This window comes from Cucumis sativus, chromosome 6, assembly GCF_000004075.3.
Source record: "Cucumis sativus cultivar 9930 chromosome 6, Cucumber_9930_V3, whole genome shotgun sequence".
NCBI lineage: Eukaryota > Viridiplantae > Streptophyta > Magnoliopsida > Cucurbitales > Cucurbitaceae > Cucumis > Cucumis sativus.
Genome location: NC_026660.2, coordinates 8,516,582 through 8,659,272, shown reverse-complemented (window position 1 = coordinate 8,659,272; position 142,691 = coordinate 8,516,582). Strand labels below are relative to the sequence as shown.

Sequence of the window (142,691 nt, the reverse complement as noted above, 5' to 3'; positions counted from 1 at the left end):
TCATCTTCTTCAAGTCTAGCATATTGTATTCCATCATTCAAAGTATCCCATTTTGTCTCTCTGCACAAGTCCATCTCTTGCCAAAGTAGAGAGTTTATTGAAGTAGGAGGTTACATCCAGAGTTCCTTGCTTGCAATCATGGACTTGTTTCCTCAGTGTATACAAACGAGAAGCGTTTTGATGCTGCAAATAGAGTTTTTGAGTCGTGTCCCATAGATCCTTTGCAGTAGTTGCACAAAGCGTAGGCTTGCCTATTTGAGGTTCCATACTACTAATCAACATGAACCGAATAAAGGAGTTATCCCCTCTCCAAAAACGTTCCAGGGCATCACTGGAAGGGGAACGGATAGTCTTCCCTATCAGAAAGCCAAATTAGTGAAGACTCTCAAGAAACATCTTGATCGATTGAGACTAGTAAAAATAATTTCGACCATGCAGCTTCTCTCTTGGAAAAGCCCCTGTAGATGGTGCTAGAGAATTAGTTATATAATTTGGCAACAAGATAGGGAGCGAAGTTACCGGGTTCTTGGAATACATTGGCAAGTAAATTGGTTTGGATTGTGTCGAGGATTCACCAACTTCAAACCCTGATTTATTATGAACTTGATTGATTCTGGTACCATGGATGTTCAGCTTCTACAAAGAGTCAAAGGGCAGTGGTGCGTAAAACAATGACAGTCCACAAACTAAGGGCAGCGATTGCACATGGAGGTTGGCTGACCAGAAGGGTATTGTGACTGGACTTGGGAAAACAGGTGGGAGAAGACCGATTAGTTCATGGGGGTGTTGGGTAGCGACGTGTAAGGGTACGCACTTGGTATCGGCAGCGCATGGGTGGCAAGTTAAAGCGCATGTGACTGGTTTCTGCCATTGACCTGCGCAGAGACTCCGAGGGTAGGTCCACTGTGACTGTTGGCGTCTTCTGAAGCTGGTGGAGCAACTTTTCCATGGTGGAATCCACGTAACTCAGTTTGGGTTTCACCTATACTTGTGTCTACGGTTTCGTCTTTACCTCTCTTTGATACCATTGTTAAAAGCAATAAAGTAAAGCAACACCGAGTCACGTGGAAACCCGAGTACCGAGAGAAAAACCATGATTTACTTTTCTTATTAATTTCTCATGTTAACAAATGATACATGAGGGAAAATAAATAGGTTACAGCATATGATAAAAAAGGAAAGGATATTAGGGAAAATCGTTCCTTGGACCAAGTCCACTAAATCTAATAGACTTACATCATGCATATTCTGTATGACTCTTGCATCATGACAGCAAGTCATTAAATTGTGCTTATGAAAATTCCCCATTTATCCATTTGGGGACTTATGATGGGGAAGCCCTAAACTCCACCAATGGGTGTTGGCTACTATTGGCGTGAGTGAGTGCTCCAACGAACCCACACTCGTTCAACCGAGAGTTAGTCACACGATACATGAGATAATTGTCCACACTTGCCACACAAAGGCTAGACTTAAGAGAAGGTCCCACATTTCACCTTTGTTTGTCTGTGTGCGAGATGTACATGTTTGACCCCATCCGAAGGGTTGCTTATTGGGTACTTTTAACACTCACCCTATCCACATTTTTTTCCAGCATAGGGCAAAGATGTGTGAGGCAAGAGATGAGTTGTTGCTATTGAGCCATGGAGCTGTGTCGTGTTGAGCTTCCGATTGGAATGTTTTGAGAACCATTTTCACTCTTATTTATTTTATATTTTATATAAATTTTTAAATGTTTTTAAGGAATCCCTAGAATGAAAACTTTGTTTCAATTATTACTTTAAGTTGGTTTGATGCTTTCTTTTTCTTCTAAAATATTTTATTCTATTACTTTTAATAAAATTTATTTTAGCATTCATGAGCAACACTTGTACTCATCTTTGGAAAAGCCAGGTTGTTACAACATGTATTTAAGAGTTAAAAAATCAGTAGTTTGTTTGCTTGGAACCCCTGAGGTAGATCCTTTCATTAATTGCAATAGCTATTATCCATCTCACATATGTAGCGTTGGCATAGATAACTATGCTTTACCGTTTACACAATATACAGACTTCAGTCGGAAATCTAATAATAGTTCATTATTCATTGAGGTTGTCATTACTTTCTTCATCAAACAGACATGCAAATTTAATACTGTTGATCCATTAGTATTTTCACATAACCTAGGAAAAAAACAGCATAGTCGCCCTCAATAATCAAATTAAAGAGTACAAAGTCCAGACAATGAAAATGCATACCTCTAGAATATAGAGGAGCCTAGGAAGAATTCCCATTCGAACCAGACCTGCTGCAATATCTTGTTGTGCAACCACAATATCATCCTGGATTGTATGTTTCTCCCCATCTTCAACATTTCCAAAACCTTCGGTAATAGGAAGAATATTAGAAGGTTTAGCACTATACTTCCAAAATCCACCTTGGAGGAAACCAACATTGATCTCTGGTTTACTTCGAAATACAGCAGCAGTGTAGAGATCTTTTTCATAAGTTGATGTTTTCTGAAGAAAATAGACTCAGACTAAGAATTAAAAGTAGAGAGAACATAAAAAGGAAAAGCCCTATGTTATAATGATCGTACCTCTAGGCTATCAAAGAAGGACTCGTTCAAATTACAGCTCAATACACTCTGAATAACTTCAGCACAAGCTAGAACGACAGAGTTGTGATTATCGTCCAGGCACATCCTATACGTTGATAAAAATAAAAAATAATCAAGCAACTTGGGATACTGAAAATCATAACACTTCCTAGAGGTAGGTAAGGGAAAAAACGTAAAGCATTGAGGTTAAGGTGAAGTAACCAAATCTTAGGGTAACATAATATTTAAATGACAAACCATGGATCAATTATACAAATTTGAAAGGAATAGCAGCAACAGTCAGGCGTAGCATGGATCAACCAATGAGGTTAAAGCATGCATTAGGTACTTAAACACCTTGAAGAACCACACCGCAAAAGCCAGCTATTGGGGTAGGAGAGAGGTCACTTAAGTACCACATTGGTTATCCTATTCTCATAACTACCTTGGTTCCTAACAGCACAATAAATGAATGTCAATTAAAAGTGTTCAGAGTCTGACCTCAGGGATAAAGCAAGCTCTGGTTCAGGGCCAAGAATATAAGCCCAAATTGCATTGTAATCAACAGAGCGCCTATTTTTAATCATTGTGGACCCAACTTGTGTTAGGTGTGTATTAAGCAATGCTTTGTCAAGCACATTTGAAATGAGATGCAACCCAAGGACACGTTGACCTGGTATCTGACACCAATGAGAAGCTAGAGTGAAAATTATTGAAAAAGAAAAAAAGTATAACAAATCGATATAGGTGGAAACCTGTATAGGAAGAAAAACCACGATGGAGACTTTTCTTATTATTTTCTTATGAAACACAAAAAATACAAAGGCAGAGAATTAATAGGCAACAAAAGCCTTAATAAAAAAGGAAAAAAACACTAGGTAAAATAATTTACATAAATACCCTTGGGCTTTCAACATACAACAAGCCCATAAATTCTAACAAAAATGACAGAAGGATTAAAGAGTTCAAAACAACAAACTTCTAGAAGATTTGAATTAAATGAAAAAAAAGAGCTATTTCATAAGGAATAAGAAAAATAAGAGGCCAAAAGTGGAAAAAAACTAACAGTATTTTATGGTTGAAAAAAATTGTCACTACAATGAAGCAACTAAACTGACCACACTCCTTGTCAGTGCCACAGCTTCTTTAATTGTGTAACCTGCAGCACTTGGATCCCCCTCAGTTCGAAGAAAATCTCGTGAAGCAACATTCTCAGTGCTGTACCCATGAACTGCATAATCACCCGCAAAAGGAAAAATATAGAGTTAATCAACATCATAGAAAAATACATATCTAGTAAACATAGTACATTTTTATAAGTTCAAACGATGATTGAAAGCTTTGGAAACGAAAAAGAAAAAAAATAAGAATCCCCAGCAACCTAATTAAAAAGAAAATGATGTAATAATTTCTGGCTCTTCATGAATAAACGAAAATATTCAAAACACGTGACAATTGACAAAAAGGTTCACATTATTCTTTAGCAAGCTCTCTTTAGATGGGTTGTGTTCTATTCATTCCCCAAGAATGTGTTTTGTCTACAAGTTTTCTGGTTTTCATGCCAGGAATCCTAGTATACTCCTAAAGGGAGTTCTATACCAACCTCTCACATTTTTAATGAAAAGTTTGTTGTCTTGTCAACCAAAAAATCTGTATTAATATCAATTCGTTTTCTATTCAAAAACTCATCTGCAGCATTTCCCAGCTCAACTCCTAGCATCTGCTACATCCTTGCAGGATCTCTAGCATTACAAATTAATCAATTGTAAGAATGTTTTAATTTCTATTAAAAATTTAGTACTAAGCTGTCATTCTGAAGGTATGAGTATGAGTTTTTACATGCTTCTGCTTCTTTTATTCTCATGCAAATTTGAAGATAGGAAATTGGAAACATACCATCATGGTTATTCAAATCCCCTCAACATCACGACACTAACTCACTTATTCGACAGAATCAAATGAACAACTACTAACAAAGAAACATAAACATTTCATTCTGAGAGATTTAGTACCCCTGCCCACTATCAAAAGCCTCATATCAAAAAACCCATTAGTTTTTTTCTTGGAGTGTTAATTAACTTGAGTTAGTTAAACTATTGGAGTTGTTGTCAACTGGTCATGACGTAACTATCAAGTCTTCTATGGAACTAGTGAAAAATGTAAATGCCGAAGTCTTACTCATCCAAAAGAAGCTCTTCATAATTTGAGATGAAAGACGAGATAGACAATATAAACAAAAGTAGCAAGGAATTCTGATAATCAGAGGCCCCATCACCCTTCCCCTAAAAAAGTGACCATAAAATACTATAAGTCTCACCATTCTCTGACTGTTGGAAAGAATAGCTTTCAACTAGATTGCCTTCCAGGGAAAACCTTAACGACCTTACAGCTTCAACCCTTTCATTCCATGCATTCCATATACTGCTACGTGAATCAAATTTCTGCACTGAAACATCCTGAAGACCACTCTTTGTATCCTTTAAGGTTGTCTGTACAGACGTTACACCATTCTCTTTGTTAAGAGAACCACTTCTATCAATTGTACTCTCTTTTTGTAGATTACCCAACTCATAATTACTGCTCACATGGGGTTTTGATGAGCCCTGCTTCAATTTTCCCACACCCCTCATTTTCAGGGCTTTCACTAGTGCTGGGCTCATCTTCTCCACAATCTCAGCCTGTGCTTCAGCAATCTCTTCTGGTGACATTTTTTGCATCCTTGCTAGGTTCTCTGCATCAATCTGGCGTTTCAGTGTCAAGAATGCATCATCTCCCTTAATATTGGACTGAAAGCGGGGAGTCATTTCGGAATTCAAATGATGCCCTGTCCCCATATCCCGCAATGAAGTACCATCCAGTTGCATACTCTCGTTAACTTCACTCTCTGAAATATCTCCCCATTGATCACGAACATCTTGAAGATTCTCTGGAAGATGTTGTTTATCCAACCCCTTCAATTCAAAACCAGCGCTGTTTGTCTTGTTTCCAGTGGAATCATTTACAAAGTCAGATGAACTATGTTCACTTTCCATAAGAGAAGGAAGCACATGGGCCGAGAAGGGTCTGCATGACATAACATCTGTACAGCTATTTGCTTCCCCAGAACGCATTAGGCTTTCAGTTTTTGCTAAGCTTTGAAGCTCCTTTTCCTCTCTTTTTGCTGCACCATGATTGTGGTCTGAGGCAGCCTCTCTCCACCGGCCAAAGTCTAAGCTACTTTTCTTTTTCCTCTGTATTGGATTAGCAAAATTTGCTATAGAGTCAGCCACCATCATTGTTTCATCTTCTTCCCCATACTTCTGCCTGTCAGCCTTGATACTATCCCCACCCTTTTTACTAGTTAACGATTCCCAATGCTGAGAAAACAGATTGTATTGTTAATAACATTAGGACTCAAAATCCATTATTATGAGGAAACCAAACTTCCCGCCAGTGACTTATGTTCTCCAAACTAATCTATTTACTCCTGGAGAAACATTATTTGCTAGAAAATAAAAGTTAAACATTCTACTCATTTTCATTCTACTATGCCACTATCATTTCCTTTCTTCCAATCATATTACACAATATTAACGTTACATTATTTATAAAATAAATAAATAAAAACCCCTGTACTGTTATAGACTGTCCTTCTGGATAGCTTAAAATCAAGTTAATCTTACCGGACCGTGAGACCGATGCCGAGCAACCGGAAACGGCAAAACGGAAGGTCTGGGAGGGGGAAGTGAGACAAAGGGTGTGCTTTGCTCGGTGTCGGAGATACCTTTTTCAACTATTCCACCGACTAATCGCGTGGAATCGTCCTCACTTAGGTGAAGAGAGTTGGTCCCAAATACCTTTGCGCGAGCCGAGCTATTGGATTGGCTTCTTCTACAGCTCTGTGTCTTCTTCTCCATGGGAAAGAATAGGTTTGGAATTGGAAACTGAAGACTTGACAGTGTTCTACCTGGTTTTCTTATGTTTAAAAGCTAATGCGGCACTGCCTACGGGGTAAGGAATTGGACTAGTCCGGTTTGGTTAGTTTGGATCGATTTTTATAAGATTTAAATGAACCAAATCTAACCAATGGGTCCGTTCTTCGGTTAAACCAAGCCATTTATAAAGAACCTACGGTTCCATTCATTTGCGCCAAATCCCACCTAGTTGTTGGTCTGCATTACCACCTCTCTCTCTCCTTATTTCCTTATTACCCTCTAGTTCCTCCCTCTCTCTTACTATCATTCAATCAAGTTAGCTTTTATCCATACAAACCCTACACCTGTTGGGTTGGGTCATATTGTTAAGAAAATTCAGCTCGACCAGATTCAATCTCACCCCTATCAAAAACTACTCTTTTGTTGTAAAGTGAGAACAAAAGGAACAAAGACGATAGAACAATTGTACTTAATTGTGGTCAATATTACAAATACACCGTACAACAGCATTTATGAAACATAGGAGGGTGTATGATTTGACCAGAATGTTGATGATCCTTGTGTTTACAAGAAAATCATCAAAGGTACAATAGTTTTTCTTGTATTATACGTGGATGATACTCTACTCATTGGGAAAATTTTAGGTTTTCTTATTGACATTAAAAGTTAGCTAACAACATAATTCCAAATGAAAGATTTGGAAAAAGCACATATTATTTTGGGGATTCAAATTACAAGAAATTAGAAGAATAAAACGTTAGTTCTGTTGGGATGTATGCCCTAAATCTTTGAAATTGTTGTATTTGAAATAATATTTATTTATTATATATCTGCAATAATCCATTAAAAGAATATCCAAGATTATTTTATGTAACTAAAACTTGTATGTGGTTGACATATAGGTCGATCATGTAGTAATAACCTAAATGCACTACAACAAATAACCCTTTCAATTGCATTTTATTATAGCATTACAACAAATATTCATATGGTATGTAGTATATGGATAAAGTTGGGTGTTTTATTCTAGTGTCACTACACCGATACAACTCACTTTGTAAATTGTACAAGAGTTGTAAGTGTTACAAGCAATATGATCTTAATCATTCCTGTGAAAACATGCGGAGTGGGGGTATCCTATGTAAAGAGTTTGTATAAGATCGAACTGTTGAGTGATTAATCTTCCTTTATAACATTGTTGATTGTGTGGAGATTAACATTTTATAGAATGACCATAGGTGACTTGACATTAATCTTGAGTGTGTTATGAATTTTTGCTTAAGTGCAATCCTTTGATTTGTATGGGTAAGTGGCCAAATTTGATCGTTGACTCAATAAACCTACCATTTTGGAGATTTGTTCTAGTAGAAAGTTGAAAACATAACTTGTGAGGCTCTGATCGTGATCTGCCATTACACAATAAGACTCATGCGATGGAGATAGCCTATGTGATAAAAACTATTGTGCGACAAGAAAATACTACACAAGAATCCTTGTTTCGGTATAAGCCTACTTCCACAGAAAGTGATGATATCATTCTCATGTAAGGAATTCGGCAATTGATTTGATCTTACCATCCAATCTGAATTCAGGATAAGGATATGACAGAGACATGTGGCATTCTAAAACTAGACAAGTGGCATTCTAAAACTAGACAAATTCTCACCATCAAGAGCAGTAATCATTCTTGCATGGAAAACTTCACCAGAAAAGTCTATAAATAGATGAATTATAATCCTTATGAGGTTTCTTTTACCCTGAGCTTACTTAAGAGAAATTAGAAAGAACTTCCAAGGTCTCTCGAAGATTCTAATCAAGCTTGAACTCGATCAAAAAGTGCAAAGGAGCTCGTGTGTAGCAACTCACTATTATGACTGTGAGTGATTCTTCTTATAAAATGTTTTCAAAATGAAAAAAATTTCCAAAATGTGTTTGAATTTATATATATTTCTATTAAGTCATGAACTATATGATTTCTCTTATGCTTTCCAATTCGTAAAATGCATATAGCTTATAAATGAATTGGACTTATTATGAACTGGAATGATGTGATGAAATGATGTATTCTAAAGAATTCATGAGAATTGATGAAGTTTGAAATAAGATAATATTTGTACCATATGTGACGTAAGGTCTCACCCTTATTGTGTGCTCTGGTGTGGGATGTCTTATCATTGTTATGTGATCTAGGATAAGATGTTCTATTCTTTTTTTGTGATATGGAATAGCATGTCTTATTCATGCTATGTGATCTTGAGTAGGATGCCTCATACCAACTTTGTAATTTAGTATGGTATGTTCTTTGCTTGTTGTTTGATCTAACACTAGAAGACGCATTATACGTAGAGAAATTGGTGGAACTTATTAAATGCATCGAGATGACTCCATATAGCTACAACTTAGAAAAAGAGTGTGGTAAACGCTTCAAGCTGAGAAATGATACAAAGATGTAATTAAACATGCAGGATATGATTCGAAGAGATGATTATGTTGTATGTGAGATGTATACATTGCTATATACATTACAGTGAAAGAATTGAAAAGAAACTTTTTTCCATATAAATTATGATGAATGATTTAAAAGGAAAAATTTTCATACGATGAATAAGAATGGTTGATGAATTGAGATGTTGAAAAATGTCTAACGCCTTGAATGATTGTTTTAAACTCAAAGATATAATGATTGACTTACATATTAATTATATCGCTTAGATTGACAAAATGTCTATATTGCGTTAAGGAAAACTTCGCTTATTAAAGGTGTTGATAAAAGATCTCACTCACCAGATGTTTTCGTCTAACTTTTTTAATGTTTTGTTTTATCCTCCCCCACCCCCAGGTAACGAAGAACGTCTAGAGTTGAACTTGCAATCTTGATCGGCCTACAGTGCCTCTTGAGAACGCATCATTTTGGTAATGGTCACTGTCAACACGCATAGCATGTAGTAGCTAGGCAAGGAAAGTCTAAGTGTTGTTTCAAGTTATGTTTAATGGTTTGTAAATGATGTTTGTATAAAGTACTGAATGTACCTTATTACTTGAAATATCAATGAAATTTATGCATTTCATCCAAATCCACATTTCGCGTTAAATTTTTTTTATGGTTATCTTTATTTTCGCTTACTAGGCGTTCTGAGCATTGCTTCTTGGAGAATCTCGCGTAGAATGTATAGGCGGTAACATCTCAACTGCATCACATAGAGTTTTTTGGAGCGGGACGTGACAAGTTGATATCAAGCACAAGTTATTGGAAAGAGTCTTAGTTAAAGTCATGCATACAGAGAGTTGCATGTTGGTAAGAAAGTCTATTGTATTGGTGCATTATAAAAATTATGGCACCACGAGAAAGGCCAAGGTAAGTCAGACAAGTAGCAACGGATGTTCCTGAAAGGATTAGAGTCCTTCGCAGCAAAAAGTTTTACGGAACCATTTCTCAAATTAACTTAGGAATCCCAAAATATAAGTACATTGGAAAATAACGAAACAAATTTTCTATAATGTTTAAAGGTTAAACATGTTTTCTAATTAAAAAGAAAATTATAGAGAAGAGGAAGAAGAAGACGTACTTTACCCTCATTGTCAGTCACCACCACTTGGAAACCTTCCTGTCCTCTTAGTGAGATTTTAGTTGGTGGAACCAAAATAAAATTGGAATGGAAATATTTTTTTTTCAAAAAGATCTTTTGAGAGAATATGCAGCCAAAAAAACAAAAAAAAAAATCTATAACAGTTCTATCTTTTTTTTTTTTTTTGTGTAAAACTCTTCTTTAGACCGAAGAAGAGGGAAGTTGGAGAGATAAATGGAAACGGGAAAACCACGTTCACAACTAATTTTAAAAAAATATTAATTAAATTAAATCATATTTAATTAATATTTCAATCATATTTAAATGATTATCTCTCACATAACCTATAATTTTAATTTAATTAAATCAAATTAAACTAAACTATTAACTAATTTAATTAATTAATTGCTAAATTAAATACCTCTCATAACCTATAGTTTTAATGTGTATCATATACACATTAAATTTTAACATATAGTTTTAGTATGAATCTAATTGACATTAAATGAATATTTGAATTCATTCAAATATTTTATTCTCTCGTAAATTAATTTTGAATCGTATCCAAAATAAATTTTAGATAATAAAGTTTAATTAAAATATAAACTTATATAAACTTTATATTATAATGTATCACCATACATTATATTAATTCTCCAAGTAAATTTGAACCTTTCAAATTACAACGAATATAAATAAATCTCACCACCCTTTACGAGCTAGGAAGGGGACCTAATGGACCTACAAATCAGAAGCTACAATGATATGAGATTAATTGGCTAAACTCATTAACTATATTAATCAATATTCGTTAACTGTGTGCAAGGAAGAATTTCTTTGAATTTAATTTGATCACAAAAGGTATCTATGAAAAAACACAAAAATTTGAACAAAATAAGTATTTTGTGTTAAAAATCGGGATAATCATGAGGTAATCTCATATGAGAATCACATGAAACGCCAATTGAACTTGAGCAACATTGTCTGGCATGCCACGAGATAGGGGTTTCACATGCGTTATGTAAGGTAATCTCGGTCCCATCTCGAGTGAAATCGTCCTCGAGATTTCCCTACAAATTATTTTTAAAATGCATTAGATCTCATACTCCTTCAACGAATCTCAAGAAAAATTCATTAATCTCCGCCAAGATTCTTCATTTGTACCGCCTCAGATTGAAGAAATGGTCAAGATTCTTTGAAGGAAACCACATGCATTGACTGAAAGTAATGTTGTACATTTAAGAAACTACATCAGACCACCAACTACAAAGTATCCCATCTGCCTTATATTTCAAACTAAAAACTAAAAATTAAAAACATAAACTAAAAACTAAATAGTAAACTATGAAGTTGTTAAAGTGCTTTGCTTTGAAAGATTTAAGAGGACAGATGAGTTCACAAAGTTTCGCACAGGAAAAATCACTTAAAGTTGTTCAAATTGTAGGAGCCAAATCGTTCACTTCTAGGACAAAATTAGCAAAATGTTTGGGAAAGTTGGTGTTTTTGGAGAATATGTAACGTTCTATGTAACAAGGGTATTTTGGTAATTTGATATATCATTTTATTTTTAAATTTTTAATAACAAACGCACTATCTCGATGACACACAGATGGAGATATATTTTCTTTAAAAAGTTATTTAAAATTCGATAAGAATCTTGAGGTCGATCTCGACCGAATTGACAGAAAAAACAAAATTACGAATTTTCTAAAATTGTTCTACTTTTCAAATACAAGACAAAAGATGTGTTATTTCTCCAAACTACTAATATATATCCACCATTTGAAAGAAGAAATAGAGATTTTAGAGAGAAACATTTTACATCACTAACCAATAAAGACGAAAGATTCCACTATCCCTTCTCTGAATTTGAGAGAATTTTAAATAAACAGTCTTTCCCCTTTCCGAGACAGTCATCTTTGAGAACCACCATCCGTCGAAGAAGAAGACTCGAGAGAGGAGGTTCGCTACTACTACCGCTAACGCGCAAAGCACAACAATCAACTTCAACCTTTCCATTCATCTTCTATCTTCACTATTTCTTGTAGTTTTGTTTTTCCTGTTTTCTTTTAACAAATTCATCTTTTCATGTTAATACATATCGTGGATGCTTCTTTATCTACTATCTCCTTCACTTTTAAATTTATGGCCATAAGTTGTTAATCTTCTAACAAGTTAGGATGAGTTGACCCTCATTCCAGTGAGCTTAAGGAGAAACAAGTGTCTATGAATGGTTTAGGCATTAATCCACAACTCTTGATACATTTTGAAAACTTGTATAAAGAGAAATTTGACAACTTCTTGAGAGGTCAAGTGTTTGTGGAGTCTGTTACCCTAAATAAGCAAAGTGTTTGGAGATAAATGTTTTGCTTATAATCAAAATAACCTAAGCTTGCACCATGGATGTGTGACTAACTCACCAAAAAGTGGAGTCCTGAAGGTTATATGCATGAATATGTACTTCTTTTTAAGTTCAAAGGAACAATGATTACTCATCTCAACTCCCTCTTATTTATTTGATTACCCATCATTTTCGTGCTTTGCATTATACCCTATATTTCTCATCACCGGATCTCTTGTCGATCTTGTTTAGTTTATGGTTTACAATTTTAAACATTCAATTTTATCTCATCATCTCATCATATGTGCTTAACTAAACCCTGGGATTCTGTGTAAAGAACAATCATTAGGGACAATCTGCTACTTATTGAACTCGTGTTCGATATCGGTCGCTACTGAGACTACCTCTTACTTGACTTGTACTTGGGATAATCAGGAGAAACTTTCTGCTTGTCTAATAATAATTACATTGCAATTGAGCACACGAACAATGACAATCACTTCATCTATTTCTCTCATCTTCCATTTTTTTTTTATTTTCCATTATGAGTAGCTAAATCAAAGGTGGGTTTGAGGTGAAATTACCACTAATCTGATGAACATTATGCTCGACTTTGTTTGGCCGACCAAGAAGAGTATTACCATTCGATTGCTTAAGAATAAGGAATAGTGGTTAAAATGAGTCATTTTCCATTGATGAAATGATTATATTGAAGTAGATTTAAATTTCAAGATTAAAATGTTCAAAATAAAACTCATTTTTGTTGCATAGCTTCCTATATTTTGAACAATTTCGTTTAACCTCAAAATTACTGTTTGAATTGCACTTCGGTATAGTCAGCTGTCTGTTTTACAGAGGCTTATCCTTTATCCATTAACAGAAAGTTACTTCATGTTTTTAACATTCTGACGAAACGTCCCATTACATTTATAAGCCGTAATAGCTGTTGAGGCGTTACCAAACTCTTTGTAGCCTGGTTTTAAGTGTTTACAAGGAATGCCAGATACCTTGTTCCATCACTTCAAGTTAATGTTCATATGAAGAGATTCCAACCCTTTCTTCCATTTGTTCTCTCCATCCGTTCATACTTTACCACTTATATTTTTCAACCTACCATTCCAAAATCCAATAAATGGAGCAATTATCTCGTTTTAATTCACCGCCAAAACTTCATCTACCGCTCTCCTTCTCAGTTCATCTTCCTTACATCTATAAGAACACCTCTCTTCTCCTTGTTTCTTCATCACAAAACAAACCTCCTCTTGCATTACTCACAATATCAGATAAATGGCTCACAGAATCATACCTTCTATGCTCCCTATCTTCCTTGTTATCCTCGCAATGACTGGTGAAGCAGTTGCGCTCTGCAGCACGTGATTTCCTGAAAGGTTGAGCAGCGACGATGATAAGAAACAGCCTCAATGGCTGATTGGATATGATAGGGTCAGTGTGCTCATTCCTGGCATTGGACGCCTCACATTGTCACGAGGAGGGCATTCGAGTTCATATGGCAGTAACCCAGCTCCAAGACGTCAATATATTCCAGGTGGGGATGGCAATTTCATTCCAAATCCTGGATATGAGGTGCGAATCACTGCCGATATCGGTGGTGTTAAAGAAACATCCTATCCTTGAGTTCATCTAACAGTAATCATCAGAATAAGTCTTCAGTGTTCATCAGCCACTTGAATGTTCTTTTATCAATATATAAGATTCTAGGGAGAAATAAGTAGCTGGCTTTGATGAGTTAGTGTCCTAATGGAGCAGAGGTCTAGTAATGAATTTGCAGTTGTATGATAATTAATGCTTCACTCAATAAAAAGAGCTTAATCCAAATTTAAAATGTTCATTTTCGTTAAAAGTAGAATCAATCTAGTTAAGAAAACAATGTTGATGCCAGTTTCTCAACGAATGTATGGCATTATATTTATGAAACATGGACTAGATCAAGGTATTTGTTTAATGATTATCCCCTCGGGTGCATCTAGAACAATCAGGATTAAGAAACACAGTTGAACATTGATATCCTAATAAAAATTGATACTGTCTTTCGGACCACTAGGGGGACAAAGACTAGCTCATTACTTTAATGCAATTATTCACCAAACGTGAATCTTTATGATGATATTGATTAATCGAGTAAAAAAGCAGGTACAATTGAAACAAGGGAATTCAGAGAACCAAACTAGATCGAGAAAGAAAAAAAAATCAAGCAGTTAGGAAACAGAACGATACAGCCTAATCTAGATCATTCCTCCTTGTAAGTGTAAGAATCAAATCTGTACTTTTAACGGACCTGAATTTCCTTCATTTGGCTATCATGTTGAAATTAAGAATCATAAAGAACTGAATTAAGATTGCAGCAATAAATTTACAGCTACTTTGATGGGAACGAACAGCAGGGTAAGACACTTGAGGTCAACATTTGGGGAACCCCAAAAAGATAACATTCGGAAAAAACGTTGACAGAATTGGAAATGAGACAGGTCAAAGAAACAACTTCGTCCTCCCAAAGTTTTGAAGGGTTGGAAAATTAACACTACAATGATGGATATTGGGGTTTGGTTTTCAATCAAAAAGCAATGTTCAGCTCCCAAATATCATAAACATCAGTAGGCCACAAACAATACCCTACGTGTATCAAGAATCAAATGGGCATGATAAAGTAGAATCGAAATAGAGAAAATGAAAACCTAATTTTCAAAACGGAATGTGAAACTCTGTATTTGGGGAATCTCAGACACCGAACATCTTGAAGAGGATGAAGCAGAGGAACCCAAAAAAGATGGATAGGAAAAGGTAATCCACGAAGACGAAAAATGAAGTAGACCCATGATTATTTCTCTTCTGCTTCTTTATAGACACATTGTTATCTTTGGCTACCCCGTCAAGCGGCTCCAGTTTCGCCATTAACAAAGCTTAGAGATGCAGGAAGAGGAAGTAGAATAGAATGAAGTAGATCTGAAGCTGAGGACGGTGTGGGATGTTGGAAAATTCGTCTTTAGAGAAGAAGGATCTCTTGTCATCGTATCATCCAGCTTTACGAACACTTTCCAAATGGATCCCATTTCCCACATCTTGTATTTTCTGGACTTGGATTTAACTCGATTTGGGCTTCAAGCCCATTTCTCAAAAGATAAGGAAGTTAAAACAATATTTTCAATTTATTACCATAATAAAGATACAAAAGAAGTTACGAAAATTATTAATAATAATTATAAATTCCTAATTAAGAAAATAAACTAGAAAAATGATAGTAAATTTAAGTCTTTCATCTAAATCTTTCTTATACAAAATTAGTCACTAAATAATAATAATAAGAAAAAAAGAATGAAAAGAGAGATAGTAAAGAGGGCCACCCAAGGCAAGTGGCATCAGCATTAAAATAAATCAACTGCCAAGAATCAAAATTTGTCAGTTGAATATTTAGGATGGCCACGTGTACAGTCAAGATTTCAAACATTTATTTTTCCCCGTCCAACAATAGTTGAAAGACTCCAGCTGTAAATCAACATTGACCTCTTAATTCTTCAACCTAGCTTCTTTCAGATTTTCATTCAATATTAATAACGAGGACCATCACCTATTTAAATCGGACGGTGGAGCTTTAAAAATTTTAACCTACACACTGCCCGCGTTCTACGTCCCTATAAATATGTTCACTGACCTCAAGCTTTTCATTCCCAACCAACGAAGCTCCGACCACCACACCATGGTTTTCTTTTGCTTTATGGTGGATCAGAAGCGGAAGGTGCGCCGAAGTAGGCCGGCCCCTGGAATTTGCGCCAGATGCGGTGGAGGAGCCAGCGTTGCCGATATGAAAACCGCTGTTAGATTCTGTCATGTTCCATTTTATTGGAAATCTTGGAGAGCCCTCATCTGTACCTTTTGTGGATCTGTTCTTCGATCTTATCGCTAATTTATTTATTTCCTTCCATTTTTTCAACGTTTTTTTTTTTCATCTAAGACACTAATTGTAATTTAACATGCCTTATTTGTAGTCGGAATTTGTTCATTTTATAGCTCAGTGGCCTGTTCTTTTTTTTTTTTTTTATCTGCTTCAAAGAAAGGATGAAGGAAAAGAATACCCAGAAGAATCTGATTTAGATATATTATTTAGTGGGATCATTTATCAATTTTAATTTCATGGGCTATATTATAATTGACTTGATCGTGAAATATTTTTCAATGTTCAACATTAATTGGGAAATCATATATATTTGTGACTGTGGTTCCTTTATTAATTATTTGACATGAGCGACACGGTAGTGTGTATCTTAGACGATCACTCACCCGGAGAGCTTTTAATGCTGGATTCATTTATTCCCTTTTTATTGATTACTTGGCGCATGACACTCTGTATTTACCTTCATATTCCTTGGAAAGCTTTACTTTTAGAAATACAAATAGGGCTAAATTATAAAATAATTTATCATTATACCCTAAAAAATAACCAAAGTTTTGAAAAACAAAACTCATATACTCATTTTTCTTTTTTTTTTTTAAAAAAAAATATATTTTAAGCTTTCAAATGTTTCAAAAAATACATTTTCATAATTTTAACAAAATTTACAAAATATTGCTATCAGTAATAGACATTAATAGTCATGAGTGATAGAAGTCTATCCGTGTCTATTAGCGATAGAATTCAGAATTTGGTTATACATCGTAAATATTTAAAAATGTCTCATTTCATAACTAAAAGAAAAGTTTGAAAAATAAAATCTTTAATAACCATTTGTTTTAAGATTTTTTTTTACCTTTGAATGGTCTTGAAAATTAATGTTCCTCAACGTTAGTTCATTTTTGTTGTTTGTATGTAAAATTTTGATTGTTTGCATGTAAAAACAATCAAGAATGAGCAGGGTTGCTAGAGTGAAGCAACACTACAACCATAACAGGGGATCCAAGTCATTTCTACAACGACAACATGAGCTCACTAAACAACATGGTCAACCAGTTGGCCGAGTGAAATTGTTTAGAGAAACACACACTCGAAGTGGCCAGTTCGTTTTGCAGGCGGTCACGAATGTCCATGTTAGTTTATGAAAACTTTTGTCCTTTTATGTACATTTAATGTACGAGTTTGATTTAATTAAACATTTTCTTGCAAAATCAAATGCTAGAACTCCACTAACAGCACACCCTAGAGGGTTTCCAACCACTCTTTGGAGACAAAATATACGAGGATGTTTTGGGTAAATGATCGGACTACTTAAAAGGTCTTGGTTGGGGCTCTAGGCCAAAGTCTCAAAAGGTTGTTGGCAGTTCCTCATCTTCATTATATGATCAAGAGATGCATGTCAGGGAGTTTACTAAACTAAAAGCTCACATTGACAGCGCTTAACAATTAATTGAAGAACAACCAAATGAAGGGATAAAAACCTATAACAGCAAAAGATTTTACAGTACCATTTCTCAAATTAATTTGGAAATCCCAAAATACCAATACATTGACAAAATAATACATAAACTATTTTTCTTATTATAACTTAAAGGCTAAACATGCTTACTAATTATAGATTGGAGAATGAAAAACTTACTTACTTTAATGTCTCTGAATCTACTAAAGCTCCAAATTGGAACATTGCCAAGGTCTTCCTACCCTCCTGGATTAGATTGGTTTGTGGAAACCAATTGGGATGAGAAAAAGTCTAGAGAGAAACTATTTTACATACAAGCAAAATCAGTTGTTTTAATTTTGGTTAAAAAAACATGTTTTTCTTCGACATATTTATAACCCTCTTTTCAGGAATTTATAGGCCTCTTTCCTTTCTCGAGTAAGAGAAAATCATAGGATTCTATTAACTTTAAAAATATTAAATTAATAACAATTTCAAACCAACTAATCAAGTAATCATTAATCAATTAGTTAATAATTAATTAAATTATATGTAATGAATATTTTATTAAAATCTTATTCAATGAATATTTCTCTAATATATATTAATTAAATTAAATTAAATAATATTAACTAAACTATTAATTAATTCTCCAATCAATTAATAACTAAATTAAATATCTTCAAATATAAATTTCTCTCGTATCCAATAACTTTAATATGAATCAAGTTCACATTAAATTAATTTTGAATTATATCTAAAATTAAATTTGTACAATAAAATTTGATTAACATATAAACTTTATATTATAATGTATCACCATACATTATACTAATTCCCAAAGTAAATTTGAACATTTCAAATTACAACCAATATAAATAAATTTCATTACCCTTTACAAGCTGGGAAGGAGACATAATGGACCTATAGATCAGAAGATACAACGATATGAGATTAATTGACTAAACTCATTAACCAAATTAATTAATATTCATTAACTATGTGTACACTCCACTAAAAACTCACAATTGAACTCTTCTCACTAGAGATATATTTTTATGTCCACGTATATAGACCAATAACAGTAAGTTAGTCTTTCACTAGGGTTCGTAATATTAGTTGGATCAAATTATCATTTTACCCCTAAGTTACTTCTAGCCCTTTAATACCAATGCTCCTCTAATGAACAACCTATTTATAGTCTAACCAATAAACAGAAACCTCTTTCATGCCATAGAGAGGGTAGAGCCCTTTGTTTAAGTCGTAGAGACACCATTTAAGAGTACACTCTTCTACTTACCCTAAAGTCGAGAGAGAGTGAATTTCATCTTGTGTAATTATATATGTTTTCAGCTCCTCACTCGGTCTTGTCCTCAAAATGATAAGTATATATTAAGTTTGCGATCTAGCCACTCTCACCCGTACAAATCAAAGGATAATCCCTTGCGAACAGAAGTTCATAATACAGTCTGGATTAAGACTAAGATACCTAGGTCATCCTAGTGAAATAGAAACCTAACTAATTAATGAAGTTACATCTAGTTGTTATTATTTCGTGGTCCGATCTTATGCAAACTCATTACATAGGATACTCTCACTTGTATGCCACATGCATGAATGCGTTGGATCATTGTGTTTATATCAAATACAAAGTGAGTCATATTCATAGAGTTACCAGGATATAAAGTACTCAACCTTATCCCTATACTATAGACCCTTGAAACCGATCTCAAATATTGATCCCTATGTGTCTGTACATACTGTTCAAAACTCATCAAACAACTTAGGATGTTAGTTTATTGAATTTGGGTTATTAAGACAAAACTATTAATATAATCAATAATGTTTATTGAAATTATAATAATAACACTTTATTAATAACCAATGGATTATATTTACAATCGACGAGTTTTAGAACATACATCTCAACAAACTCCCACTTGAACTAAAACTCCAGTCTCTATGGGATGTACGTAATAAAGTAATCCTGTATTTGGGTAAAATATGTTAACTTCTCCATTTGACCGTTGTGCACCCTGTCCATGTAAGGATCCTTATCGCGTAACTCAGTCGTAAACTTGCATTTATACTAACAGGAGTCTCTTCGAGCATTGTTTTTATCACAAGACCTTCATCACGTTGGTTGTATGCGTTTAGGGCCTTACATTGTTGGATTTTATTTTATTCACTATTTCCATTTCACTTGTTTTCTTTCTCCTATAATTCGTAGTCCAACTCTATATTGCAATTTTTGTTGAGGTACAAGTTTAATTTTGCCTTAATTTACCTCCCGATAATTTACTCAAATATGGTTATGTTGTATGGAAAAACAAAAACCATAGAAGTTGTAGGTTCCACGATTTGGGGGAGAACACACGGTTTTATAGTGTTATTTGAATTAAAGGTGTGTATCTATTTTTATCAATTAAATTTTACCTTTTGTTTGTTGCTCTTGGTATGTGAAAGACAATTCCACACTTGTTCTTATTTTTATATCAACAAGGTTGAGGATTAACGATGGTGTGTTGTTTAATTTTAAGTTGGCTTTTAGGGCGACAAAAGTTTCATTCACAGAACAATTTTGGGATTTGCTTCACCACAACCATGCTCTTACTTGGTATCACTTTTGGGACCCTAATAACTTTCCACTTTCATTAAGTGGGGTTAAGCTTATTAAACACAAGCCAACAGGGTGTTAGAGTTGTTTGGGGATATTCAGTTGGTAAAATTCTACTATGAAGAACTTTAAAAATGTTGGAAACTTTCTATTTATAGTTGTAGATTGATTTCTAAGTGTTTTAATTAAGATTTATAAGTTTGTTTTGTGACCATAGCTTCTAGATACTCTTTTTTTGACATAAGAATCTACTAAATCTGAATTTACATTCATGACTTTGAACTCAATTCTAATATTCGAATTAAATGTTCTCTTTGTTATTTAATAACTACATAGGATTGTTCAATTCAAAGCGCAATAGTTAAGTAATATCCATGTATACTTAATATCTTATCACAATTTTGTTAATAATAATAGCAATTGATCAATCCATTCCACTCTTTATAGTTATGTTTCGTTTTTTTTTTTCTTTTAGTTTGACACCATCTTGAATGTTTAGGGAAAAGTTGGAAGTTTATTTTTTTACTTAATATATTTATGTATCTTTATGGATATAGGAAAGTGATATATTAGAGCTATCATAGTTGTACATTTGACATTTTAGTTTTTTATTGTCAAAAAGACACTTATGTACTTTTTAGATTGTTTCGAATGGTAATGTAGATTTCGAATAACTTCCTATATATATATATTTCATTATCAAAAGGACACACTTGAGTACAATTTTATGAATGTGGGAGGTTTTGAGAGTTGAAGCAACACACATGAATTCTTTTAAGAAAAATGTTTTATATGGTTTAAGGGCATGGCTATGATTTTAGGTGGGTTTGAGAGTTTAAATATGTTGGAGACCTTTTGTAAGAAGCTATGTGCTTTTCATAGTTAATGACAATTACACTCTAGATTGTTTAGAGAGTTAAAAGTACCACTTATATGCTTTTCTCTTTTGTAGTCAAAATGAAAATTTATGTACTTTTCAAATCATCTCAAGAGTTAAAGTATGACTTAACACTTTTTAGGAAATTTATATGATTTTTTCACAGTAAAAGGACACTTAGCTATACTTTTAACTTTTAATAAGATGGTTTTGAGAGTCTTTTTTAATTTTTTTTTTTTTTGTGATCTTGTGTTTTAATTAATTATATTATATCATTGTGAACTCTAATTGAAAGTTGAATACAATTGGAGACTTTGATTTTCTTTCAACTTAATTGACACAATTATTTACAAGTTTTCACCAAAGATGCCGTGAATAGTACGTCTTGTTTCTGTTGATATTATCAATTACTTAGACTGTGAGTGCTTGAATCATCTAGTAGAGTTTTGCACTTTTTTTGTTATTTGTTCACTCAACCATGATCTTATCTTCCCTTGTACAATTGTTGGCTATTGTGGCAAGGTGGTATTGACCAATTAGTTATCTTGGATGAAGTTCTTATTAAAAATATTACGTGTATTAGATTCTACAAAATAATAGAGAAGTCGAAAACGTTGAAATGTGCATGATTAAGCTAGATCTTAACACTATTTTATCTTGGCTACTTTTCAAAAGTTCATTTGTGTGTGCTTATCAAGAAGATGAAATCTGATTGGCATATACTTAAAGAATGTTAATTAATGCTCATTTTCAACAAATTTGTAGATATTTGAAGAATGCGTGGACAATGAGATCATGTCAATTCATTTATGTGTTAGTTTTCACTATTTTAGGTGACCCATACATATATTTTATTATATTACAACTTATGTATTGGATTCTTGTAAAATTTTTATGGAAGACAATGTAATTTAAAATTTCATTACCAATATAAAGATGTTTATAAACATATATGGATAACGGTAAATGCATCTGGTTGAATCCCAAACATTAGTTTGTTTTAAGAATAGAGAAATGTTGAAATAAGTAATTATATGATAGTAGAAGATGGGTTGTGATCTAAAAAAATAACAGCGCTGAAGAAGTATCAATATATAAGCATTTTTTAGATTGGAACAAAAAATAAATATGGTGGATAAGGAAATGAGGAAAAAGTGAGGTAAATAAAGGAATAGGCACATAAAGAAGAGCATTTGTAGTGTATTGTTGACAATAAACAATTTTGATATGAAAGATTTTGGAAAGTGTGATTAAATGATACAATTTGTTAACAGTGGAGGATTGAAGGAGAAAAAAAAAGTGTGAGGGATAAAAAATTGAGGTTGTTAATTCCGAAATTTGTAGCAGTAAATTGTAAAGCAATATAGGTGGAAATGAGAAATGTAATTTGTTTTGGTGTGGATGAAGTAAGTTATTTGTTAGTGTTGTTGGAAGAGAGAAATTGTAGAGTGCAGACTACGTGCAGAGATAAGAAAATTAAGAGGTCCCCACAAGGCCATGCCTGTTTCAATTTGATTTGCCCATACTCTTAATATCCTTACCCGCTCTCAAAACTCACCCTTTCAATGCATTTCCCTTTTACTTTAATTTTGTTTTGGAATACTCAAATTTATTCAATTTGGGTTATTACATTTCCCTTTCATCCTTCTTCATCTTCTTTTTTACTTTCATTCCAACCTCCATTTTGACAATTGACTATATATACTTTGGAAGGTCTAAAACATTAATTAAATTCATATTCTTTATTTTTTATTTCATAGGCTTTGAGGCTTTGAGGCTTTTTGGATTGAAACAAAAGATAATAGCTTATAGGTGGGTGTCTTTATTGTTTGGATGTGGCTCCATTCTGAAACACATATTCTCTCTCTTCCCACCCCCATTGTTACACACACACTAATCTCTTTCTCTCTCTTTCTTAAGATGATAACACAATGATGTTGTTTTGTGGTGTGTATTCTGTCGTACATTCAATTCGCCCGGTGCAACTTTTAGCAGTAGTAGATACTTTATTTTTTAGTGATCCTTCAAAGTTCGAACAAGTAATCTGGCCCCCTTCACCCCCTTTACTAGAAAAACATATAAACTCTTCGTGAAAGAGATCGATAAATGTAAAAAAAAAAACAGAGAGAGTAAATGGAAGGCGAGGAAGATATAATTGGTTGGTTCGAGCAAGTTTCTTCAGAAGCAGCCCTGGCTCAATCCCGCACTCTCCGTAAGATTCTCCAACAGAATTATGGTGTAGAGTACTTAAAAAAATGGGTTGGAGATGTCAATATCCATGAAATTCCTGATGACTTCACATTACACTCTATCTTCACTTCCTCTATCCCCCTCTCTTCCCACGCCCATTTCGAGCCCTTCCTTCAACGAATCGCAGATGGCGACTCTTCTCCTTTGCTCACTCAACAACCCATCACCACTCTTTCTCTCAGGTACGTACCCGGTACTCCCCATTCAATTCTTTTTATTCATTTTATTTTTAATTCAATTCATCTGGCCTTACCAGTTCTGGCACTACTGAAGGCAGACAAAAGTACGTTCCCTTTACTCCCCATAGTGCTCAGACTACTCTTCTCATTTTTCGCTTAGCTGCTGCTTATAGATCCAGGTACGAACAGAACACAAAAACAACATTTATTGACTATATATTTATTCGTAATTTGACTGCTGTAAAAACAAAAATTAAAAAAAAATTATTAGGGTTTATCCCATAAGGGATGGAGGGAAGATCCTAGAATTCATTTACAGTAGCAAACAAACGAAAACGAAAGGAGGCATAACAACAGGAACAGCCACAACACATTATTATGCAAGTGAGGAATTCAAAATCAAGCAACTCAAAACCAAATCCTTTACGTGTAGTCCACAAGAAGTGATTACGGGATGTGACTATAAACAATCAACATACTGTCATCTCCTATTAGGCCTATTGTATTCGGAGGAAGTGGAATTCGTGACATCAACTTTCGCCTACACAATAGTACAAGCATTTAACCAATTGGAAGAGAGTTGGGAGGAAATGATTCATGATCTTTCACATGCTACACTGTCTTCAAGAATCGATATTCCCGAAATCCGTAAAGCTGTTTTGAAGGTGATGAGTCCGAAGCCGGAGTTGGGGTGGAAGATAAGGAGGGTTTGTGAAGAGTTAATGAAGGAGGGTTGGTTGGGTTTGATACCAAAGTTATGGCCTAACTGTAAATATGTTTATTCCATAATGACGGGTTCGATGCAGCCGTATTTGAAGAAATTGAGACATTATGGTGGAGGATTACCTTTGGTTAGTGGTGATTATGGATCAACGGAGAGTTGGATTGGTGTTAATGTGGACCCATATTTACCACCTGAAAATGTTACTTTTGCAGTAATTCCAACCTTCTCTTATTTTGAATTCATACCGCTTTTTAAACAACATGCTACCACTTCTTCCGCCGATACTGCTATTCATGATTTCTTGGAAGGCCAACCCATTGCTTTGTCTGAAGTCAAGATTGGACAACAGTATGAGCTTGTTCTTACTACTTTTACAGGTCCGTCACTTTTCATTTATATACGATCTATGCTGCTTTTTATTTTTTTATTTTTTTATTTTTTTTCCTTTTTCCGATTTCATGTGGTTTCAATTAAGAACATGCCAATTAAATTATCATTATTTCAAATTAATTAAATGTTTGATTGGATATTTTTTTCTGTCTAGAAAAGGGTAATTAAAGCTTGCGTTTAATTAGCTAATTCCTTATCATTATGTCTACCATTACTATTACAAAATATCATATTATATGTATCATTGTAGGGTAATCATAGATCATTGATTTGATCCCTAATTGTTTCTCCTCCTAATGTTTTACCTACCTTATTTGGGTCCATTATTTGAAATAAAATTTTGATTTCATCACAATGATTACATAAACTTTTCTTTTAAGAGGATGATTACATAAACTTTCTTCCTTGTTTTCTAACAAAATTATTAGTTCCACAAATATATAAATTTTTAGTCCTAACTCTAAAAAAAGTAAATACTATTTTTTAAAAAGTTAAATCTTCCCTTTTTCTATAAACATGATGATAGAATAGATAGTAGTAGTGTTTAAATTTAATTTCAAAAAAATGAGAGGATATACTATATGATGGTTTTAACTATTGCAAACATTTGGTTCTTAAAATCAAAGTTGCTCCAAATGTTACAGCTTTCAAATATGTAATTCTGCTATACGTTTCCGACATGCATTAATGAATTATCATTTTACATATATATAATATATTATGGGTATTGACAGTAACATACTCTCATTTCCATGTATCATGCATTACTAAACGAAATTACTAGTAAATGATAAAATTACTAAAATGCTCCATCAATAAATAATCTCACCAAACTATTTTTAATCCTGCCCAATCAGTTTTACAAATTTTTCTATATTTATCAAATTTGTACCACTTCTGGTGATGTGGGTGGATTGAACTGGGGTTGGACCAACCCGAATACAATCCAATAAAAACATACAGATTCAATTCCACCTGATCTAAAATTAAAACTAATTTTGATTGTCAAGTTATTTGAAGATTCCTAATGGTTTTTTTTTTATATATAATTAAGCAGTAGAGGGAGATTCATCATTTCCTTGAATACATGCATTGAAATGCTAAAGATAAAATTGTGTGTGTGTAGATAAATATATAGATATATATAGATAGGTATAAGAAACAAAAGCAGATGTATGTTTGTTGGGTTTAATTTAATTGAAGGTTAAATATTGAATGAATATGTTATTGAACGGTGCAGGACTATATAGATGCAGATTAGGAGATGTAGTAGAAGTAGCTGGCTTTCACAACAAAACCCCGAAACTAAACTTTATATGCAGAAGAAAGCTTGTATTAACCGTAAACATAGACAAAAACACTGAGAAAGACGTTCAATTGGCTGTTGAAAGAGGCTCCCAATTAATGAGCCAGCTAAGTGGAGCCGAACTAGTTGACTTCACCAGCTATGCTGAGTTGTCGAACCAACCAGGCCACTACGTCATCTTCTGGGAATTAAAAGGAGATGTAAATGACAAAGTTCTGGGAATGTGTTGCTCAGAAATGGATGCTGCTTTTGTTGACTATGGCTACGTGGTTTCAAGAAAGGCTAATTCCATTGGACCGCTTGAGCTTCGAATTGTGGAAAGAGGGAGTTTTAATAAGATTTTGGAACATTATATTGGAAATGGAGCTGCACTTAGCCAATTTAAGACCCCAAGATGCACTACCAATCACTTTCTTCTTAACATTCTCAATCTATCTACCCTCAAATCCTTTTTCAGCACTGCTTACGCCTGAGGTCTTTTTTTTTTCTTTTTTCTTTTTTTCATGTTCGTTTTGTTGTAGTATTTCTCAATTTTGAATCAGTTTCGGTTCTGAGATTCTTTTAGATTCCATATTTCACTCTAACCAAATTGGTTTGAATGTTGTTTCAATAAAAATGAATTACTTCTACTTATTAGCATCAACCATCTACGACATCAAATAATTAATTCTAATTCAATCCTTTCTATGCAATATTAAATTTTGTAATTTTGTTATAATCATTAGGGTTTTTTTTGGAAAGCTGTTAAAATTTTACCATTTAAATCGTTTTGATAAGATGTATGATGGATTAAATTTAGTTTTTTTGCTTCTTTCAAGTTTAGCAAAGGAGAGCTTCTTGAATTTTATAATCCATGTGTTGAGTTGTATGTAAAGAATTGATCATCCTATCTATCTTGTATAGTGTTCAAACATTGAGTTATGAAGGACTCATTCTTTGTCTGAGGAGCTTTGATCGAGTTGTAATCATACTAATCAGAGAATTTTAGTGATAGAGAAATAGGGGTTCTCATCCCCAAAACGGTTTCAACCTCTAATTCAATATTGTTAGTATCATCCACTGGGACTCTCAAATAGTTTCCTCATACTGAAAAGTTTAGGCTTCTCCTAATAAACTTGAGATCTCTTTCGAACTGTACTATCAAAATTTTCATCTCTTTGTTTAATTTGAAAATACACATCAACTCAAATTTATTAGCTTAGACTCACAGGGAGGTTGTTATTTAACGGATTGTGACATTAAGCTACTAAGCGTAAGAATCCCGCTCAAAACTAGAATTTAGATCCTTATAAGTATGATATCAAAACAGGATTCTTTTTTTTCCCACTAAAGTGGATACATCGACATGTACTTCAAAACAAAACAAACAGACAACCATAGAGAGATGAACACTTTATTGCTTCATCACACAACCACTTGTGTGAAACATATTGTTCCACCTTCAAAGGGTTAGCCCTAAAAGTCACCAAGGTGATGAATGTATATGTCAGCTTCTTTCTCTAAAGGTAAAAAAATACTTCAACGAGAAAAAAATATATTCTTTAAAGAAGAACTGTTCAGAGAGATAAGATGCTCTTGACATATACAACAAATTGCATAGATGAAAAAAATAGTAAAAAAAAAAGGTATAACATTAAGATAATTTATAGATGTTTAGCTCATGATTTTAATTAGTTTAAGGTTGAAAGGTTTAGGTATATGTTGTTGTTAGTTTTAATACTGAAATTAATTATACAAAGAAATTTATGGGTGTATCTATGTGCGTTCTTGGTTTGTGGCCAACTTTTGATTTATAAAAGTTTGTGTAAAATTTTAAAAGATGAGCTTCAAAAGATAATTGATATTCGTGGTAGTTATGGTAGGTCAACCAAACTCATAATATTGTTGGGTAATGAAAGTGAATGGCCTACGAGATACTTCTAGAGCACCATAAAATAAGGTTTATTCCAACAGATTAATTATCGTTTTCAGTCCATTTGATATTGTGTTTGGAATCGTTTTGTAAAAAGGATGACGTGTCTCCAATAAATTCTATTTTTTATAAACACATTTGAATAATTATTAAAAACTAATTTATAAGAACTGAAAGGTTTAATTTATGTCAAGATGATATAAAAAAAATACACAAAAAGCTATTGATTAATTATGCGTAAATTTTATAATCTCAAAATTTGATATCATCTAAGTTTACCAACAAATAAAATAATTTATTATTTAAAGCATTAAAAATGTATTGTATATACGTATGTAGGCATATATATATATATATATATAAGTTTGAGAGGAAATGTGTAAAAAGAGGTCATGCTATTGTCTTTCGAGACAACAACATTCCTAACAATTCTTCTTCGAAGAGAGTACAATCGAGTCTTCCCTCAAATAGTACTCATTCATTGGTGTAACTCTATTTAGGCTAACTCCTATCTTTGAAGTACAATGTGCCTATCCAATAGAGTTCAACCACAAATCTCACCAGGACCTATTTCAAGACTCTACTACATTTAAGGATTCAACCAACATGGTTAAGTTAGTGGCATGACTCTGATACCAACTGTTAGGACAACATACTCTTTAAATATCTCCACAATTGTATGATATTATCCGTTTTGAGCATTACCCTCATGGTTTTGCTTTGAGTATGTATAACTCTGAAAAGTCCCCGTTCTAATGGAGATAGTTGTCCTCACTCATAACTCATAATTATCTCCTTATCTAATTGGGTATGGAACTTTGGTTTCATTTTCAACCGATAAGTAATTCAAATTCGTTTATTAAAATTTCAACTACACTTCTTTTACTTTTCATTTTATATATTTGAGAAATGCCTTACATGTTACGATATATTTTGTGTATAAAATTAGTTCGTAATAGTGTGAAAGGAACATGTTGGTTAAAAGAGGTGGGTTTGGGTATTCCATCTACAAATCAAATATCCCTTTCCTATACTAAGTTGATAATTGTCATAGTGAAATACTTTGATAGCTTCCAAATTTCAGCTCATGACTTGAGGGGAGTTTCGATTTTTCTCCATTTTTACCAGATTTTGATCAAAATTTCATTTAATTTTTTTTAAACAATTAATTACTTATGCTAGACTAGCTATTGGGAAATAAAAAATCGGTTTTATGATTTGGATTACATAAATTGTATAATTTCCATTTCAAAAGAAATTGATATGAATTTTCTTTTTTTTTTTTTTGCCACCCAAAATTTTCATTTTGAAGAAATCATATATTTATTTTTAAATTCATTCAAACAAAATAAAGATGATTTATGATCCCATTGGTCAGTCATTATAATGCATAGGAAGGAGAAATTAGGCCAAGTAAACATAAAATAGAGATATGATTTGTGCACTACCCTTTGGTTTGGTGGTGAGTTCAAATAGTTTTTATTCTAAATATCAACAATTTTCTTTTCTTAAATATGAAATTTCTTGTTCGATGGTATAAAATAGTTTTTATTTTAAACATCAACAATTTTATTTTTTCAAATATTAATAATTTTGTTTTCTCAAACATCAAATTTCTTCTTTAATTTTAATGATTTCTTAAAAGAAATATAATTTGATTTCCTAAAAAAAAAAAAAATTTTTAAAAGGAGGAAAAAGACTATCTAAAATAAAACCCTAACTTATTTTCTAGCCTTCATTTATCTAACAAAAATTTTAAAAAAATGAAAAAAGTGAGTGATCCAAACTTCCACTCTCTCAATATCCCACCTAAAATGTATTATTCTTTTTCTTTTTTATGATAATTTTAAAATCACATATTTGCATTACAAAAAATCATGTGAAAATTGTCGATATTCTTTATTGTTACAAATGTAGTAAATGTTATCGAAGTATTAGTGAAACGTCGTAATAGTTTTTAATAATATTTTTTAGTGTGTTTATTATATAGTGTCCGGTGTCCCCCTATTTAAAATTTTTGGATCCGCCACTAGCTCTAATGTTAGCTTTTGTGTACCAAATATTTAGATTTTATAGTAAACAATTTTACAATTATCTTGGGTGCAGAGTTATATGAGGATCAATATAAAGCCTTAGACTACTATTTTCTCTAATAGAATAGTTGTGGGGATGAAGATCAAACATCTCACTTCTAGAATGAAAAGTCATGTTAATTATATTACAATTAAACTCTGTTTAGCCCCTTGGTACACCTAATCGATGTCCTTTTGACCCCTACATTACAAAAAAGTTTGATCTTCTAACGCCTACAATCGTAAAAAAAATTGCCAAAAATGCGTTGGGAGTTTCATTATGTGAAATACCCATCGAGAGAACCTCTCTCAATGCTTGAACATCAACTGTCAGGAGTTAATGATAACTCTCAATGCCTACATACGATGTCGGGAGTTAGGGGATCTCTCGAGGCTATAATACACTTGTCGGGAGTTCTTTGATCTTCAGACAATGACAAAGGTCATCAGGAGTTTGGTAAAAAAAAATTTAATTACTTCCATAATTACTTTTTTTTTTTTATCTCTCTAACCTTAAATTTAGAACCCAATTAAAAATAATGAACCAAACTGTTCTCATTCATTCAAAGTAAACAAAGACGTCAAAGTATAGTGTACTCATTCCAATTAAAATATCACAAGTTTCACCTCATAGTTGAAAATTTTGTAAATCATTACATAATACATCTAGTGATGTCTAATACAATGAAAGAAAGTCACAAGGTAATGAGTAAAATTCAAAGGCCAAGTGAGTTGTCCATTCTATCCACCTATAAAAAATACACCAACAAAAAAATTCCAAATATGAAAATAACTTAGAAATTAGAGTCTAAAATCTCAAAACTAATATGCAGTTATGCTACGACCAAGTGAGTTGTTATCTCCATCCATATGTAAATCATTTTGTATCGAACCCGTAGATTTTATCTAACATGTGACAAAGACAACCATGGATGATTCTTGATCACTTGGGGATGTTGGGAGCAAAGGAGTGAGTTATTGTAGTTTGATTAGAATAATGTTTGTTTCAAACGTAGATTATTTTAAATTGAGTAATTATAATAGTATGTATTTGGTGTGTAGGTTATTTTATTTTTATAAGAAAACAATAAACACTATTGCAAAGAATAAAAAAATTTATGAATTTTCAATAGTAAAAACGGTAGCAAATAATAAATACTATAACAAATTGAGAGTTTTGAAATATTATTTAGTGTAGTTAACTAAAAGCTTTTAAGTAATATTTAGACGAAAATTCTGGATTCTCCAAGAAATATTGATTTAATTAAGTATAATGACATCCAAATTTTGAAAAAGAAAGGATGCATTTTAGATGGTTGCATGTAGCGAATAGGCAATATTAAGGCATATCTTATCATGGTGGCAGCTAGACTGATATTCAATACTACGCAGTGTAAAATATTCTGAATAGGGAAGTGAGAGTGAAAATCCCCTTTATCCTTATGTTGTCTACATTTGAAATGTGTTTCCAAAATACAAGGAACGTTTTAGAAACTCTGAAAACAAAATTTACAAACTTGTTTTTGTTTGAAATTGGATAGACATTCAATTTTTTACTTTGAGGAAAGATGGAAACATGATGTAATAAATGTTTACATAACAACGGAGGGTAACTGATATGTAGATAATTAAATTAAGCTCTAATACACTAGACATGAGATCAGAGTATTAATATACCTTGCCATAAAATAGTTTATGTTTTTTTTTTGAGCTTTTTTAATAGCATGGGCTTGTCCTCTATAAGATCTATGGCAGTAATGGCAGCACTAGTTAGATATAGAGCCAATGAAGTAGAAAAAACATAACTGGAACTGCTCAAACGCTGCACAATTAAATAAGAAAAACTTTGCACTTTTGAAAGAATGGTAGCCATCAAGAATCTAAATCCAATACCGGGAAAAACAAAAAAAATTGTTAATAAACTTACAAAAAACGACCCCCACAGTGTTCTGTGACACCTCTTCAAGTACAGCCATGTACGCCAAAAGAGTTGCTTTCATCCAACAAAACACCAAATCGATACTGCTCCTTCATTTTGATGATCTCATCCAATGGTGCAATTTTACCAGAATTCTACAAAAATAAAAGTAGAATATCAGAAGATTTTGTACAAGCGGATTTTAACATACCATAAATAAAAACATGACCGCGAGGAGAGGCGGCTTTGAACGACGGTGAGTGACGGCAAGCAGATCTAGGGTTTGGGTGTGCAAGGGTTTCGTCATTTTGAGGAAAGAGTTCTAAATATATTTACGTTTTTTTTGCAGATCTAACGAGTTTTAGAAGGGAACTTCCGATTTACCACTAATAGCTTTGGGGGTTTTAAAAGAGAACTCCCTAATGACCTCATACGGCCTCCGGACGACACTTTTTGTATAAATGTGTCGAGAGTTCTTGTCTCTTCCGACTACACTTTTATCCATTGGGAGATCCTCTTTTTTCGGTACTAGTGCTAGTTTCTTCCTTATTGTCTATTTTGTTATCATTTTGTTTTCTTAGAGAATAATAATAATAATGAATCCAACCGTTACTATTTCCACCTCCAATTTTCTTTTTTTCTTATCTACATTATACTAATGGTTTAAAAAACTAACCAAAAATTTGAAAACTAAACAAAAGAGTAGCTTTCAAGAAGTTTTTATGTTTTGGAATTGAACTAAAAATTCAGCCATCATACTTGAGAAAGATACCAATTATGATAAGAAATGGGAGGAAAATAGACTTAATTTTTAAAAGCTAAAAAAAATTAAAGAGTATTAAACAAAGCTTTAAGTTTTTAGTTTTGTTTTGAAGAGCAGTTCTTTTAACCTTATTTTTTATCACATATGACATAAATATTTTTTTTGAAAAATAAACTCAAAACTTAATAACTTTTCAGCTATAACATTTTGAAAGTACAAAACTAAATTCAAAATCTATAGAAGAACAAAACAGCTTTTTTTCCAATTGTTAATTACTAGACATACACATTATGGTTAAGAGATTTAAAGATTTTATCTCTCTATTAGTACAAAGTAAAGTAAGATAATTACTTTGGCAAAGATTATGAGAGCTAGTTGTCAAATTATTAATTGTAGAGGTGGTTGGTGTTATTGTTTTGATTTTAAGATTTCATCTTTCTTTTTAGTACAACAAAGTCAGGTGTTGAAATGGATTTTGGGAGAGAGCGTAATTATTGTCAAATTAGACGTAAAGAATTTATCATTTAATTTTATTAGAAATTTAATTAAATATTTTTTAAAAAATTAAGCAGCAATTAATACAGTATATAACTTGTCATTAATTTTTGAAATTATGATTTAATTACTATTATTTGAATTATATGATAATTTTCCCTTCAATTTAGGAATTTAATTACTCTGCGTTAACATTATTACTATTATTATTATATAATATGAGATATATCTTTACAAAATGACTACATATACATGAATACACGTGACAAAGAAGGTGAAATATATATCTTGATAGACATGAGACCAAAATTACAATATATGGTATATATTATATAACACCATAAATGTGTAATATTTTCTAACTATATTTTTGAAATAAACATTGTATATATATTTGAACTTGATTTTCTTCTGTAATGAATTTTTTATTTTTTATATCTAGATAATTAATTAGTGTAGTTTGGTGTATTGAATTAAATGATTAGTGCAGGAAGCTGTAGAGAATATTTGCAGTATTTGGATGGGTTTAGAGAGGTTAGGACTTATGAAGAGATATATGAATAAAAATGGAAAGGGATGGATATGGCATCTCATCTTTAATTGTGGTACCTCCCAACGAAGTGTCCTCCATATTATAAGTGTCTATGTTAATTACGCAGCTGCCATCCAGCTTCAACATGGCATACATTTGATGACTCTCTGACTTTGCCCCTACCTTTTTTCTTCCTCTCTCTGATCTTCTTTTTCATTTATCATCAATTAAAGTTGCCTCAAACTCTTCCACATCTGTCACTCTTAATGGGCTCCCTTATATGGTCAAATCCTCCATCATATATTATTTATCTCCTCCCCCACAACCCCCTCTCTCTTCTTCTACTCATCATCAAATGACATCAACATGATATAAACGCTTGTTTAGGAAACCAATATCAAAAACTACTTTTCATTGTGATTCAAAAGCTTACTTAACATTGTACCAAAACAAAATATTATGCTTTGAAAAATGTTTATAATGTCATTTTCCTCTTCAATTAATGTTACTTTGTATTATTTTATGTGGTTTTAACAATTTTCATATTCATAAGTGAGATAAAATAATGTTAAAATAATGATATGCTATGAAAAGATTTAGGTTAAAGAATTGATAGAAGGTTTGGTGGAGCTTAGAGATATCCACAAATAGAGAACTCATGGAGGTCACCCACATGTTTTGTGTTGATAAAGAATTAGATTTGTCGACATTTTCTTGTTGTTTTGGAAAAAAACAATTGTGGCTATAACAAAAAAAAAAAAAAAAAAAAATTTATATATGTACTCTTTTTCCCTTCACTATTTCCTTCACTATAAAAGTAATTTTGACAAAGGCAATCTAGATTTTAGGCATGTCAAAATCACTTATAAACATGCTCTCCATTGTAGTTTGTTTAGGAAATAATTTAGTAATTTTGGAAGGGTTAAAATCAATATTGTGATATATTTAAAGTCATTCTTGAATTACACCTTTGAGTGAGACTTTCATATACATAACCAAAATTGGTTTGAAGGCTTAAAAGTATTATATATATACGTGATTGGTTAATGGGAATTAAAAAAATTGGAAGGTACATAATATTCCCAGCATGTGTTCATTTAACGTAGAAGGGTAAAACAAAAACGAAACTAGAATGATGATGTAGGTAGGGTGTAGTTAGATATTGAGGAAAAACCCAGAAGTGTTTTGGAAGAAGTAAGTAGTAGTGAATGATTTAATAAAAGGTAAGGGATGATGAAGTAAATGGTAGGCAATGGGAAGGGGGAAAGGAGCGAGGCACTAAAATGATTGAGCAAAGAAATGGAAGAATATTAGGGCAGTAGAAATGGAAAGGACAAGAGGTGAGGAAAATGAAGTGGTTCCATAATGAACACCTCACAACATGGGGCCCAGTTAGCATAAGTTGGCGGGAAGTTACTTTCTTTTAATAATAAAATTATAGATATTAGCGTCACGTGCGCCAATTTCTCTGCCTTTTCTTTCTCCTTTAACCCTTTTTCTTTCCCACTTTTAAAAACTAAAATGTTATGACACGTCAAATCATCACATCACTTTTTACCCTTCTCTACCTTCTTCTTCTTCTTCTCCACTCCTCGGGGATAATCCTCCCCTTCTATTCATAAATTCTTTTTTTTTTATTATTTGTTTATCTATGTTATTTCCTTATTTAACTAATGTCACACATTTCCTTAGTGTCTTAGGAGTGAATTGGAAGATTAATCAAGTTATGAAAAGAGTTGCTCAAACCAAAATTTGGGGTTGAGTTTATTGATCACCCCAAATAATATATACAGGCCCAAACTAGGTTGACAAATATTATACATTACCCATGTAAGAAGAACAGAATGACGTGGAATTGAATGGAGTCACAAAATTTGGGGACCTGGTTGGAATTATAGCAAACAAATTGGAATTAATAAGTTTTAGAGCACGTTTCTTATTCTCACTTTGCCCCTCATTCTGTGGTATCTTACGTTATCCACGTACTTCCTATTCCTATTCCTATTTTAATTCCATCTAATTTATTTTTTAAATTTCCATATTGTCTTATATCTTAACTAAAAATCTGAAATTTATTTATCATACAATATTTAACCAAACGTACGAATTTCTAAAATATATATTTAACTAATCCATAACATCTATTTTTTTTTAAGATTTCAGAAAAATATAGATTTAATTAAGTTTCCAAAATACTTTATTTCATTTTTATTATTTTAATCTTGTATTCAACTAATTATATATATCTTTAATCAACTTTTATTTACTTGTTTGTCACAAATATCAAAATATTTCATCAATAAACTTTATAAATAATGGCACACCTCCTACTGGATCATCTACTATCGATTCGAGAGACGGCGTGAAGTCAACTAACATCATTCTCCTTTTGAATAACTCCAATTGACCCTGACTTTTGAACCTTTTTGTCATGCTAAACAACTCGAGTAAATTAAAAACTTATGCAGTGGATAGTACGATAAACACACTTGAAACAAACTTTACATTAATTCAAAATAAGTTCAGGCTAAACGCTATTTCTTTACTGACAACACATTAACCTAAAAAAAAAATCTTAACTAATCTAGTCTAAAACAAAACTTATGTACATGACATAGATGGATCTAGAACTGACCATAGCAACAAAACTATCTACTTTGCATAGAAGACTTGGAAACAACGGCACGCTTTCGAATCACGACCTCTATCTAAAAAGTTAAAAAAAACATTTGAAAATGGTGAGCTAAAAAGCCGAGTGAATGAAAATTTTGTAAAAAATATTTTTAAAACAAATATACTTTAATGTTTTACATAAATCATTCATAATGCTTGACATAAAAATAAAATCTTAAGAACTTCCTTGTGCTAAACTCTTTCTATCTTTCAAATACAATTTTATCTTTGTATATTATATATCCATGAAACTTAGTCACGGTAGTAATTAGCTCAACCTACCATGCATGATTTAGTAATTCCGGTCAGAATAGCAAAGCACATTTGGTCTTATCATCCTCCCAAATCTTGGTCAAGATAGCAGCGCACCCATTGGTTTTACTATCTTGTCAAATCTTGGTAGTTGTTGACTAAGTAGTCAGCAAAGCCTCATACTCTAGACTGTGCACATTGACCCTTCGAGAACTCTGTATATAGAATATCATGGTTTTCTTTTTAAAAATCATTGTTTGCAAATCTCATTGATAAATACATGCTTTGATAAAATATTTCTAATTAAGCATACTCGAGTACTTTTCATAAATATAATTACAAATCAAGATATCATAATCACTATAGCTCAATAATCATTTCAAAGCATATTTAAATGGTAGCTTATAAATCATATTTAGAATCATTTTATCACTCATAGATGGTAGCTTAAACCATCAACTTCTAAATTTATCTGATCTCCTCCTGACTTGAATTAATGGAAAAGTAATTCAATTTAATTTTCTTTATTCATAAAAATATCAAATTATTACTTCAAAATGGCAAAAATATAAAAACAAAACAGTCCAAAAACACATTTTGGCATGGCTAGCACACGAGGATGGACAACTGGTGCGCATTGATGGGTGGCAGGGGTGGCTGGTGTGCGATGGTGGGCGGCAGATGGCTGCTGGCATGCTCCTGATGCTTGGCCTCCCTGTGTCATGCCCAGAAACTGGGTTCTTGGCCAAAATCCTTCTTTCAACATTGGAAGCTAATAACTTACAATTTATAACCCAAATGACACAAATGCCTTCTATAAAGTTGGTTAGAATTGTCATAAGTATTTTATCTTAAAATTTCAGCTCTTAACTCTAAGTTATGTGCTTTGTAGCTCTCCAGAAATATATCTTGTTCATATTGCTCCGAAAACTATAACAAACAAACATAATAAAATATATAACCATTATATATACAAATTAATTAATATGGATTTTAATTTATTTAACTTTTAATTAAATCAAATTTAATTAAGTTAGGTAAATCATTAGTTAATTAATTAATTAATTTCATCAAATCACATTTAATTAAAATTAATTTAATTAATTTATATATTAATTAATCAACATGAATACTATATATTATAACAGTTATAACATACTTTCACGTGGTGAAATTTTAAATCTATATGACATACTTTATGCATATACAATTTTAATTAAAACATAAGTTACATGCATAATTAATTACACTCTAAAACGGATTGGTTTTGACTCCTAAATGAAGCTAAGTACTTGGGCCATCTTGGGGTCAAGTTCAACCGAGATTGAAAACAGACAAGAGAATTATATATATTATATACATAACCAAGTCGGGTTGAGTTAACCCAACCATTATTTGTAGGACCTAGGAACCGACTCAAGTATTTTTTTTCTTCAATTTTCTAACCCAACATAAAATTTAACCCAACTCATCCCTCGGTTTGGGTTGGTAATTCTGGTTGGTTAGGTTACCGATTTTTTTAACACCCGTAGAGTTGGCGCTAGATGTGATCGTTGTAGAAGTTGATCATTAGAGTGGGGTCTTTGCCTTTCTTGGTTGCCTATGGTGAATGTTGGCATTAATTGTTAGAGGTGATTGTCACTTGTCATTGGAAGTTGATTATCAAAGATGATTTTCATTGAAGTTTATGGTAGAGGTAGTTGTTGGAGCCTAAAGTTGAAGGTGGTTGTCAAAGTTAATTATCAAATGTAATTTTTGCCCAAATTTGTAGTCGTAGATGGTTGTCAAAGGAAGAATTTGAATGGATGAAAGTGATTATGTAGTTCGTCACAGGACTATGTTGTCAGAGCTTGGAAATCATCGTGCGAAGTTGGTCATTGACGTTGCTAGAATGTATTGTGTGACATCTATGTTAGGTGTGAAAGAACCACATTTCAAAATTTGAATGGATATTACATATACTACAGTGTTTAGGGTGGACATACTATCTGTTGACCAAAGAGAGAAAAAAAAATTGGATTATGTGCTTCTCAAGCTTGTGAATACTATGTTTATGCATTTCTTCACACCTCACTTAAAAAAAGAATTAAAATGCTTTTAAATAAAGCAAAATTAGTATGATGGAATAATTTGATATGATGGATAAAAATAGATGATCACCTAAACTGCTTTTGTTTTGGGAAGGAAGAAAAGAAAGAGAGGGAGAAATGTCTAAATTGTGATGTTATGTGTGAGGTGTGAGATGGATGAGGCTGTTATTCGGTGAAGGAAGTATTGGCTGTTAACATTCTCTTTCTCATCGTCTCACCTCTTCCCTTCTATAATTCTATTTCTATCCCAAAAAATCATATTAAATGTTAAATGAAACCTTCTGGCCTCCTTATTACTCAAAAACTCAAACAAAAATTATCACCACGTTTTTATCTAAAGTTCATTCCACCGAATAATAAATATTACAGCTTTTGAAAAGGCCAAAAGTTCAGACATATCACACACACACACACACATATATTTTGGAAATTTAGAACTTTATCGAAATATCCAATTTATGTTTTATTACAAAATCTGAATCTCAATACACAAATCATTGTTAGTTCAAACGATTTCCCGATAGACTTTGGGTGCCAGAAATCAAATTCAAATATTTCTCAACAATCATCTCTGGTGAGTAATCAGTAAAATATCCATTCTCAACTTCTAACCCGAATTGGGCCGCAACAATCTCCACATGTCTCTGAACTCGATCTGCTCCAACCTGATTCGGCTCCAACAGAACACAAGCTATCTCCGTGGTCTCATCATCGTGAAGAAGCCCTATCGTTTGCACCGTCGGCAATCCACCTCCTCTCCCACTCACCATCCTCGCTATTCTCCGTGTTGCTGACACGTCCGTCGACAGAATTGGAATATTATACATTGCCGTCCACGGACGCGCTCCAATCATCGTGATTCCTCGCTCTCGAGATACTGTATTTGGACCTTCATCAGGATTCTCCGGCAAAGTTTCCGGCATCGACCACCCAGCCCATTGATTCCCCTTGTAATTTGGCCGGAAATACCCAAGCTCACGCCTCAAATCGTCCGGCGCTTTCCCACTTGGGTGAGCCGCAGAGTAAAGAAATACAGGCACTGCACAAAATCACAATCCCAATACTTATAAATCACCAACACCAATGGAATCCCAATATTGTATGTAATTCATTAAAAGACCTTGAAACATGGCAGCGATATCCTTAGCGACTGCCTTAGCTAGCCAAGCGGCTTCGTGGAGGGAGGCTCGAGCCAGGGGATGAAAAACGATGTCATCTACGACTCCAAGCCGAGGGTGAGTACCGGAATGAGACTCGAGATTAATATGAGAGAAAGCAACTTGGGTCATAGACAGTACGGTTTGGAGCAATGGGCTGTAAATGGCGTTGCCTGTGGTGTCGTGAACGACGTAAGAGACGATGGTGTACCTTGTTCTGTTGTAAGCTCCGTCTTCGAATTTGTTTACAATAACAGAATCTGGGTCTTCTCTTGCAGCTCCCTCGATGGCCTCTAGTACAGAACGATTGCGCGATTCAGAAACGTAGTATTTGCAGCATAAAAGGACTTTTTGATCCAAGCTTCTTTTCTTGTCCTGGAATATTATTTAACAATTAAGGTGTTCAATTCCCAATTCGTAAATTAGCATAAAGCAATTGAGACGAAATTGGGGTACGAGAACTCATTTTTACCTTGGCGGTGAGATGGAAAGCCATTGCTAAGTGGGTGTATATGCTTGGGTTGGTTTCTTCGATTTGTGATCGGTAAGGGTTTTTAGAAGGGGAGATATATGGGGGAATTGGGAGAAGAGAGACCCGTGAGGCCGATAACTAAAAACTTTAAAGTGAGCAAAATGGAGGCTGATCAGGTAGCAGTCTTATTCAGGGTTTGCGTCTGGTCAAAAACAAGAACATTTTTGTTTTTATTATTCATTTTTATATTCAACCCCGTGGCTCATACTATAGCTATATTTTAATTTCTTGTTTCATGTTGTTTTGAATTATAAGAATTTGTATTCTCGATTACACTTGAAGGAAGGAGAGTGCATCAGATTTTGGAAAGACACCATTAGCGATGTTGCTAATTACAGAAGAAAGTGATGTACATGAATGTGATTAGGCACAATTTTTCTTTTTAAATATGATAAATGAATGGGGCAAGACGTTTGACAAAATTATTGAGATGGGGTTGTTGTGAAAAGATTAACCAAATTTTATATATTTTAGATCAACATAATATTGTTGACTTGAATATAAATACAATCTTTTTTTATTTGATAGTTGTGCTCTTGGATGTATCTCAAAATTATTATCCTCAATCGTGATAATTTTGTTTGCTAATTAATTGAAAATTTGTTTGGATCGAAGAAGAATGCGGTACACATGGGAATAAACAATTTCATGAATTTGGGGGAAAGTAGAAAAGAAAATAATTTGAATGACAAATGAAAATGTGGATAGTGATGTGATAACAGGGAATATAAAATGGAATGGACATTGGACGACAATAGATAAGGTGATGCTTTGCTTTATGCAGTGTAAGGTCATCTCCTTCCATTTCAATCTCCTATTCCTCTTTTTTTCCACCCAATTCCTTTTCTAAAATTATTAAAAATAGCAAATTTCACAAACTTCTATAAATATTTTTTTTTATTTCTTTTGAAGTCTAAATAGAGACGTATGAAAGAAAGATATTTAGGGATTAAAGTTAGATAGAGAATATTAGTTAAATTAGTGTAAATAATATTATAAACAAGTCTTCTCATAAATCACTGTCATAGTTTATGCTTCATTGACAATGCCTTAAACGGTAGATAGATATGATTTTTATAATGCATCACTTATTTTAAAAACATTATTCCAATCGTACGTGTATATAAGGAGGATCTCAAAAGGTCATAATAAAAGCAAGCAAAACTATTTATTTTTTCTCTCAAAATTTTGTCACCTTTTTTCTCATAGCTACCATAGATGAAATGAAAGTGTTAGTAAAATTATTGATGTCATCAGCAACGACTCCTATGATCACTTCAACACTGATTCGCTTATCTAAAATCTACAACTTAGTACCTTTTCCATTAGATTTCATATGCAACTGTGTTTTGATTAAGTATTAAGTCTCATCTATTTTTGAAAGCCCATTGTTTGTGAGGGCATGTTAATGAATCTCTACCCCAATCGTACACATATATTCATTCTTCTTCTGTAGGGACATCATAACTGCGCTTACTTCTAAATTTACTTTAAAAGGGTTTCTAGAAATCAGACTCTAATTACCTTCATCAATCCTACTCTAAACAAAATGGTATTGTAAGACGAAAATACTAGCTTGTCCTTCAAATTATCATGCCATTACTCTTACATTCTTCTATTTTTTTTTTTAGACTTTTGACCATATGCCATTTTTATCTTTGTTTAATAAATTGAATGTTATCGCACTACTATGAATTTGGCAATACTTGACGTTTGCAGTTTTGATATTCTTGACAGTTTTAGTAAAAAAAAAACATCTGCCAACATGAGCTTAGCTCAACTGGCACTTGTATGTATATGTATTTGTGGACATACAATATATTTTTTCTTCATTTTCTAAAAACAAAACATTTTACTCTTTTTTTCTCCAAAATTCTTTTTTCCCCCAAATTCTAAAAAAGCTCTAATTGTTTCTCCCAAATTTTTCCTCATCTTTTCTCTCATCCACGATTTCTTCACCTTTCTTCGCAAACTTCACCGAAAGCTCCACGATTTCTTCATCTTCTTCCTGTAGATCTCCCACCACACTTAAGCTTCGATACCTTCTTCACCGTTTTCACCGAAAGCTCCAAACGACCATCCATTATGCCCACCACGCCCAAGCGTCCGACAACTCGTCCATCACGCCTAAGCTTCGATGGTTGTTCATCTGCACGCGAATCTCCAACTAAGCCCAAGCTTAGACAGACGAACGTTCTCCCACCACTGCGTGAATCTCGAGTCTCGCCACTGCGCGAATCTTCCACCATGCCCGATTTCTCCCACCACTGTGTGAAGCTCGCACGACGAACTTCACGAACATATTTGAGACCACGCTCCACACATACGTTCGTAAACGACCCAAGTTGCGAACATACCCTAACTTCGCTCCATCGCGCACGATTGAGGACAGTTCCAGATCTTCTTGCTTCGTGACTCAAGTTGCAAATTCTTGTATAACTGCTTCCATTGTGTTTGTTTGTTCCATTGTTTAATGCTCTCACATGGGTTTGTTTTTGTTCTTTGTACTTTGAGGTTCTTTCATTGTGTTCGAGGTTCTCAACCACTCTATGAGGACGAGATATGTGAGACCATTTTGAGTAGGCGATTGGGCTACTTAAAAGGTCTTGGTTGGGGCCACATGCCCAAGTCCCGTATGAGTTCTACTTCCAGTTCTTCCTCTTTTTATGGCCAAGTGATGCACTCCATAAAGGTGAGCGAACTAAAGGCTAACCTTGAAAATGCTAACGCTTAATTGAAGAACAAAGAATAAGATTCGAAAAGCATGACCAACAAATGGAAGAGTGTGATGACAAATGGAAGAGACTGCTCGAAAAATGAAAGAAAATGCACGATAAATGACGGCGTCAGTCACACATCGGCATTGACGGCGTCAGAGAGAAGGCAATCCCGATGTCGTCCCTTTGAGGCGTCGAACAAATCTCCCCCGACGTTGTACTCTCGACTTCCTTTTCTCGATGGAGCTTCTAACACCGGGAAAACCTCTCCCTTTCTATATTATTTCTGATGCATTATGGAGTCACGGGAACCCCTTAATTCCTTGTAGTGCAAGTTGTTGGCACTATTACCGACCCTATATATCAAAATGCATGGTGAAAACATACTAATCATATGTTTCTATGTTACAATTTGATATTTACATAACAATCCTCCCATTTTTTGTGAATTTAAAAGGGAGATGACAAATGAGTTTAAAATTACAGACATTGGTCTCATGAGTTATTATCTTTGGATCGAGGTCTAACAAAGTGAATATGAGATTTTTATATCTGAAGAGGGTTATGCTAGAAGAATGCTTAAAATGTTCTATATGGATGATGCTAGTTCAGTTGGAACACCAATAGAATGTGGAGCCAAATTACCAAACAAATTGGGAGGGGGGTTTAGAATGTAAAAGGTTCATATTGTTAATGAGAATTTGAAGAGTTGTATAAATTAAATTGATTTTGGTTTTCATATTACATTGTGTTCATTTTGGAAGTTTTTAGAAGTTATGAGAGTTAAAATAATAATGGTTTATTAACCATTGAAATTCTATGGTTTCATTTTGTAAGCCTATATAAAGGCATGTTTAGTTGAACAAAAAATTACTCTCTACACTTATGTCATCCTCACCCTTTCTCTTCTTACACTACCTTCAGCGCTAGGCTTAAATACCATTCTCCTAACTTTAGGGCATACTCTCATTCTACTTTGACATCCAGTCAAGTTTCTCTCTTCTTCCCCTCCTTTTTCTTCTCCTACATTTCTTATGTTCTTTTAGGACTAACAATTGAAAGCTAAGGTGATTTTGCTAGCCTCATTCTTAATTTCAAGAGACTATTTGGTAGAGAATTTGAAAACAATTGCTTTCAGATATGTGTTTAGTGGCAGATTCAGAATTTGGATTCTAATTTTAAAAAATGTTTAACCGTGAATCATAAAACTAGTGTTAGTTGATAAGATTTAGTCGACAATTAACCTTAATTCTCTACCAAATTACCCCCTTAGGAATTCTAACTAAGATTGAAACTACTATATATATACCTGCCTCCCTAAAAATCAACTTGACACTTGTTCTATAGATAGATAGTTAGGTATTATAAAATTGATTGTTAGAACCCTCGGAGAAGTTCTTTCGAACAATCAACCTTTTAAGGATGTGTTGATAAGTTTAATAAACAACAATGATTAGTATTAGTATTATTAGAAGAAACGAGAGAAAACTTGGAATCTTTAAAACCACATACTTAGAAGATCAAAACATGTCAACAAGTGTTGGTATAAAAATCAAAAGCATAAGATACATAAAATATAAAAAGTCAAATGCAAGTCACAAAATTACAAAGAAAACAATTCGAGGTACCTTTCAATAATACTCTCTTGCGAGAGGTCTGTGAAATAACCTTCCCCCACGCCTAAACCTTCATTTTCCGCAAGCCGTTCAACTTCCTGCTGAACCATTTTTCCTCCCACTTTACTTGGTTCAAGCAAATTACAAGCCACCTCAATTACACCCTCATCATGAGCAAGGGCCATTGCTTGAACAGAAGAAAGTCCACCTCCTCGCTCGCTCACTTGCTTCGCAATCTTACGAACAGCACTGATATTGGTAGAGAAAACTGGGACATTGTAGTTATCAACCCACTTTGTTGCTCCAATCACCACAACCCCTTTTGCTTTACTTGCTTCAGCTGGACCGTCATCTGGCTTCAGTGGCAATGAATCTGATTTCAACCCTCCAGCCCACTTTGAGCCCTCAGAATTTGGCTTGAAATAACCGAGCTCTCTTCTGATCACTGCTAGTTTCCTCCCCTCTTCATGAGCCGCTCCATATAAAAATGTTGGGACTGCAGGCTATGGTTTAGATCATCAGCACCCCATAATATAAATGATATGAGAGATATTGATAAAACAGACCAGTTGATACCATGAAACACTACTCTCAGATTATGTCATGACACGAACATGGTGAAACGTCATATTTTTTCGTGTCACGTCATATTTTAAAAATCTAAGACACGACACGATAAAGATACGTTTATTAAAATATACATTGTCTAAAAAGTTATATACCATTTTTCTACCAAAAGAAAATACAAAGTACATGAATTGATGCATTTATATGCTTAAAGAATTTAACTTGATGTATTTCACACCCAAAAGTTATTACTATTTTGACTAATGTGTCTTTTTAGTTTACCCAAAAAGTGTTATAAGTATGTCGGACACGGACATGCTAGCCAAACTAAACTAAAGTGTTTGTGCTTCTGAAATTCCAAGTACTAGCCAGAGCACAAGGATATTTCTTAAATTACAAGTCCTAAGTCAGGACACAAGGATATTTGGTTACTCAGAACTTTGATAGCACCATTGAGGCACTCTCTGAATTCAATACATTGAAGCAATGCGTTTGCAAAACAAAATACAACCAATTGCTAAAGTTAAAGCCTTCGACTTTAGGAAATTTTGCAAAGTTGAGAAAGTCCATGAATTTCATAGCACATGTGCATGTCGCTGGTTTATCAGTTCTAAAATATCGATGGAAATGCCTCCAAAATTATGGTTCCTCCCACTTTTTGCAGCCTAGAATCCGGGAGTAATTCTGAAATTGTTAGAATCATGTTCTACCATTTTCAAAATCACTCTAAAATATGTTTGTAATCATTGGAAACCAATTTTGAGAACATAAAATTTTCACTTAAAAGTGCAAAATTAAAAATTAAATTAAATTTGAGGGATTAAATACATGTTTTTGTGAAAAGAAGTACAGACCTTGTAGACTATATCCAACATCAGCTGCCAGATATTTTGCGATAAGAGCGGCATCCTCCAAAGTTGCAGAGGCCAATGGATGAAAGCATATATGATCAACAACTCCAAGTCTCGGGTGGCTGCCACAATGCGAATTGAAATCAATTGCTGAAAATGCAGCCTTAACCATGTTCAGGACCGCACTTATCAGGGAACATGACTTTCCAGATAGATGTGATGGGAGCTTTGAAACAAGGGTATATCCAACTCTGTTATAAACCTCATCCGTGAATTTGTTGATAATAGGTGCATCAGGGAAGAGCTTGGTAGCTCGTTCAATGGACTCCAGCGCAGCCTTATTTCTGCTTTCTGAGATGTATACCTTGCAGCAAGCAAGAAACAATTTTGACATTTTTCTCTTTACTGCAGGTCACTAGCTGCACAAAATGGTACAAATATGTAAAACCCCCTAATCAATAGATGTTGCTTTGCGTGTGTAATTTTTCTTTCACAAGAAACTGATATATCCGAGTTACAAGGTTCATGATCAAACTTATATATAAAGTTTGAAAATCTATCTAAAATTATTTGAGAAGGGAAGCAATGCAGCAATTCATCTTTGGGAGAAATACACTAATTATGAAAAATAATAAGTTAATATCATGAATCGTGATAAAATTGACACTTTCAAGCGATAGCTTTCTAGTCCTTCTTCCAAGAACTTCAACCAGACCATACTTCATCTATATCGAATAATGATTCGGCATTTTTTGTTTACAAAATCTAATACACAAATGCCGAAAAGTACGCCCAGCCTCTACACTACAACTAAAAATTATCACCATAAAAGATGAAACAGGGAATTCTCAGGAGATATAAGACCAAACAATCATATAACAAGACTCAAATTTTCACCAATCGTTTCAACACCTATTGTGAATTTCCAAAGAGCCTATTTACACAATCTCCACACAAATAAAATCAAAACTCGATATCCTTTCCATCTGAAATCGATTTAGGATAGCCATGATACTCCAATTTGACGCCCAAAGTGGCAGAAACCGCTCTGAATTTGAGCCTCAACCCTTCCATCAGCTCCTGAACTTGCTCATTCTCAGGATCTTGAAGTGGATATTTCTCTAGCAACTCCTCCATCAGCTTCACACTCTTTCGAACCCGAATAGAAAACCGTTCCGGTTCGATCCGAATTACAGAATTCCACACGTCCACACACCCTCTGTAGAACCCTAGTTCCTCGCCGACCTCGAAACCAACTTTAAGGCCTACTTGCTCAGCCTCTTCTTTGCCAGCGACGAGACCATCTTTATAGCCGTCGGCATAACCTTCCTTCAAGTGGGCCTCTTCAAGATTGAGGGAAGAATCGAAAATGTCGTCCATGGAAACTGATTTAACGAGAAAAAGGAAAAGTTATTCGTCTCTAGATTTTACCTGTCAGCTGCTAGGGGGTGGCTTCAATTTCGGCTTGTCCGCTGGAGCAATTCTCTCGTCGAATCACAAGAACTCCATTATGGAGGCATCGATTTATCCTGAAAGTCTTCAAATTGAGGAGAGTTTTGGTGGGCTTGAAATGGGTGGAAGCTCAAGGGCTTTTCAGAGTAAGCCCAGCATTAACTTCTTTATTAGGCCATACCCAATTATTAAGGAAGAAGGTTTAAAGTTTAAACTTCGTGTGGAAAGAAGGAGCAAAGTCAAAGAGGGTTGGGATATTCCTTTCAACAAAACCATAAATGAAGCAATTTCATGTGTTATCTTAGACTTCCAACTTTTTTAAGAGTAATTCAACTTATGTATACAAAATAACGTGAGGATCCATCATAATTTAATAGGCATTTCTTTAACTAAAATTCAGATCTTCTCTTTTTTTTTTTATATTGTAAATATAGTAAAAAAAATCAATAAAATTAAGTCTGATTAATTTATTCTTTAGAGTTTCAAAATTACCCTCATTTCTTTTCCCTTTCGCACGTCTTCTTTCCTTTCTTTCTCATCCCTTCTTGCAAATTGTTGTAAAAATCAAGCCTTCTTTAAGCTGAAATGAAAATTGAGTTAAATGGAAGATATAAAAATGGTTTGAGATATGAAATTCATCACATACACATATGATACGATAGAAATTAGATAACACAATCAATATCAAATAGAAATTAGACATGTCAAAAAATAAAAGTTAATTAAATGACGATCAAAAGAAAATCAAACAATATAAAATATTACTGTGACAAAAAAAACGTAATCATAAGGTAGTTAAATGACTATATAATTAAAAATTTTAAAAAATAGAAGGTAATTATCAAATCTTTTCACAATGCTAATTAAAATTGAAAACAAAATATAGTAAAAGGTAATCAAGGAAGGTAATCAAATAACTATACGATAAGACAAACTAAAATTGGGGAGAAAAAAAAGTAGAAGGTATTTTTCCTAAAGTAATTAAATTAAATACTAAAGTTGAAAAAAAAATGAAAAAGTAATCAAATGATAATCATAAACTAATTCAACATTTTGTTGTTGTGGTTAAGCTTTCTATGGCCAAGTTGGAATGATTGACAATGTGTAGATTATAAAAAATAGATGATAATCAAAACTATTTAGTAATTGGCAAAATAAAAATATTTTAGATTGACAAAAAAATAGAAGGTAATCATATGATCTTATGATTGTAATCCTGAACTACCTTAATACTTGATAAAATCTTACCGGTAATGAGATTATTTATAAGAAACTAATTAGTAATTATATATTATATATAAAAATATAAGGTCACCAAATAGCAATGCTATTTGGATCATTTGCAATTAAATAACAATCAATATTAAATTAAACAACAATCAGATGATAAAAATCGGTACCATTAACAGTGAACATCAAATAGCAATCTAACAATAATCAAATAACAATCGACATTATTGATAATTAGTGGTAATCATATGACAATATGATAGAAATCTAACGATATCAAATGCAACCAGTTCTACATTTTTAACCATAAGGGCATTTTGGTTGGACATGTTAATTTGGCATTTCTACAAATTTTAAAATCTTGAATCATGCGCATAATTTTCTTTTTATATTTTATCATGAGTGCAAATTGCATGTAATTTAATGGCTTCCTTTAATAATTTTCTTTTGTTATTAACTCAAAATAACATAAAATTGATACTTAAGTTAAGGTTAGAAGTTCAATTCCACTACACCGCACATATCTATCTACAGTATATATAAAAGTTTGGATGAGGATAATTTTTCTATGACATTTTTGTCATTCCATTGTATTATTTTCTATTATTGTATTACAATTTTGTCTTTTCACTTTTCTATTTTAATGGTACTGAAGAATAGATAAGATGATTTTATAAATACTTAAGAATTTATTAGGTTAATTGTAACTTATGAACCACTCATTGCTCAACAAAACCAAAAGTTTATCCAATTTCTAAAATAAAAATAATCAATAATTCATTCACCTCTTTTATTCCATTCTATTTGAAATTATGCTAATTGAAAAAAAAATTATATGATTTATAAATACCTTATTAGATAAGTATGCTAATCATAAATTTGTAATAAGAAAACAAAAAAGTTTATGCAACTTTTAAATGCAATCAATTAATAACTAAATTGATTAACTAATATAATTAACAAACTTTTAAAAATTCTTAAATAGCATCAATTAGTCGAGTTTTGGATGGCTATAAAAATCCATTTTTCTACATCCCTAAGTTTGCAAACAAATTGGATAGCATTCAACAAAGAAAATATCTTTGTTTGATTGCATGTTTCTAATCTTATAGTTTGAACGTAAGTCTTTTCTTTTCTTTATCTCTTTTTTATTTTTATTTATTTATTTATTTATTTTAGTTGTTGTAAACTTTTCTAGATGTGTTTGTTTTAAAATTATATCTCTCAAAAATCTTTTACATTTCATCAATGTTTCAAGTTGGTATATAAAAATTACACTTTAGAACATCTTTTTAACTATTGAATGCCTAATCGATCTATCCACCAAAGACTATACTAATCAAATCGAGAGGTTTTTAGATTTGGTCTAATATGTAAATTCATAGGCATAAGTTAAAGTGAAAGCATATTCGAAGGTTTATACAAACAACAATAGAACAAGACCCACTAATAGAAAAATACATCCTTAAATTATAGCTATTTGGTAGTGATTTATGAAATTATTGTTAAAAAAATTTCATCAATTGTCTATATGTACTTGTATAAGAGGAAAACTTTGTGTTTGTCACTTCTCTTGATTTGTATTTTTATTCTCTTGTCATCTCTCTTTTCTAAAAGTTTATAAAATTTAATATAAAAAACTAATGTAATATAGTTAATTCATTTTTAAAGAGTGACAAAGTAAAATTGTGTCTAGAAATCAATGTACCATTCCATTTTTAAGAACTATCTATTGATTTAATTTTAAACAACATTTAAAAGAAAAATTAATATAAAGAAAATGTTGTTATCATAAAAAAATAATCTAGCTAATGAAATAAAAACAAAATACAAATATCACGTGTATGACACGTGTTAAGGTCTAATTGTCATAAAAAAGAAGTTAATTATAGAGAGTAGTTGACAATATATAGGATGGATATTTTGAATTTAAACTTTTGGTCATTCTTGTGAATTTGTTTAGCTTAAGGAGGGAATGTAATCTAATGTGTGAAGTAAGATAATTTACGTAAATGTAACAAATCTAAAAGTATTTATGGTTCGTGTAACAAAATTTTTTTTTCATAAAGCCAATATTGTATTTTTGTAAATTTCAGATTTGCTCTGGAATATTGTAGACAATTCGTCACTCTCTTTCTTCTTCTTTAAGGTTTATTTATCTTCGATTCATTCATCTTCTCCTCCAAAATTTCTTTCTTCTATTGTTAAACGATTTATTCCTCTATTTTTAAACAATTTATTTTTATGTTTAAATCTCTTATTTCATATTCATCATTTTTTCGACAAGATTTTTTGAAATTATATCACGATTGTTTCTATTCTTCTTCATCTTCCTCATATTCGAGAATATCAAGATCGTTTAAATATTGTTTTAAATTATCAACATGATCATTTACCATGATTAACACGATTATTTAAATTTGAAGTTTTTTTTTCATTGTTTTAAAACATTACAAGATCATATATCATGATCTACACGATTACTTACTATGGTTAGTGCGATCGTTTCTCATAGTCAACCCGATCAATAGATTTGACGTTTTAATGATCATTTACATTGGACTACATGATCGCTTATTATAATCAACACAATTGTTTTTCATGGTCAACATGATTATTTAAAATTGAAGTTTTTTCTTCATTGTTGAAAATGAACAACCTGATTGTGTATTGTGATCTAAATGATCGTTTACTGTAGTCAACATGATCATTTAACATGGTTAACACGATTGTTTACCATGATCAACACGATAATTAGATTTGAAGTTTTTAACGATAATTTGCATTGAACTACATCATCGCTTACAATAATCAATGTGATTGTTTTCCATGGTCAACATGATCGTTTGCCACGACCAACACGATCGTTTAAATTTGAAGTCTTTTTCTCCATCGTTAAAAAAGAACTACACAATCATATATCATAATTTAAACGATCGTAAATAATTCATTTAGACGGTAGAACACCATCATTTCAAAGAAGATTACTCATGTGCACAAATGGTCGATTAATCGCATATTGAATTAGGATATTTTTGGTATTTTCCATTATGGATATGTAGGTCTTTTCTATTTTCAAAATTGTTTTATAGGTATAAATATTTTAGCGATTTGTCATATTTTTTTAAATACCCCTTCAATTAAACTATGTATTTAGATAAAGTTATGATAATTTTCCTTTATTTTAATTTAATAAAAAGAATTAAAATGTAATTAGTTTGGGAATCAATTTTCTTAACTCAATTTTATTGTTAAATCTATAACTTTATCAAAGTTAAATTCAAAATAAATATTTTTTCATAAAATATAAAAAATAAATAGAATAGATATCCAAGAAAATCCAAATTGGTCTAGAAAACCTTCCAAATCAAGTCACAAGAGATCCACAAAGGGCATGCATGTCTATACATAGGTGGAGTAGTTAAGAATTATACATTCACTTGTAGGCTTAAATTTAAATTCCCACTCTGACATGAGGTTGAGCCTAAACCCTAAAAGAAACAAACAAAAAAAAATTATCTTCAGAAAGGTAGTTCTATACCTTCGTTAGAATCCCATGCAAAGCCAAGAAAAATACAACTCTAGCTAACAAGAATGAACAAAAAAATTTACAAAAGGTTGGAACTTTGACTGAAATGATTTCAAAGGTTTGATTTTCTTTTTTAAACTGAAATTCATGACCTATCTCTTATTTTTCAAATTCAAATTCATAATAACCAACGAAACAACTCAACACCAATCTCTCTTCATGAAGATGGAAAATATGGAGAAAGAAACTCACAAGAAAAATAGGAGTTCCCAGATGGAGAAGCTGCTAAACTATAGGTAACTTTGTTCTCCACTCTAAGAATTTTAGAGAAAGTTAGAAGCATTCATAAAAACACAGAAATGCTCCTCAACAAAAAAAAATAATACCTTGAGATAAGTCAGAAATCTCATGATTCAAAAGCAAGATGATCTTGAGAGAAGTGAAACAGAAAAATTATAGAACAATAGATAGAAGAAAAAAAAAGTCGTCATAAAAGAATAGGGAGTATTGCACACATTTTTTTTAAAAAAAAAAAAAATCTGTGTAATATTGAGACATAGAAAGACTAAAAAAAGAATAAAGAAAACGAAAATAACATCCAAAATCAGCGGTTTGAGCGCAGTTCCCATGCTTTCCTCTACCTTGCTAACTCCGCTTTCAGAGTAGTGGTTGCATGTTCTTTTTTACATGACAAGCAAAGAAATCTCCATTTTCAATGTATAAATTCATTTCCCATTTCTCCTTCTTCAATAAAATTCCCAAGCCCTCTATTACTCTTTCTTCTTCTTCTCTTCTTCTTCTTGCAGATGGGTTCTGTTGGGAGCCTTCAGAGTAAAGCAAGCAGCAGCAGAGGAAGGTCTTATGCTCTGATGCTGCTTATTGCATTTGGGGCAGCCTTGCTAGGAGTTATGCTTCTTAACAAATTCAGAGAAAGGCGTATTTGCAACCTTCTTCTCAAACGCACAGATCAAGACCTCCGTTCCTTTCAACTCCTCTTTCAGGTCAACTCATTCATTATCCTTCTTCCATGCATTCCCTTGTCACTCGGTCTCACTTAATTGTATTCATTTCTGTTTTGAATGAACAGAAAGAGAAGGATCGAAGCAAGGAATTGGCGAAGAGCCACGAAGACATGACTGCAGCGCTGTATGTGCTCCGAACCAAGAAGATGGAGCTTGATAGGAGGCTACTGGAGTTGCAATCCACCATTGACTCACTCAGAGACGAGCAGAAAATCACAAGTGTTGCACTCCAAGAAAAGCAGAGTGAGATCAAAACTTTGAGGGAGAAAGAAATTGAATCTGGAAACGAAAATCCTCAAGTGGTTGCTTTAACGAAAAGCCTCAAGCAAAAGGAAGATGAGTTAGAGGAATTGAGACGTCGACTCGAGTCTCCTGCAGCTGTTGCGGCTAATGATTCATCAGATTCAGACCCACGTGGGGATTCAAAAACGTCTGAAACACTAAGGGAGCAATTGCTTGAATCGAGCGGAGGAAGAGGAGAGAGTGAATCAATGGATAACAACAGAGGGGGGAGTAAATCGACAGGTTTTCATGAGATTGAAACTCAGAAGTTAGAGGGTCATGAAGGAGTGGAGGAAAGGCAGAAGCAAGAGAAGTTGGGAGACGAGGGTGAAAATGCCATTGGGAGGGAACTTGAGGGCGAGGAGACTAAAATCACCAACGAACATAAGGAGAAAGAAGTCGGGCATTCTGAAGAAGTTGAAAATGGAAGAGCTAATAAGATTGCAAGGAGTGAAATTAAGATGAAAACAGAAACAGGCAAATATGGGAATACACGGAAGATCAGAGGAAAGAGATGGAGATACATAGCCAAAAGAAGGGCAGTGGACAATGGATGGAGACTGATATCGAAGAAATCGAAGAAGGATAGCAGAAACAGAAATTTGAACGACAATAGAGCCGATGGCACAACACATGGGAAGTTCATTGATGGAGCAGAGGAGAAAATGAAAGAGGAGCACACACAGGGCGCAAAAGAAAATTTGATGGAAATGGAAAACAAAATGGTACAAGAAAATTTGAATTCAGAAAATGACACATCCAGAGAGAAAAATGGGAATGGAGACGTGGAAGATGATAGCATTAAGCAAAACCCAGGTGAAGAGATGGAGCAAAATGACTCAAAAAGTGAAGAAAACCAAGAACCAGAACGAGGAATGGACTCCAAGGAAGATGGTAAAGAAGAAGAAGAAAACAAGGAAGAGCCAGAGGAGTCAGAGTTTTAAATTGAATGCCCAACTGTTAAATGTTTTATCTTTCGTATGTTTCAATAGCCATATGGGTGTTGTGTTGTGTCGCAGTGCATAAAGCTCATGGAACACAATGTTTCTAATTGCATGTAATCAAACCAAGTGATCCAATCGTTAACAAAATGACACCAAAGATTGCAATAAACTGATAACTCAAAAATGCTTTGTTCAATCACAAACTCTGAACCACAAATGCCCTTTCTTCAAATCCAATGAATGAGTTTGCGGGGGCTTAAATGATGGTAAATTATTATTGGATGTGAACTTTGGTGCGTGAAATAACCAAAGCGTCAAGAAAAAGCTACAAAGATAAGCCCATATACTAGTCTGAGAAACAATTCCAGATTGAAATGAAATCCACAGGCGCATGAGGTACAAGGAAATATATTATTAGGAGTACTTTAGAACAATCGGAAAATGTCAGCAGCTCAGCTCATTGGGATGCTTCCGCAAGTTTCTGCAAACAAAGTGCAATAAGTTAGGAGAGAACAAACTCGCTGTGAAAAAATACATGTGCATGTTCGTTTAGGATAGATCTAGGCAGTACACTCAGACAGCTACATCCAGTTATGAGTTTCAAATACTCCCTGTATAATTGTGATCCAAATGATCCATAAAACTAGACTTACAAAAGCAGACAATAAAACCATGAAATGTTATTCAAAAAAGACAAATCAGGTAAATGTTTTTCATTCTCCATCTGAGCCCCAAGGTCATAATCGTACTACTCCTCGGTTCACCTCATAATATCACGGGCTTGCCAAGAAAGCAACCAAAGAAGCCTCAAAATACTATAATATATTTTCTCTGAACCTAAATTCTAACCCTCGTATTATGTTTTCATGTATTAGTAGTACTCCAGAATATTGCAGGACAGATCAACATTTCCCTATTTTCATTTCACATTACAGGCTGATGTAGAACTTGCCAAATGTATGAACTTAAAATAAAAGTAAATACCAAGGAAATCACAAAGCTAAACTTTTAAGATGCCATTCCCTCCTCAAAAATAAAAGGTATAAACAAATTGTTCACAGAAGTTAATCTTGTAAACAGCTCAAAACTGACCCATAACTGCCATTACATTTAGTCACCTGTAAATAACTGCAAGTGGTTTTAACTGTAAAAGGCGCATAGAAAATAAAGTGCAGAAGTACCTCATCCTTTCCTTTTCCCCTGGTGAAGAACTTGTACCCTCCAGAGATGAGCAGTGCCCATCCTGATAGAGAGACAAGCACGAACTGCAAAATTCAGAACAAGTTCAATTAGTTCATGGTAAATATTGTTTGAAAGAGACAACAAGAGACGGCTAGATATTAAAGACGGCACAAGAACGATAATTAGGCCATTGCTTATTGATTATTTATTCTCCAAGACAAGAACACTTGAGAGAAGAGGGCATTATATGACTCACAAGTGTCAAACCAAAACTAACTAATTTAAGGTAGAAGAATTTTCAACTTTAAAGTCTGTTGAAAGCAAAGAGAACAAGTAATACAGTGAGACAAATAGCTGCATTAACTCTAAGCTGAACCCAGAAATTCCAAACCATAGTTAAATTAATAGATCTTGTTGGTGCCTTTAACCACAAGCTTAAGCTTTTGGGTAAATTGGTGGTTCAATATGGTATCAAAGTAGGTGGTCCAGAGGGGTACTATTTCAAGCCCTGCATTGTTGTTTCCTCTCCAATTAAAATTGATTTCCACTTGTTGGGCCTTTCAAATATTTCAAGTCCACAAGTGAGGGGAAGTGTTGGTGATATATCTTTAAATTTGCCTTCAACCACAAGCTTAAGTTTTTTGGATGAATTGGTGGTTCAATAGAACTAATCTAATACAACACTATAAGTGACTGATAGTGAAGAAACTACATTAAATATGTAGTACAAAAAGAACTCTTACGAAACAAAATCAAGTACTTTGTTGAGTTGATTACAAATTTAAGAGATTCTGATAGAATCTAAAGAGGTTAACTTCTGACTTCTTATTCTTAAATCCTCATACTTGATGCGAGCAAATAGGAAGAACAAAAAATAGAAAGAATGAAAAGTGAAAGAAGGAAGAAATGAAACCAGTAGCCTCATTTTAAAAAAGTAAGTCTTACGTGCTCTTCCTTCCACTTAGATGGGCTCATGGGATCTTGCCAACAGTTAACCTTCGGGGGTCCATGATGGTCTGCAAGTATCAACAAAGAAGGTCAAAGTTAAAAGAAATAAAGGTTATTTATTCATCTTTTGATGTTACATTCTCCCACAACAAACATTACAAAAGAAACATGCAGAATTCAAATCCATGAGTAGAGTGTAGTCTTGTAACTCTCAAAGTTGAAATTTAAAGAAAACTAAATAACACAGCATGAATAATTTTACTAATCATCACCTGACTGTCTTGTACTGTACAAAGGTGATCTTCAATGTTCCATTCAGTCAAACATCTTTACTACATGACAGGTGTATTCATGTGTGGTGTTGACATATAACGTTCAGATTAGCTAAGCAAATTTATTTTGATAGTAACAACTGCTTTCATTGCAAAGAAAATGAAAGAATACCGGTGTATAGACAAGTCCATCAAAACCCCACTAGGGAAATGAGTTCAGCTAAGAAGACCCCCATGCAAATTACAATGTTTTTAAAACATAAAAACGATCTTAATCCACACTCAACGAAGTGGTGGAGTGCAAGTAATAATGCAATGCCTGCATTTTCATTGTGATTGTTATTCATAAGTCTTCATTGTGTTTCAATTTACCAATGGTTCCTTATTTAAATATCACCATTGAGGCTATAGCAACAGTTCCCAGTTGAAACAATTGATAAGGTAACAATATGCCAGAAAAGTACAAGTTCCAAACTCCCATATCTTCGAATTCCGTTGCCAAATTGAGGTAAAATTACCAGAGCTCAGTTTGCTTCATTTCCATTTCGATTATAGAAACAAGACCACAATCTTCTTTATCTAAGAATAATAGTGAAATATCCCCACAAAAAATCTGGGTTGTCTAATAACGTAAAATGCATTACAAAAACTAAACAAATTCGCACCTTTTCAAGATCGCATGCCGTGAAAATAATAAAGAGCCAAATCTAAAAACAGGACTTGGGGAAACAATATATAACCATGATTCCCACATTAAAATTTAGAAACCAAAAAAGATTGAACAAACCCGAAAATGAAACAAGTCCAAGCATATGACCTAAATTTATAAAAATGAGATCGGGAGATGAAACCTACCGGCAGCGCCAGCGAGACCGCGCTTGTGAATAAGGTTGGCGGTTGACTGAGGCGAGGAAACTCGAGCTAGGGCTCTGGCATGACGAACTGCAGCAGCCGCTAAGGTAGCCATGGATTCAGATTTTCTTCCCTATAGAGAGAGAGATCAATGACGCTGATACGGCGAAACGGAAGCAAGAAATAGAGACCCGAGCGCTTCTAGACAATAACAAGCATAGACAGACGACGTCGTATTAAGCCTCTTTCGCCTTTTCTTTTCCAATTTTTTTTTCATTTTTATAGTTTTTTTTTAGTTCTATCTCGAATGAAAATAAGTTAAAATACCATTTTTAACCTTCCAATATAAATATTTGATAATGAGATTTTAATTGTGTTAATGCCTAATGGATTAAAATGAATTGTTTTAAATTCCACATTCTATTATTGAAACACAAAAGTATTTTTATTGCGTGATTGGGTGAAATAATTGTAATACGTTAAGTTAGAAATTGATTTATTAAAGGTGTTGATAAAGAATCCACTCACTAGAAATTTTCGTCTAATCTTTCAAATGTTTTGTTTTATTCTCCCTTAGATAGCAAATGACATCCAACGTTAAACTTACAACCTTGATCGTCTATTGTGATATTCAGGGAACGCATCATTTTGGTAGTGGCTACTATCCACTTGTATAGGATATAAAAGCTAGGCAATAAGAGTCTAAATGTTGTTTGAGTTTGTGTATAGTTCTTTTGAAGGGAATTGTGTACTAAGTGTTGAATGTAATACCCGTATCTTTCATACTGTTTGTGTCACATACCAAACCGTACTGCAACCAAAACGTCGAAGTAAGGAAATATGATGCGAGTTGGTTATAACCTTGAAATTTTCTTACTGCAACTATTATTCTCAACTCCTTTTAAGCTATTAACACTCAAAACGCAATGGAAATTGCACAAAATGACAAACACATTCAAAGACATTCTTAATGCGAAAAACTTAACGCGATCAATTCGGCCAAAACTTACACTTTATTAATAACAAGTGTTTAATTCAATACTCTAAAAAAATGACTCAACCAAAAGTTACATTAAATACTCTTTAAACGCCTAGTAGCTTACTCATCTCGTCGCAAGACTTTCAATTTTTTTTTCTACTTGATCTAAACACCCGATTTTAGAAGATGGATTTTTAAAATGCAAGTCTAAAAGAGAGGTTTAAAGAAATCTTTTTGGCAATACCTTTTCATAAATCATTTCGCAAAAATATCAAATCATACCAACAAATCATTTCATTTCGCATAAACTTTTCTTTATGTTTAACAAATCACATTGTATAAACACCCATTAGTCAATTATTCTTTTCGCAAAGGATCTTGAATCGTTCTCAACGCTTGATCTCATTACCTCGCGTTTCATCAGTCCGTACACCTCATGGTGGCCTTGACTCTTTATGTGCACGTAAAAGTTTGCATCATCTCAAAGAAATAACTTAATCATCAAATGAGAATTCATTCTTTATCTTCTCGCAAGCCTTTTCTCCGGAAACACTTGGTTCTTCTCACGAAGACCACCCAAAATGCCTAGTCTAACAATGTCGCATAACTTCTTTTGCGATTATACTTAACCATTTACTTCCTATATCCAAATTAGAATGTGTCTCACAATTTGCTTGCTAGAAAGTTGAGAAGATAAGCTAAGAGTTTGCCAAGAGTCTCAAGCTAAAAGCAAAGAAGTCTCATGACAAAAGTGAAAATCTTTGAGCATCTTGGGTTTGTGGCAGATTGAGATAGAAAGACTAAAAAGTTAAAAGGTAAATCTTGGGCCATCTCGGGTTCTAGTTCGACCGAGATTAGAATCAGAGAAGGAAATTTTCAAAGCTCTCAAACCATTCTAAGGTTGTGCTCGATCGAGATTAGAAGCAAAAAGGGAATATTAGGGTTCTCAGTTGATCTCGGGCCGATCTCAGGCAAGATCACTGAAAGGAGTGTGACAGATAAATTTTCTAAAATTTTGAATGTACGAGGGTTGGCTGCTTGTTATTTTATATGCTAATGTAGTTGCTCGTAGGTCCGTCATATTAAAAATCTAATTGAGCCACTAGTAGGCAATTAAATAGGGTTATGCGATAAAAGGTGCAATCCTATTCATGTGTTGCAAAACTTCTAATGATATACATGTAGTAGAAGTTTTCCTCCCTATCGTCCAAGTGCAAGTAAAGAGAGGTTTCCTGGTAAATCCAAAGTCGAACACAGGGAATTAACATTCATAATAGAATGAACTTATCGTGTAGCTAAACTCGTGCGGTATACCTTCTATAAAGTATGGTTTACCTTCTACTCTAAACTCATTGTTATTGTTATTATTTTTTTAGGGTTTTCAAAAATATATAACTAAGCTGCAAAATATTTGGTACACGATCGTTTAGATTTGACTATTATTTGGTACACGATTTGACTATTATTTAGTACAAGATTTTTTGGTACACGATTGTTTAGATTTGATACATGATCGTTTAGCTTAGTTGACTACACAAATTTGAACGTTTTTTTTAAGATTCTTTGCTACGTGATTATTTAGATTTGGTTATTTTTTATTTTAGATTTGGTAGCCAATATCCCAACAATTTTTTTTCAAGATCTTTAATATTTAATATTTGGTACACGATCTTCAACCATCAAATATTCGTTTGAAAAAAAAATGCAGAAGAAAAAAAATGGAAAGGAAAACCTGAAATATTTTTTAAAAAATGGCCGACTTCATACACATTTTGATTCTTTTACCGTAAATATTTTGATATTTTGTTAGATTTATGAAAATTTCTCTATTTTTATTGTTATTGTTATTATTATCATTAATTCTTACTACCATTATTGTTGTTGTTATTGTTATTATTAGTATTTGTTTAAAAATAGGAGTGAACTATGGAAAAGTTTCTTCAATACACCTTTAAAGAAAATATTCTCATTAATCCAATTTTTACACCAAATTTCTTAGCATCCAAAATAAAAACATAATTTTAAGTTAAAATGATAGAAACTTTCATTGATATGTCAATATTTTTATCGATAATTTCATGTTTCCATGGGTTCAATATTGATGGAATGGATGAATTGACATTTCCATTATATCTCAAAAAATCTATGTATCACAAAAAAAAAAAAAAACATCAAAATGAGAATGATATAAATATAATATAAATAATAGACATGTTTACTTATTTGAAAATAATAAATGTTATAAAATAAAGAATAAAGAAGCTAAATAAGAAGAATGAAACAACACAAAGAAGATAATGAAGAAGAGAGGAAGTAGAGAACAATTAAACTCAATTGTGATGTGTTTTACAACGGCACCACATACCTCTATTTACAGGACATCCAATGGTATGAGTTACATATGAAATTCAATGATATAAATGTTACAACATGGAATAAAGAGAGAGTTATAGAAAGATTAGTAACTACGTAATTATATTTACAATAATAAAATATTTATTTAATAATTAAAATTTATGTTTTGAAAGTTTTATAATTTTTTTCATAAACATCTATCTAAATCAAAAGAGAATTTTACTTATTTTAGGAGAGTTAGACAACTTTTTCTACTCATGGTGGGTTTGAAATACATTTTCAAGTATTTTATTTAGAAAATAAGTTATTTTTATAAAAATTAAAATGTTTTGAAGTCACTCAAAATAAAATTTTAAGTTTATTTTAAACAATTTTTAGGAAAAATAGTTTAAACATAATTGAGTTTCTTGAAAATCATTTTTTTCTTAAGTCAATCCAAACGGCCTAGTCTGCACTCTATTACAATTATGATGTGAAAATGTAAATGAAATTGATTTGAAATTCTTGATCCAGTAATCAACAATGCTCAACCATAGTTTTCCACTTGAGATCAATTTAACGTTTTGCAAACAATCTGATTCACGTTAAGTTTGGGTTAGGAATGAGTTGGTGCATATTTGATTCTATATTTGATCCCAAAAATTTCTCTATAGATCTATTAGACTATCACTATGTGTATAGTCAAATATATATATATATATATATATATTTTACAATTAGGTGTGTGTTAATTACAACAATAACCATAGAGATTGATTATGTTTGTGATCATCATTGTTTGTTAATAGTCAAATAAAATTAAGACTATGGTTTTAACTTAAAATTTAGATTTTTATTTTGGTTGACGAGAATATTGGTGTAAAATTTGTATCAATGAAAGTATTTTTTTTTTACTTTTTTGAGCATAAGGTATTTATGAAACTTTTTCAATAATTTTAAGGGTATTTTTTGAAACAAAACTTTAATAGTTTCCGTCCAAAACTATTGGTAAGAATATTTTTTTCTACAACTCTTTTAAAAGTTTAATAATATTTTTGAAACTTTTGAAAGTTTATTTTTGACACAATCTAGGACATTTATTTGTTATTATATAACCTTTTAATTATGATTATTTTGGAACCCAAAATGTATGGGAAGTAATAAGGCAATTTTGGTGAAAAAGAATCATGAAAACGTAGTTCAAGACAATTTGCAAACCATGAGAATCCAATTTTAATTCAAGAAAATCATCACTAGATTCGGTTAAATTAAAGCTAAACTTTCTTGGAAATATACAAAATTTTATCCAAATTTATGTTCTTATCTCCTGCATAAAATTAAATCATGAAAACCTTATATTGTCCTAATATCAAAATTTGAACATTTCAAATTTTATCTCAAATTAAAATCCTCTTGTTTTTCTTTAATCAAATTAATTTGAGATCATCAAACTTCAAATTCATTACTCTTCGAACGAGAGGTTTCCAAAGAAAAGTGTTTCATTGAGTTGAACTTATGTTTATATTGTGTTTGTATTGATTTGATATGATGTGATTTAATTTTTAGTATTTGATCCTCTATTTCTCTCTCGTTTGAATGCATACGCTTGATCTAAAAAAAAGCACGTCATGTTCTTGAAGTTGAAATCTTTGAAAACAACTTGTATTTTCAAAGAAGTTTTCTGGTCGTTGGGAGAATTCTTTCTAGGCTAAAATTTTCTGAATCCAACAAATGAAAGACTTCATGAACCTCCTTAGGTCCAATCATATGGATTTGAGGATTATTTAGCATTTTAGCTAAATTAAACATATTTTTGGGTTCAATTAAACATTAGCACAAATAAATGATATTTAATTTGACCAAAATAATTATCTTGAACCAACGGTCTTGATGAAAAACATGTGGTGTCATCGGGATTTACCAATTTATGTTTTCAATTTCAGTTTGAGACACATGTAACTTTTAATTAGTCTCAAATTCAATTATTTGTATTTTTCACTAATTTGCTAAACGACGTGACACTTTATCGATCCAACAATCCCAACTTTAAAATTTTGGATCATATTTCAAATTAAGTTGCAGTACAATCCAAAATCATGATCAAAGACTATATTCCAAATTCAACTCAAGCATTTAAGTACAAATTTACTCCAAATGCAAATTTTGAGTCAAGGTAGCACAAATTCTACTAAAATTCAAATTAGAGTTTATGTGAGGAAAGAAAATCAAAATTTTGATTTAAGTTCAGGTTTTGATATGTTGATATAAAAAAAGGGATGAATATACACAAAATTCAACTTAAGTTAAATATTCTTGAATTTGACTCTATTTAACGTCTCAATTTGAAGAACATTATCTTTTTCCATGATTCAATCACATATATACATGAACAACTCTCGGAAACGAGTTACAAGTTGACATATATCAGAAATTAAAATGGAAGGAGTAAACGATGAATCCAATAATATTATATGTTTTCATATTTGCAGTTGGATTAGATAAATTATTTGGGTGTAATTAAATATATATGGTAGAAATTGTGTCATATTACATTTGGTTCTAAAATTGAAAGTGAACAAGTCAAATTATTCACAATTGATTCCTTCTGCCATATACAAATGGGAAAAAATGAAAATGTCCTTTAAGAATATATAAAGAGGTCTTAAAAAGAAAAATAATGAAACTTTTTAGTGGAATATTTATCTGAAAGGTTTGGACACTTTTCTTTTCTGATGTAAATAAAGTTAAAAGCATCTAAATCAAAATTTGATAAAAGAGTTCAAATATGACTTTAATTTCACATATAGTTCATTGTTTGTCATGTAATGAACATTTAATAATTGTATTACACCCATCCAAAAAAAAAAAAGATATAGTCATTTCACTCTCTCGAAAAGTCAAAATATTTTCTGTTTTTTTAATGGGTAGAATATATATTGTTTATTTACCCTCCACACTCTACTCTTTTGGTCACCTATAAAAAGGCTAATTTTCAATTAATAAACACATTTGGAAAACAATAAACATTGTTTCTAAGAAACATCCGAGACGATGGAAACAAAGAAAGTGGCCGTCGTGGGAGCTGGATTAAGTGGATTAATAGCTTGCAAATTACTTTTATCCAAAGGATTAACCCCGATTGTATTTGAGGCTAAAGACGTGATTGGTGGCCTTTGGAATGACACCATTAAGTCGACGTTACTACAGACTCGTAGACAAATGTTTGAGCTCTCTGATTTTCCTTGGCCGAAATCTGTGACCGAAGAATACCCAAGGTATGATCAAGTTCTTGATTATCTCAGATCTTACGCTGAACATTTTGGATTGTTTAAGTATATCAGACTCAACACCAAAGTTTTAAGCATCGAATACGAAGGGTTCTCCGAGGAGGAGATTGATAGTTGGACTCATTGGGGTGGCTCTGGCAATGCCTTTTCTGAACAGGGTAAATGGAAGCTCAATCTCGTTGACGCTCGAACTAATCTTCCACTCCAGGTTCACTCCCTTTAACATTCTTGTTTCTGATCATCACTCTCAACACATCCTCCTTAACACTTTTTCTCTTAATTCTCGTTAATTCATGTTGGTGTCTTCAACTAATCGTTTCTTTTTCTCAAATTATTTAATAGTTACTTAGTTTTATATACATACACACACTTGCATGCAAGTTTTGAGATTGAAAAATTTAAAGAATAGAATAAAACAACTACAACGTCAAATCTATAATATCTATTCGTTTATGTGTACGTTTCTTAAGCTCATACATGTTTTCTAAAACTTCTTTTTTAATTGAATTTTTTATATTCTTGGTTTAAATACACACCACCACATAACATACAAATAATAATATTTATATGCTATAGATCCTACTTTTGTTTCTAAACTTTTAAAAGGACTCGAACATATTTTGGTTTCCATTAACTATTTAACAAAATGTTAAATGACTTCTAGATTTGAATGACTTGGGCTACCAAAAAAGATAATCACCCTTAAAAATCTAAAATTTTATAATTTTTTCTCTTCGTTTCAATTCTTTTTTTAGTTATGCAATTCATTGTGGAAATATTTATTTGGAGTTTTGTAGATTTTATTTTATAGTATTGTACTTATTTTATTTTTTCAGTTTATTTTACCATGCATAGATGTTAACACTAAGATGTCCGTTCTATTCTTTTATTTGTTTTATTCTACTCAATGTTTTTTCATGTGGTTGAAGATTCCATTTTATGGTAAATAAATGAATAATGGGTGGGAAACGAGTGAGGGGATGGGAGAGATTTGGGTTTTAGAAAAAAATAGTTTTTAATTTGGATTTATTTGATTCATGGTGCGAATATGCCTGAAGGCTCTCATAAAAAAATTTATAGAATAAATTAGCAAGATTTTTTGGTTATTTATCAATTTATTAATATGATAAATCTAAAGTCTAATCCTCCGAATATAGAACTCATCCTCATTTTGTTAAAGTTTATGAAACCCTAATAGCACGGACAAAAATAAGTTTTTTTAGGACTAAAACATACATTTTTCTTTTTTCTTCTTTAAAGTTTGGAGACAAAAAAAAATAGAATAGTAAAAGTTAAAATAGAATAACGAAAGTTAGGAACTAAAATAGGATTTAGACTGAGTAAAAGTTAAAAGTTATATGAGAAGTTTGATAAGAAATAAAAGGCTATATATTTGTATCACATCTTGACTCTTAAGCTCCTTAAAAAATAACTATTCAGTTTATCAATCTCACATAAAATAATAAAAACATAAAATATTTTCAAATCAATAAAGGTTTCCCTTCACCTTCACCTTCACCTAGAGGGTAGAGGGGAAAAAGGTTAGTTTAGAAGTTAGGAAAAAGGGGAATAAAGGTCCATAAAAGAAAAATTGCAAGAAGGATACGGAGAGACTTGCAAAATGAAAATGAAATGATATGATATATATACCCACTCTGGGTAATAGGTAGGTATACGTGTAAAATAGTTTGTTTATGAATAATGAAAGGAGTAAGTTTAGTTGCACCTGCGTTTCTGCCCTTCTATGTCTTTTCATAACGGCGGTGACTTCCAGGAGGAGGTGGTGGATTTCGTAGTACTCTGCACAGGAAAATTCGGTGACATTCCAAATATCCCCAAATTTCCTCCCGGTGGAGGCCCTAAAGCTTTCAAAAACGGTAAAGTTCTTCATTATATAGAATATGCGGCCTTGGATTTCGACACTGCTACGAAGCATGTCAAGGACAAGAAAATTGCCATCGTCGGTTTTCAAAAGTCTGCGTTGGAGCTTATCAGAGAATGCACCAATTTAATTGGTAATTTTTCAATATTCCTTTATTTTTTTCCTCAAGCCTCTCCATCTTTCTCATCTTTCTCTTCTTCTTCTCTTTAATTTCCAGGCACTACCAAACCCTGCACTTTGATTTACAAAACTGAGTATTGGAACCCTCCCGATGCTCAACCATGGGGGATTCATATCGACTATCTTTTCGCAAGCCGGTTTGCCGAGCTTCTGATTCATAAACCTGGCGAGGGTTTCCTTCTCTATCTCCTCGCCATGCTTCTTGCCCCAATTGTAATTTTTATTTCTCTGACGTTCTATTTTCTTTGTTCTTTCTTTATGTTTTCAATTTTTTTTTTTTTTCATTTTTACAGAGATGGTTGATCACTAAGTTGGCGGAATTCCACGTGAGGAGGAAGACAAAAATGGACAAATACGGGATGGTGCCAAAACATAGCATTCTACAGGACGTCACTTCATGTAGATACGCAGTATTGCCTGAGAGATTCTATGAAAGAGTGGAGGAAGGAAGTATAGTTTTGAAGAAAGCACCAAGTTTCAGCTTCTGTGAAGAGGGTATCATGATCCAAGGAGAAACCAAACCGATTCACTTAGATTTGGTCATTTTGGCTACTGGATATAGAGGGGATTTGAAGTACAGAAATATTTTTGCTTCCTCTACTTTCAGGGATTACATGAGTTTTGGTGATGCAGCACTTCCCCTTTACAGGTTAGTCTTTTGTTCCTGACTTGTTCGAGTTCAAAGTTTAAATTTGGTTCACAAAAAGATGACATTTGTATGCTGATTAGATGTTGGTATGGACTACTTTAGCTTACAAAACAATAATCGAAAAAAAAAGAAATGGTTTTTATTATAGAGAAATGAAATCTTAGCTCCATGCATATATTCACCAAAACAGAGGAAACCAACTTGAATTTATCCCAATGTCGTTGCTAACCAAACTGTAATATCTGCAATGACTTGAGTATGAATTACATGCAAAAGTTCAAACACTGCACCATGTTAAATCACCACTTAATCCTAAAATTTACTCATGGTAGTTCATTGTTAGGATCCCAAACACCAAGAAAACACAGAAATATATGGCGATGTCAAGAGAATTTATAGCATAATTAACAATAATTTTTGAGAAGGTTGTCTATCTCTCAAGTCCCACAATCCACCAAAATGATCCATTCTTCTAAGATCCCTAACCACCTTGACCTCTCTATACATAACCAAACTACTTGCATCTAATTACCACTGTGACCCTGCTAATTATCACTATGCCCCTACTAATATTCTGCAAATACTGATCCTAGTACAAGTAGTGCTTTCACATTCATTGGTATGTTCTAATTAATTATAAAATATATAAATATAAGAGATAGTGTACAATGGCGATGATCTCATCAACAATTTTATCGATATTGCTTAATATTGTGGATATTGAGCATACTAGTTTCAACAACAAAAAAAAAAAAAAAAAAAAAAAAAAGAAGAAGAAGAGAATTATCCAAATCAACCACAAAAGTTGAGTACCGTACCAAACTGCTAATTTACTGCAACAAGTTGACATTACTTTCTACAACAATCGAACTTTTCCTTGTAGAAGCTAGTACATACTACATATGAGTATATAACCTGAACTTCCATTTCTTTAGTGTGGGATCATGAGTGGACTACAAATTGAAAAATCACATCACAATTCACACATGTTCAAGAAGGGGCTTGATGAATTAATTATTTGTCTTCAATTTTGAACTTACGATGTTAGTGTTTTGTCTTACCAGAAATTTAATAAAGGTCTGCTAATAACCAAATATGGTAGGAATCAGACAATTATCATTTGAGAATATTATAGGTGCATGAAAGTTATCCCCTATAAACATTGAATCCTAATGAGATGTGTGTTTTTGTTTCATTTTTCCAGGCTATGCATTCATCCCAGAATCCCACAAGTAGCCGTGATTGGACTTACAGAAAGCATTTCGAACTTGTACACCTCAGAGATACGGTGTCGATGGTTGGTGGAGTTTCTTGCCGGTACATTCAAGCTACCAAGCATCAAGAAGATGGAGAAGGACATAGAAAACTGGGAGAGGTGTCTAAAGCTTTACTCAGGAGAGTCTTATTGGCGTGGTTGCATTGGCATGTTGCATCATCATTACAATGATCAAGTGTGCAAAGACATAGGGTGGAACCCCAGAAGGAAGAAGGGCTTCTTTGCTAACTTGTTCGTTCCTCATGGCCCTAGAGACTATGCCTCCCCTGATAATTGGTAAAACCAAACCTCTTATCCCTAGACTATGTAATAAAAGTTGTGTTGCAATTTCAGCACCTCCATTTGGTGGTTTTGGTTAGTTGAAGTTGTTTTGTTTTTCTTTTGATTTTCACTTTCTTCCGAACCAAATTAATAAAAATTATGTGATAATATGAGAGGCTGATATGCTATTTTTAGTGTTATCTGTTTGAGTTCATTGAATCGTTGTCACTTGACATGTTATTTTATTTCAAATGAAAAATTCTAAAGTTGGTAAAAACATATCTCACCCAGCTAAATTTTAAATTTTTTATCATGATCTATCTCGATCTATCTCCCATACAAATAGATCTGAATCTATATTCGTTATATTTAATTGAATAATCATTCTTATTCTATGTAACTTAACTTTAACCTTCTTATATATATATAAATAATGGTGAGCAAGAAGCAAGCAACATCAAGTAGCAAATCGATGAAATTTAAAGAAAAGATAGAAGAAGAAAAAAATTAAGAAAGAAAAAGAAACGCAGGTAACAAAATAAAATGTCAATATTCGTCTGTATTGTATTCTATCTTTGTCTATATTTGTGTATCTTTGTGTGATTGCTATATCTTTTATCAATATCAATCTGAACAGTGTTGTGTATTTGTGAATCTGTTAGAATTAGCCCTTTGTTTATAACGTATTGTTTATTATAACTTTTCAACAGGTAAAACACCATCCAAATGACATTATTGTGGAAGATGAATACAAAAATCTTAGAAGTACTGTGTATTATAGTTTATAGACATTGAATCAGATCAAATAAAAAATAGAACAAACAATTCTTTCTCCAGTTTTAATGAACAATAACTCTTTTGGCTAGTTCCTTAACATTAAAATGACCAAAATATCAACACAATTTCTAAATTTCTTAATAAGAAAGCAATGCCATAAAAAAATTTTAAACTTCAATCGACATATAGCAAAATTTGGGCTGAAAGAATTATGTTTGGTGACTCGATTAAAAAGGCAAAAATTTCCAGAGTTAAATCTAGGAGAAAAAAATAAAATGGTTTGAAAAATGTCATTTTCCCTCGAGATATAGAGAGAACTTCCAAAGCAGTACACAATGAAGAAAACTCATTGAAAGAAAAATTAGTTAACCTCCATATCTTAGAAGTCTTTTAATTTCCAAGAAACAACACAACCACATAAATCTCCAACATCTAGACATATTGGATCATGAAGAAACCTATAAAAACTATCCATGGGGAGAGATTATCATACATCCTAACATATCAATTCTTTAAGAAAGCATCATACAACCACAAGGATGTTGTATACCTTCAAGAATTTCCCCTAGCTAGCCTATTGGGCTTTGAGACAATACCAAGACTTTTCAATTTCGCTGTCGGGTTTGGAAGAAAGCCAAGTGACTGGAGGACTCTAAACATGAACATTTTTTAATCTGAGTGTAAATTTAAATTATCTCATTTAAGCTAATAGTTTGTCATTTTGCTCTAGAATTTATAAACCTAAAAAAGGAGATGGGAGCTGGCATTTGAGAATCTAAATCATAACTCCGTGGTCTATATCTTTACTCTCAAATCTTTATTTACATTTTTTTGTTTTAAATTATTAACTAGTTAAATATTGAATCTTGTTTTTATAGTGTCTCGAAGTACAGTGATGGAAGCACATTGGGTAAGGGTTATACAAACAAAGCAAAACATAGACAATAGATTTAATTGTAGGCCAAAGAGAAAGAGAATGTTATGTATGATTTTTGTAAATTGAGATTACTGTTTTTTCTTTGTTATGTTGATTGTACAATGTGTTATGTGAATTTATGCTTGTTTATATTCACTTAGAATTTAGAATTTATGCATATTTATGTTAGTCATGATTTATTTTAATTTTAAAATTTAGATTTTTCTATGTATATTAAGAATCATCACTAAAATACATATTTATGTATATTTAGAATCACAAAAATTTAGAATCGCAACAACATTTAGAATCACCGAGAGAAAGAAAAAAAAAAACTGACCTAACCCGACTCGAATGCGGGTCAAGTTCGATTGGGCTCTATTACAATATGAACCGTACATTTCGAGTCCGGTCGATTTTGGACTCGGCCCAAATCACACCCTTATTAGAAACAATGAAAAAATTTAATAGGCAAATTAATCAAACCTCTTCTCCAAGTGACTGAACTACATGCCCTACTTTTTCAACAATTTTAAGTTAAAAAAAACACTTATTTGTGTTGAGAAAAAATTGGAACTAATTTTTTTAACTAAGCACAAACGTCTTCGTCATCACCATATACAAATGTCAATTAAGCTAAATTCTTATTGTTAAGAGAATCAAAAGCATTTATGCAACGGTCATGTTCTCTATGTAATGGGGGGAGACGAATCTAACTAATTAGAATACTATACATGAATGATTTGGAAGCCAACTATTATTAATCAATGGTCTAACAAGTCATGTAACGGGAGTTTCTACGTGTTTCTCATAGCTTCCGATGATGATGTTGCCTTGTTTTCATTTGAATAATAGCACCTTTCAAACTCATTTCTTCCATCTACCATACAAAAAAACAACAGAGTTAACATGAAAACACTAAAGTCCATAACCACAAAAGTTAACTCATTCTATATATTCAAAAACCTCAAATCACCGATCCAAAAACTTAAGCTATATAGAACTGTGTTGGAATTTATGTTCTTTTGTTTGTAGTTTAAAGTTATATTTTATTCAGTGAAGTGGTTATTGAGGACTTGTTAGTTAAAATTGAATATTATAATATTGAACTCAATAAACTAGGCCTCGAGACTAACTTGTGTAGACTTGAACTTTATGGATCAAGTTCAAGTACATAGCGTAAACGGTTTATAGTCTATGAATAAGGTTGGACCTTGGAATATTATGGATGCGGCCCACTTTGTAGTTAGTATAATCGTTAATGTGAGAACATCCTATGTAAAGAGTTTACATAAGACTAGACCATGAAATAGTCACTTTTACGTTGTAACATCTATAATGAGGAAAGTGCAACTACGAAACTTACTTAACCAATGCTGATTAGCTCAATCTAAAAGGGTTTAGCTAGTTAATCTCAAATAATTAGAACCCATAATATCAGATAGGATCTATAGGTCCATTAGGTCTCATATGGAATAAACTTAGAACAATATAATGGAATAATTCGAACGGTTTGAATTAGATAAAGAGATAGAAATCGACGAATATATGTAATTAGTCATAGGTTATCAATTTGAGATAGAGCTTTATTCTTAAATGTGATGTAAATATCCAAAATATGAATGCAAATTCATATTCGAAAGCTCGGATTGATGGAAACACTCAAAGTTGAAAAAAAAAGTCAAAACATTGACTTTGACTTTGAAAGGCAAACTCTGATTAGTTTTATATTCAAATGTGATTTAATTTAGAAAAATGGATGTGAATTCATGCTCTATAGGTCGGAATTAGTTAAGACACAAAAATGATAAAAATGTCAAAATATTGACTTTTGACTCGAAAAGTCATTACCTTAGACTAAATTAGTAAAAAAATCCAACATTTTGTACCTCTAGTGCTGATACGGTTTTGTGGAGTTCAAATACCTCCTCTAAAAGCAATCTCTCTTGAATCACCACTCTTGCTAATTCTGAAAGCAAGGAAGCAGTTTTCATGGCCTGTATAAATCACATTTCATTTAAAACACTCGGAGAATTATTCTATTATATGAACATAGAGAAATGATTTATAAGGCCTTTTACCACTGGCGCGTATATAGTCACCATGGACTTCATAGAGATTGCAACATCAGAAGCTTGGTTGAATGCCATGGAAATTGTTTGAGCATCAATCTGTACTGCAACAATGATTTTGAAACTTTACTTTCACAAACAAGAGAAAGTTTCAATTACTAATTCTTTTACCTTTGCACCTTCAATGAGTGGCACCCTGCAGATAACTGAATGCAAACAATCTTTGGTTATTGAAAGTGCAGTTAAATGTTGTCTTTCCATAGTTCCCCATCTTTCCAATGGCCTCAGCTGCAAAATAGATAGAAAGCCAATAAATTTCAGTGTTGCATTTCCATATTAGAAGTGTAGAGGAGTTATTTCCCATTACTCACTTGAGAATGGAGAAAGAAGTTCAACTTGAATTGGAGCTTTTCTTTCTGGAGCTGCAACTTCTTTTGCTGAACTGACTGCTGCAACTTAGCAATGTCATACCAAGTACTTGCCAAATTTTTCTGTACAACGAAGAATTTGATTATAGTTTATGGTTAACCCACATGATATTTCAATCAAAGCGTAAACAATTTTTATATACCTCTACTAAATTAGCCATGTTTTCAGTTGCAGATTGAGCTTTGGCATTGGCAAAACGCCACTGCACCAATCGATTATGTAACATTCTAAGCTGATGAACATTAGAAGAAACTGCTGGTCCTATAGGGGATAATGTGGTGGAAATCGAAGATTTTCTGCTCATGAACAAGTCCAATCCCAAGTTAAGTAACTTCTCCATACCCGTTGCACCTTTTGATGAAGTTCTTATAGGTTTTAAACTAGAAAACGACATGGGTTTTTCTTTGCTCTCCACTGACATCGTAGGCGAACCTGACCGTCCAGGCGATAATGCCCACTGCGACCTTGAATTCCCACGTCCCGAAGTTGAATTAACTCGTTGAATTGGGTCTTTTACGGAATTTTTCTTTGCTGTTGGAGAACCCTCGAATGAAACAGTAGTTGGGAGGCTTGAATCTGAAGACCCTCTTTGAAGCCTTCGTGATATTACATCATTCATATTCTTGGAAGGAACCACCAAACCCGACCTCTGGCAGACTATGGTCGGCGTTTTTCCCACCACCATCGGAGACCTAATATCATTGTAATCCGATTCTAAGTCAAAACTGTTCTTGAAATTGTCTGATCGTTTTCTTGATGATCTGCCCAACAGAGCATTCTCATCCACTGACAATCTCGCAGAATCAAAGCTCTGTACGGGTAATTTTGACAACGAAGAGCTTACGTTTTTCCCCTGTAGTTTCTCACTATATCTCGCAGAACCGCCAATAATGGGTCTATCGTTTTCTTTGGCGCATTCCTCTTTTGATTCGAAACTACTTAAATCTCTGGAACCTCTCAGTTTATTGAGTGAGGGATTTCCAGAGGATGTCTCGTCCTTCAATCGTTCATTTCTGAGATGATCAGCCAGAGTATCGAATCTGTTAGTAGTCGAAGAAGGCCAGAGTCCATGAACGAGTAAGGACCCTTGTTGGCTTCGGTGCTTACGAGCATCATATCTTGATTTCCCATGAGTGGGCGAAAGAGGTTGAGTGGGAGACGACGACGAGGAAGTTGCAGTAGTGGTCTCAGTTGCAGAGGCTGACGAGAGAAATCGAGAACTTACCTCACGAGATTTCGACCTTCTGGGTCTCTGAAAGTGATCGGAAACCTGTGATTCGTAGTCATTCTTCATCGCTTCAGGAACACCTGGAAGTGAAGTGGTGGATTTCAAAACGTTGCTTTGTGTTTTAGGGACTTATTTAAGCAAAGGAAGAATAATTTAAAAGAATCGGAGAAACGGTTTTCTGTTTCTTGATGATTCCGTCGAATGAGAATAAAATAACGTTGAATTGAGGAGGAGAGGAGATCGCAACGAAATGATACGGTTAGAGATTTGAATTTTATTTAGAGATTATGAACAAAACGAAGCATAGTTTCGTTTTGTATCGTTGGAGGACGCCGGCTTCGGTAGTTAGTTGCTTGGTGAACCACGAGGGTGTGCGACACCTGTCATGTGAATGGGTAAATGGAAGCTTACGATATAAGGAGACATGGCTTTGAATGAACCAACATATGAGTGTGTATTATAAATGTTGAATTAGCTTTACAAAATGTTCTTAAAATATTTTAGTTTTCAAAATATGTGTAGTTGAATAATTAAACATTGCCCTTTAACTATAAAATATGTGGCTAATTCGAGACTCGTTTGATAATTCCTTAGTCTCAATTATAAATGGTGGCGCTACTTCTAAGTTAATAACATGAGATTAATTAAAAATCAACATCTATCCTAAAATCGATCTTAACAATATCGTGTGTTCGACATGACCATTATTAGATCCAACAAACCGGCTAATTTAACCAATATTTGAAGCTACATTTGAGTTAGTCCAAAAAAAAAATGTGTTGGTCCAATATATCAACCATTTAAACTTTAAAAAACTAAAAAGCAAAAAATAAAAGTTTAAACTTTAAATTCTATATGATATATGACAAATTCTTTTCTAATAAATAATGATATTCTTGATCTTACAGTAGAATATAAAAATCGGCCAACATGCATTAGGTTTAACACAAAAAAGTATATATTTATTTATTTAAGCTAAGTTATTTTCTTTGTAACTATGTTCCATTCCATTCAAGGCCGGCCATTCTATGTCCATTTTCTTTAACTGCAACGCATCTCTCCAATTGGCAACTTCTTAAACTTCAAGGTTCAATTAGAAACAACACTACAATCAAAATATTTAATAGGCAAATTAATCAAATTAAACCTCCTCCCAAAATAACTCAACTCCATGTCCCTACATTTTCAAATTGAAACTATTATTTTTACGTAGAAAAGAAGTGAGATTACAAATGTCAATTTACCTAATTTCATGCTTTCACACCTTGCTTATGGAGGGTTCGAACTTGGAGTGAGGAACTATTTCTACTTATTTGTTGGTCTTTGATCATATAGTAATTCAAAAACTTATCCATTCCTTTGAGTTTGTCAAATTGATTGGGGGTCTAGAATTTGATATTAGGGATTCATCAAGTGTGTTCCTAATTTTCAAATCCTAGCTTCTCATGTGAGGACCAAACACAAGTATATTCTTAAAAGCTCGAAGATTAAATAGATAATACTCCCTAGATAGTAGATATTGTGTTAATTTTTCATTTAAAGTAAATGTTCTTTTTGTCATTCTTATATAGATTTTATATTTTATTAATTTATTTTATGGCCTTCTCATTGAGTTGAAGTTTTTTTTTTTAAAAAAAAAAATTGTTTTAAGATCAAATCCAATTTTTTTTCTCTTTTATTTACCTTCAAGCTTAATATGAATCTCATATATACAATTTTTTAAAAATTTTAGTATTTAATTTAAGACGAAATCTAAATTTTATTTAGATTCATTTTTATTATTTTTATGCTTTAGCCACATTTCATTTTCAACTTTATAAAACACGTAAACGTGCCAAAGACACATCATATATTAAAAATGTAAAAGAGACATCATGTCAATATTCTTTATATAGTATTAATTAAGGATACTCACATTTCTTTTAAAATAAACTGTTTTTATTGTCAATTAGTTTTGAAACAGATCATGCATCCGTTACAAAATAAATACATTATAAATCAAATAAAACTAATTAATTCTGTTCAAATAAACTTCCATACAAATAATCCAATAACACAAAATGTATTATTAATTAACGATTTTCCACTACTACTTATACTATTTTCATATTTTGTACGAATTGTTGATGACAATTTTGGAATTAAAGAAAAAAAAGCTTGTCCACGTGAGTAAAAAGCAGTTTGCTACTATTCTGAAAATTTTCATGTTTTGCCAATGTTCATAATGCAACATAATTAGGGTTTTATTTTATGTTTTGCCAACCTAATTAGTTTCTACTTCTCACAATTTCACTAGAATAAAGCATGGTCCACGTCCAATGCGGGGATGAACTAGGGTTTTTTCGTCGGAGCAGCTGAAATAAGCCAATCCAAGGCTTTCTTTTTTCATTATTTTTAATTCAACTATCCTATGCACAATCATTCCCGGGCTACTCTGAATTCTGATTATCTCCCTGACGGTGATAGCCCCTTTCCTCGTGCTAGTCTGTCGCCGTTTAGTGCACGGCTGATGTGTGTCAAAATAACGGCCACATCCCATCCAACAACGTTCGTCTTCGATTATGTTTGTGGTTGACTAGTTCTTTTTTTTTTTTTTTCCCTTTTTCGGGGCCTCACTACATCTTTAACTTGTTTTCTGCAGATTAAGCATATGAAAATAGAGCTAGTGATAGAGGCCGAAATTTAGTCTTCGGCGGTGTTCGCGTGGGGGCCTATCTGTTGAATGTTTGTACCTCTAAAAACTGCCGCTATTCATATTCTTATACCCAATTATATTAGGTACTGTTTTCAAGTTTGGCAGTGAGGATTGAACTTCAGCTTATAATGCCAGTTCTGCTTCAGAATTTGATGATTGATAAAGCTGTTACATTAATCTGAGCCTTCAATATCTACCAATTCCACTTACCTCAGTCAGGGTTCTGTGCATATTTATTTGCATTTTATTTTTGTTTTTCTTCTCCAGCTATTTGTTATAGTGATCAATAATGATTTAGTTTTGCTGATTTTGATTCAATCCATCTGTTTGAGACTTTATGTAGCCAAGTCCCTGTTTTGTTATTGAATCTTATGTTTTGTTAATTTGTTTTTGGCTTTTTTTGTATTTCTTCGTTCTTTTAACAGAGAATTCAAATAAGCTAGACTGTGCTGATCACTATAATGAATGATTCATAGAGAAAAAAGGGTTCAAGTTCGGCTAGGAAATTAGTGAAATTAAAAAGATTCCAGATCTCCAGTGCATTGGTTTTTTTTTTCCTATGAAAGCAGAAGCTTTTGTGTCTTTGCAGAGCAGAAATATAAATGGGTTCAAGCTATCTACGTTTGCTTTCTTACACTAAACAATTGAGCTTTTATGCCAACCATGGCAACCACGAGCAGACTCTTTCTCTTTTCCACCACATGCAGGCCTCACTAGCCCTTGGTTTAGACGCCCATGTTTTCTCTCTTGTTCTCAAGTCCTGCACCGCCCTCCGAAGACCACATTTGGGCATTGCCATCCATGCTCATTCCGCTAAATCCTCCTTACTCTCAAGCCCATTTGTTGCTTGTGCCCTTGTTGACATGTATGGAAAATCTTTGTCTGTTACACTTGCACGAAAGTTGTTTGACGAAATTCCCCATAGAAGTGTTGTTGTGTGGAATGTCATGCTATCACTCTACGTGCACGCAAACATGTTATTTGGTGCTTTGCAATTGTTTGAAGCTATGGATGTCCCTCCAAATGCCTCATCCTTCAATGCAATAGTTGCAGGCTTGTCAAAATTGGAGGATGGATTCAAGGCCATTGCTTTCTATAGGCAAATGCAACAATGTGGGTTGAAGCCTAATTTAATTACCCTTCTTGCTTTATTACCTGCAAGTGTTGGAGTTGCATCTTTGGACTTGATTAAACAAATTCATGGTTTCGCCATGAGAAACGATATTGGTGCTCATCTTCAGTTAAGCAGTGGCCTTGTTGAGGCCTATGGACGATGTGGATGTCTCTCTTATGCACACAATGTGTTTGATAATATGACCGAAAGAGATGTAGTTGCATGGAGCAGTTTAATATCAGCACATGCTCTTCATGGGGAAGCCAGTACTGCTTTAAACATCTTTCAACAAATGGAATCGTGTAAAGTGCAGCCTGATGAGATTACATTTATAGGGGTGTTGAAAGCTTGTAGCCACGTGGGGTTAGCTAATGAAGCATTGGATTATTTTAATCGTATGCAGAGAGATTATGGTCTACAAGCAAGCAGTGACCATTATTCTTGTTTAGTAGACGTATTGAGCAGGGCAGGGAGATTACATGAGGCGTATGACATTATTCGTGAGATGCCAGTGAGGGTGACTGCTAAAGCTTGGGGAGCCCTTCTTGGGGCTTGTCGAATTTATGGAGAGTTAGAGCTGGCGGAGATTGCAGGGAAGGCTTTGTTTGAAATAGAGCCTGAAAATGCTGCCAATTATGTGCTGTTGGCTAAAATGTATGCAAGTGTAGGGAGGCATGAGGAAGCTCAAAGAATGAGGAGGGAAATGAAAGAGAGGAGAGTTAAGGTAGTACCTGGAAGTAGTTGGGTTGTTTATCAGGATTGATTGAGAACGGTTGGTGGGTTCTTAATGTCGTATTTGAGTCTTAATGTAGTATTTGAGGAGTGTGTTTATTACTTTAAGAAATTAAATTAATAATTTGGTTGAGACGTTTGATGATTCTGTCCAACGTATCTAAGATGTGAGGATCTCAGGTAAATTAATAATTTGGTTGAGATGTTTAATGATTCTATCCAACGTATCTAAGATGTGAGGATCTCATGAGAACATACTCGGTGGAACAACATTAACATGAGTTATGTGGATTTGGCTCAGCTCTTAGTTTTAAAAGCAGTTTGGATCGTTTGGATCGAAGGAATTAGGATGAGAATAAGATTGATGGTAATTAAAAATGCTTAGAAATAATAAGTGTAAATAAATTTATGAAAATTTAGGATGTATGTATGTATCTGGTTGTGTATGGAAATGTTATTAAGAATGTATGAGAATAAATTCTTTTTATTTCATTTGTAAAATTTAATTTTGAGACAATTTAATTATTTAACAATCAAATAATAATATTAATAATATTAATTAATAAATTACTAACTACTAATTACTGAATTTGTAAGATGAGTAATTTGGTATACGGGTGTAAACGAGTTTTGGGTTGGTTTGGTAGGTTATTTGGACTGATTCTAACTTTTGGGTTGTATTGTGAAGTTATTTATTTATTAATTTTTTAAGTATATTATTTAGGGGTCTTTTTAAAAACATAAGAAAACGAAAAAATATTTGTAAGTATAAAACAATTTCAAAAATTGAAAAAGTCCACTAGCCTACAATGGAAAATACCAAAAATGTCCCACGATTAATGCTTGTAATATATTACTATTATTTTCTAACATGGGTTAGATAAATAATTTTGTCTTCAATAAGATATTTGATGAAGTGATGATAAATATCAATATGCTTAGTTTTGTTATGTTGCACACGATTGTTTGAAATATCAATAGCACTCATGTTATCACAATAAAGAATCATAGTATCTTGAGACAAATCATACTCCTCCAACATTTGTTTCATTCATCCATATGACTTGTGAGCAGACACTAGCAACAAGAGTATATTTTGCTTCAGTTGTAGACAAAGGAACATAATTTTGCTTCTTACTAAACCATGAGATTAAGTTGTTTCCTAAGAAGAAACATCCTCCTGAAGTTGATTTCCTATCATCAGAATATCCAGCCTAATCTACTTCGCAATATCCTACTAGAGAGAAATTAATACCAAAAAAGTATAAGATACCAAAATCATATGTTCCATGAACATATTTAAGAATTCCTTTAAAAACCATAATATGAGAACTACGTAGATAAGATTTAAAATGAGTACATACTCCTACAGCGTAAGAGATATATGGTCTACTAGCAATTAAATATAATAGACTATCAATCATACTTTTGTACAATTTGTGATCCACATATTCTACTTCACAATTTTTGGTTAATTTTATATGTGTAGCTTCTGGTGTTCGTTTGGACTGTGAATTCTCTAAACCAAATTTTTTGATAACGTTCTTAACATATTTTTCTTGAGAAATAAAAATACAATTGTGATCTTGCTTGATTTGCAAACCAAGGAAAAATGATAATTCTCCTACCATGCTCATCTCGAATTCTGACGACATGATATGGACAAAACTTCTAACATTTTCATTAGGGAATCCTCCAAAAATAATATAATCAAATAATTATGTCATTGTCCTTCCAATTGATAAATAAGGTTTTATCAGCCCTTCCACAAACATATCCTCGTTGATGTAGATAGACGATAAGTCTTTTTCATACCAAGCTCGAGGTGCTTGTTTAAGACCTTAAAGAGCCTTATTTAGTTTGTACATATGTTGAGGAAACACTGGATCAATGAACCCTTTAGGTTGTGCTACATATACTTTTTCATTTAAGTACCCATTTAAAATGGCACTTTTGACATCCATTTGATACAATTTAATCCCTTGTCGACATGCTATGCTAAGCAACAAGCATATAGCCTTCACTTGAGCTACTGGAGCAAAAGTTTCATCAAAATCTACTCCTTCAACTTGAACATATCCTTAAACAACCAATCTTGCCTTGTTTCTTGTAACACAGTCTTGTTCATTTGTTTTGTTTTTAAATATCCACTTTATGCCAATAACATTACCATTGTCAAATTTAGGTACCAAAGTCGAGACATTATTTATTTGAAACTGTAGGAGTTATTGCATTACACTTATCCAAAACATATCTTTGAGTTCTTATGTAACAGAAACAGGTTCTAAAGGTGAAGTATAGCCGATATTAGCTAAATTTAAACAACCTAAGCAATCTTTTTTCCTGGTGGTAATACCACTGTGTAGATTACTGATAATACAATTTGTTGGATGATTCTTTGTAACATGAGATGATGGAGCAACTTGTTGAACAAGAGTTCATGTTTCAATCATACCTATACTAAGTGTTTTCACTAAAATTTTAAAAAATTTAAACCATTTCAAAACATGGAGAATGACAATTTAACAAAATATTCTATTTGAAATTGCAAAAGTAACATAGGATGGAGCACAGGCCGGACCGTTCTGATTTGGGCCATGGCCCAAGTGAACATTGGAGACATTCCTCTAGTTAGGGTTTTTAGAAGTCTATATAAAGCAGCACAAGGTCCATTCATTCTCAAACTAAGCTTCCGTCCACTGCGAGGATGGATTAGGGTTTCTTGGTTAAACCATTTCAAGGTTTTTCTTTCCGTTATTTTCCAATTCAATTATCCCATATTTATGCACGGTGCACCCGGGCTACTCTTATTATCTCCATGACGGTGATAGCCCCATTGCTCGTGCTAGATTGTCGTCGTTTAGTGTTGCAGAATAGCCTTTTGCTCTTTTCCACGGCTGATCTGTGTCAAAATAACGGCTACATTTTATAATCACGTTTGTAGTTACTTGGTAGCCATTTTTAGGGAGGGCCTCACTACACCTTTAGCTTGTTTTCTGCAGATTAAGCATATGAAAATGGAGCTAGTCATAGAGGCCGAAATTTAGTCTTCGGCGGTGTTCACGTGGGGGCCTATCCGGTTAATGTTTGTGCCTCTAAAAACTTCCGCTACATATATTCTTATACCCAATTATGTTAGGTTTGATCTGAATTTGAGTTTTGTAGTGATACGAAGAATTATTGGCGATGATTACATATTTATCCGCGCTTCAGAGGTTAAACAATGAAGCAAGACTAAATAAATGGTTGAATTTCTTAGTATGAGCAAGTTTCCTTCTATCATGTTTTATTAAATCTTGGGTCTTTTTCTATCACGTTTTATTAAATCTTATTAAATATTGGGTCTTTTCTTGTGTTTTCCATGTTTGGCTTTGATGATTGAACTTCAGCTTCTAATGCCAGTTCTGCTTCAGAATTTGATGATTGACAAAGCTGTTTCTTTAATCTGAGCCTTCAATACTACTGATTCTATCTAGTTGTGTGTGCGTTTTTCATTAATTATAATCCAGTAAGTTCTGTTTTCGTATCAAGATTTCCATGACTAGTTTTTACATGTGGTTTAGGCAGGACAAAGGTAAGTTGTTTCTTTTCGTGTATGAAGAAGTTTATAATTTGGTTGAAACCCTTGATGATTCTTTCCAACTTACTGAGATGTTGTGAAACTAAGACCCTGCTTCAGGGAGAACCTACTTGGTGGAATAGCATTTGTATGAGTTACGTGGATTAGACTGAGGTTTCATGTAGAACAAAATAATTAGTTTTCTAAATGTAAGAAGTCAATTTATAATTTTGTAGAGACTCGTGATGATTCTTTGCAAGTTTATATGATTTACGTGCATTTGATTGAGTCTTCAGGTGGTAAAAATTTGACTGATTTTTGTTTTTTAGTGTAAGAAATTAATTTATAATTTGGTTGGGACGCGTGATGATTTTGTTCTTACTGAGTTGTGAAGCCAAACTCTCTCTTCCACATTTATGAGTCACATGATTTGACTGATTTTTCATCTTTGCATTTTTTAATTTAAGTTTAGAAATTCTTTTTGAGTTTAACTATACTCATCCCTTTTTCAATTTGGGTATGAAGTCTGACAAACTCAAATAATTTGTGTTGTCATCAGCTTCTTCTCGCCAATTTTAGGAGACTGGAGTTAAATAACAGCACCAAATTTTCTAATAAGATTGTTCTTTGTCTTCTTGTGTATATATACATACATACTCGAAAACTCTTTTTTCGCCGAATTTAACTTTTCCGTTGATTGGTATGTGTGAGATGTCCATGTCTAGCATGCTGGAGAATCAAAGAGTGAGAATTTGTACAAAATGTGGTGTTTTAAATAGAAGTTTGTAGCTGTACTTCGTGTATAGGTTATGTCGCTCGTTATAATGTTTCGTATTATCAGCTGATGGATGTCTATTTTGGAGGTCTCGGTTTTTCAGTGAGCGTTTTTTCTGCTTGCTCTTGTTCAATCTCTCCTGTCGTTGATGCTAATGTATCATTTATTTAAAGATCTATTTGATTTATTTTCTAGCTATATTTGATAGTTTTATTTTGTATTGTTCTTTCCAAAGGTTTATGTAGATTTTATTGAATTTTGAGTATTTAGTTTAGTTCTTTGTTTTCAATCGGCAATCAGATCAATCTGCCACAAACTACCGTATGAGCTTTCATACCTTTTCCAATAATTTATCTGGCTAAATGTTGGTATGTTTTGAGTGCACCATGGTTATCCCCGATTGAACTATTCTGTAATTTCAGGCATCAATAAAGATAGTGACTTCTGTGGAAATACAAAATGTTGTGATGGTACAATGGTATCCTTCTATCTTTGTTGTCCATTAATTACTGGTTGCTGAATGTTATTTGAGGTTGCATCAGCAGTGTACTGTTCAACAACAATTGAGACAAGCTTCTGCTGTATTTTCCAGGCCTCTCTATTCAATCACCAAAACGTAGTGTATATGTTTAGAAATCTGTCTTTTATTTCCGCCCAAATCACTTGTCCGAGTAGAAATTCCAGGCTTTTTTGACGAACGTGTAAGTTTGCCATTAAGTCTCGCTTATATAGTACCTTGAGTCAATGTGTGGGAGGCGAAACTTGTCTGACATAGGCTTTTGGTCTCTCTAGTTTGTCAACTTCAATTTTCACTCGATGCATTTGTTCTGACTACAAACGTTTGAAAGAATTCAAGAGTACAAAATGTAAGAATTAAGATTGGTCAAATTGGTAGACATGTAAAATCCTCGCTACCAAAAATATCCTCTTGATTAGTTGTTTTAAAGGGCTTTGCTTTGCACTATCGTTTTTCAATTTTATTAGACCCTGAAATTGTCGTGCCTTCTCTCAGATCACGTATTCTTAGTGTAATAGACAGTGTGTCAACAAATAAATAATATTGTTTTTTAATGATACATGAATCTCATGCTAAAAGCATAACGAACTTTACATAAATATAGCAGTGTAGTTCGTAACATTTCAGAGTGTAGTGCATAGAGTTTGGCATTTGAAACTCTCAAACATCTTGAATTAATGTAACTTTACATGCGTAAAATCTATTTTTTTGTACTGCCACTAACATCCACAAAAATTTGCTAATCTCATGATTTCTAAACCATGGTACTTCAAATTTCTTTCAAGAAACCCTCTGAATAACCTGCTAATTTTAATATTGCTTCAGAGTCAACCACAAAACGACCTTGCCGTCATTTGTTCGAAATCCTGTACAGAATTATTCCCCCATTTCGAGCATGTGAATAAGGTTTTAACCTCTCATTTTTAACTTATAACTTGGTCTTCAAACTTCAAAATCATCTGCAAGGCTGCTGCTGATTGATATGAAAATCTTCTTTGTTTGTGTTGATTTTCCTTCAATTTTCTATAGGTTCCTGAACATGCCCACTATTTTAAGGATTTGGAGGCTTTGCCCTCTGTTTTTCTTAATGCTCTCTAAGTTTTGGGAGAGCCCTTGGCTCTACTCCTTCCTTTGAGGTAACAAAGGCAAGGAGAAGCTGCTTTCTTCACTGATCCTAGGCTCCCTTCCAAGAGCTCCACCCCATACATCCTATTAAGAAAACTTGAGAGTCGATAGCTGTTATTGGCTATTACTGAGCGGGGTTGGAAAGAAAGGAACAAGGAAGTTAAGAAAAGTTTGCTTAAAGTTTTATTTTTCACTCTATTTCTACTCTCTTTTTGCCCTATAACCCCACTTGACTGTGTGATGTTGATATAGTGTATGTAACTTACGAAGAAAGGCCCAATTTAGAACAATCAAGTGGTACTTTTCTATTTATTATTACTACATAGACCATTTTTTTGGGATGAAAATAAAAATTGACATATTAAATTAAATTTAAAATAGAAAAGTTCATTGTTTTTAGAAAGTTGTTTACAAATAGAATGTTTTTAAAGAGAAAACCATAGTACTCTATATAACCAAGTTCTTGATGGTTAGTATAGAGTTATGTCCAAGTCCAAGCTGGATGGTAAGACCAAAGGTGCTCTACTATTTTTATCGATTTTATGGATTCATTGAGGAAGATGTCTAGGCAATCGTCATACTCCCTAAGACAGAAGCCATTATTGTAAATTTACACCAAGTGAATGAAATGAACTTAATTAGAGAACAATTCCTAGGCATGATGATGCACTTCAATATTGTTGTAGTAAATGGCGGTCCCATTGATGAAGCAAGTCAGGTGAGCTTTATTTTAGAATCTCTTTCGAAGAGTTTTGTACCCTTTCAAATGAACGCGTCTCTGAATAAAATAGAGAACTCTGGCCACTCATCTTAATAAGCTCCAAAAATTCCAAAACCTTACTATGGAAAAAAAGGAATGAGATGGAATCAAATGTTGCTATCACAAAGAAAGAGTTAGTAGGAAGATCGTCCTCTAAGACTAGAGTTGGACCTTCACAAATGAAGAAGGGAAATGAGAAGACTCCCAAGAATAGCAAGGGAAACTAGTTCAACCTGATTTACTAGCTGTCGAAACGTGCTTAACGAAATATGATACTTCAACCTGATTACTAGATTTAAGAGTCACTAATATATTTACTTCTCATTTCAGGAAACTAGTTCTTGAAAAGTTTGCAGAAGATGAGATCTTCCTCAAAGTTTGAAACAAAAGCGGTTGTCTCGGTAGAAATTTAATATCTACTTCTTGTATTTCAAAACAAATGTATTGAATATATTTTGAAAATTTGAAGTTTTCATCGTTCTAGATAATATATTAAGTTTTGTTCTGCTTATAAACAACTTATATAAGTTAAGATCAGCTAGAGAAAACTTTTTTTTAAATATTGAAATGTTTAGAATAGCTCAAACTCATGATAAAAGACAAAAAGTTTCTTCCAATGCCTATTTATGGCACTTGAGAATAAGATAACTCTCTACCTCCATATGAATCTTGTGTTGAAGGAAAAATGACCAAGAAATCTTTTGGTAGAAAAGGGAAAAATGACCAAGAGATCTTTTGGTAGAAAAGGTCTCAGAGCCAAAGTACCTTTGTGGACCAATGAATGTCAAACCTCGAAGAGGGTACAAATATTTCATTAGTTTCATTGATCATTATTCAAGGTATGATCATGTTTACATAATGCATCATAAGTTTGATTCTCTTGAAATGTTCAAAGAATATAAGATTGAAGTTGAGAATGAATTAAGTAAAACAATAAAGATACTTTGATATGATCGAGGTTGAGAGTAAATAAACTTGTGATTCTAAGACTATTTGATAGAACATGAAATCCAGTCACAACTCTCTGCATATAGTACACCTCAACAGAATGGTGTATCAAAAAGAAAGAAATCAAACCTTGTTGGATATGTTCGCTCTATGATGAGCTTTGGTCAGTTGCAAGATTCTTTTTTGGTACATGCCTTAGAGACAATTGTCTATATTTTGAATAATGTTTCATTTAAAAGTATTTTGGAAACAACTTCTGAGCTTTAGAAATGACGTAAATGAAGTTTATGTCAGTTTAGAATTATGGTATGCTCGATAGATGTGTTGGTTCAAAATCCTAAAAAGTTGGAACGTCGTTCAAAATTGTGCCTATTTATAGGTTACCCAAAGGAAACAAAAGGTGGTATGTTTTATGATCCTCAAGAAAATGAAGTATTTGTATCGAAAAATGCCACATTCTTGGAAGAAGACCACAATCATCAACAATGCAATAAACTAGTAAAAAATGAGATTTCTAAAAAAGCTACTGACATGCCTAGTTCAACAACTAAAGTAGTTAATAAAACTAAAGAATTTGGTTAGTCACATTATTCTCAAGAGTTGAGAGTGCCTCAAAGTAGTGGGAGGGTTGTTCATCACCCTGAACATTACATGATCTTATTGAAAACCAAATCATCATACTTGATGATAGTTTAGAGGATCCATTGACTTATAAAAAAGACCAATGAATGATGTAGATTATTTATCTTATGTCAAGAAATGGCTAGCTATGCAATTTTTAATAAAAGATTTGGAAATGCACAATGTGTTTTTAGAATCCAAATTGTTCAAAACCACAAGAACAAAACACCATCCATGTCTCAAGTATCTTATATAGACAAAATCTTGTCTTGATATAAGATGTAGAATTCCAAAGCGGATTTGTTGTAGTACAAATATGAAATTCATTTGTCAAAGAAACAATGTCCTAAAACTCCTCAAGAAGTTGAGGATATGAGAAATATTCCCTATTGGTTGGTCCAATTGGACTTAATAATTTCATTTAGGTATAGTACGATTGCAATACGTCACCGAGTCAAGTGATTGCGTGTATTGTGCTCATCGTAACTCTTTATGGAGCATGCTTCATTCGAGGCGATGGGTCATGAGGTATGATCATAGCATGTGAAATCTCACAATGTACCTCTTCATCGTGTTTTCCTACTACTTGTCCAAGTGCAAGCGAAACAATAGGTTTACCTAGGTGATCTAGGGTCGAACATAGGAAATTGTTTTTAGACGTTAGTTCTAGGATCCACTCTTCATTTAGGAAAGTTGAAAGAATCAAAGAATAACAAATGTAAGAATTAGCTAAATTACAATAAAAGTTTGCAAGGCGAAGTGAATAGAAAGATAAAGTAACACATCTAACTTATACTAATGGAACGAAGGCAGGAATGTTTGCGTGTTATCATTTAAATAAGTAGAGAGATAATTTTGATGCAATCTAACTCGCTAAGTAATACTTATGATTAAGGCATGCTTCTCTCGAAGGCATATATGCCACATATGATTGCTTCTTAGAGATCCATATGACCAAGTATAGCTAGGTGAGTTATATGTAGGAGAAGGCACTAATGCATCATATAGTATTTCTTGATTAAGGACTGATATCTCTCAATATCCACTGTCCACACTGCCCTCTTTTTGGGATCCAAATGTTAGAAATACTCTCGCGTAGAGGCAAAATTCCTCTCCACGCGTAATAGTTAAGTTCTAGCTACTTTCCCTCTTGGGTAGTTAGCAACTCATGATAACCAAACAATAATAAAAGCACCAATTAACACGTTAAAATTTATAAGTGACTCTTCTTATCATGAACTATCACCTACTCACATTATTAATAACACGTTGACTTCTAGAAGAGGAAAGATGACAGATTGAATGACTATGTTTACATAAAATTATCCAAGAATGTGAGTCATAGATCTATAAGCAATATGTACAATATGAGTCATAAATACTATTACAAGTTAGGAAATCAACATAAATAGTTTTTTTCTTCATCACAACTACATATTCTCTAGGTAGTTCACTCGAGCTCTCTCTCTCTCTCTATACAAACTTTCTTTAGCCTATTGAAGACTCCTCTTTGTGGAGACGAGGTACTTGTATAGGCTGCTTTTCAGCGAAAAACTTCTATTGCTCTGAGTTTGTTAGTTGTCATCTAGTCTTGTGATGTCACATCGTCCCAACTACCATCCTTACCTTCTAGTGAGCTTTCCTCGAGTGATGTCTTGGTCCTTTGCCTGGAGTTGTTAATTGCCAAGATAGATCCCTTCGCTTACTTTGCATGAGATGTCCTGTATGATATGCTCCTTTCTTCTTTTCCTATTTTTCTTGCGTTTAAACTTGACAACCACAAAAAACAGAGATGACGATTATGTAAGTTGTATTTCTAAATATTTATGCGTTTACAACATAAGTCATGCGTTTTGATCATCTTCTTATGCGTTTTAACGATCATTTCTACACATTATCACACCCTCAAATTTAGAATAATGCTTGTTTTCAAGCATTGCTCTGTATTATGCTTGTCCTCAAGCACCATCCCTCCTTAATGATTCACTTTTCCCTTTGCGTTTCAACACGTCTCTTGATGCAAGCAAGTTTTATTCGTTATCAAGGAATTACTTTCGTCTCGTACTTCTTGCTCTTCTAAGTTAAGAATGCGACAAGCTTAATACTCAAAACACCTTTGTTCATTCTCTCTAGTAAATCTTACTTTCATCTTCTAAAATGACTAAAATTTTGAAAAAGCTTCAAGCCTCTTTTATTTGGCGAAAGAATGCTTTTTATTATATTTACATTGGATTTGGTGTTGAGTGAAAAATCCTATGAGTCTGTTTCTCTCCTCAACTATAACTCTTATCGCCTCTTATTACTCAACTCTCTAAATTTTCTTTTGAAGCTTTGATTCCTATTTTTTCAAGATGCGGCAACATAGGAGTTGTTATTTTAATTAAATCAACGACTATTGAATTTCAGAAAGTTATTTCACTTTTGGCTTAGTTTGAACTTGTGTTAAAATGCCTTACTTTTGCTTGCCTTGTGAGATTTCTTCGAAAAGTTTTCAAAATTTTAGCACGGATCTCACACACCCCCAAATTTAGAGGTAACAAATGTCTCATTACTAAAAATGAATGATAATATTAGTCTTTTAGAAATATTTTTACAAGAGTGTTTTGAGGTAAAGCTTGCTTGCATTAATAAATGATAGAAATATTTTCTAAGTAAGGTTTCTTACCAAGTTAAACATAAAGATAACAAATGAAACTTTATTTCGCATACTTTGTTTCATTGAAGTGTTATTGAAGTGCAAATAAAAATTAGTATGTTATAATGCAGGGAGCCAAATTTGTGACAAGAAAGATTAAACGCTTAACAAGTACATCAAAAGTGATTGCTTGCATTGTAAAGAACATAAATAAAAAGAAATAAGCAACATTCTGAGATGCTTAGCAAATCCTATCAAGACTTTAGCGGCAAAATGAGGTTTATAAGGGTGAGACTTTGGTGGAGTTATCCTTGATTTTTCTATCGGGTCATGTTGCTTCGTTGGATTTGCTAAGGGTTGGCATAGGCGAACAAGGATTCCCTGGAAAAAATGTAGGCGAGTGGGGGTGTTGGCAAATGAGGATTGTGAGGAGTTGAGTGGTTTGTCCATGGAGGCCTTTCTTATGATGTAGAGGTCAAGACGGTGGGCACATGGCAAGTTATTGTTGGAGTTTCCAGACTTAAATGGTTGTCTTCTCTTTGATCCTGAGGCTTCCTCCTCTTCTTGTGAGTATCCCCATCACTATTTTGATTAATCGCCATATGGATGGTGATGAGATTCCAATTGTTCTTTTCATCCTTCCTCTACTTGTGCCCACAAGAGCATTCTTAAATGTACTTGGATTTATTCTTTCTTGTGAATGGGCACTTAATTCTCCTTTGACAAAGTGTGTCTATTCTTTTCTTTCTCAAACTCCACAGCCACGTCCTCCCCCACCTTTGTCTCTCACTCTCTTTCTTCGCTTCTTCTTCTAAGGGCCCAAATTTCTTTGGCAGATCTTGCGGGGGTCCTTGTTGCTAATTTTGTAAAATCAACATTAGGTGAAGAAGTGCTTTCCATTGAAAGCTCAATATCTTTCTTCCTAGCTTGGCTGTTTCGCCTGTTCTTTCTTCTTCTTTTCCTCTTCTTGTTACATAATCTTTTATTCCTGTATATCTTTTCACTTTCTTCTGCCTTCTCCCTACATATTATTTTTTTCCCCATATTTTCTACCTCGGCCTTCTCCATCATCTTCCGCTTTCCTTGTTCTTGTAGTCTTATCGCACTAGGTGTCGAGAAGGAGGGACTCTTAGTACTAGTAGTATAATGGTCTGATGAGGAATTTTGTAAGATGAGCATTTCTTGGTGAAAGATGGCAGGAATACAATGAAGAACATTGAAGAAGAACTTTTGGAATGGTAGTGCTTTGAGTGGGTTCGTGACTTGTTCTGTTGGGCTAAATGTTAAGACTCAGAGTTTTCAAGTGTTTAAATAGACATTTTTAACTAGGGATAAAAGGGTAGTTACCAAGCGGTCAATGTCTTGTCAAATTAAGTATGATGTGAAAAACTTAAGTGACTACTTGTGGCCCGAGGTACGACGCATTCATTACGTCTTTGAAGTTGAAGAACTAAGAGATTTGACTGACGCTTCATACCTCTAAAGATTTCAACATTTCTCAATGAAATCTAACTATTTACTTTGTGTAAGGATTCTAAGCTAACTTACTGTTATTAATCTATATCTATGGACACAAAAATATATCTACAACGAGAAGAGTTGAGCTGGGAGTCTTTAGTGGAGTGTACACACAATTATCGAATATTGATTAATGTGGTTAATAAGTTTAACCAATGAATCTCATATAGTTGTAGCTTCTGATATGTAGATATTGAATAGGAAACTTTGAGACCAATCTCTAATTGCCATATCATTTACTAAATTAATGATGAAGAAGTACAAATAATTTAATTTGAGACTAATTAAATTGACATGTGTCTTAAATTAAAACTGAAAACATGGTCAATTATGATAATGCCACATGTTTTCATCATAACCTTTAGATCAAATTAATTATTTTAGTTCAATTAAATATTATTTACTTAAGCTAAGTTCAATTAAGCCCAAAACTAAGCTTAATTGAGCCCAAAACTAAGCTTAATTGAGCCCAAAGGCTTAATATGACTCAAATTCATATGATTGAGCCATGGACCAATCAGGCTCAAGCCCATAAAGTCCACCAAAGAACTTTATAAATAGAAGAGTTCTCCTCATTTGTAATGATAAATTTTTTTTACACTAGAAAGTCTAAAGAGAATTCTCCCAAGAGCTAGAAGATTTTCTAACTTTTGAAGTCGACCATCCTTGAAGGTTGAAGCTCCTTTGAAGATATAAGCTTTCTTCCAAGACTCCAACTTCAAAAACATCACGTGTTTCACTTCCTCTAAATCAAGTGTAGGTGTTCAGCCGAGAGAGAATAAGAAGATCAAATTTAGATTGAACTACATCGCATTAGATCAACACAAATACAACATCAAGTCAAGATCAACTCGACGAATCAAATTTCTCCAAAAATCTCGTGCGAACAGTTGGTCCATTAGGTCCCTTTCCTAGCTCGTAAAGGGTATTGAGATTTATTTATTTTGGTTGTAATTTGAAATGTTCAAATTTATTTTGGAAATTAGTATAATGTATAGTGATACATTATAATATAAAGTTTATATTTTAATCAAATTTTATTATATAAATTTAATTTTGGATATAAATCAAACTTAATCTATGAGAGATAAAATATTTGAATGAGTTTAAATATTAATTTAATGTAAATTAGATTTATATTAAAATTATTGGTTATGAGAAAAATTTATATTTAAATATGATTCAAATATTAAGTTAAATATAATAGATTTAATTCAAATATTAATTAATTGAAGAATTAATTAATAATTTTATTTTATTTATTTAAACTAATTTAAAATTATAAGCTATTGGAGAGATATTCGTTAAATATGATTGTTATGAGTAGAAGATGGTTGTTCACATGTTAGGTTGAAAGTGGACATATCATAATGCATATTTTGTCATAATAATGGATATGATTATGGTGTAAATTGGTGGAGTGGAGATTTTAATTCCTAATTTTAGAGTTGGAGTTAATATTGATTGGGTCCCAACTTGCTAGAAACTTGGGAATAGATCAAATATATATATGGAAGATGTGTGTTTTCTTTCCTAAGATATTGGAGATCTCTGTCTCAGTCAACCACACTTGCTATTCTTTCCCACTTTGTTGGCAATTAAAATAAATGCTGAATCTTATTCATTAATGTAAAATTATAATTTCTTCTTCTTCTTTTACTTGGCAGTTACTCCTTCCTTATCTCTCTCTCTGCTGTATAAAGAAAACATTCCTTCCACTTAAGGCTCAAGAACATAACTGTTGTATGCAGATCTCTCCTTCTCTCTCTCTCTCTCTTTTATCTGGGAAAAGAGAGTGATATTCAGAGCTTTCACTATGAGGTGGAATACATTCTACACCAAAGCTTCTAATCTTTTTCATGATCATCCTTCCATCTCTAAGCTTCTCATTGTTTTCACTCTCAGGTATAACTACTTTTATTCACTCTTCTCTTTCCGGTCTTCTGCACTATTCTTGTATCTTCTTTCCTCTTTTTTTCTTTTCATTGTTGAAGGGTGAATATATATGAATAGTTTGTGTTTGAAAGAACCGACTCTCCAACAATCTTCACAATGGTTTGAGGCTTTGTTTTTTGTTTCTCCCAAAAAGCCTCTTATCGGTAGAAGATGGTTGTCCACAGATTATGTTCAAAGTGGACATATCATAATGCATCTTTTTGAACTTGTTTCTATGAATAAGGAATTAGCAATTATGAGCTTGTACTTGGGATTCAATAGATTAAATGTTCAAAAGGGAAAAAAATATCTAGCCATTCTCCCAAGTATTCTCAATTGTATTGTTGGTTGAAATTCCTTGTCCAAAATTCCTTTTTTGAATTCCAATAATATTGCATTACTGATCAGTTGAACAAATGATCATATGTCTGACAAGAAAAATTGAACATGGTTTTTTAGATTGTATATACTCAGTCTATGGACCTAATTCTACTTATAATGGAAAATATGGATATAACATTGAGCTCTTCTGCAGTGGAGGTGGACTGGTAGCAACTACTAATGGCAGATCTCTGTATCACTCTGTGTATGCCGATGCAGTCCAACAAGATGGTTACTGGAAGAAGAAGAAAGTAGTGGTGCTTGGAACAGGATGGGCTGGCACCAGTTTTTTGAAGAATCTCAAGAGTTCATCTTATGATGTTCATGTTATTTCTCCTCATAATTACTTTGCTTTTACCCCTTTGCTTCCTAGTATCACGTGTGGCACGGTTGAAGCTCGCAGCATTGTTGAACCAATTCGTAGTATTACAAAGAAGGTAGTCAGATTTGTTTTGTTTAAGATAGTCCGAATGAAATTAGCTAACTATACTCTAACTTTAAATGTGAAGGAAAGTTTTTGGCTTTATTATTGATTTAGCCATTGCTTTGTTAATATAATGATGATTTACATTGCAGAAAGGTCTGGATATTGAATTTAGGGAAGCTGAGTGCTATAAGATTGATGCAGAGAAAAAGATGGTATTCTGTAGATCAAGTCAAGACACAAATTTGGGTGGCAGAGAAGAATTTTCTGTTGATTATGACTATCTGATTATAGCCATGGGAGCCAAATCCAACACTTTCAACACACCCGGAGTTGAGGAAAATGCTCACTTCTTGAAGGTATATTATTTTTGTACAATGGCAATGTCTTTGTACAACAAACTGAAGTAAATTGAAATTTTTACATAGGGAGTGGAAGATGCTCAGAGGATTCGTCAGACCGTAATCGATTGTTTCGAGAGAGCCAGCCTTCCAAATCTAAGTGAAGAAGAGAAGAAGAGAACTCTTCACTTTGTAATAGTTGGAGGTGGTCCAACTGGAGTGGAATTTGCAGCAGAGCTTCATGACTTTGCAGTTGAGGATTTAGCAGCATTGTATCCTTCATTGAAAGACTACGTGAAAATAACCCTCTTAGAGGCAGGAGATCATATTTTGAACATGTGAGGAAATTGCTTAATGTTCTTTCGGTATAGTTTTATGTGGTTCGTTACTTTGAAGCATCAAATTCAGGGCACTTGTTTTATAGGTTTGACAAGAGAATTACTGCCTTTGCTGAAGAAAAATTTCAAAGAGATGGGATTGAACTAAAAACTGGTTCCATGGTCGTAAAAGTAACTGACAAGGAAATCTCCACAAAAGAAAGCGCAACCGGTGAATTTGTATCCATTCCTTATGGAATGGTTGTCTGGTCTACCGGCATAGGCCCTCGTCCTCAAGTCATTGATTTCATGAATCAGATTGGTCAGACTAACAGAAGAGCTTTGGCAACTGATGAGTGGCTAAGGGTTGAAGGATGTGATGGTGTCTACGCTCTTGGTGATTGTGCCACTGTAAATCAAAGAAGAGTCATGGTAATTGTTGATTGAGTTTTTTTCTATTTTCATCACTTTTACAGATCTTTCTTTTGATAATCTGTTGTTACTTGCAGGAAGATATTTCAGTAATATTCAGTAAGGCAGACAAGGATAAGTCAGGAGCTTTAGCCCTGCAAGAGTTTCAAGAAGTGGTAGGTGACATTTGTGAGAGGTACCCTCAAGTTGGGATCTATCTGAAGAAGAAGCAGATGAAGAACTTTGCAGCTTTGTTGAAGAAGACACAATCGGACACACAGAAACAGTCGACTGAACTGGATATTGAAAGCTTTAAGTCCTTACTTTCTGAAGTTGATTCTCAGATGAAAAATCTCCCTGCTACTGCTCAAGTGAACACATACATCTTGATCATATAGGCTTCCAAATCTCTTTTATTCTACTGCTGCTTCAACTACTGTATCTTTAAGTCCTTTACGGGAATTTTGTAGGTTGCTGCTCAACAAGGTGAATATCTTGCAAGCTGCTTCAGCCGGATGGATCAATGTGAAAAGTACCCTGAAGGCCCTCTCCGATTTCGAGGGACAGGACGCCACAGGTTTCATCCCTTCAGGTAAAAATCACAAAGACTAAATCAAATGAGTGAGTTTATGGTATTTGAAGACTGAAATTTGGTTGGTTTTTGTGAAAGGTACAAGCATTTTGGGCAGTTTGCTCCTCTTGGGGGAGAACAAACTGCAGCTCAACTACCTGGAGATTGGATCTCAATTGGTCATAGCACCCAGTGGCTTTGGTATTCTGTTTATACCAGGTAACAAGATTCATTCAATTTAAAACCAAAAACATGATTTGAAGCATATTTTTAAGCATGGAAGTCTAGTCTTGTTGTCTCATGTTTTGTTTATGTGTTTTTACAGCAAGCTAGTAAGTTGGCGCACAAGGATTCTGGTCATTTCAGATTGGGGTAGAAGATTTGTGTTTGGCAGGGATTCAAGCAGAATCTGATATCTCCTACTTCAAAACACTCAAACTCTTCAAATTGAACAACATTTGATCTTATCAGATCCCATTTTTGTCATTACTTTTAATTGCATTTGAACTCAAATTTAAATTTTACAACTCATGTAGCATCATTTATATTAGAAAAAGTTACTGAAAAATGAAAGTTTGATCCTTTATTTTCCACAAACATAAGTCTACAAACAAGAAGCTTTGCCTGTTTCCATAACAGGAGTTATGGTTCACAAAATACTGAACAAGATTAAAAGAAAACGTCATTGTTTCATTTCATTCCTCCTCCTCATCCTCTGCAAAATTCAACTTCTGACAGATTGATGCTTCCATTTCTTCATCAGCAAAAAAATTTGTCTTACTCTCATTCAATTCTGCGACCCTCTTGGCCGGTCCCGAGTCCCTTGGGCTCATATTCGCACAGCGAGTCGTTCTGATCCTCGGAAGCATATCACCCACCTTTGAAACTGACGATGCCAAACATGTTTCTTCCATTTCTTGTTGAAGAATCATTATTTCACTTGGTATTTCCCATCGCTTCTTCACTCTGCTTTGCGGTGCCTTGCTCTGGCAAAGCTCCGACGAAGATCGCCGCTTGTCATACCTACTGCTCCCATCGTCTTTGCAATTTCCCGGCAGAGATCTCTTACGATTCTCTATCGATACTTGGCTGCTTTCGTTTGTCTGATTGTAACGGCTCGCTATAATCCTACCAGTTCTCAATTGCTTTTTGACACTGGTGGGTGGTACTGATTTTTCAACGTCTTTAAAGAGTTTCTTTGGTTGAATGAATTCAGAAACCCCATCTTTTTTTACCGGTCGTTTTGACACGATAGTGGTGGCAGGTTTCCGTACAGTGTTAGCCTTGATCAAAGTCCCCCTCGATTTGGGGCTAAGGCTGAAGCTGTTTCCTCTTCTGTTCTTCACCTTCACTTCGTCAATATCTAGTAATTTTGGAAGGCATGATTGCCGACGGTTTTGAATTCGCTGAGCCGGCGTGATTTCTGTCTTCCCTTGCCGTCGTGCTCCTATGCTACCGTGGATTTCCGACGGCCCCAAACTTAAGCCTCTGTTTTTACTAATTTTCAGTTTAACTAAAGAGTCTTCAAACGTTTTACCAACCCCATCTGAATTCTTGCTACTTGCTTTCGAGTCAACCGATCTGATGGGCCCGAATCTTGCGCCCCTCTGAACTGTTGTTCTTGTGGCTTTTTGCTCGTCCTTTTCAATTTGAAGAGCTTTAAGCCTTGTCGCTAATCGATTGATTTCCCTCTCTGTTTCTTCAATTTCTTCATCAATATTTCTTTCCTTACTAATTACCTCCTCCTCTTCTTTCCCCTTGATACCATACATTTTGGGTGAGACCATACAAGGCGTTTTGAATGGCTTCCCTTGTGAATTTTCAACGACGCCATTACGATTGAGCGGCTTCACAGAAACAGAGTACTTGACGGAAGCAGGGGTTTTCAAATTCAAAGGGCACAAATTTTCTTTGCTGCAATCACTCTGCAACGATTGGGAAGATATATTCTTGTAGGAATCTTGCACATTCGACCAAGAAACGGTTCTAACATCTGATTCTCCATTGTCAAATGCAGCATTGTTCCAGACCTGAATGTTTGGGGCTTCAATGTCATCGGGGCGATCAAGAAGAGTCATTTTTAAATTCTGGGTAGGTGAGATTTTATGGAAAGAAAAAATATAAGGGGTTTTGCAGGAAGAAGTAGAAGAGAAAGGGCTGAAATGAAGAGAACGGTTTTCCTTTGATTCAAGAGAAAAAGAATGAGGTGCAGATTGAGATGGAGAGGAAATGGGGAATTCTCTATATTTTTGAGTTTTCGACCGTTGGTGAAATATAGACGTTAGAAGGATGCGCTCTTCGTCTTGGGGTGGATTACTGGCCGTTGGATTGGGGAGTTCATCGCGCTCCGATTAATTGATAAAACTGGGGCCCGGAACTAGGCTTGGCTGAAAAGAAGCATCATTCTTACCCTATGAGGCCCATTATCTATTTAATTTGCTGTTTCCTTTTGAAAGAAAAAACTATCTTCCAATTTACACATATTTGAACTTTAATTTCTACAAGGAAAACGTTCAAAAAGTTATTAAGATTTAAAATCTTTTAAAACTTCTTCTTTATTAGGTACATATTTATACTTTGCATCCATTTAATTGCATATTTATACAAAGATTTTATAATAACATATTTAAATAAAATCTTCCGTGAAACTAAAATAATGGAAAGTATATCATATTCATTTTTTCCTTTATGATAGAATTTAAATAACCTCAAGTTTACAATTATAACGAGTTGTCACACAAAACCAAGGTAAATGCAATTCTTGTAAATCACCTTCCATATTATTCAAAGGCTATTAAAAAAAATGTTGGTGATGAAATTTTACAGTAATGTGTGATATTGGCAGCGGCTAAAAATTTGTTCTACGTGGGTGATGAAATTTGTATTTGAAAATGTTGATTCCGTTGTTAAGAGAAAATTACTTTGATGTTAATTGTTATCAGTTAAGGGTATTAATAAATATCTTGTTGTGATGCATAAACAAGGAAAGAAATGGCAAGACAAGCAGCTAGTTCTATCAATGACAACATGAAGGCAAGTCTTCTGTACTTTTACACTCATACATATTAATCATCTGAAATGGTTGTGGAATGCATATTGTAAATTGATTTAACTTCTACTTTTGATTATGCATGTTCTTGGTCAGTTGGTTTTAGAAAAAGATAGTGTCTACTGATGTATTTTATACATTGCATTTGTTTTCACTAATGTCTCAATTCCTTCGTTTTGGAGTTCTCATTTTGGCCTTATATCCTTGCATCACTAATCTTTCTTCCTAACCTGGTCTTCAAATGCAATTGGTTGCCTTTCTGATTTTAAATATGATATTATTTTTTCTTTTCATGTACATTTATATGCAAAAGTGCATGCTTTGTGTTGATTCTGAGGTAAGTATATATGTTTTATGTGTTCCATTTTCATTGTTTTTTATTGGAGGGGTTGGAATAAAGGGTTTGTGGTGTTAAATTCCTTATGGCATTTAAATGATATACTTATTTTGGAAGAATACTATATTTGGTACATAAGGCCTTAGTTACAACTTTACAGGTATTACATTTTTCATTATTAGATATTGTTTTAACTTTATTTCCTTCAAATATGCTACTCAGGTTCGTAGAAATTTACTCAGGTTCGTAGAAATTAAATTATTGTTTTACCATTTGCTGACTGTTTACTGAAAATGAGTATATGCGGAAAATGGTAAACTTTCATATCTCAATTTGACCATACTTATATTTTTTATAACTATATATTTTCTTCTAAATTATAATCAAGGAAAGTGAGAGTTTTGAAATTATGTTGTTGAGAGTAGAGGGTCTGAGTTGGAAAGTCGTCAGATTGCCTTATCAAAATGGAAAATTAATTCCATGGAGAGGAAACAGATGATAATCTATTGAAGTCGACAAATAATGAAACCTAATTTTCTAGAAATGAAGATGGAAGATTGGTATGCAGATTGTATTCTGGTTTTGGTATGCACGACAATAGTATTTACGACAATAGTATTTACTTCCTTATATTCATGTTGTCTTGGTAGGTTCTAATAGAGCCGACAAAGTTCATAAAATTTTCTTCAAAAAAAGCTAATAAGTCTCGTCAATTTCTTTTAATTTATTATAATAAAAAAACAAAAGAAAAATACATTTAGTCAAATTTAAATATTTTGTTAAATTTACTATTTTTCAGCCATAAAAAAACCAATAGATGCTAAAAAAAATCTGTGAATTTTGATTTTTTACGATAAAAGTTCTGTTATATCTTGTGATTATTTTTAAATAGTTTTGAAATTACAATGATTTCCCTTCTATGAATTTCAATCTTTTAGAGAGAACAAAAAAAATCTCAAAACTGTGTAGTATGAAGATCATAAAAGAAAAATTAATTTCATTCCATAAAAGTTTGGTATCCATCTTCGATGAATTAACTATTGTATCAACATAGGAAAGGATCCGAGAATGATTTTTGATTAAAGTGGATAACAAACAATCCTTGTTCAGGGAATTCGAAAAGAAAATATGATCACTTTGGCTTCTCAGTTCCAGTAGTAATCTACAATGAACGATAAGATCATTCCGTAAAAATAGGTCAACAATTCCGGAACTAATCCTCATTTCCGATCAGAACATCAAAGCCAATAACTCAGGGCAAAAACTGATCTGCAAGAGACTCATATCTCCCAACTTTGGTGTCCCTATCTCATAGTTCTCACCCCTGTCCCCAGCAGTTCAAGTACATAACTCGTCGAAGAGACTCTTCACCATCCGCTTCCCTCTTGATCTTCTCTCCAGACAAAACCCTAAGTTTTTGGGGCAGAAGAATTACTCCTTTCGTCGCCTCGTGGTGGCCTCCGTCCGATTGTCCGCCCTGTACTACCGCTACACTCGCCGTCATCCACATCCGACGACCGAGACCGAGACCGAGATAGCTCATTTTTATAAGTAACTTCCGATTTGAAGAGTGATTTGTCGACGTCGATTTCGTTTCGTCCTCGAGGAAACGAAGCGAAAGAGTACTTATAGACACACACAGTGGGCTTGGAAATGGTATTTTGGTAATTTGAAGGCTGTTTTGGGTTTCGCGATAATCAACCCCACTTTTTTTAAATGTATAAATTCTAAAGACTTGAAACCTATCCGGATTAAAATGACAAAGGTACTACTTGAAACGTTAGCAAACTTAGTTTGCCTCGTTTGCTAGTTTTTTTTTATCTTTTATTTTTTTGTTTGTTGTTCTCTCATTTTCTTTTAAAACAAAAAACATGATAACTATTTTTGTTTTTTGTTTTTTTGAAAAACAACATAAAATACATTTGATGACTGTTTCTTATTTTCTAATTTTCTTTGAGATTTATTTTTCATTGTATTCATGTTATTTTATTTACAAAGCTCACAATAAAGAGAAGAACTTAAATCCAAGGCACGAAAACACAGATCCGGACGAAAACGCAGATTTTGCGTCGTGTAGTCAAGTTTTTGGCAACAGTGTCGTTGCCGGAAAATTGATTTTTCAAACATTAAAGTAGGTTTTAATTTGTTTTTTTTGGCAAAACATTTGATTCTGGTGAATTCACACTTTTACCAAAGAGGTTTTAATTTGTGATTGCTTGAACCAGCCCTAGGGTCAAGTGTATCTTTCAGTCAGTGACCAAGAGGAATAGAGGAATCTCAATAAATTCTCAAATTACGCAATTTGAGAGCCTCAAATGCATAAAATTTTAAATGTTAAATTCGTTATCTTTAGAACTCATATGAGAGGAGGAAAGAAAGAGAGTTAATAAAAAACTTTGAGTGAATCTAAGTGAATTCTGTCTAAATGTGTCAATCATTTGTATATTTTCTTAATAAATCTTTCTTTCTTCCAAGTGAGTGTTGCTTTCTTTTATGCCAATTTCTTCCACACAATATAAGGTAAAACTTAAACTATATAAAGAAAAGATTTCAGGTTCAAGATAATTTAACCATGGATGGTCCATGTGTGCTACCAACAAAATTCCAAAGCAAATATGATACTTTTTCCAACTCACTTTGATAATAAGATAGTAGTCCACAACAATAATATTAAGTTGAGTAGATTATCTTATATATCTCTTGTCTCAATTCTAGGTGATGATAGGATGACATACATACATAAATTATGTTTATCTATTGAACAAAATGTTTAACTATCTCAGTTTGGAGACTCGGGTTTGTCAAGCCTTGTAAATTACAACTAGGGGTGTAAGTCCAACCTCAATAACCCGTATTATCCAACCCATAGTTTGAGTTGGGTTGGGTTAGTTAAAAATATAGGTTGGGTTGGATTGAAAATTTTGATTTTTTTTTTGTGTAAGAAGTAAACGATCGTTTGAAAGTACAAAGCTAAACGATTGGGTAAAATGACAAATGATAGTTGGGTTGAGAATGAAAAAAAAAATACTACAACCTGACACCCAATTTAATCCATATTTTACTAATTGAGTTGAAAAATTAATCTAATAATTTGAGTTGTCAATCCAACCAACCTAAAAATATGGGTTATCCCCAAACTACAACAAATATATATTTTAAATTATAATATATTCTTCTATATCAAATTAGTAATTATTTAAAAGTTTAGAATTGAATTTTCAATCAATTTTAATTAAGGGAGTATTTAATATAAATTTAATATTAAATAAAGGAAAGAAATGTATTTTAAACTATGCACCGAACATAGATTTTTTTAATTTAAATGTAAAAAGTAAAAGATCATATATGTGAGAAGCCAAAGTGTAATAATGGTTAAAATTGAAAGAAATAGAAGAAGTAGGGGGAGAAGTGTGATGAGTTAAGGGGAAATAAGGATGTGAGAGGCAGCCAGGTGGCGTGGCTTGGCCATCCACCATGGAACATTTCTAGCCATCTCACCATAATTTATATATTAAAAAAGAGGAAAAATAACTCAATAATTTAAAATAGGAATGGGAAGTGGGTCCCATACGGTACTTCAGATCGCCGTGCTGTGATGACGAGGCAGGCAGATGAGACACGTGGTTGTATTTGAGATGATTGCGCACATACGTTGGTTAACTACAGTATCATGTGGTACACAGTGGGGTCACGTGCAAGGTACAGTATTGTATTGAATTGCAAAGTGTGTTATAAAATATGTTTGACTAATTCTGAGGCCTAAGCAGCATTCAATACGACATAATTTGTTTTCTTTTTTTTCTCTGAAAAGCATATGACACATTTTCTTCTGTTTTTTCTTTTCAAATTATTGTTTACTTTCTTACTGCCAACCCCACGAAGATGAGAACATAAAAGACAATGTGTTGAAATTTGTGCCATTTCCTACTTAGCTGCCCCTCCGCATGGCCTCACACTTCAATGATTACCTTTTCATTTCATTATATTCTACAAACTATTTTTTCTCTTACACTCTTGTCAAATTTTACGTGCTACTTCAATTCATTCCCTTTTATGCTACTAATATTTAGAAATCTCTAGTTATAATTTTGATTTTTATGATTTTAAAATATTCATTTTGGTTTCTCTACATTTTAAAATACACCTTTTAAAATCTAATGATATAAAAATGAATCAAAGGAATAAAATATCTTTAATTGCTTGTATTTATTTGTTTTTTTTTTTTTTTAATTGGTCTTTAATATCTTCTCAAAGTCATACAAGAAGAAAGTGGATGAGGAGCCATCAATCAAAAACGATTACTGCATTTTCAAACCCATTTATGATACAAAATCATTCCGGTTAGATTCATAAACTCTCTTTAATCTCCCATTATTATCGATATCAACTCTCTTAATTTAATATTCATTTTTTAAATATCTTATCTCGTTTTACATGTACAGACACAATAAGTTTAAATTTTCAATCCTATTCTTTCAACCCCTTATATGTTTGTTTAGTACCTTACTTTTAAGGTAATTAAGTAATGGATATGTAATTCAATACCATCCATTATCCACACACAAACATTTTAGCATGTAAGTTGAAGGTGGGGTTCATTGGAATTTATTCATAACATGATGGGGGAATAGCTATAAATTGTTTTTATCCGTTAAGCCTCCACTTAGAAGAAAAAAAAAAACCAATTTTCAGAAATTTCATATGGCTTTATAATTATATGATATGAAACCACTGAGGAAAAGATTTCAAAGAAAAGGACAGACCAAACAGATTCCACACACCAAGTGGACTAAAATGTTTCATTTAGATATGCTTCTGGGTAAGATTCACAAATAAGCATAAGGATATGTTCCATTTGAAGACTTGATAATTCTTTGGCTAATTTATCCTAAATCTTATCACAAACAGCAAAACCATCAAGTAGAAAAAAAAGTATTTTTAAATTAAATTGTAGATGGAGGAGACTTGCCAAATTTTGTGTCGAACTAATTTAGGGTGAAGAAGCAACAGCACAGCCTCTATTTACATCAAATGGTGATAGCGTTTCAAACCAACTGTAAAACCTTCAAACTTTGAGAAATGGCAACCCAATCAAACTCACACAAGATCATGAAACTCCATCACAAACCTAGTCGTTAAGCGATTCGCTTTTCATCGATAATGTCGATGGGCAATCCTTCGACAAATGGAAAAGTTCACACATCAATGTGATTTCAACTTCCTTAACACAAGCAACTGAATTTTACACCAAATCTACACCTCCAACCTGTTGCTTAGCTAGATATCTTTCCCTCCTTTCTTTCTACAAATGAAGAGCCATAGCACAGTATATCAGAAAATCAAAATGTTTCAAATGATTTTAAAACTTAGTAAGGTTTGAAGAAGGTGTGGACAACAGTTCGATTATCTCACCCATTCATCGAGAACCAGTCCTCCACCAACAATTTTCGGGTCTGTTTCTTCAGCAGGTTTGTGGCGCATCTCAGCCGCAGCCTCAGCCTCAGCTAGTTGTCGACAGACTTTCTCCAGTGCCTGGAGAGAACATAAAGGAGAAGAATTTGAACTGATAAGGAGACTGGTGCGAGAAGCAATCATTAGATACAGTGTTTATCTCATGTTACTACTTACAGGATTAGAATGGTCCGGGTCAAGAAAAACAGCTTGCAGTATTTGCTCAACTGCTACACGATCTTTTTGCTCATCAAACTGTGAAATGTCATTATTTAAAATTACCATCAGAAAGTTAATCATATAATGAGAACTATAATTAGCGTTCAAATACGGAAACTAGAAGATCATAAAACCGTTGTCCGCTTGATAAATGGAAAATTTGCATCACGGATTGATAGTATGTTACTATAAGTATTTAATTAGCCTAACATACATTTTAGTCATTGTGAATGCAACAAAACTATACCTCAAGAAGTTATCTTGAAATGTCAGCAGACGTTAAATTTCATAGATCAATGAAATAGTAAATCTTCTCTTGAGATAATAATGATACAAACATTGGTCACAAACTCCAAGCATGGAGAAAATGTAGACCAATTGCGAATTGAGAATGCAAGACATACCAGCTCAGGCACGTAATCCAAGTCGCTCTTCACTTTCAAGCTCACAATCTTGAACTTAACCCTTCTCTTATGATCTACATGTTTGTCATTGTTGTCTAGTGGCTCCACAAACTTGAATACTGAAGTCAAGTCACAGAGACAGGAACCTCAGTAAAATTTCAGATGATTAAATTACATTGCTTCTACTTGCAATGTTAATTCTGGGGATACGGATCAAACACAAGTGTCTTACCGGTTGCAATAATACTTTCATCAGGAGCAAGTATACCACCAGGAGGACGCATGTAGCAGCTCTTCGGTGCGGTCGTTTGGAACTACAACAATTTAAGGGGTCACAGGTAAGATGGCTGCATCGAGTAGATCAAAACAACAAAGGTACTTCGGCATCTATAATTAAACTATTCATACTGATAAAAGTTCAAGCGGAAAATGCTCCATACTTTGAAAGCCACATGATTCTTGCTTGTATTCTTTATCTCAATAGCACTCTTGACCTGCTTCCCAGGTTCAACTTTAAGGGGAAAGAAGATAAGAAAGAATGAAATCAGAACACAATAGTGAGGAAAAACATGCCTACTCAACAACTAAAATGATGCAACAAGCAATATATGCAATTCAAGGGCCCCATTCTTGTTCGAGGACGAAACAATCTATCCTTTATAACTACATAGAGAGGAGGCGATCTGAAAAAATGAACTAAAAGAAAAGAAAAGAAACAACATTCTATAAACCCAAACAATAACAGATCGTTTTTTAGTGCATTAGTTTAAAATTTAGACAACATATTTTAGAGAGTGACTAAGTAGACATGAATTATATCATCCTTTTCAAGCTTCACCAAAAACCAGGGGAGGATGACAAAATGAACACATTAACTTCCTTTATAACTCAATCTATTGCCGGTTCCGAAAAGCAAGAAACCAAAACATTAGAGCTTCCACAATGAGAAAGAGGAAAAGGGCAAAAAACCACACAGGCTTTTCTATCCTTCAGAAACCAAACACAAGAACAAAACGGAAAGGCAACAAAAATCTCATTATGAACACAGAAACATGACCACCCAGATGAAACAATCAACTACCTTAATCAAGGAAACACCAAAACCGTATAAATAAACCAAAAACCAAGTAACCCATGAGGCGGGAAATTAACCAAAGCACAAGAGAGAAGAGCCACCAGAGACATACATGGAAAGTAGAGATTGTTGGAAGGATCCAGACGAAGCCTTCGTTTAGTAGGGCATAGAGATTTTGCAATTGCCGAAACCACTCCAGGATGAGAACTCGAATGCTCTGCTGGTTTATGCCCATTACTTTGCAGATGAACTCTATGAATAACAGACGACGACGAAGAGGAAGAAGAAGAAGAAGAAGAAGACGGAGCATTGCTGTTTTGCCAAAAGGGAATACTGCAAAGGGACCAAACCTTCCCATCGGGGCCTGATTTCTCATCGGCGACAGCCATTGAAGCCGGCAAATCAGACCCTTCAATTTCTTCCCCAAGTGTTCGTTCGTTCTGCTTGAAGTAGATAGATTCCTTAATTGCGAAGAGAAAGAATGAAATGTTTCTTAAACAGGGGATTTATTTAAGTAAACATCTCTCCGTTACTCGCTTCTCTTCGAATTTACCGTAAGCGAAAACAAACCCTTCCGACTTCGGTTTGATATTCTATTTTTGGAATGTAAGTGGGAAAATTGTATAGTTGAGAAAAATGTTGATGGGTTGAAGCTGAAGATGCCGTTAAGTATAGTTGAAATACTGGAATTTTTATTTCTTATCTCACCACGAATACGGTTCCGTTGGTTGCAATAATCTTCGAATCATAGTCGCATTTGTGTTGGCAATGCCTGGTTTAACAGTTCGCCTTTTGTTTTCTTTTTCTTGTTAAACTAATTCACCTCTTTTAAACAAATCACAAAAATAAAAATTTATTAAAGTACAAATGTTTCGTTAGATTAAACAGACCATTACAACAGAAACCACACCTTAATATAAAACAAATAATATACAGTGTCTTTTAACCAAAAGAACCGTAATTGTTAGTATAGTCTTTACTGCTGTTCTATATTCTTCTTTTAAAAAGTTGAATTGCCATACAAATTTAATAGGTTAATGTTCTAAAGAAGATAGACACAAGAGATAATAGGAATAGAGAAGATGAGAAAAAGCACAAACAACAAGTTGGTTGAGGAAAATCAATTCAAAATATTCTTATATTTAATAGTGGGGGCCGAAAGATATGATTTTCACCACCATCTTTCCCACTTTTCCCCCTCCTTTTCAATTGTTGTTCGAAACACATGGAGATCTACTTTTGGTTGAAAAGAAATTGGTAAAGCTATCTTTACAAAGACAGCATTAGTGCATGCAGTGTAGGGTGTATGATGATTATGATAAATAGCAATGTTGTAAACAGATTAGTATGTTCCTGAGGTGTTTCTCTAAGTTGTTCATGTAACATAAGGAAATCCCTCACCAACTAATCTTCCCATGTGCCTGTGACCCCTCTTCCAAAATTTCTCCCTTTCCTTCGACATCCTCATTAATAGTGCTCTACTTTCTTTTTCTTTTATCAAGTTCAATGTAGAAATTTGAAGCACAAACTTCATCACTTTCCTTCCCAATTCACCCAACTTAAACCGAGAGAGAATGTAATGGACGAGAGAAGTATCATCGACCTTGGTGGGATGATACTTGACAATTGAGACACTACCTCAACATTCAACACAACTTCCCAACTTGACACCTCATACCCTAAACTTTCTAGCTCACTATAGAACTTAAATTAAACTCCTAACATGATCAATGCAATAAATAATATTGAAACAAATAACTCAACTTTTATTAACTTCAAATGTCTATTGCAACTTAGCGAACTATTTACAACTGAAAACAATAATGTAACCACTACACTTTTAAAGATTGACTATAATATCCAATATATACAATGCAAAGGACTATAGGACGAGTGTGCAAGAACTTCACATAACAGAGGCAAACAATAGCTTTCATAGGGTGCTTGGAACTTTAGTTACCTTGGAGGAAGGAAACAAAACATTTGAAACTTTGTAAATTCCTTATGGCATTTAAATGATATACTTATTTTGGAAGAATACTATATTTGGTACATAAGGCCTTAGTTACAACTTTACAGGTATTACATTTTTCATTATTAGATATTGTTTTAACTTTATTTCCTTCAAATATGCTACTCAGGTTCGTAGAAATTTACTCAGGTTCGTAGAAATTAAATTATTGTTTTATCATTTGCTGACTGTTTACTGAAAATGAGTATATGCGGAAAATGGTAAACTTTCATATCTCAATTTGACCATACTTATATTTTTTATAACTATATATTTTCTTCTAAATTATAATCAAGGAAAGTGAGAGTTTTGAAATTATGTTGTTGAGAGTAGAGGGTCTGAGTTGGAAAGTCGTCAGATTGCCTTATCAAAATGGAAAATTAATTCCATGGAGAGGAAACAGATGATAATCTATTGAAGTCGACAAATAATGAAACCTAATTTTCTAGAAATGAAGATGGAAGATTGGTATGCAGATTGTATTCTGGTTTTGGTATGCACGACAATAGTATTTACGACAATAGTATTTACTTCCTTATATTCATGTTGTCTTGGTAGGTTCTAATAGAGCCGACAAAGTTCATAAAATTTTCTTCAAAAAAAGCTAATAAGTCTCGTCAATTTCTTTTAATTTATTAATAATAAAAAAACAAAAGAAAAATACATTTAGTCAAATTTAAATATTTTGTTAAATTTACTATTTTTCAGCCATAAAAAAACCAATAGATGCTAAAAAAAATCTGTGAATTTTGATTTTTTACGATAAAAGTTCTGTTATATCTTGTGATTATTTTTAAATAGTTTTGAAATTACAATGATTTCCCTTCTATGAATTTCAATCTTTTAGAGAGAACAAAAAAAATCTCAAAACTGTGTAGTATGAAGATCATAAAAGAAAAATTAATTTCATTCCATAAAAGTTTGGTATCCATCTTCGATGAATTAACTATTGTATCAACATAGGAAAGGATCCGAGAATGATTTTTGATTAAAGTGGATAACAAACAATCCTTGTTCAGGGAATTCGAAAAGAAAATATGATCACTTTGGCTTCTCAGTTCCAGTAGTAATCTACAATGAACGATAAGATCATTCCGTAAAAATAGGTCAACAATTCCGGAACTAATCCTCATTTCCGATCAGAACATCAAAGCCAATAACTCAGGGCAAAAACTGATCTGCAAGAGACTCATATCTCCCAACTTTGGTGTCCCTATCTCATAGTTCTCACCCCTGTCCCCAGCAGTTCAAGTACATAACTCGTCGAAGAGACTCTTCACCATCCGCTTCCCTCTTGATCTTCTCTCCAGACAAAACCCTAAGTTTTTGGGGCAGAGAAATTACTCCTTTCGTCGCCTCGTGGTGGCCTCCGTCCGATTGTCCGCCCTGTACTACCGCTACACTCGCCGTCATCCACATCCGACGACCGAGACCGAGACCGAGATAGCTCATTTTTATAAGTAACTTCCGATTTGAAGAGTGATTTGTCGACGTCGATTTCGTTTCGTCCTCGAGGAAACGAAGCGAAAGAGTACTTATAGACACACACAGTGGGCTTGGAAATGGTATTTTGGTAATTTGAAGGCTGTTTTGGGTTTCGCGATAATCAACCCCACTTTTTTTAAATGTATAAATTCTAAAGACTTGAAACCTATCCGGATTAAAATGACAAAGGTACTACTTGAAACGTTAGCAAACTTAGTTTGCCTCGTTTGCTAGTTTTTTTTTATCTTTTATTTTTTTGTTTGTTGTTCTCTCATTTTCTTTTAAAACAAAAAACATGATAACTATTTTTGTTTTTTGTTTTTTTGAAAAACAACATAAAATACATTTGATGACTGTTTCTTATTTTCTAATTTTCTTTGAGATTTATTTTTCATTGTATTCATGTTATTTTATTTACAAAGCTCACAATAAAGAGAAGAACTTAAATCCAAGGCACGAAAACACAGATCCGGACGAAAACGCAGATTTTGCGTCGTGTAGTCAAGTTTTTGGCAACAGTGTCGTTGCCGGAAAATTGATTTTTCAAACATTAAAGTAGGTTTTAATTTGTTTTTTTTGGCAAAACATTTGATTCTGGTGAATTCACACTTTTACCAAAGAGGTTTTAATTTGTGATTGCTTGAACCAGCCCTAGGGTCAAGTGTATCTTTCAGTCAGTGACCAAGAGGAATAGAGGAATCTCAATAAATTCTCAAATTACGCAATTTGAGAGCCTCAAATGCATAAAATTTTAAATGTTAAATTCGTTATCTTTAGAACTCATATGAGAGGAGGAAAGAAAGAGAGTTAATAAAAAACTTTGAGTGAATCTAAGTGAATTCTGTCTAAATGTGTCAATCATTTGTATATTTTCTTAATAAATCTTTCTTTCTTCCAAGTGAGTGTTGCTTTCTTTTATGCCAATTTCTTCCACACAATATAAGGTAAAACTTAAACTATATAAAGAAAAGATTTCAGGTTCAAGATAATTTAACCATGGATGGTCCATGTGTGCTACCAACAAAATTCCAAAGCAAATATGATACTTTTTCCAACTCACTTTGATAATAAGATAGTAGTCCACAACAATAATATTAAGTTGAGTAGATTATCTTATATATCTCTTGTCTCAATTCTAGGTGATGATAGGATGACATACATACATAAATTATGTTTATCTATTGAACAAAATGTTTAACTATCTCAGTTTGGAGACTCGGGTTTGTCAAGCCTTGTAAATTACAACTAGGGGTGTAAGTCCAACCTCAATAACCCGTATTATCCAACCCATAGTTTGAGTTGGGTTGGGTTAGTTAAAAATATAGGTTGGGTTGGATTGAAAATTTTGATTTTTTTTTTGTGTAAGAAGTAAACGATCGTTTGAAAGTACAAAGCTAAACGATTGGGTAAAATGACAAATGATAGTTGGGTTGAGAATGAAAAAAAAAAATACTACAACCTGACACCCAATTTAATCCATATTTTACTAATTGAGTTGAAAAATTAATCTAATAATTTGAGTTGTCAATCCAACCAACCTAAAAATATGGGTTATCCCCAAACTACAACAAATATATATTTTAAATTATAATATATTCTTCTATATCAAATTAGTAATTATTTAAAAGTTTAGAATTGAATTTTCAATCAATTTTAATTAAGGGAGTATTTAATATAAATTTAATATTAAATAAAGGAAAGAAATGTATTTTAAACTATGCACCGAACATAGATTTTTTTAATTTAAATGTAAAAAGTAAAAGATCATATATGTGAGAAGCCAAAGTGTAATAATGGTTAAAATTGAAAGAAATAGAAGAAGTAGGGGAGAAGTGTGATGAGTTAAGGGGAAATAAGGATGTGAGAGGCAGCCAGGTGGCGTGGCTTGGCCATCCACCATGGAACATTTCTAGCCATCTCACCATAATTTATATATTAAAAAAGAGGAAAAATAACTCAATAATTTAAAATAGGAATGGGAAGTGGGTCCCATACGGTACTTCAGATCGCCGTGCTGTGATGACGAGGCAGGCAGATGAGACACGTGGTTGTATTTGAGATGATTGCGCACATACGTTGGTTAACTACAGTATCATGTGGTACACAGTGGGGTCACGTGCAAGGTACAGTATTGTATTGAATTGCAAAGTGTGTTATAAAATATGTTTGACTAATTCTGAGGCCTAAGCAGCATTCAATACGACATAATTTGTTTTCTTTTTTTTCTCTGAAAAGCATATGACACATTTTCTTCTGTTTTTTCTTTTCAAATTATTGTTTACTTTCTTACTGCCAACCCCACGAAGATGAGAACATAAAAGACAATGTGTTGAAATTTGTGCCATTTCCTACTTAGCTGCCCCTCCGCATGGCCTCACACTTCAATGATTACCTTTTCATTTCATTATATTCTACAAACTATTTTTTCTCTTACACTCTTGTCAAATTTTACGTGCTACTTCAATTCATTCCCTTTTATGCTACTAATATTTAGAAATCTCTAGTTATAATTTTGATTTTTATGATTTTAAAATATTCATTTTGGTTTCTCTACATTTTAAAATACACCTTTTAAAATCTAATGATATAAAAATGAATCAAAGGAATAAAATATCTTTAATTGCTTGTATTTATTTGTTTTTTTTTTTTTTAATTGGTCTTTAATATCTTCTCAAATCCAAAGTCATACAAGAAAGTGGATGAGGAGCCATCAATCAAAAACGATTACTGCATTTTCAAACCCATTTATGATACAAAATCATTCCGGTTAGATTCATAAACTCTCTTTAATCTCCCATTATTATCGATATCAACTCTCTTAATTTAATATTCATTTTTTAAATATCTTATCTCGTTTTACATGTACAGACACAATAAGTTTAAATTTTCAATCCTATTCTTTCAACCCCTTATATGTTTGTTTAGTACCTTACTTTTAAGGTAATTAAGTAATGGATATGTAATTCAATACCATCCATTATCCACACACAAACATTTTAGCATGTAAGTTGAAGGTGGGGTTCATTGGAATTTATTCATAACATGATGGGGGAATAGCTATAAATTGTTTTTATCCGTTAAGCCTCCACTTAGAAGAAAAAAAAAAAACCAATTTTCAGAAATTTCATATGGCTTTATAATTATATGATATGAAACCACTGAGGAAAAGATTTCAAAGAAAAGGACAGACCAAACAGATTCCACACACCAAGTGGACTAAAATGTTTCATTTAGATATGCTTCTGGGTAAGATTCACAAATAAGCATAAGGATATGTTCCATTTGAAGACTTGATAATTCTTTGGCTAATTTATCCTAAATCTTATCACAAACAGCAAAACCATCAAGTAGAAAAAAAAGTATTTTTAAATTAAATTGTAGATGGAGGAGACTTGCCAAATTTTGTGTCGAACTAATTTAGGGTGAAGAAGCAACAGCACAGCCTCTATTTACATCAAATGGTGATAGCGTTTCAAACCAACTGTAAAACCTTCAAACTTTGAGAAATGGCAACCCAATCAAACTCACACAAGATCATGAAACTCCATCACAAACCTAGTCGTTAAGCGATTCGCTTTTCATCGATAATGTCGATGGGCAATCCTTCGACAAATGGAAAAGTTCACACATCAATGTGATTTCAACTTCCTTAACACAAGCAACTGAATTTTACACCAAATCTACACCTCCAACCTGTTGCTTAGCTAGATATCTTTCCCTCCTTTCTTTCTACAAATGAAGAGCCATAGCACAGTATATCAGAAAATCAAAATGTTTCAAATGATTTTAAAACTTAGTAAGGTTTGAAGAAGGTGTGGACAACAGTTCGATTATCTCACCCATTCATCGAGAACCAGTCCTCCACCAACAATTTTCGGGTCTGTTTCTTCAGCAGGTTTGTGGCGCATCTCAGCCGCAGCCTCAGCCTCAGCTAGTTGTCGACAGACTTTCTCCAGTGCCTGGAGAGAACATAAAGGAGAAGAATTTGAACTGATAAGGAGACTGGTGCGAGAAGCAATCATTAGATACAGTGTTTATCTCATGTTACTACTTACAGGATTAGAATGGTCCGGGTCAAGAAAAACAGCTTGCAGTATTTGCTCAACTGCTACACGATCTTTTTGCTCATCAAACTGTGAAATGTCATTATTTAAAATTACCATCAGAAAGTTAATCATATAATGAGAACTATAATTAGCGTTCAAATACGGAAACTAGAAGATCATAAAACCGTTGTCCGCTTGATAAATGGAAAATTTGCATCACGGATTGATAGTATGTTACTATAAGTATTTAATTAGCCTAACATACATTTTAGTCATTGTGAATGCAACAAAACTATACCTCAAGAAGTTATCTTGAAATGTCAGCAGACGTTAAATTTCATAGATCAATGAAATAGTAAATCTTCTCTTGAGATAATAATGATACAAACATTGGTCACAAACTCCAAGCATGGAGAAAATGTAGACCAATTGCGAATTGAGAATGCAAGACATACCAGCTCAGGCACGTAATCCAAGCTCGCTCTTCACTTTCAAGCTCACAATCTTGAACTTAACCCTTCTCTTATGATCTACATGTTTGTCATTGTTGTCTAGTGGCTCCACAAACTTGAATACTGAAGTCAAGTCACAGAGACAGGAACCTCAGTAAAATTTCAGATGATTAAATTACATTGCTTCTACTTGCAATGTTAATTCTGGGGATACGGATCAAACACAAGTGTCTTACCGGTTGCAATAATACTTTCATCAGGAGCAAGTATACCACCAGGAGGACGCATGTAGCAGCTCTTCGGTGCGGTCGTTTGGAACTACAACAATTTAAGGGGTCACAGGTAAGATGGCTGCATCGAGTAGATCAAAACAACAAAGGTACTTCGGCATCTATAATTAAACTATTCATACTGATAAAAGTTCAAGCGGAAAATGCTCCATACTTTGAAAGCCACATGATTCTTGCTTGTATTCTTTATCTCAATAGCACTCTTGACCTGCTTCCCAGGTTCAACTTTAAGGGGAAAGAAGATAAGAAAGAATGAAATCAGAACACAATAGTGAGGAAAAACATGCCTACTCAACAACTAAAATGATGCAACAAGCAATATATGCAATTCAAGGGCCCCATTCTTGTTCGAGGACGAAACAATCTATCCTTTATAACTACATAGAGAGGAGGCGATCTGAAAAAATGAACTAAAAGAAAAGAAAAGAAACAACATTCTATAAACCCAAACAATAACAGATCGTTTTTTAGTGCATTAGTTTAAAATTTAGACAACATATTTTAGAGAGTGACTAAGTAGACATGAATTATATCATCCTTTTCAAGCTTCACCAAAAACCAGGGGAGGATGACAAAATGAACACATTAACTTCCTTTATAACTCAATCTATTGCCGGTTCCGAAAAGCAAGAAACCAAAACATTAGAGCTTCCACAATGAGAAAGAGGAAAAGGGCAAAAAACCACACAGGCTTTTCTATCCTTCAGAAACCAAACACAAGAACAAAACGGAAAGGCAACAAAAATCTCATTATGAACACAGAAACATGACCACCCAGATGAAACAATCAACTACCTTAATCAAGGAAACACCAAAACCGTATAAATAAACCAAAAACCAAGTAACCCATGAGGCGGGAAATTAACCAAAGCACAAGAGAGAAGAGCCACCAGAGACATACATGGAAAGTAGAGATTGTTGGAAGGATCCAGACGAAGCCTTCGTTTAGTAGGGCATAGAGATTTTGCAATTGCCGAAACCACTCCAGGATGAGAACTCGAATGCTCTGCTGGTTTATGCCCATTACTTTGCAGATGAACTCTATGAATAACAGACGACGACGAAGAGGAAGAAGAAGAAGAAGAAGAAGACGGAGCATTGCTGTTTTGCCAAAAGGGAATACTGCAAAGGGACCAAACCTTCCCATCGGGGCCTGATTTCTCATCGGCGACAGCCATTGAAGCCGGCAAATCAGACCCTTCAATTTCTTCCCCAAGTGTTCGTTCGTTCTGCTTGAAGTAGATAGATTCCTTAATTGCGAAGAGAAAGAATGAAATGTTTCTTAAACAGGGGATTTATTTAAGTAAACATCTCTCCGTTACTCGCTTCTCTTCGAATTTACCGTAAGCGAAAACAAACCCTTCCGACTTCGGTTTGATATTCTATTTTTGGAATGTAAGTGGGAAAATTGTATAGTTGAGAAAAATGTTGATGGGTTGAAGCTGAAGATGCCGTTAAGTATAGTTGAAATACTGGAATTTTTATTTCTTATCTCACCACGAATACGGTTCCGTTGGTTGCAATAATCTTCGAATCATAGTCGCATTTGTGTTGGCAATGCCTGGTTTAACAGTTCGCCTTTTGTTTTCTTTTTCTTGTTAAACTAATTCACCTCTTTTAAACAAATCACAAAAATAAAAATTTATTAAAGTACAAATGTTTCGTTAGATTAAACAGACCATTACAACAGAAACCACACCTTAATATAAAAAAAATAATATACAGTGTCTTTTAACCAAAAGAACCGTAATTGTTAGTATAGTCTTTACTGCTGTTCTATATTCTTCTTTTAAAAAGTTGAATTGCCATACAAATTTAATAGGTTAATGTTCTAAAGAAGATAGACACAAGAGATAATAGGAATAGAGAAGATGAGAAAAAGCACAAACAACAAGTTGGTTGAGGAAAATCAATTCAAAATATTCTTATATTTAATAGTGGGGGCCGAAAGATATGATTTTCACCACCATCTTTCCCACTTTTCCCCCTCCTTTTCAATTGTTGTTCGAAACACATGGAGATCTACTTTTGGTTGAAAAGAAATTGGTAAAGCTATCTTTACAAAGACAGCATTAGTGCATGCAGTGTAGGGTGTATGATGATTATGATAAATAGCAATGTTGTAAACAGATTAGTATGTTCCTGAGGTGTTTCTCTAAGTTGTTCATGTAACATAAGGAAATCCCTCACCAACTAATCTTCCCATGTGCCTGTGACCCCTCTTCCAAAATTTCTCCCTTTCCTTCGACATCCTCATTAATAGTGCTCTACTTTCTTTTTCTTTTATCAAGTTCAATGTAGAAATTTGAAGCACAAACTTCATCACTTTCCTTCCCAATTCACCCAACTTAAACCGAGAGAGAATGTAATGGACGAGAGAAGTATCATCGACCTTGGTGGGATGATACTTGACAATTGAGACACTACCTCAACATTCAACACAACTTCCCAACTTGACACCTCATACCCTAAACTTTCTAGCTCACTATAGAACTTAAATTAAACTCCTAACATGATCAATGCAATAAATAATATTGAAACAAATAACTCAACTTTTATTAACTTCAAATGTCTATTGCAACTTAGCGAACTATTTACAACTGAAAACAATAATGTAACCACTACACTTTTAAAGATTGACTATAATATCCAATATATACAATGCAAAGGACTATAGGACGAGTGTGCAAGAACTTCACATAACAGAGGCAAACAATAGCTTTCATAGGGTGCTTGGAACTTTAGTTACCTTGGAGGAAGGAAACAAAACATTTGAAACTTTGTAAAATATTTAAACTTTGTAACGGAGAGACTTAGCGAGTGACAATTGATAACAAACTTTTAAAACTTTGTAAAATATTTAAAACTAATTTCTTAAACATGTTCAAAAGAAATCAAGTTTAACATGTATGCGTTCATCTTACAATCAACTTTCCAACGTAATGTCACAAGTTAAACCCTTGTCAAACCTATACTTGAGCACTCTCCTAGAGCGAACACATCTCAACACACCCAAGTACTCAATGTGAACTACAACTCAACACACTCGACCACTATGATGGACATCGCTCAACACATTCAGTTTGCAATGGCGGACAGATCCTACACCAACAATCCTTTTAAGGCAGACACAACCTAATGCATAAGAGTTGTTGTTTGCAAAGAAAATCCATGATTATGAACTTACATGATCACAATTATGTATATGAGTTATGTGATGTAAAGTTTCTATGTGATCCGATTACTCGTAGATTTATCATTTAAGTTCTATTGTATATAAGTTTTTCTCTCTTTTGTCCAAGTGTAAACTGTAACGACTCAGCTTCTTATACTAAGTTGAGGTCATTATTACTAATGTAAATAATAGTTTTATTTCATTTAAATGAAGAAGAGGAAACCAAGGTCCTAAATAAAGAATTTCAAATACTCATATAATTCATAATTTGACAAGATAGAAATAAATACTAGAAAGTTTAGTCCTAGTTCAAGCTCTATCTAACTTTTAAGCAAAATAACATAAACTTAAGTTCGATGGGTTTAAATAAAATAACAAAAGTCAAATATTGAAAACATGAAAGGCGAAACCAACATAAGATACCTATGACAAGTTAAATTGTCATTCTTTTGTCATTCGTCAGCTTTCCTCTACCTTTACCTTTGCCTTAAAAGTTAAACATAGAAGGAGAGTGAGTATAAACATATACTTATTAAGGACCTACTACTAGTCCCGCTAGGTGTATGTTAATTTCTCATTAGGGTTTCGTAAGGAATTACTCCAAACTATCATGCTCCCGAACACACGCTATCTAGTGATCACGTAGGAACACATCTGGTCTTTGGTGAACTCGAAGAAAACACCTAAGAGAAACTGATATGCACATTAGAATTAATGTACATCTTCCACGTGAAAGTTGACAAATGAATTTAATTAGAAGTGAAAATGGAGAAAAAGAGGTGGAGTTCATGACATTCTGTTATTATTAATTCATATAAATTAGAAAACTATATGTACTAGCAAAAGTTTGAAGTTTATTAAAACATTAACAAAGTAAGCTTGTAATTTTTACACAAAATGTTCACTATTAAATAGGTTCATGAATCAGATAAGAATAATTCAATTGTGTGTTTTTATTTTTTTTTATTAGGTGAATTCTGTTTTTATTTTTTTAAAGCTAAATATAATCCATTGTTTCCTATGGAACCATGACCTTGATCTTGGTTATAGATTTCATTTTAAGGTAAAAGTAAAACCACTCTTATTTGAATGATTATGTTGTATTATCCACTGAAAGACTCGGTGTTGGAATTGTCTTGTCTTCCTCAGGTATTCTGTTGTATGGTTGATTACGATCTTCATGACTGGAACCTTTGTTTAGTGGTGCTCATTTTATTTGGCTTACTTAGCCTTAGCTTGCAATTGCTTTCTTTCTTATGACCACTTTAAAAAAGAAATGAGTTTAGTTAGTTCTTTTAATTTCCCTAAGTTTCATTTGTAATGCATGAAAATCTCTTAGCAGTAGAAATTGAAGACCAAAATTGTAGAAGATTTGTACAAATTAGATTCACATTCTCAACAGTGATTATACAGGGCATTACTTATTATAGCTTAATTGGCATGAGTTGTTTTTTTTAGAAGATTGATTCATCATATTTCCAACATCCTCTTGTTGACTTGATTACAAAGTCAAGCATGATTTATTCATAATAAATGTGCTATTTTCAAGGTCATAGTTGATTTTGTTCCTTATGGTGTGTAACTTTTGGCCACTGATCAAGCCATATATCGATGAAACATTACTAATTTTTCAATAATACACACAAGTTTCCAAATGATTAAGTAATTGAATGTGAGATAGTAAAAGAGAGAATATATGAAGGAAACTTGAGATCAAGATATCATTGACCTCCTTGACAAAATTGCTGGTCTTTTGCTATGCTTACTGTCTGAGTTGTCTGCTATTAGTGTAATTTATGTTTGGTTCTTCCTCATGTAACATTTTTTTCTAGTGTATCCTTTTGATAAATCTATCAATTTTTTTTTTTTTTTTTTTTGTGGAGATTTAGAATGATTTTGACCACATGGTTATATTGGTACAATATGTAGTTTATTGAAAATGAACTTAAAGGAGATGTTGATTCTGACGGTGAAGAAGATGAAACAGAGGACACTGGTGGTGTGAAAGTGGAACATCTACACATTTCAGATTACCAAGGTTTTGCACTAATATCCGATTGATTTACTATAATGATGAAGCTACCAAGCAAGTGATTGATGTTTGATTTATGACAAGACTTGTTGTAATTTCGTTATCTACGACAATACATTGTATTTAGTTTTTAATTTTGTAAAAATATATTACCAATGTTTAGTTTCTATTTTTCATTTGTATTTATCCCTTTGGAAAAATTCGATAGATTTCATGTATTTAGTTTCTTTGTAAAAATTTTATCTATGTTATTGTTATATATGAAAGTTCTTATTTATATGTGTACTAGTTTTGTGTTAAAATAGAATCATTGAAATACAGGAACAAAAATATAATTGAATTATAAATTTTTTTTAAAAAATTCATAACATACTTGGCGGTTTTAAAATGTCATAAACAAGTGCATCCTTGACGGTTTTTCAGTGTCATAAACAATCAATTTCTTGACGGTTATTAAATGTCTTGAACGCTTATACTCTTGAAGGTTTTAAGCTGTCATAAACACTCATACTCTTGATAGTTTTTAACTGTCATGAACATTTGTATACTTAACGTTTATAAAACGTCAACGTTCAATATTTTTGACGTTTTTATCAATCGTCAAGAACTTTGGCTTTCTTGTAGATTTGTAATTAGTTATTTATGATTACTCGGGGGGGGGGGGGGGGGGGGGGGGGGGGGGAAGAGTATTTCATTGCGGCAAATATGGATTATTGAAAAATAATCATGGAGTTGAAGGAAAATATCCAAATACATTAAATATGTTGTAAGAATCCTAAAAAAAAGTTCCATTCGAGATTCGACTAGAAAGGGAAGGAAGAAGGCGAGTCAGTATGCTAATGCCTCATTCTCAAATCAATCCTTCCCATAAGTTATTGTCCCAACGAATAAGTAATTGTCAGAGTGAAAGCTTCATATAATTCGAAAAAGCAGCAAGAACAGCAAATCCAAGGATTCCCCGCTTCATTCGAGTCGGGTCCCTGCGGGTCATTAAATGGACATCTCTAGTTGTAATTATACCTCAACTTGCTTAGAGCCTTAGAGCAAACTTCAAGGTTGATGTGTAGTGACACTTATAACCTATAGTTTTGATGTGTATCATATACACATTAATTTTAACTTATAATTTTAATAGGAATCTAATTTACATCAAATTTTTATTTTAACTTATTCAAATGTTTTATTCTCTCATAGATCAATTTTGAATCAAATTCAAAATTAAATTTACATTATAAAGTTCAATTAAAATATAAACTTTATATCATTGTAGTAAAGTACTTGAACTTTATATAGAAACATATATGTAGATCAAGTTTGAGTAGTAGTCTTAATGGATGTAACCCACTTTGTATTTAGTACGAGTAATGTGATTTTGAGACGCTCATATAAAAACATGCAAATAGAGGCATCCTATGCAAATAGATTGTATAAGATAGACAATGAAATAGTCACTTTTACTTTATAACACCGCTAACTAATTAAAATTGACTGTTTCAACTTTGATGACCAAGGTAACTCGACTTTAAACTTGAGCTAACTATGCACTTTTGTTTACTCATGAATATCCTTAAATTTACATAGGCGGAGACAACTCAACAACACTGACCCAATAGACCTCCCATTTTAAGGTGTAAGACCATTGGATAGCTAGAGACACAGGGTGCAAGATAGAATTCACTCTTGCTTCCTTCTAGTTAATAGATAAGTTGTTCCCTTAAGTGCTTACTCTAGGTCTTGAACAAAGGGGCTCCGCTCTCTCATTGGCTCAAGAGAGATTCAGTGTATAGGTTGGACCATAAGTCAATTGTTTATTAGAAGATCAACTGAGACTTTAGGAATAGGATGTGATCTTAAATTAAATGGTAAATTGACCCAACCAAGATTACAAACAACTTAGGTTAACTTACTAATCATAATTATATCAGGTGGACACAAATATATCTACAACAGGAAGAGTGCAGTTAAGGGCTATAGTGGATAGTCCCGATTAGTTAATGAAAATTATTAGCTCAATTAAAAGAGCTTAACTGGTTAATCTTATATCGTTGAAGCTTATAATCTGTTGGTCTATTAGGTGCCTCTAGTAGCTCATTGTGTAATTAAACTTAGAACATAGTGATGAAGAAATTTGAATGATTCAAAATAATTCAAAAATAGAGTTGTTAATAATATTGTATATAATTATCGATTATTGATTGAGTGAGAAATGATTTAAATATAAGAAATTTGAATAGAGATTCAAATTAGGTGAACCAAATTGATGGAGTTTTAAGTGGAATTTAATTAATTAAATTATTTAATTTAAAATTGATTATTTAAATTAATGGATCAAGGAGGAAAAAAAAAGAATTTTGATTTTGAAGTCATTTAGACTTTTGGAAGTTAAAGGTTGAGTTTGACTGTGAGTTAGTGGATAATTCCATAATTAGTGAAATTATCTTGAAGTGTGGTGAATAAGTTATGTGCTTGGTCTTGGTGTGTTGTTCATCAACCAAATCATCCACCAACTCCACTTAGTGAATCTTAAGTGATCAACTAAAATATAAATAATTTCAAAATAAAGAAAGGTATCAACTCTGTATTCTAGTTTTTTATTAAATAGTGAACATTATAGGAAATCAAGCCGATTACTGGAAGACACGAGCCTGCTGTTCAAATAACAATAAATGAAGAACAACATTCAGAAATAAAAAAAATATTAATAATTATAAAAAAAAGGTAGGTAGAAGTGTTTGTTTTCAACTAAGATGAGAAATATCAATTTCATCTGGAATCTTAAAGGTGTCTGCTGCACCAAATTTCCTGAATTCTTCCCCACTTTGAGTGGAGTCTTCTTCAAAATCTTCCTCATCTGAATCCTCCCCATACCTGCTTGGTGTTGAGGGATCATTAACACTTTGTGATCTGCAATTACTGGTGGCAAGCATGTTGACTTGGCCCAGGTGAGAGATTTCCACCACAACAGATTCATTGGCAGGGAGGGGTTGCTTCCAGGGTTCTCCATCAATCCTCATGTATGTGTGATCTGCTACACCTTTTTGAAACTCAAACCTTATGCGATGAGCCTTGCACATCAAATCACAAGTGAGTCAAATTGATCAGAGACAATGTGTGAATGAGTATGACATAAAACAAATCCAGAATACACTCATGTATAATGCTTTCAAGCACAAGGTTAAATACAAACTTGGAACTACAGCATAGTTATAGTACATCCTACTTGAAGACTATGGTGATTATATACAATACCCACTAAAAGTGTATCACTCAAATTTGAAGTCTAATCCTACCAACCTGCTTCAACCTCCGACTTTTAATCACAAGATAATGGAATTCCTTGACAGTGATAACATACATGTCATAAGATCATCTCTAATTCCCTTTCTTCTCTCACATTTCTTCTCTCACAGCAAACGTATCCGGACCATCTTACGAGCACCTTCACTAATCTCACGAGACAATCCGTCTAACTCTCCAATATTTGAGTGTCAAAGTAAACGCATGGATATAAAGAAAAACTCGTAGGATATTAATTCCTAGGTAAGGTAACCACCATGAATTGAACCCATGACCCTTTATCTATATATTTTTTCTCATAGTATTGTTGACTTTAACTAAATAAAAACTCAAGGTAAATGTTCATTTCTACAATAGTTAATCCAACTGGTCACATCTTGGATACATATATTATTGAAATCTTTCAAAAAAAATTAGGCACTAAAAAAACAACATAACACTGAACTTATCTGCACTTAGACAAAATTATGTTGGAATCTCAGGATAGATGGATGGTTGAATGGATTTCGTTAACCATGTAGTCTCCAGATTAAGTCACAAAGTAGCTCACAGTGGCAGTAGTATTTCTTTTGTTCTTCAGTTACATTGTGAACATTATCTTATTTCCATTGCAATATATATGCACAAAGTACTATCTCTGTTTCTCTAGAAATGTTTGGGATTTTCTGAGTGGCAGGTGAAAAGAGTCATAACATCCTCATCCTTTTACTCTGTTTTCTTACCTGTGCAAGGCGAGTTCCATGACCTTTTGGAGCAAGCAAGACAAGTCCATGCCAAGCATCCCGAAAGCCAACAACCTCAAGAAGGCCATCATCGACATATGGTGGAGTTAAGTCTCTCTATAAACATATTTCATCAAGGAGTGATATCAGTTACTAAAAGAGAAGCATGTGAAAGTAATTAAAGCATACATTCATCACAACTCAGATATGCTATCTAAATAAATAAATAAAATAGATCGGGGACTAACATCACGCTGCTTTCTGTTATTAGGAGTTCCCCATGGATTGAATCCACCAGAAAAACTGGGCAAGTTAAGGCATACGACTGACCTAATTCTGTAGCAAACATCAGGTATAACATTTCATAATATTAAAGACAAGCATATGGTACCCTAAGAAAGGGGTCCTAAACATTACAGAACCTTCGACCCCAATTTCATTTTTAGTTCTCTGATTATAGAAGTTGCACTTGATACTTCACAATCTCTTTGGTAAACTTTCCACCTTTTAGAAAACACATTTAAATTGTAAGCCAATTTCAAAAAACAAACACAATTTTTAAAACCCACCTTATTAAGGTTCCTTTGGTTACCATTTGGTCTTTTGATTTTAGTTCTAAAAAGTTGAACCTATAATTGCTCCTTCTACCTCTACATGCCTTGCTTTGTTATCTACCTTGTATTGATGAATTTAAAAACCAAGTCAAGTATTAAAAAACTAAACAAGTAGTTTTTCTTTTTTGGAATTAGACTAAGGATTCATCTATTTTACTTGAGAAAGATGCAAATTGTTGTAAGAAACTAAGAGAAAATAAACTTAATTTTCAAAAACCAAATGGTTACGAAACGGAACTTTGGTTTTCAAATACTAGTTTAGGTTTTGAATCTTTTTTTAAAAAAACAGGAAAAAGAAGTTGATGTAGTGCTTATAGTTTAATTTCCAAAATTGGAAAACAAAATGGTTACCACCAGCACCTCTCTTCTTGCGGGACTAATTAGCAAGACTTTATTTGACACGAATTTAGTAGTACAGTACTGATAAGAAGAAACAATAAAATGTACGGTGCAGGTTTCAGTTTCCAATTAAAAATTTTGAAACAATAGTTATTAATAAGGAAAATTGTTTTAAATGACAAAACTATTGAAAAAACTTACAAATAGAAAAGTTTTACGTTCTACTGTGATAAATGCAAAGATAGACATTTTTAACAGTTTTGCTATATTTGACAACATCAATACACATTTTCCAAAAAAAAACAGCAAACTCAAATAACTAAGATCCATAAATACTTTCATACTTGTTCTTCAGCGTGTCCAGCAACAAATTGGATGGATAAATAGTATAGTCATCAGATAGTTAATAATAAGAAAAGGTTATGCCGACCAAACAAAGGGGCCTTTGAGTACATTGAAGTCCAAAAGAAAATCAGATCAGTACCAACAGACAAGGAAATTATTTGAAATTTTCATAAAGTTTTGAATATGGTTTTTTTGGTAGGAAGTAGAAGAGAGTCCAGTAAGTAATGAAATCTGAAAACCTTACCCATGAGGTATATGCAACGTTTTCCAATCACCATGACATTTCATGATCTCGACCTTAGCCATTTGAGATACATTCCTACAGTGACAGGAAACTAGTTAAAGGAAAAAAGGGGAAAAACTGAAGGTTAATCCAACATATCGTTCATTTTGATTTAATGAGAAATACCCATTTTTTAAATTAAATTTTTTACATTTATACACTTCGATTCTGAAGGCATTTTCCATTGTAATAAGAGATGTGGTGCAATTGCTTCGGACTATCTGTAAATTATTTCTGCCCAAATCTGATAGCTGGCAAATTTGCCCTTGTCAAAGATCATTATATGGTGTGGTTTAACCCATTCTATGGTGACTACAAGGGCCAAGAAAGGGAACTTTTTGTGTGGAAGCTATGTCATGGAGTAGTCAATACGACGAATAGATGCATTCACGTGTTTTTAAACCCTCATTGCTGGAATCTGTTAAGTGGCAAAGGACAATGAAGACCACCTATTCTTTCATTGTTAAGGCACAATACTATACCAAGTTTTAGCGATTTGAATGAGAGTTTTAGCCAATCTTGGGATTTTCACATAGCTGTCTCAGCAAGGGGGAACGTACTACAGATGTTACGGGGCCATGGAACATAAAGAGGGCTAAAGTGTTATGGATCAAATAAAAGCAACTCACTGGAGTTTTTCAAAATAATGGATTGAGGGTGGTAATGACAGAAAGTTGGGATTTAGTAAGATGTGGACTTAGCTAATTAAATGGTTTGATATGGAGCTCGTATTTCCATCCGGTAGGATACCTCTAAGAAGACAAAGACCTCCTAAGAAGACAAAGATCTGAATTATACTGAAATATAAAGATGAAGAAATATAAGATAAACCAAGTTGAACATGCTAAATCAAGCCCTAAACCACTCAACTATTGCCTACCTTCAGTCACTCCCTCGCCTTCTATTTATTGCATTGAGTAACTAACTTCCTATCTACTTATCTTTATACTCCTTACGAATTCCATACTTATATTCTGATCTAGGTACCTCACACCATCTTTGTAAATTATTCTCCGAGTGCAATTTATACTAATTTCAGTGCATCTTGTAAAGTCTCCTAATTGGCAGCCCAACATTGTGGGGGTTGGGGTTGTTTAAAACCTCATAAGGGACGATAAGTTGGATAATTTGTATACCTCATCATGGTCAGGTTAGCTTTACTATTTCACATGCACATACACGAATAAAATCAAATCATTTGGAAACGAACATGGATGAAGGATGAAACAAAGGAGCAAAAAACCAGGTGCTTCCAATCTTTGCGTAGGTACTCTGGTACACAAAAATAAAAATAGGAGAAAAAAGGTTAATTTTTGGTATTTATGCAATAACACCGTAATAATCGAAGAGTTAAACATGTTTGAAAAATATATCCAAGAAAGACGTTGAAGGTCATATTTTGATCATTCAATGTTCTTAAAATTCATTATGTTTCTAGTATCTATCATCCCATACAAAGATTTTAGTAATGATTGTAAACTAACCTGAAAGAAAATTCAGGATGAAATTTATAATGCTTACCTGATTAACTAACTGATTCTTAAATTTTTCAGGATGCAACTTTCGCTCAGAATGAAATGCATATGATACTTGAGCATCCATTCCTATAATCAAAACGAAGAATCCACTCTCATGTCAGAGATCATTACCAGGATTATTTCAAACTAAAATTATCAGGATACAAAATTTCAGACAGTAAAAGCCAAACGTTGGAAAAATTTCCCATTAAATTATAACTCTAAGTAACATCTCCTGGGATATATTACAACTCTTAGTAACAAGTTGACCTTTTATCTAGAGATTCAATGGAAGAACTCTTACCCATGCTAAAGTAGTTCCAAAATCCTCCACGGAATGTAAGGCAACCTTCCTGATTATCAAGAAAATACATCAGCACATAAAGAGAGAAGTAAACTGATAAAGCATAATTGAAGGTGAAATTTCTTCCACAAACTGAAAATAAAACAAAATGAAAAGTTGAGGGCATCTTTCCAGAAATAATACTTTTTTCTGCATGTTGAGTTGAGTGCATAACCTTTTTATAGTTTCAGAATCTACGTTAAGAATATTGCTAAGCAATTATGAATTTATAAAGTATTTTATTAGTTTCTAACTTAATTAATTACTTGTATGATCTATCTTTCAATCACACTCCAGGATTCAGTTAAAACTGCTCACTTCCAGGGCTATAAATGGAGTTATTTATCAAGTTTTCTGCAATGATGGAGTAGGGGATGGTAATGAAATAATCTAATTACAGACATGCAAAAACCTTCATACTCAAGTCTACGAGAGACCATATTTCAGTCTTAGCATTTCATAAATAAGAACTACATTCAAGACTAGTCCCAAAATGGAATACTCAAGACAAACAATAAAATCTAGTCATCTTATCCAATGCTTTTGATCTGTAAGCTCCGTCAAAATACAACATTGCTCCTGTCTTGTGTTCTGAATTTCTCATTCACCTACCAAGTATCTTTTGTAGAAGTTAGCTTCGACCTCAAGTAAGACCATGTAGTTTTGCAGATATTGAAAATTGGAATATTAGAGTTGATAATTATCTTTTTCTCACCAGATAAGAGATAGTAGGCTAAATTAAAACAGCAAGGAACTACTTAAGATGATGATGAGTTGGTTTTCATGCAGAATTCTTTGAGGAAAACAAGATAATCAACTAGATTTATTAGATCAGAGTACTCTTATATCTCAAAATGCAACAAAAAAAGGGAATATGTCCCACATAGAATGTAATTACCACATTGTGTTCACCCTCGGTGACGCGATGAAATGCATGTAGGGAATGTGGCAGTTCAAGGGGAGCAATAGGATCATACGAGCCTTCTGTAGGAGCTCTCATCCTCATCAGAAAATGCCAACTGTCAAACAACAATAACATGACCAGTTATGGCTTTTGATAAGAATAATGTACAGTTTATCATGAACAAATATGCCAACATGTGTGCTTCAGCCTTTCTATCCTACTTTCTTACTTGTCTATTTTCATTTCCCTTGCTTTCAGGACTTGATTTAAAAATGAAACCACAGAGTTAGGGTCTGTACCAGGATTCTTCTTTCCCTGAAATTAGGAAAATATTTTTCTTTCAATTCTTGTGCTGCTTGATAATGGTAGTATCAGGACGAAACTCATCATTATACAGAAGAGACTGGTCGATATCAAACTAAAATGCATAATTTCACAAAAACGAGTTCATATTTCAAATGTTAGGCCTATCAATAATGTTTTCAACAGGAACCAGAATTATAATCAATAAGAAAGCAGCAGTTACATATTTAATCCTGCCTTAAATAATATTTGCTCAACATCCTTTGCAATACTACAATGTCAATATGGTAACCAGATAGTGTGGAAGAAGAAACCCTTACCCAACCAAATGCAAAAGGAAGATTGTTTCCGGTTCCTAAGGGGACTGTAGCAATTGGTGGTGGATGAGATAACTTAAGATCGCAAACAACTCCAAGAAGCCAGCCAGCTGTTCCATCACCCCCTGCAACCTGAAAGATCAAATGCATTAAGGATGAAGTGTAACATTGTATGTTGCTAAATCATAAAACTTTGAAATTAGCATAGATATATGATGACATAAGAAACTGACAATTAATCGCAATTTCTTTTGAATATCAACTGCAACTTCATCGCCATTAAGCTTAAGCTTTTCAAGATTCAAGAAGAATCTGCGCAGCACTGCATCAGGAGCTTCTTCCCCCAAATCAAAAACCTTACAATTAGTCAGATAGAAGTCAACCAGCCATAGATTCAGTAATTTCGTAATAGCTCCCTAAGGCTGTCAAAGTACATCTAAAATTTTTGTGACCCAAAAAACACCTGTTTCTCATTGAGAAGAGAACGATATGTGCTGAGAAGACTGCCACCAAGCTGACCACCACTTCTGGAGTTGACAAACACTAAAATAGGGCAATTGGGAGCACAAGGAACACTCTCAACTTCTGCTTCGGCTCGGAGTATGTAATTAGGAATGAGAAAATTCTTAAGGAATTCAGAATCATATTGAAAATTTGTCGCCATTGCTTCCAGCTGCATCATTGCATGATTTGCATCATCAATAACGCGAATGTTGGGAAAGCGTTTATAAATTAATACTAGTACTAAAGGAGACACCATGAGTCTGATTTATGCAGACAACAATGCAAAATAGAAATCCCTAAATCACATAAAACAATAATTTGCAAAGTTTTGAGAATTAGTAGGTTATGTGAATACCAACAATTACTGAAGATAATACCCATCCTAATCATTTGGGAAAGAAAACAAAAGGAAAAGAAATGAAACTTAATCCCATCACTTATTCGGTCCCCAAACAGAAATTGTAGTTCCCAATACATATGATTCGACACTCAATGGATCATGGCTAGGTGTAGGTTCTTAACCAATTTCAGACATCTAAAAATAAAAATATTCACAAGACGAACGCAGTTAGAGAAACAACCGTGATGGGGATCGTCGATTAAAACAAAAATTGCAAGTCGAGATGTAATTGTACGACATTATAAATTAGGAATGCTGCATGTTCATAATTGCGTAAGATATTAAAACTAGATACAAATTAGAGAGAATGGGGCAGTGGGAAAGCGAAATAGACAAAAATCAGAATATTCAAGAGGTTAAAGCATAAAAAAGCAAGGAATATCTGTGGTGCGTAAAGGAAATCAAGCGGAATTTCCGAATTCTCCTGTACAGAGAGAGAGTTAAGAGAATTGCAGAGAAGAACCAGATCAACCAAAGAGAAAAGTTAATAGTGTTTAATTCTGTCTTCCCAGTGGGGCGTAGAAATGGCAGAAGAAAAAAGAAAAAGATACAGAAAGCTGAGAAAAAGTGGATCGGGAAAAGCCACGGTCAACTAACCTGGAAAAGCCACCGGAAAAAAGAATGAAATCGTAGAGGGGAGTATATTAAAGAAATCTCAAACTCGTTCCTGCCCAGTGGGGCTAAAGTGCATAGGGAAAGAAATATAATATATGTAGAAAAATTGGTGGGAAAATGGAGAAAGGGGCGTTGGCGTTGACTGCTTCAGATACCTACATATCCATCTCTCTCGCGCTCTTGATTTTCTGAAGTTCGTTAAGAAAGAGAGCTGTCGTTATTATATTATTATTATAAAACTTCAGAACCTTTTTTATTTTACGAAGAAGAAGAAGAAGATGAAGAATATTGATCTTCCAGTGAACGTTTCTGCTCGCATGGACTACACTCGCCCACTTCTGTACCCCCGCCCCTGCCCAATCCCAATTTACGCTCAATTAATATCATTCCTCAATTTTTATCACACGCATTCAAAGAAAAATATCTTAAATCTATTACCAAATTTCACAATTCACTTAAATCTTACCATTTTCTATATTTATACAACAATTATAATTTTATCTACATTTTTAATTATATAGAATTTTTTAAATTAGATTCAATTTGTTCTTTTAATTTATTATCTAAATTATAACTTTCATTCAATTTATTATCTAAATCATAACTTTCTTCTTTACTTACGATATTAATTAATGTATAAATTTATTAGAAAAATTAATTTACAATAGTTTATTAATTCAACGTGAAATCAGATCTTTTTTTAATATGAAATAATTTAATAATTAAATATAGTTGTATATCATTATTTTTTTTAATGTGTGAAATTTATTTCAACCCCATTCACGATTTCGTCTTCTTTTTTAAGTTTCGTTATTTCTTCCATCAATTTCGACGTCGGCTTTCTTCTCCGATTTGTATTTTAAAAAATTGTTTTCTTTTTCTCTTTCGATTTGCCACATACATACGGTTAGTCTTGCTTTTTTCTTTCATTTTTCATTTCATATATTCTTTATCCTTTCGTTTCGTAGCATATATTTTTTTCCTTAAAAATTTTGTCATTCTATTCTTTAGCATATATTTTGGTCATGTTTTTTCTATTTTGTTTAGTTTTTTTTATTATTCAGTTCATTTTCCTATCATGCTCGATATAAAAGTTTTATTAAATATCTCGTCATTCGTATAAACTGTGATATACCACTGAAAAATAAATTTATGTTTTGTGATTTGTCACATATATATACTACTTCATATACTCAATAATGCGTACACATTTTTTTTCTTGTTCTGTGATTTTTTCTTATTGCGTATATATACACAAATTATATATTCATTTAGTATTTTTTTATTTCTTACGTATATGCTATTGAAAAGTGCATTCATGTTTTGTGATTTTTTCTTACTGCATTTAGATCTCAGTGTATACATAGATTATGTATCCGATCAGTATTTTTTTTAATTCTTACATATATATATACTACTTCATAGTACATATATTTTCTATGACTTATTATATATATATTACTTCATATATTTAATAATACATAAATGATGTTATCTTGAATATACTCAATATATCCTATTGTATTTCCAATACGAAATATAAATTCTTACTAACCTTAAATTTTTGTTAATTTTTTTTTAAGATCATTGTACTACCAGTTGGCCGTCGATGTTCCTCTTCTTCACTGCTTATACTTCTCCAAATCTTCTATTATTCGGTGTCTTTTGTGAAGAAAATGGAATAAATATTCAACGTATTAGAAGAATGAAACTTTTACCTCTTAAAATTTTCTAAATCGTAACCCACGTTCCTGATTTTTCTCCTTGTCGATCCACCTTCTATAAACAAATTGATATCATCGTATTATTCAATATATATTATAACTGAGTGGAATATAAGAAAAACAATGCAAAAAAAATGGATGGAGAGAGATTTGAAAGTGAGAGAGATCAGGAGGAAATTTTTTTTTGAACAAAATCACCAAAATAAAAATAATTAAGATTTTTTTATTATAATATTACCCTAATAGAATTAATCACTTACCATATTTACATAGAATATATAATAAATGCAAAAGTTAATCATAGTTCACTTTTTTTTTCTATTTTTTTAATATATTAATAATAATAAAAATAGGTAAATTGGTCATTTGGACCTAATATTTGTGTAAAATATTTGTCAATTTATGACATTTTTAAAATTTTTGAGAAATTTGGATTAATCTTGAAATATGGTATACCATTTTAGATTATATTAGTTAAATCCATTATTATTATTATTATCAAGGTAAAAAAGGAATATAATTTTTTTCTAAAATATTGTTATTTTAGAAACTAACGTCAAAAATAGAGGAAGCAAAATTATCGACAAAAATAGAGTAGTTGAGACTATTCCCTTCTTATTTCATTCTATATATATATTAGGTATGGGTCCCATGCCTTTTCTCATTATTTATATATATTAATTATGGACCCCACAACTTCTTTTTTTTTCATTATATATATTAAATACTTACGTTCTAAAAATATTTACTTACTAAAATTAATATTAACTTTCCAATTTTAATTTATATATATATATATATTCAATTTTTTTATTAAATTCATCCTTCCTTATTTAATTTGATTATTTCTTAAATAAAATTACACATATATTTTTTTAAGAAAATTTAATTCATTTTAAAAAACAAAATGTAAATTACACATTTATTTTCTTTTTAATTTTTAATACATTTTAAAAAACAAAATTCCACTACATTTTGTTTGATAAACAATACTTTAAAAATAATAACAGTGATAATGATTCAGATTTTAACTTTTTAAAAAAGTAAAATTTTTTTGTAATAATATAAAATTTATAATAATCATTTTTCTAAAAAAATATTTTATAAAAAGAGAATTTTTCTAATATCTCATTTGATTTATTTATATTATTTTAAAAAGAAAAAATAAAAGTAATTTATTTTACACAAAATCACATTATATCTAATTTGATTTTATTCTCATGAATTTGTCTAATAATATACAACAATAAATTACTATATAAAACAGTTTCTTAATTTGGTTAGGTTTGGTTTTCTAAATTTAATTAGCAATTGAACCATAATTTTCAGATCAGCTTTAAATTATTTCACGATTCGTGTTTTTTTCCTTTTGCTATAAACTTTAATTTTTTTATTCAATTACCGACATAAGCAATGTGCATTTGTGGCTTCAATTGTTGTTGTTCTTCTTCTTAATAACATATTTTTGTTGATATATGTGTTTTTTTTAAATGAAGATTGAAAAAGAAGATATGTATAAGTTTGATTAAGAAATAATCAAATTGAATTGGGAAAGGTGAATTTAATAAGAAAAATTGAATATTGAATATTAAAAATATTTAATATATATATATATATATATTAATTAATTAATTAATTAAAATTGGAAAGTTGATATTAATTTTAATAAGAAAATATAATTTTAGAATTGAAATAATATATATAATGAAGAAAAAAAAGGTGTGGAACCACGATTAATATTTAAATAATGAACAAAAGGCATGGAACCCATGCGTAATATATATATAATGAAAAAAGAAGGGTGGAACTCAAAACTACCATGTTTTTGTGGATAGTTTTGTCACAATTCTATTTTTGACATTAATTTCTAAATTCATATTATTTTAGAAAAAAGTTCAAAGGCCCACTAAGAAGAAGTGTGCTAACTCTCATGTACAATTATCTTTCACTTAAATGAAGGACGGACCATGGTCACTTATGGATGTAGTATATATTCAGATGATTCGAGCCTCATTCAAATTTATCATTTTATATAATGCTAGAAAATATTAACATGCTTTCCACGTGTAAGATTATATTGTGAACATTTTATGTTTAAATATCATAGCATAACTTTTTTTTAGTACAATTGAATAGGAAGATTCTAACTACAAACTTCATAGGTACTAATACACTTTGATGACAAATGAGCCATGATCTTTTGTTATCAATATTATCATAGCAATAAACAGAAACTCATATATGTATTATAGATCTAAGCCCAACGAATTCGCGTTGTCTCCTTAAGACAAATTTACTCACCATAGTGCTTGAGTTTTTAGAGTAATTGTCTCCCTTGATAGAAAAGACCAACTTTCTTCTAAGAATAACACCCAATCTAGAAGATCAACGAACAAAACTTTGTGGATCAATTGAACGTCAAAATTGTGGATAATGGAAAGAAAAATATTTTGAAGAAGACTAGGATTATGGAAAAGATATGTTTATTTAACCAAATAAAAACCACCTTATTTATAGACTTATTTGTGGTAATTTGAAAAGTCATTTTCTATAATTTAGTTATTAGAAAATTGTTTAAGGAATTCGATTTAGGTTACCAAAAAATTCATCCATGTGTTAAGTTAAAGATTGTTTCCTATTTAGAAATGAGAATGAAAAGTTAGAAAGATGTCCTCCTTGTGCGAGTTTGAGATGAAAGATTGATGAACAAACAAAACCAAATTAAACAAGGTGTGCTCGCGAAGGTATTGAGATACTTTCCTATCATTCCACAACTTAAACAGATGTTTAAAATAAATAAAGTTAGTGAAAGTTTACGTTGGCATTGGAGCCATAAAAGTACTAATGGAAAGATCAGACATTCAGTTGACTCTATTGCATTGGAAACAATTGATAAAAAATGGCCCAAGTTTTCTATGGATCCACGTAATCTTAGGCTAGGTCTTGCTATAGATGGGTTTAACCCATTCTCCAATTTAAGTAGTCGATATAGTTGTTGGTTGGTCATGCTTGTTACTTACAATCTTCCTCCTGGGTTATCCATGAAAAAGGAAAACATAATGTTGACACTGTTGATTTTTGGTCCCAGACAACCCAAAAATATTATTGATGTATATCTACAACCCCTTGTGAAAGATCTACAAATTTTATGAAAATGAATACAAGTTTATGATATTGTAGGTGACACACATTTCAATTTGAGATCAATTCTTATGTGGACTATAAAAAATTTTCCACCCTATGAAAATCTCGTCAGATGCACTACAAAGGGAAATTATACATGCCCAACATATGGAGATAGTACTCATTTTTATTGGTTGAAACATAGTAAAAAATTTGCATATATGGGTTATAGACAATTCTTGTCAAGGGCTCATCCATATCGAAAAAAAAGGCATGGTTTGATGGTAGAATAGAAGAAGAGTTACCTTCCAAAATAGCTACAAGTAGTGCAATTTATGCCCAACTTGAAAATTTTGATAATTGTTTGGGGGAAATATGAAAAGACTAAGAGCAAAAGTCATAAAGAATCATCCAATCAAAGGTGGAAGAAGCGATCAATTTTCTTTGATCTACCATATTGGAAGGTAAACAAACTTGAAGTTTATGATGTATCTTATTAGATTTCAAATTATTATGGTTGAACTACGTCATAAACGATTTGAAACTTTGATTGTCTAGGAATTACCGATACACCACAACTTAGGATGTCATGCACGTGGAGAAGAATGTATGTGCGAGTACTATAGAGTACATTATTAGATATAAATGGAAAGTCAAAAGATGGAGTTAATGCAAGCAAAGACTTGCAACTTTTGAAAATTCGTCTTGACATGTATCCTCAAGACAATGGACGAAGAACTTATCTACCTCCTGTTCCATACACATTGTCGAAGTATGAGAATAAATTATTTTATTTAAGGTTGTATAAGCTAAAGTTGCCTGATGGATACAGTTCAAACATTTCAATGTGTGTATCATTAGATGAATGCAAATTGATGGGGTTGAAGTCTCATGATTATCATGTGTTGATGCAACAAATATTTGTCCATGGTGCTTAGAGGCTTGCTCCCAAGAAGTCCAAGACATGCAATATACAAGCTATGCTCATATTTCAATAGACTTTGCCAATGTATAATTGATAGAAAGGTTATGGTGGACATTTATATGTCTTTTTGAAAGGTACTTTCCTCCGTAATTTTTTGATATAATGACACATTTGACAATTCATTTGGTTTGTGAAGCCTGCATATGTGGACCGATTCAATTTTGTTGGATGTACCCATTTGAAAGGTACATATTTTTTATCTAATGATAATTATGATTTTTCATGTACTAATGAACATTTATTTTAGATACATGAAGGTATTGAAATGGTATGTATGAAATAAAGCATAGCTAGAAGGGTGAATTGCGTAATGTTTCTTAGCTGATGAATGAGTTGACTTTTGAAACAAGATTTTAGCCACAGTTGAGGTAGTCAATAGCCAACAACGTAATGAAGAATACTAAAATGATGTCATCTTAGAGGGTCATCTTATATCTTATGGAACTTCAATTAAACTATCTAATGATGTACTCGAGAATGCACATCGATATGTCTTACTCAACACATTGGAGGTGAAACCATTTATAAAGTGAGATATAACCCTAAACAATATTACTTATTGTAATTTATGTCTATTATTTAATTATAGTTTGTTTGAACAGAATGCATATGAATGAACTCATGGTCTTAGATAGGAAACTAGCAAAAGATTCCAATCTACTTTGGAAGATTCATACAGAACAATTCCTATTGTGGTTGAAATCTAAGGTGATACTAACTAATTTGTAAACATCGTATCAAACAATGTATACATAAAACCATAAGATACTTTAACTAACAAGTAGATATGTTTGTTCTTGTTAGATTGAAATAGATTCATTTGTTGAAGGTTACTTTGAATTGTTAAAATACCTTATGAATAGACCAGGAAAGAATGCAATGTCTTATACTGGATACATCATAAATGGAAAATGATTTCACTTAAAGAGTCTTAAAAAATCAATTCAAAATAGTGGTGTTGCTGTAAATGCTACAACATTATGTAGGTCTAGTGTCAAAGATAAACCTCAAGTTCTAGTTGCTTATTACGAAGTGTTACAAGAAATCATCTTGTTAGACTATTGTGTCTACCAGCTTCCAATCTTCAAATGTGATTGGATAAATGTTTGCAATGGAGTAAAAGTTGAGGAAGGATTCACTCTTGTTAACTTACATTAAAGTTAAAGCAAGTTTGTACGAGAGCCTTTCATATTTGCCTTGCAAGCCAAATAAATGTTTTATGCTTGAGAAAATGACACTTCAAATTGGTATGTCGGATTAAAAGCACCACCGAGAGGGTTTCACTTGGAAATGTACGATGAGAATTATGATGATACTTTGGTTAGTAATGAAAACATACGCAATGCAGTTGAAGATGCTGTTTAAAGTGACAAGCTTACTTATGCAAGACATGATTGTGAAGGTGTTTTCGTTTTAAAAGTAGTTTGATGAACTATATAAGCATTTGTCTATATGATTATTTTGTACTAAAAACTTTTGTTTTTTTAAACGATTGAATCTATCTAGATGAACATCATTTTGATGTTAGTTATTTACTACAAATTAACGTTGTTCATAAATACTTTTGCACTACTTCGTATCAGTATCTATGCGTATGTCTTTGGATAAGCCACCTCCATCATGGTGGAAGCACAAAATGTTGGAATTTTTTGTCCTAAAACTCGTAGTTTGTAAATCATATTCTGTTCAATAAAGTTGTTTATTGAGAAATTAAATATTATAATCTTAAATCCAATAAATCAAGTTCCAAGGCTATTTTTGAATAAACTTGAACTTTATGTGTAAACATAAACGTGGATCAAGTTCGAGTATATAGCCTAAATAGTCTATAGTATATGAAATAAAGGTTGGGCGCCTTATTTAGAGAAACTATGGATGCGGCCCACTTTGTAGTACAAACGAGGTGATCCTAATCGTTCATGTAGAGACATGAAAGTGGGGGCATCCTATGTAAAATGTTTACATAAGACTGAACCATGAATTAGTCTTTTTTTACGTTATAACACCGTTTACTGTTTAAAACTGACTATCTCAATTATTGATGACCTAGGTAACTTAGTCTTAATCCTGAGTTAACTATGAACTCCTGTTCACACGAGATTATCCTTAGATCTGCATAGGTGAGGGCAACTCATCAGCGTTGGCCCAATAAGCCTCCCATTTCAGGGGTAAGATCGGGTGGATAACTGGGAACATAGGGTACAAGATGGAATTCACTCCTACCCGCTTTAGGGTTAGTAGATAGGTTGTTCTCTTAAGCACTGAATCCAAGTCTTGAACAAGGGGCCCACCCTCTCATTGGCCCGAGAGGGATTAAGTTTAAAGGTTGAACCTTAAACCAATTGTTCAATAGTGGATTAGTGGGACTTAAGGAGCAAGATGTAATCTTGGGGGTAAAACGGTATTTTGACCCAGCCAAGGTTACGAGCAACCTGTGAAGGATTAACTTACTGATTATGGTTTTATCAAATGGACACAAATATATCTATAGTGAGGGGAGTGCAACTACGGGACTTTAGTGGAATGACCCGTTAGTTAACGAATGTTGATTAACTCGGTTTAAAAGAGTTTAGCTAGTTAATCTTGAATCGTTGGAGCCCATGATCTATAGGTCCATTAGGTTCCTCTGCTAGCTCATATGGATTAAACTTAGAACAGTGTGATGAAATAAGTCGAATTGTTCGAATTGGGAGAAGAAAGGGAAACCGACAAATATAGTGATATAGTCGTCGGTCTTCTAATTAGAAATAGAGCTTTTATGTTTTACATACTATAAGTATGAATGCGGATTCATACTAAGAAGCTCGGAATTGATGGAATTGGTCAAAAATAGTAAAAAGTCAAAATGTTGACTTTTGACTTTGAAAAGTCAAACTTTGACCGGCCTTATATTCAAATGTGATTTGAATTTTGGAAAAATGAATGCGGATTCATGCTCGGGAGGTTGGAATTAGTCAAGACGGACAAAATGGTAAAAAGTCAAAATATTGACTTTTGACTAAGAAAAGTGAAAGTTTGACTTTTGACTAGAAATATCTAATGTCCATTTTACCCTTGGACTAAGTTAGTGAGAAAATCCAACATTTTGTTGGATAATCCCACTAACTCTTAGTGGGATATATGGCTATATGAGATATAGACACCTAGCCCACTAAGTTCCACTAATTGTTAGTGGAACATTAGGTGTTGAGATTTGGCAAATGAATTGCATGCATTTTTGCATGTAATTAGGCTATAAATAGAGGTGTTTTCAAATGTTGAAGAACTTTTGCCTCTTTTATCATTTTCATCATCTCAACAAAAGAAAAAAAAAAAAGCTTCCAATCTCATTTTATCTCCATTATTTTCTACACCAAAATTGGGTCCCACAACCCGGTTCTTTGTCTAGAGGATAGCAGTTGAGTACTAGTGGTGGTCTCGGTTAGAATTGGTAAGAAGATAGCAAACCTTTTGAAAGCTTCAAAGGTAATATTTCTTAAAACCCTAATTTGATTAGTTTATGGTTACATGTTAATTATGGCAATTAGGGTAGAAATTCGATTCTTTTTCCGCTGTGCATGACTTAGTTATATCACAAAAAACGGCAAATATTTATATTGTAAGATGATGCTATTGATTATTTGTTTATATTAATGCTTTTAGGTTGAAATGGAGAGAGATTTACAAGATACCATCGAACTAAGAGTCAAAGGAAATAGAAGGTCAACACGAAGAAAGCTTATTAGTGATATAGCTTTCTTCTTCCAAATGAGCAGAACATGGAAAGCTCTCCCATTGATGCCCACCCCAAATGTTTATCACCTAAGGCTAATGAAAAGACAGTTGAAGATAATTGTATATTAGACTCACCAGTTGCTCAAACAATATTAGAAATCCGTAGGCAAGCAACAACATCTAACGTAAATGGATTTGAAGAACCCCCATTTGAAACAACGACTTTGTCAAAAAAAAAAAAAACAAGAGAACCTATAAAAAAGAAGACAATAGTCGTTGAAAAACAATCACGAGTGAACCTTGTTTTCAATGAAGATGGACAACTCATTGGTGATGAATCAATAGGATTGACTTCTTTTCTTAGACCACTAGTGAGAGAGGTTGTACCAATGAACCTTGAGAATTCGCTAAAACTATCAACAAGATTGAAAGTAGTGTTATGGAGATCTATCAAAGTATTAAATTACTTAATTTCACTTAAATAGCTTAGATATAAGACACATTTCTTTTTCTCTAATAAGTTCATTACGTTTGATTTCTAACTATTTTATACTTTAGTCGATGTACAATGTGGAAGAATGACAAAAAAATATTTTCTTCCAAAAGATGTGTAGATTATGGAGGGCTAAAAAATCTCGTTGAGTAAAACAGATTCGAGATGCCCCAACAAAGGATGCAATTTTGAAAATGATGGCTAATAATTTGCAATTTGTAGATAATTTGATGGACTTTGTGAGTGAGAATACTAGTGCACACTTCACGGTATGTAAATGTCTACTTCAAAACGTATACACTTACATTTTCTTATTATTAAATTATTTGAACATTGAATGTCTTTTAATTGAGTAGTTAAAAAGTGAAAAGTACAAAGCCATGAAAAAGAACAACTCTCACATACATGTAGTAGAAAAGGGTATGCGCGTTTGGTGGAAGAGATGGTAGTTCATTACTATACTTCAACTTTGCTTCCATATCGTATATGTGATTTCAATATATATATAAATCTCATTTTGTAGAAAAAAGTAGTTTAGATCCAACTTCGGTTACAAGGGTTGCGTTATGGACTAAAGCACGCAAAAGGAAGGGTGGACAACCGGTGAATGCACAAGTTGCTGAGACATTCGTACGTTTTCTTAAGGAGGGTTTGGAAAAGTTTATAATTAGGCATCCTTTTGTTGGAGGGTTGAGATTAAGTTTTTATGCATTAGCCTTAGACTTTACAATCTTCTCTCTCTTTGAAAGTGGTTTATATATTGTACTTTGTCGGAGTAGTTATGTCGAGGGTAGAATACTAAGTTTGAGATTGGTGGGGGGTTGAGAAGAAGTCTATGCATTGGATGTTTCTGTTGCTCTTGCTAAATGTTTTTAAGTACATATGTGTAGAGTACGTGAAAGTAAGACGATATGGGATTAAGTCTTTATGCATTGGATGTCTCTTGTTGGTCTTGTTGATTATTTTTAATTATATATGTGTAGAGTATGTGAAAGTAAGATGGTCTGAGATTAAGTCTTTATACATTGGATATCTCTTATTGGTCTTGTTGAATGTTTTTAATTATATATGTGTAGAATATGTGAAACTAAGATAGAGTTAGACTTTACAATCTTTTTTCTCTTTGAAAGTGGTACATATATTATACTCTGTTGGAGTAGTTACGTTGAAGGATAAGGTGCTAAGCTTGTTTGAGATCGGTTGGGGGGAGGGAGGGATGAGATGAAGTCTTTATACATTGTTGGATGTCTCTTGTTGGTCTTGTTTAATGTTTTTAATTACATATGTGTGGAGTATGTGAAAGTAAGATAGCGTTAGACTTTACAATCTTCTCTCTCTTTGAAAGTGGTTGGAATACTGTACTTTGTTAGTTTACTTGTTGGATGTTTCTTGTTGCTCTGGAATATTTCGTTTATATACTTGTCGCTAGGAGCGCGTTGAACAAACTGAGGTTGAGACAAAAATTTCAACAACTAGCGTGGTTGATGATGCTTTGAGTAAAATTCTTGACCCTGACTGTGGTCATGTAAGATGATTTGGATTTGGTGTGACTCATTCAAAACTATCGCTTTTGTCTCAACAAGATCACAAGTATAAGGTTATTGAAAAAGAATATTTAAAGATGAAGGAGGAAATGATAGAAATGAAAGCACTTATGTCATGTTATTTAAAGAAACATGTATGCTATTTTCTTTTACTAACTTACATTTTTTTTTTTGTTAGTAGTTATCTATATTTTTGGTTTCATATGAGATTATCATAAATTGGACCAAGTGAGTAACTTTTAAATGGTACTACAAGTGTTCTTAAGCAAAACAATATTTCTCCAACTTGTTCAATGTCTCCTCCATCGATAAATTTATTTGGAATATGATGAAATTTTTGTATGATGTCATTAATTTTTTATTTTAGTATCTCATATTTATCTTTTGACAGAGTATCAATAACAACAGTCAAATTAAGTGTAAGTTATTAGATTGGTATGACTCGGGAGAGATTGTTTGCAGAAGGAAGATGGTCTTCTGATGAACTAGATCCAACTCCTCTAGTTCATCATGTTCCTATTGGTCCATATGTAGTAAGAGTATGAGTTGATGTAGCCAAAGAAACCAAACTTATATTTGCGGAGGCCAACATCACAAATGACATGTATTGAAGAAGCTTTGGAAAGTACATTTGCATGATTATGTGATAAAGTGCCATTGGTATGTTATCCAATTCTATTTTTTTTCATATACATTTGTTAAAGATTGTCTATACTTGTTTAATTAATATTCACTATATTAGTGTTTACATAATCATACATTGATATATATTTTATAAATCTTCGTAGGTGAATGAAATGTGCATCTTAACCAAAGGAAAAAAGAATCAACAATGTAATGACAGTTAGCTAATATCTATAATAAATTATGTTTGTATTTTGAGGGTTAATTTGTGTTTTTGGTACATTTACTAAGTACTTTACTTACCTTTATATTATTTAGACCACAATTTTTTTCCAGCAAATTATTGAATACTTTATTTTGTA

General features: G+C 33.0%; 13 protein-coding genes, 2 long non-coding RNA genes, 6 other non-coding genes and 1 pseudogene across 27 annotated transcripts in view; 12 read left to right on the top strand and 10 right to left on the bottom strand.

The window, feature by feature from the left end:
- LOC101210512 (transcriptional elongation regulator MINIYO) overlaps window positions 1-6,582 on the bottom strand; it is a 15,356-nt gene extending 8,774 nt beyond the window's left edge. The window contains exons 1-6 of the mRNA XM_011658626.2: window positions 6,241-6,582; window positions 4,896-5,934; window positions 3,697-3,809; window positions 3,080-3,258; window positions 2,579-2,684; window positions 2,238-2,498 (exon numbers count right to left, since the gene is read on the bottom strand). Coding sequence (XP_011656928.1) covers window positions 2,238-2,498; window positions 2,579-2,684; window positions 3,080-3,258; window positions 3,697-3,809; window positions 4,896-5,934; window positions 6,241-6,474 — 1,932 coding nt within the window. The 5' untranslated portion in view covers window positions 6,475-6,582. The remainder of the gene's footprint in view (window positions 1-2,237; window positions 2,499-2,578; window positions 2,685-3,079; window positions 3,259-3,696; window positions 3,810-4,895; window positions 5,935-6,240) is intronic.
- Window positions 6,583-16,039: 9,457 nt separating this feature from the next.
- Window positions 16,040-16,612, top strand: LOC101208066. Its single transcript, XM_004139910.3, has one exon. The coding sequence runs from the start codon at window positions 16,055-16,057 to the stop codon at window positions 16,316-16,318; it is 264 nt and encodes an 87-aa protein (XP_004139958.2). The 5' UTR covers window positions 16,040-16,054; the 3' UTR covers window positions 16,319-16,612.
- A 6,478-nt stretch (window positions 16,613-23,090) lies between these two features.
- LOC101210757 (indole-3-acetic acid-amido synthetase GH3.10) lies at window positions 23,091-26,727 on the top strand. 3 transcript variants are annotated; one of them, XM_031886623.1, is made up of 4 exons: window positions 23,091-23,667; window positions 23,742-23,843; window positions 23,951-24,765; window positions 26,019-26,727. In XM_031886623.1, exons 1-4 carry the CDS (start codon window positions 23,369-23,371, stop codon window positions 26,555-26,557), a joined length of 1,755 nt encoding a protein of 584 aa, XP_031742483.1. In that variant the 5' UTR covers window positions 23,091-23,368; the 3' UTR covers window positions 26,558-26,727. The 3 variants fall into 3 exon arrangements, with proteins under 3 accessions (XP_031742483.1, XP_004140048.1, XP_031742484.1); XM_004140000.3 differs by having other exon boundaries at window positions 23,093-23,667; window positions 23,936-24,765; XM_031886624.1 differs by having other exon boundaries at window positions 23,536-23,667; window positions 23,759-23,843; window positions 23,936-24,765.
- Window positions 26,728-31,673: 4,946 nt separating this feature from the next.
- On the bottom strand, window positions 31,674-32,467 carry LOC116404713. The gene is made up of 2 exons (XR_004217732.1): window positions 31,996-32,467; window positions 31,674-31,814 (listed from the first exon to the last, which is right to left on the bottom strand). It is a non-coding gene; the product is annotated as an uncharacterized LOC116404713 (long non-coding RNA).
- Window positions 32,468-39,107: 6,640 nt separating this feature from the next.
- Window positions 39,108-40,699, bottom strand: LOC101208311 (glutamate formimidoyltransferase). The gene is made up of 3 exons (XM_004139911.3): window positions 40,421-40,699; window positions 39,912-40,323; window positions 39,108-39,830 (listed from the first exon to the last, which is right to left on the bottom strand). The coding sequence occupies exons 1-3, from the start codon at window positions 40,442-40,444 to the stop codon at window positions 39,292-39,294; spliced, it is 975 nt and encodes a 324-aa protein (XP_004139959.1). The 5' UTR covers window positions 40,445-40,699; the 3' UTR covers window positions 39,108-39,291.
- A 3,978-nt stretch (window positions 40,700-44,677) lies between these two features.
- On the bottom strand, window positions 44,678-47,846 carry LOC101208550 (formimidoyltransferase-cyclodeaminase). 2 transcript variants are annotated; one of them, XM_004139912.3, is made up of 3 exons: window positions 47,239-47,846; window positions 46,235-46,636; window positions 44,678-45,309 (listed from the first exon to the last, which is right to left on the bottom strand). In XM_004139912.3, exons 1-3 carry the CDS (start codon window positions 47,609-47,611, stop codon window positions 44,801-44,803), a joined length of 1,284 nt encoding a protein of 427 aa, XP_004139960.1. In that variant the 5' UTR covers window positions 47,612-47,846; the 3' UTR covers window positions 44,678-44,800. The 2 variants fall into 2 exon arrangements, with proteins under 2 accessions (XP_004139960.1, XP_011656927.1); XM_011658625.2 differs by having other exon boundaries at window positions 46,235-46,650; window positions 47,663-47,836.
- A 5,053-nt stretch (window positions 47,847-52,899) lies between these two features.
- Window positions 52,900-54,874, top strand: LOC105435786 (cilia- and flagella-associated protein 251). Its single transcript, XM_011658623.2, has 2 exons — window positions 52,900-53,443; window positions 53,530-54,874. Exons 1-2 carry the CDS (start codon window positions 53,249-53,251, stop codon window positions 54,688-54,690), a joined length of 1,356 nt encoding a protein of 451 aa, XP_011656925.1. The 5' UTR covers window positions 52,900-53,248; the 3' UTR covers window positions 54,691-54,874.
- LOC101208791 lies at window positions 54,838-58,168 on the bottom strand. The gene is made up of 4 exons (XR_180787.3): window positions 57,948-58,168; window positions 56,818-56,888; window positions 55,872-55,955; window positions 54,838-55,171 (listed from the first exon to the last, which is right to left on the bottom strand). It is a non-coding gene; the product is annotated as an uncharacterized LOC101208791 (long non-coding RNA).
- Window positions 58,169-64,277: 6,109 nt separating this feature from the next.
- Window positions 64,278-69,011, top strand: LOC101210999 (probable flavin-containing monooxygenase 1). Its single transcript, XM_004140001.3, has 5 exons — window positions 64,278-64,752; window positions 66,319-66,559; window positions 66,644-66,819; window positions 66,900-67,255; window positions 68,460-69,011. Exons 1-5 carry the CDS (start codon window positions 64,309-64,311, stop codon window positions 68,809-68,811), a joined length of 1,569 nt encoding a protein of 522 aa, XP_004140049.2. The 5' UTR covers window positions 64,278-64,308; the 3' UTR covers window positions 68,812-69,011.
- A 2,058-nt stretch (window positions 69,012-71,069) lies between these two features.
- LOC101211249 (QWRF motif-containing protein 3) lies at window positions 71,070-74,520 on the bottom strand. The gene is made up of 6 exons (XM_004140002.3): window positions 73,129-74,520; window positions 72,929-73,048; window positions 72,729-72,845; window positions 72,567-72,656; window positions 72,375-72,482; window positions 71,070-71,365 (listed from the first exon to the last, which is right to left on the bottom strand). Exons 1-6 carry the CDS (start codon window positions 74,278-74,280, stop codon window positions 71,294-71,296), a joined length of 1,659 nt encoding a protein of 552 aa, XP_004140050.1. The 5' UTR covers window positions 74,281-74,520; the 3' UTR covers window positions 71,070-71,293.
- Window positions 74,521-76,450: 1,930 nt separating this feature from the next.
- On the top strand, window positions 76,451-79,207 carry LOC101209609 (putative pentatricopeptide repeat-containing protein At1g03510). Of its 4 annotated transcripts, none has more exons than XM_031888061.1 (3): window positions 76,451-76,761; window positions 76,856-76,938; window positions 77,499-79,207. In XM_031888061.1, exon 3 carries the CDS (start codon window positions 77,512-77,514, stop codon window positions 78,784-78,786), a length of 1,275 nt encoding a protein of 424 aa, XP_031743921.1. In that variant the 5' UTR covers window positions 76,451-76,761; window positions 76,856-76,938; window positions 77,499-77,511; the 3' UTR covers window positions 78,787-79,207. The 4 variants fall into 4 exon arrangements, with proteins under 4 accessions (XP_031743921.1, XP_031743920.1, XP_031743919.1 ...); XM_031888060.1 differs by having other exon boundaries at window positions 77,335-79,207; XM_031888059.1 differs by having other exon boundaries at window positions 76,856-76,992.
- LOC116404811 lies at window positions 76,625-76,750 on the top strand. Its single transcript, XR_004217915.1, has one exon. It is a non-coding gene; the product is annotated as a small nucleolar RNA snoR134 (small nucleolar RNA).
- On the top strand, window positions 77,006-77,097 carry LOC116404834. Its single transcript, XR_004217934.1, has one exon. It is a non-coding gene; the product is annotated as a small nucleolar RNA Z223 (small nucleolar RNA).
- Window positions 79,208-81,538: 2,331 nt separating the features above from the next.
- Window positions 81,539-81,682, top strand: LOC116404862. Its single transcript, XR_004217959.1, has one exon. It is a non-coding gene; the product is annotated as a small nucleolar RNA snoR134 (small nucleolar RNA).
- A 254-nt stretch (window positions 81,683-81,936) lies between these two features.
- LOC116404858 lies at window positions 81,937-82,023 on the top strand. The gene has a single exon (XR_004217955.1). It is a non-coding gene; the product is annotated as a small nucleolar RNA U36a (small nucleolar RNA).
- A 95-nt stretch (window positions 82,024-82,118) lies between these two features.
- Window positions 82,119-82,210, top strand: LOC116404835. Its single transcript, XR_004217935.1, has one exon. It is a non-coding gene; the product is annotated as a small nucleolar RNA Z223 (small nucleolar RNA).
- Window positions 82,211-82,819: 609 nt separating this feature from the next.
- On the top strand, window positions 82,820-82,924 carry LOC116404849. Its single transcript, XR_004217947.1, has one exon. It is a non-coding gene; the product is annotated as a small nucleolar RNA snoR97 (small nucleolar RNA).
- A 9,980-nt stretch (window positions 82,925-92,904) lies between these two features.
- On the top strand, window positions 92,905-96,034 carry LOC101209855 (external alternative NAD(P)H-ubiquinone oxidoreductase B2, mitochondrial). Its single transcript, XM_004139914.3, has 9 exons — window positions 92,905-93,118; window positions 93,684-93,966; window positions 94,106-94,312; window positions 94,382-94,632; window positions 94,719-95,043; window positions 95,121-95,393; window positions 95,493-95,614; window positions 95,693-95,812; window positions 95,919-96,034. Exons 1-9 carry the CDS (start codon window positions 93,030-93,032, stop codon window positions 96,004-96,006), a joined length of 1,758 nt encoding a protein of 585 aa, XP_004139962.1. The 5' UTR covers window positions 92,905-93,029; the 3' UTR covers window positions 96,007-96,034.
- A 116-nt stretch (window positions 96,035-96,150) lies between these two features.
- On the bottom strand, window positions 96,151-97,831 carry LOC105435784. Its single transcript, XM_011658622.2, has one exon. The coding sequence runs from the start codon at window positions 97,669-97,671 to the stop codon at window positions 96,289-96,291; it is 1,383 nt and encodes a 460-aa protein (XP_011656924.1). The 5' UTR covers window positions 97,672-97,831; the 3' UTR covers window positions 96,151-96,288.
- Window positions 97,832-103,767: 5,936 nt separating this feature from the next.
- LOC101211499 (vesicle-associated protein 4-2) lies at window positions 103,768-106,879 on the bottom strand. The gene is made up of 7 exons (XM_011658621.2): window positions 106,241-106,879; window positions 105,494-105,564; window positions 105,286-105,367; window positions 105,054-105,172; window positions 104,608-104,685; window positions 104,392-104,511; window positions 103,768-104,281 (listed from the first exon to the last, which is right to left on the bottom strand). The coding sequence occupies exons 1-7, from the start codon at window positions 106,515-106,517 to the stop codon at window positions 104,222-104,224; spliced, it is 807 nt and encodes a 268-aa protein (XP_011656923.2). The 5' UTR covers window positions 106,518-106,879; the 3' UTR covers window positions 103,768-104,221.
- A 5,960-nt stretch (window positions 106,880-112,839) lies between these two features.
- On the bottom strand, window positions 112,840-115,966 carry LOC116404795 (annotated as a pseudogene).
- A 6,211-nt stretch (window positions 115,967-122,177) lies between these two features.
- Window positions 122,178-130,486, bottom strand: LOC101210099 (diacylglycerol kinase 5). The gene is made up of 13 exons (XM_004139915.3): window positions 130,105-130,486; window positions 129,067-129,276; window positions 128,837-128,959; window positions 128,607-128,735; window positions 128,213-128,298; window positions 127,978-128,098; window positions 127,041-127,089; window positions 126,741-126,823; window positions 126,430-126,491; window positions 125,181-125,255; window positions 123,887-123,974; window positions 123,639-123,755; window positions 122,178-122,684 (listed from the first exon to the last, which is right to left on the bottom strand). The coding sequence occupies exons 2-13, from the start codon at window positions 129,265-129,267 to the stop codon at window positions 122,358-122,360; spliced, it is 1,461 nt and encodes a 486-aa protein (XP_004139963.1). The 5' UTR covers window positions 129,268-129,276; window positions 130,105-130,486; the 3' UTR covers window positions 122,178-122,357.
- Between the last annotated feature and the right edge of the window lie 12,205 nt (window positions 130,487-142,691).

Bases quoted from the DNA above. Each gene is read 5' to 3' on its own strand.
- LOC101211249 (XM_004140002.3), bottom strand. From the start codon at position 74,280: ATGAAGAATGACTACGAATCACAGGTTTCCGATCACTTTCAGAGACCC. The intron at 72,657-72,728 runs GTAAAAGAATTA...GTTGCAGTACAG, and splicing joins CACTCATTGAAGGTGCAAAG to ATTGATGCTCAAACAATTTC. The intron at 71,366-72,374 runs GTACAAAATGTT...TTTGTATGGTAG, and splicing joins AAACCGTATCAGCACTAGAG to ATGGAAGAAATGAGTTTGAA.
- LOC101208550 (XM_004139912.3), bottom strand. From the start codon at position 47,611: ATGGACGACATTTTCGATTCTTCCCTCAATCTTGAAGAGGCCCACTTG. The intron at 46,637-47,238 runs GCTATCCTAAAT...AGTGACCTGCAG, and splicing joins CGTCAAATTGGAGTATCATG to TAAAGAGAAAAATGTCAAAA. The intron at 45,310-46,234 runs GTCTGTACTTCT...CATAGCCTGCAG, and splicing joins TGTTGGATATAGTCTACAAG to TCCCAACATTTTTATATGGA.
- LOC101210099 (XM_004139915.3), bottom strand. From the start codon at position 129,267: ATGGCGACAAATTTTCAATATGATTCTGAATTCCTTAAGAATTTTCTC. The intron at 123,756-123,886 runs GTTAGTCCCCGA...ATATGTTTATAG, and splicing joins ATAACAGAAAGCAGCGTGAT to AGAGACTTAACTCCACCATA. The intron at 122,685-123,638 runs GTAAGAAAACAG...TTGATGTGCAAG, and splicing joins ATGGAACTCGCCTTGCACAG to GCTCATCGCATAAGGTTTGA.
- LOC101210757 (XM_004140000.3), top strand. From the start codon at position 23,369: ATGGAAGGCGAGGAAGATATAATTGGTTGGTTCGAGCAAGTTTCTTCA. The intron at 23,668-23,741 runs GTACGTACCCGG...TGGCCTTACCAG, and splicing joins ATCACCACTCTTTCTCTCAG to TTCTGGCACTACTGAAGGCA. The intron at 24,766-26,018 runs GTCCGTCACTTT...TGAACGGTGCAG, and splicing joins TGTTCTTACTACTTTTACAG to GACTATATAGATGCAGATTA.
- LOC101210999 (XM_004140001.3), top strand. From the start codon at position 64,309: ATGGAAACAAAGAAAGTGGCCGTCGTGGGAGCTGGATTAAGTGGATTA. The intron at 64,753-66,318 runs GTTCACTCCCTT...GGTGACTTCCAG, and splicing joins GAACTAATCTTCCACTCCAG to GAGGAGGTGGTGGATTTCGT. The intron at 66,560-66,643 runs GTAATTTTTCAA...TTTAATTTCCAG, and splicing joins AGAATGCACCAATTTAATTG to GCACTACCAAACCCTGCACT.
- LOC101209855 (XM_004139914.3), top strand. From the start codon at position 93,030: ATGAGGTGGAATACATTCTACACCAAAGCTTCTAATCTTTTTCATGAT. The intron at 93,119-93,683 runs GTATAACTACTT...GCTCTTCTGCAG, and splicing joins CTCATTGTTTTCACTCTCAG to TGGAGGTGGACTGGTAGCAA. The intron at 95,813-95,918 runs GTAACAAGATTC...GTGTTTTTACAG, and splicing joins TGGTATTCTGTTTATACCAG to CAAGCTAGTAAGTTGGCGCA.
- LOC101208311 (XM_004139911.3), bottom strand. From the start codon at position 40,444: ATGGCTTTCCATCTCACCGCCAAG. The intron at 40,324-40,420 runs GTAAAAATGAGT...ATAATATTCCAG, and splicing joins CTTTCCATCTCACCGCCAAG to GACAAGAAAAGAAGCTTGGA. The intron at 39,831-39,911 runs GTCTTTTAATGA...GATTTTGTGCAG, and splicing joins TATCGCTGCCATGTTTCAAG to TGCCTGTATTTCTTTACTCT.
- LOC101211499 (XM_011658621.2), bottom strand. From the start codon at position 106,517: ATGGCTGTCGCCGATGAGAAATCAGGCCCCGATGGGAAGGTTTGGTCC. The intron at 105,173-105,285 runs GTAAGACACTTG...ACTTGACTTCAG, and splicing joins TGAAAGTATTATTGCAACCG to TATTCAAGTTTGTGGAGCCA. The intron at 104,686-105,053 runs GTATGTCTTGCA...GACATTTCACAG, and splicing joins TGGATTACGTGCCTGAGCTG to TTTGATGAGCAAAAAGATCG.
- LOC105435784 (XM_011658622.2), bottom strand. From the start codon at position 97,671: ATGACTCTTCTTGATCGCCCCGATGACATTGAAGCCCCAAACATTCAG.
- LOC105435786 (XM_011658623.2), top strand. From the start codon at position 53,249: ATGGGTTCTGTTGGGAGCCTTCAGAGTAAAGCAAGCAGCAGCAGAGGA. The intron at 53,444-53,529 runs GTCAACTCATTC...TTGAATGAACAG, and splicing joins CCTTTCAACTCCTCTTTCAG to AAAGAGAAGGATCGAAGCAA.
- LOC101208066 (XM_004139910.3), top strand. From the start codon at position 16,055: ATGTTCACTGACCTCAAGCTTTTCATTCCCAACCAACGAAGCTCCGAC.
- LOC101209609 (XM_031888061.1), top strand. From the start codon at position 77,512: ATGGGTTCAAGCTATCTACGTTTGCTTTCTTACACTAAACAATTGAGC.